Here is a 138,851-nt window from a genome sequence, read left to right as displayed (position 1 = left end):
CCATGTTCTGAAATACAGACGTTCCAGTTTAGTCATCACTACCAAAATCTTCTGGGGGGGGAAGTAGGTATCATATTCTTCTCCTCTTTCCTCCACCACTCCTTGGTTTCTCTGCCTATAAAGACTTCAACAGACTCTTAAAAGGAAATTAGAGGACGAATTGACGAATGTGAACTGATGGTTGTAATATGACAGCTCCCGTCAGGGATCACTGTGACTGTGTATCCCCCCAGTTATGTTGTTTTATTTTCTCATCTCCCCGTCTGACTGATATAATTCTCATACTGTATTCATGAAGAAAGATCTGTGCTTATTAGTGTATCAGTGATAAATATAACAGAGACCATTTGAAATGCTTTTGTTTTCAGAAACTGAGTCATAAAATGAAAGGTGTTTGTTTTTAGAGCAGAGATGGAAAGAGGACTGTCCAGAAAACACATAATCGAAGGTAAGATTTGAACTTCCTCTGCGAATTATTCAGAGAAATTATTTGTTTGCAAAACAACCAAACCGTTGAGACCTTCATGTGCTGTCGCATCCACACAACACCAGGATGCTCGTATACAATCATACAATTAAAGTGTAGTTGTGTTTATGAAATAGGTCTAAGAGCATCACTAGAGAGACTTCAGCTGGAGTACATTGATGTGATTTTTGCCAATCGACCAGATCCTAACACACCTATAGAAGGTGAGCGAGCTTCCTGAAGGTGAGATTACAACTTTGTCGTAATATAACAGATAAGACATCATGTTTGGGTTAACTGGGGACTCTAAATTGTCCGTAGGTGTGAGTGTGAGTAAGTTGTTGTTGGTCCCGTGATGGACTGGGGGGCCTGTCCAGGATGTACCCCGCACCCCCCAGTAGGTAGAAGATGAATGAATGAATGAACAGTGACACTGATAATTCACAGGGCAATAGTAACGTAATGATAGCATTATGTGGTGCAGTGTCATTGTGTGCGATCTACAAATGATTGTACTTAATCCTTACATCTGTTTCTAAGGCCGAATGTTTTTACCAGTTACTGTTTGCTTGAGTGAGGAAAAATAATAATAACATAAAATCATTTTTATTTTCTTTAATCATCTTTCACAGCTGGTGCAATTTATGACTTCTTTGGTGTAATTTCAGTGATGATAACGCTAAACTATTTATCCACAGTGAAATTAATATCAACTGGTTCAAGATTACATTTCTTTTCACACAAGTGGGAAATTTGTCTTTGGCTGTAGCCACCGAAAACAACAACATGGGACAATATGACAACAGATTAGTCACAGCACATCAGGTAATTATATAAAATAAGTAGCAAAGTAGCTTCCCGCCTCAGAAATTCAGAAACGGCCATACTGTTGGGTTTGATTTTGACAACTCTACTGTATCCTTTCCCAGCCGAACAGTTTCATAGTTATTTCATCAAGTTCCTTATTCGACAGTGGCAGATGTTTGTTCACAGTGCAAATCATTTACAAAGAAATTAAATACCCAGATATCTTCAACAAAATTACTCACTCATTCACTTACCTGTTTCCGGGTGGTGGGGGGTGCTGGAGCCAATCCCAGCTCACATTGGACGAGGACGGGGTCACTCTGGACAGGTCATATTCACTCATTGTTCATGAAAAACGAGGTGCTCAATGCTCTAATTTAATAAAGTCTTTTTCTGTCGCAATGCTTTATCATATTTTATTCTATTATTTATTGTTTAATCATTCGAAAAGTTTCGACATTTGTGGCTGTCACGTGGAAGACTGGGGTTCGATTCCCCAACGAGTAACCAAACCCCAGCCGCAAGGCGACCACAAATTAATGCTATTCTTGTGCCGTTACCAAGCCCAGATAAATGGGGAGGGTTGGGTCAGGAAGGGCATGTGGTGCAAAAACTCTTCCTAAACTAGACATGGAAGTCAAGGGTACTTTCTGTGGCGACCCCAAATAGGGAAAAGCTGAAAGAGGACACACAGAAGACACGCGTTGTATCAGAGAGCATGAAGCGACATATAGGTTGTTCTGACCGTCCATTTCCTCCCATTTGACCTGATCTCTGTCTTCGGCTTTCTTAATCATTTTGGCATGACTTAAATGGGCTGTCTTGGTAGAGACGGTGAGGGCGATGACACATGTGATCAACCACGGGATGGCCATGTATTGGGGAACGTCCCGATGGACCTCCATGGAGATCATGGTGAGCTCACACACAAACCCAGCAATATCCTGGAAATCATAATATCAGCATCAGATGTTTCTTTCTGAGTCATTTTATTCAGTCTGAACAGGTCAGAGAACGCTTGCGCCGGCGCTTATCATTATTATTTTCAGGTCGTCTGGGTTCACTGCATTTCTGCATATTTTATTTTCAGCTCCGCATTTCAATTAGTCGGTTTTTGATCAGGTGGAGAGAAACAGTGAAGTGAACTCTGTGGTGTGTGGGTGTTTACTGATTGTTCCCTGTTCTGCAGGAGGCCTACTCTGTGGCACGTCAGTTCAACCAGATCCCACCCATCTGTGAACAGGCGGAGTACCACATGTTCCAGAGGGAGAAGGTTGAGGTTCAGCTCCCTGACCTCTTCCACAAGATTGGTGAGCTCCTGGCATTATCTTGGAGAAAATAGAGAGAAACTCACATGCTTGATCAGTGTTAACTTTTGTTTGTTTGTCCGTGATATGGCCTTGGCCTTTCTGATTTTGATATAAGCTTCCTTGAGTCCCTAAATTTTCAAAGTGACTGAAGAGTGGGTGATGTTCTGTCCACGCAGGCATTGGTGCTATGACCTGGTCTCCACTGGCCTGTGGCATCATCTCAGGGAAGTATAACAGTGGGATCCCTCCTCATTCTCGTGCCTCACTGAAGGTAAGTCTTATTTCCTCTGCTAATTGTTATGTCAAATCCTTCCTATGAGACAGAGAGAGAGAGAGAGAAAGCGATGTGACACCCTTGATCATTTCATTTTATCACAAAGACACAAAAATGATAGACTAGATAGATGTCAGTTTATTGCAGCAGCAGAAGTTGAGCAGGAATATAACAATGCAGCACCTGCTGGGTGAGGACAGGAAGGAAAACACAAATGATGGGAAAGGGAAGAAACGGTGATTTTAAACTTGACAAGAAAATAAATTCTGTGGTAAAATCCAGTTTTTATCAACTGATGCTTTTACTTAAAGTTAAAATTCCACTTTATCTTTCAATGAGTTTGAGTGAGCGATGAACACTTTCATCTCCATCTGGTTGGATTTCTCCAATGTTGTCATGTCGACCAGACCACGCTTACAATGGGTCCAAAGCGTGGCTACTCATCTTTCGACACTCTGGCCTCTCTGCACTGGCTGTCAGTTTTAGAATGAATTTTAATATTTCATTGTTTCTTTTTAAAATGTGGCACATAAATAAAGTGAATTGAGCATGAGTTTTGGGAGGGATATATATATAGACTTTTCTTTTCTGGCTGGATGAAATTATTCTATGTTGATGAAATGCCACTTCCTTTTCACTTTTTGTGACGTTTGCTTTAAAGCACATACTTTGAATTATACCATTCACTGCCTTCTTTTTCAGTGTTGAACAAAATGAGGCTACACTAGCAACAAGGTCATCAACCTTTGTATGGCTCAAGTTAAGAAAGCTACAGCACACAACATTGGAGTAAATAACGGAGGAATTTTCCTCTTAACTTTGGTGACAGTATTATTAGACGGACACCTACTGTACTCCAGTGGATTATCTTCCCAAATGATATGTAGTCCACTATTATGACCTCAAAAATTCTTAAAAAAATAGTCAAAAAACTAAGGTTATAAGGAACTTTCATGAATTTGTGCCATATCTTCATTTAAAAATGAAACTGTACACTGTGTCTCTTCTGGCAGACTTACGTTCAGCCCTAAACTCTAGACTCGCTCTTTGCAACAGGGTTATCAGTGGATGAAGGACAAGATCCTGGGCGAGGAGGGACACCGCCAGCAGGAGAAGCTGAAAGAGCTGCAGGCTGTTGCTGAGCGACTGGGCTGCACCTTGTCCCAACTGGCTATTGGTAAAATACAAGTGTAACACTGTCTTTGTTGATGTCCCTCGTTCACTATTCTATCCATGATTAATTAAATGTCCTCTCCCATGAGCGTCATCTTTTATTATGACCTTGAAGTTTTATTTTCCTCCAGTGTCAGAACGTCAGGAAGTATTTTTTCCCCATAAAACAGAGCACGTAAACCCAACATAGCCTGTGTTTTTGTGATGGAGACTTCACAACAATGCTTGCGAGTTAAATCCTTTCAGCTTTTCTCTGTGTTGTAAATTGCCACAGCCTGGTGCCTGAGAAATGAAGGGGTGAACGCTGTGCTGCTTGGAGCTTCCAGGATTGACCAGCTGCTGGAGAACATCAGAGCAATACGGGTGAGAGAGCACACACAGTTTGTACGAGACGTGATCCCGCAATGCAGACACACACAAAGAGAGGTGTTCGACTAGTTTGTTGCCACAGCAAATAATGAACACTGGCCTGTGAAGACGAAATGAGCGAGGCAAAGGCAGGTCGCGTTCCTGTATCTGTCTTTGTGGTAGTGTGGAAGGGCTCACAAGGGTTCAGTGTCAGTCCAGCATCAGAGGACAGCAGTAGTGCAGAAAATAGCAGCATGGATGGTCAGGTGAAACGTCACATGCATGGCAGCTGGGGGATTGAAGGAGATTTTCCAATGGGAACTACACCTACTGTATGCACCAAGAAGAGTTTTCTGGAATTTGCAGGAGTATATTTTCAGAGGGGCAACATGGCGGCATAGTGGTTAGCACTGTTGCCTCACAGAAAGACATTTGTGGGTTTGATTCCCGCGGCCTTTCTGTGTTGAGTTTGCATGTTCGACCTGTGCTTACGTGATGTCAGTGTCCGTGATCCCCAGCAGCAGACCTAGCAGCAGAAACTGGAGTACCTGGAGGAAACCCACACAGGCGCAGGGAGAACGCCGCCTGCTGCCCCCAAATTAATCAATCTTGCATAAAAATACACAATACCCAGGAAGCTCAGATGGTCTTTGCGGTTACTGGAGGTGGGCCAGAACAAGAGCAGGGAGCTTGGCTTTCTGCCTTAAAACAGTTTATCCTTCAGATATCTTTGAGAAGGACAAGGGGAGACATGGAGAAAATGAAAATGTCGTCTAGTTAGGACAAAGTACTTTAGGAAGCAACAATAGCCTTGTCTATAGTCTGTGGGGTCTTAATGATTTATCACTTTTGTCCACAAAAAAAGAAACCAGCACCCGGGGGAGAGGAGGAAGGTTCAGTCAGTCCAGCAGCAAGGGAGTTGGACATGTATTTGTCTATGGCCTGTGATCAGGAACCCCCTCAGTGTCTTAGCACCATCTCCTGGGGACAGGAGGTATGGAGAAAACACGTCCAACTAACTGTCCTGCCGGCTGTCAAATCAATGTGTAAAGGAGGTTTGGCTGTTTGTCTATGAGGTTTTTCCTGAGCACCTGAATCAGCTCAAGCAAGTAGATCAACACAAAAAGGGGGGCAGGAAATTTGCAAATGGGGGCTTAGGTGAGGTCAAGACATCCTTCAACTCTTGATTTGCCAGTACACCTCGACTGCAGAGCCTAGTGGTAACTGGGCAATTAGGCAGAAAGCGACTGGACTTACCACAGCTCACATTCATCTGCTTTAGTAATCCGGAGACCTTCTTCAGGCAAGAAATTAACAGATAAATCAGAAACGGGTGTAACCTTCATTGGGTGGCAGAAGAGAGGAGTCTGACTGGAGGCATCCACACGGAAAAACTGGGGCGATACCAAGAACAGAAAGGAGAGCCTACAAGAGTTTCTAACAGGTTAATAGTTCCATAAATGCAAGTAGCATTAAATAATACCAAATATGTGATGTTTGGTTTACTTGATCCCAACCAAAGAAGTATATGATCCACTATTACCTTTATTTCTGGTTGTACTGATCTTTTAATGAAAACTCAAACGAAAGAAAGAAACAAAAATGATATTTCTGTGAATAAATTACTACTATTAGTATAGACTCATAATGGACTTCAGAAGTCGAAGATACCTTTAGCAACTTTTAGGTCCAAATGCTCCGTCTGCAAAAATGACCACAAACACCAACAGACCAGTGATGTTATGACAGTGAGAAGCAAAAGTATGGAAGTTAACTAACTTCTTTCTTGTCTTCGCAGGTTCTTCCAAAGTTATCACTGCCGATTTTATCTGAGATCGACAACATCCTGGGAAACAGACCTTACAGTAAAAAGGACCTCAGGTCCTAGAAGTACAGATGATCAAGCGTCACACTGTCGTCTCCTTCTGAAAAAGCAGAAGCCATGAAGAATCTGGGATGTTTTTCCCCATCAACAAGGCCCCACTGCCATTTACTGAGCCACTGTACTGTCACTCTTCATCTTTGCACTGCCACCTCATAATATCAGTTTCTACTCTTGCAACATATTTGTTGTCATTGGAAACACTTTTTCAATCAACCGAACAAGCAAATTGTTGCATTAAATCCAGCTTGGTCACTAAACAATCTACACACAGAGGAACTTATTGCACTTAAATGCAATTCAACATTATAGTGTGATGTAACCTTTTCACTTTAATGGCAACAGGCATGTCGTACAATGTTAATTTTGGTGTTTGGATTAATTTTATCTGATTTTACTGTGTTATGTTGCTGGTCTGATTTGAACATGCAGAGACAAGGACTCCTGTGGTTTTGGGTGGAGAACCAGCTGGATTGTGTGTGACCTCTATCTGAATATTTTGTCTGATAATGTTGTCTGATCATTAAGTGTCAACACTTTGCTCTTTAAGTTCAAGTATTTAAAATCAGGACCATAAATATTTGGACATTGACACAGTTTTTAGCATTTCAGCCCTGTGCACCACCACAGTGGATTTGAAATGACATTGTGCTTTAAGTGCAGACTTTCAGCGTTTCATTTGATGGCATTTACATCCAAATCAGGTGAACAGTGCAGGGATTACAACACATTTTATGTGCACTCCACCTTTTTGTCACTTTTAATACTCCAAATCCTTTGCAGTCAATGACAGCTGTAGACATCAGCAGGAGCTGGGTGTCATCCTGGGTGATGCTCTGCTAAGCCCGGACTGCAGCTGTCTCCATTTCCTGCTTGTTCTTTAATTTTTTTTTTTTCCCCTTTCAGTTTTGTCTCCAGTGGATGAAATGCATTCAGTTGGATTCAGGTCAGGTGATTGACTTGGCTATTGTAGAACATACAGTCTTCTCCCATTAACTTTGACATGCCAATCTACTGGAGAGTCTTTTTGGTATGGCCAGATGTTGTGAAGGGCTTTTTCTTGACCAAGGAAAGGATTCTTCTGTCATCCACGATCATCTGGGTCTTTTGGCATTGTTCAGCTCACCAGTGCGTTCATTTATGTTAAGAACGTACCATTTAGTCAATTTGGCCACACAAAATGTGTTGCTCTCTCTGAGTTTGTTTTGATTCTTCAGGCTTCCTTCACTGATACTGCAGGCTCTTTAGATTTCATGAGAGTTGACCAAATTCCAAACACCACACTTGAAACAAACTCTGGACCTTTTGTCTGCTCCTCGTAATAACACATACCTGGCTGTGGATCAGCTGAGCTTCCAATAGTTCAATTACTTTTAGTCCATTAAAAAGGTGGCCTGCAAAGTTTACCTGCTTTGGATGTAAATACACTCAAATAAAGCTGAAAGTCTGCACTTAAAGCGCCTCTTGATTGTTTCATTTCAAATCCACTGTAGGGGTGCAGAGCTGAAATGGGGAAAATGTTGTCCAAATATTCATGGGCCTGACTGCATAGTAAATTGTGAGCATGGTGAGAGAAAAAGCTGATGAAAAGGCAGTATGGATGTTTGCTGCTTTGTGTCTAAAAAAGCTATACCTACATATAGTTTTATACACTTCACCCCAGGTCTCCTACTGCTGTGACGCACCACTGATGTCCCTCATGGAGATCACTCCGGCTCTCCTGCACAGAAAAAAAAAAAAAAAAAAGACCACAACTGACCAATTTAAGAACGTGTAAAACCATCTGTGAAAACTCCTCATTGTTCACAGCAATCTGTTTGATCCATTTTGTACTAAGATGGCTCACGCTGCCTGGGAGCAGACCTCAGTTCACTTTTATTGGTAAAAGGGTTATCAGGAACCACCAGATCTTTTATCATTTCATTTTAGTGTATGTGATCAAAACAAGGAATATTGTTCACACCCACATTCATTACATTCAGTCTCTGCAAGAACATTAATGGCACAAATAAACTGTCAGCAAGGACCTGATGGCCGGATTTTGCCTTCATTGTGGATCATCCTCACGCTGTGAATCTGACGAGCTGTGAAGAAAGAAGCAGGTACAGGGAATGAGGACACACTGAAAAGAGAAATGAGATGCACTTCTCACGCCTAAACCAAGAACACAGGCTCTGTGTCACTGACAAGGTCAGGCCACAATTAGAAGCAGAAAGCTGTTGAAATCTCCACTGTGTATTTTCTTGCCAATTCATTTCCGTACGTGTCATGATATTAAAAAAATAAACAGGATTGGGACTTGAACAAAACCCATCCATCTCATTTATTAACAGTCATACTTACTGATTTTCTCAGAAATGCTAAATTAGCGTAATAAAATCAGACATCCAAGTTATTTACAAAATGTTAGCAGTGTGAGTTTCTATGAGACTTCAGGCGATCATAACAGGTTACATGCAAATTTGCTTAAAACACAGCTGCATTTAACAACTAAGATACAATCAACATAATAAACACAAACCTATATAATAGATACTAACTTTCAACCTCATGAAATTCCACTGGGGTGAAAATATAAAATGCAGGCCTGCTCTGTGTAGCTCCATTCAACCATGACTTGCATGTTCTCATATGTACCATGGATGGTATGAGAGCAAATATAAGATAGGGCATCTTTATATATTTGGTAAATACATACACTGAACCTTTAATAGGGAACATAAAAACAGTCCACCAGTGAACAAACTGATGGTAAACTGGACAATTACATTTTAAAACCAGAGACAAAGTCAGATCACAAAGATTTGGCAAGAAGACAGATGTACATTTGTAATGCAGCTAGTAAGGAGACCAAGATGTCAGGACTGGATAGTCATGGACAGTCAAGAACCACCTCATATCATACTTTGCTGACAAAGTAAAATTTTATGCTACTGAATATGATCTTGTGTCTTCTTGCCGAGACACAGAACATGTCAAATATTAGGATCACAGGCATTCAAACTGGAACTCCTCTAAAATGGCACTCGCTAATCTGCTTCGGTAGCAAATGAAAAATAATTTCATTTTAAAATAGCATTACGCTAATACTTCACTTCTCTGATATTTATCACCAATATCAAACATTTCCAAACTGAGGTACTGTGAGTTTTCTTTAACTCAGAAGCAGATGTTGTCCAACAGTGATCGCACTTCATTCATGCCACAACTGAGGAATTTGTTAAATGTTAAACAAATATATTGCTGCCATGACACCAGTGGCCATTCCAGCCAGGTCTCAATTCACAATGAAGCCAAATAAAAACTGTTCAGGGCCTGTAGAAGTGTTTCTCAAATCATAACCATTCAATAAGTGCCATGTCACATGTAGAGAGATAGAATTTCAAGGATAACAACATTTCAGGGGGAAAAGTTGTAGCGTGATTGTGCAGCCTCTCTTAGAGCCTTGCATGAGGCTTTCCTGTTGATTTGAGCAACTGTCTTTAGTCTCCAACACTTCATTGGATTTATGGTAGCTAGAGGTCAGGCTGTTCTGGGTGTTGTCCAACAACTACAGAGGTTAATGAAGTGCATTTTATGGCTGCATGAAATGAAATCCATCAGTAAACATGTCAACATTTACTAGTCACAGGAATCCACCAAAGTAAATATCTCCTGTTGATCCAAATCATAAAGAAATTCCCATTTTGGTAAACTTGCATTTGAGTAAAATGGGTGCAGCTAGAGGAATATCATGTTCAAGATCTATGATAAACCTATTTATTATTATTATTATTATTATGTTGGTCCATCCTCTTTTTCTTAATCACATCCTGTGGAGAGGCCACAGGCAGGGGCATGTGAAGACCAACTACACCCTTAGCCACCAAAAGACAATAGTATCCACAGGTAAGACAGCTGAGGACTTTGACTCTAAATGGGTGAAACATCTTAAACTCTACAACACCAAGCTGACCTCACGTGGCAGACATTCTACTACCTGCACAGCTGAATTGACGTTCCACACGCTAGCTATGATTTTCTCTTTCTGTTAATTTATTATTAAATGTCATTTCAAATGTTTCAAAATTCAGTTATATCACAAGTGAACATTAGTGAGAGGGGAAGTGAGCAGAGGTCCAGCATTACTAGCTGAAGCTGAGACTGGCAGTGATTTACAAACCCAAAGCAACAGCAAATGATGAAGCAACACAGAGAAATCTCTCCTTGGGTTAAACCTGTCAGTCTGTAATGAACAACAGCAAAAAAAAAAAAAAAAAAAAAGAAGAAAAAAAAAAGAACCAGTTTAACAATAAGGTACAACTCCCACTGGGAGTAACTCATCAGCGTTAAGCAGGTTTCCTGGATTGAAAATAACTCCACTTTTAAACAGGAGTATTAGCGTTAACAAAAGTTTTTCAATGAGCTAACACACCAGAAATAAGAGTTTAGTTAGAGTCAATGCATGTGAGATCAGTGATCTCGTCTCATTGAAGAAAATGAACAGTTTAGGATTAAAAAATAATGCCAGCCTGTATGCATCACCTGCATCATTTTTGCGAACATAGCTCCCAATCACTTTGCATGCTACGCTTAGAGGTGCCAAGTAAATAAACTATAAACTTAGCTCTTTCTCAAGAAGTCAACGGGTGGCTGGAAGTCCTTAGTTCCTTTCAGACATACACTCCAGAGGCACCTCAAATGACACATCTTACTCTGTAGGGGAGGCACAGCAGCGCTTCTCTCATATGCGACCACCTTGAGAATGTGTCTAAGATACAGAGTGTTTGCTGCATCCTGGTGGGCTCCCGCCACCTGTGACCAAATTACAGAGCAGTTTGCGTCGCCCAGCCTGGTAGTCCTCCTCATCAACGTTGACCAACAGTTTTATAGCCTCATGGCCCACAGCCTGTTTTAGGGAATCTGTAATAAACACCCCTTTAAGGGCCTCGAGCAAAGATCCATTGATGTAGTCCCTCCAGAAGGCGTCCAAGTATGTGAGCTCTGAGAACTTGATGTCACAGATGATTGAGCCTAAGTCCCGAGATTTGAGGATAGTGTTGGCCTGGTTGAAGCGCTCAAACTGTCGCTCCACCGCCTCTTGTTTATTGGAGAACACGTTGCCCTGAAGTGCAGACTCATGCTGGCAGTACTCAGCACGAACCCGGAGGCGAATATCTGAGAGAAGAGGACAACAAGCATCAACTAATAATGTACATGAGGGCTGGAGCAAATTAAAGAAGAAACACCAACAACACTTCATATGTAGGTCCAGTGTGTGGGACTCAGGAAACAGGATTTATTAAGTAAGATGCTGCTTCAACTTAACACTTAAGACAAACTTGTCATGCTGTGCTTTGGTCACATAATACAGTTGTAGTTACTCTGGAACTCAGGGGAGTTAAGTGAATCCAGTCTCAACCGAATTGTCAATGGAAACCAGGTGTCCAAGGCAAACAGAAAAAAATTTTTCAGGAACTGTTGTGACCCAAATCTGTAAATCCCTCAAAACAGCAGCAACAATGAAAATAATTTTTTGCCAAATTACTTACTTTAATGTCGAAAAGGCACTGTATGCTAATTTTAGTCCAGGTCTGACCTGAATGGCTACACATCATGTTTTCTTTGCATGCACACACACCACTGTGACAGTCCATACATGAAGACTCTGTTCTGCTGCTTAAGAGCATATAAGCGTTCCATAAATTAATATCAGTGGACTGTGCTCAGACAAAAACATGCCATTCTGGTTTTTACCACATGTTTGCTTCTCTCTGCAGTCGGCAGAATTATGACTTCTCTTTCGTTTGCGGTTTGGTACAGGAGGAGCTGGCTTTGTTCGAGGGGGGCCAACATGAGATCCTGACGGGGAACAGCAAATGACTGGCTGAGGACCTAAACAGTGACATTAGGTACGACATTAGTTAAATTTATGTTTCATAGTGTGTGGAGAAAGAAAAAAAAAAAAAAAAAAAAAAAACACCTTGACCACCTTTAGGCAATCCACCAACCTGATCTTTTGCGAGGAACAGAGTCCTTGCTCTGCGCTGCTCCTCTTGGTGAAATATAGCGCACTGATGTCTCTTCTAGATACTTGTCCACAGGGTCTGGGCATACTGAAACAACGGTTGATTTTTATGTCAATGATGATCGTCATTGAATTAGGGGAGGAAATACCTCATAAACACTATAAGTAGGGATGCACAATGTTATTGGCACGTTATCGGCCTATATATTTGCTTAAAAATTAACCATTTATTTCATCAGTTTTTAAAATAATTAAATAAAGGATCAGCTTCCTTGAAAAAGCACCCAAATAAGACTCCATGTTCCCAGTTTGTGGTGCAAGCATGTAGTGCCACATGATGTCATGTGGACCTACATGCAGCAGGAAAGAGGAAGCTAACATCCTTTCTGGAAAAATTTCAATATAAAATTACAGTAATAGCGTAAACACATTTATTCCTACAATTGTGTAAAAATATAGGTATTGGCAGGCGGATAAATTGGCTGTAAAATATCAGCAAAAAATCCAATATTGCGCATCCCAAACTACAAGTCAGTTGAAAGTACTACATTGGCTGCGTTTACCTACAGTTAATATTCCAACCGAAAGAGTACTACAAACGCTTACTGGATGTAATTCCTACACTATTAGCATGTGCATTGCACTTTAACACAAATTTTTTGCTGGTCCCAAGCCCGGATAAATTCGGAGGGTTGGGTCAGGAAGGGCGTCCGGCGTAAAAACTGTAGCCAAATCTAATCATGCAAGTCAAAATTACTTGCAACCCCAAATAGGGAAAAGCTGAAAAGGGACACACACAGACAGCCATAACAACATTGTGCAAGTGCAATAATGAAATTATAAGAGCTACAAAAAGTGGCGTGAGCGGAATTTTTCCGTGTAGTAAGAAAGAGAATATGGTAGTGTGGTACACCAAAACAAAAACCCCATTGTCATCATTTTCAACATTTTCAATGAAAAAGAAATGACAAACATTGCATCATTATCTGCTAAAATCATTTAACTTCTTATCCTGTCTTTGCAGTCCATATCTAATGAGGGGATCTCATCTCCACACTGCAGTCCTCAACCCCCCATTCAATGCACGAAATATACCGAATGGCTGCCAGCTAGAGGCCTTTTCACATACCCAGAAAAGGGTTTGCATGCAGTATCTACAAAGGATGTAACAGTATTGTCAAGATTTCTGTTTGGCAGAGTCTGTCAGTTATTGATTCACTCCACTGGGTCCTCGCCATGCCCTGTACCAGCCAGCAGCAAGGCCCAACCACCACAACTCAGAGCTGCTCACCACAGAACCAACACATATTTCACTGGAAAGTCTTGTTTTACTCTTTCAAACTTGTCTGAGCTGCTGTGCAGCAGCAACTGAGTAGAGACTGTAGGTTTCTCCTTTTCTGTAGGCAGAATTACCATCTTGCAGTTGTCTGCCTCCACCACCCAAACTAGTAACTATGTTGCTTTTCATCCAGCTTCGCAAAAAGAATGCATTCAGACCATTTGATTGAAATTTGATCATCATTGCTGTGTGAAGTCAGATAATGGCAAAAAGGTATTTTGAGTGGTCACCGGGACTTTGACCCTTGATCAAGAAGTCTCAAATACGCATTTAATAAACTGTGATTGAGCCAACGACACCTAACTGTCACATACATCTTCTTTGAGGCATCTTTGACCACCAGATTTCAGTCAGTCAGGTGTCTGAGTATTCTCTGAAGTTTACATGAGATTTTTGGTGGACAGTTAAAAAAAAAGCAGTCTATTCATAAAGTAAGAAACTGGTTGAAAATTTTAACTGGATTTTAACATTATCATTGCATTTTTCAAATCACAAATAATGAACATAAAAATGGATCTTACAGGTAAAGCATTACAGTTCAGTGTGGGGCACCGAGGATTTTTCCTATCTGCAAGTAACTATAGGTATTGTGTCTAGGTTAACTGGAAATCTTGATTTCAGTGCAGGCCAACATCCAACACAAGTCAGTTTATTTCTCTATGGACTACCATTCAAAGGTGTTGGCAGAACATAGTGCCCCTTCTGGACTTTAAATCAATGTAAGTCCTTGGAGCCAGATCTGGGCATACCAAGATAGTTCTCAAAACTCGGAATATGCTGCAAAACATCCAGACTGTCAATTTAAGACAGTGTCGATTATTCAATTTTATTTCAACCCTGATGCGAACACAACAAAACACGGCTTTACTTACCAGCCTGTCGTTTCCTGAGTGTGACATAAGGCAAAAGGTCGTGGCGGGTGATAATCCTTAGAAGCTGGAGAACATGCCGGAAGTTGGTCTCATCACAGCGACCCTGGCGCTCTAGGGCCAGCAGGAAATCCCTTCCACTCCTGATGCCACCACGCTCGTACTCATCAATCACATCAACAAAGAGGAATGACAGTACTCTAACATCCCGATGGGTTAGCTGGGCTCCAACTATGTCAAACATGCGGTGGAGTGAGTATAGCCCATGGGAGTTGTCCACTGCTTCCTCAGGCCATGGTTCAAACCCACCATCTCGTCTGGATAAGCTGGAGTTGATGCAAGAGGCAGAAACATTCCTGTTGGCCACCTGCCCACTGGCTACTGATGCACTGGAGCAACCTGGCCTGCTTGTCAGTGCTCTGTGTTCCAGAGGCCCAGTAGCACCACTCTGACCTGAGTGAAGCTGATTAGCCTGAATGTGAGGCCTGGCCTGCTGAGCAGAGGAGTTCTGGGCAAGTTGGGGAGGAATAACATCATTGGGGAGCTGAGGTTGCTGTGATGTCATCTCAGGAACCGATGGTGATGAGGGATGCTCAAATCCCCGCCAACTCCCGCTGACTCTGCTTGTCTAAATAGCTACGTGTACAAAGTTAGGGATCACATATAAATCTATGAGTTTATCATCAGAGGCCATCATAGCTTGATACAGAGAACTCAAACCACCCCTGCCAAGGTCAGATGCATATATACATAAATTCAAGCTAGATAGATAGAGAGAAAGAGAGAATGAAGTAATTAACCTTGGAGGGTTTAAACTGATTTTTAAGACACTTTTACATAAAATTAGAGCTCTTATGTAAATTGGTCAGGGGGGAGAGTTGATTCTTATCATAAGCATCCTGTCAGGTTTTTGTCTCAGCTTAAAACAACAATGTCATTTAAGTTAATGTAGTTGGTTGAATTCCAGGGTCCTGGTACCAAATGTACCGGCTCACTGTCATGGCTTTAGGGAGTATTTAAACCAGAGGTGTCCAAATCCGCTCCTGGGTGTTTCCTGATTCAAATGAGTGACTCCTGATCAGACTTCAGCAGAGCTTGATGACGAGCTGATCATTTGAATCAGGTGTGTTGGAGCAGGGTGACATCTGAGGCATACAGGACAGTGTCCCTCCAGGACCGGAGCTGGACACCTCTGATTTAAACAGAAGGGCTCATAGTCGTTCAGACACAGAGTTAATGAGGAAATACACAATAACCCTGAGAATGAAATAAACAACACATCAGAGATTTGCACGTTACACCATAAACATTTTTTTCAATAAAAAGGGCATGGCAGATATGTTCAGCTGGCACTTCGAAATGTGCCATCTATTGGTCATCAGGTGGATACGTTGAAAAGTACACTTTTCAACTGTGAAATAATTACGAGTAACGTTTGTTATCATGAGGCCGTTTGGACTACATACCGCTAGCTATGCTAGTTTAGCCAACTAAAACGTTGTCTATGTAAACAGGAGAGTAAATGTAGGATTAACACTTATACAGACCAAAGGAGATACCTCATATTAAGAGACCAGATACAATAATAAAAATACACAGTCTGTAATAAACAGTTTTCCGTGATTCATAACGGGTTAGCAATGAGCTAGGTACCTGGCTTACGGTAGCTAGCAAGCCAAAGATAGTTATGTGGATGTGGAGAACAGATGTGGGGTGATTTTGATGTGTGGTCGTTTCATTAAAAGCTGAGTAACCACACTGTTCTGTTATTTAAGACCATTTCAACTATAATTTGACACGGCACTGTGAATCGATGTACAATAAATACACACCGTATTCGCCGTCTGGATTTGTTGACGTTAACGTTACCCAGACTTGCTCACAGAAGGCAAAACGAAATCAGACAGACAAAACACGATGCGTTACCTAAACTAAAAGACTTTGTGTTACCCTCTGCCCTTTTAGATATTCCTGACCAGCCGTCACAAACAAAGTTCGGTAGGCCGCTACGCTAAAATACCTTTTAATGTCCAACCGAAGCGGACAGACAACACGGAGGTGTTTAGATTTAGTCAGCACGTACCTTCAAGTGTCTTTATGCGTGGCACGGATGTTTTTTCCCGGTCAGAGAGAGAAAAAAAAGAGTTTGTTTAGTGGTTGTAGTCCACAGTCATCATGGGAAAAACAAGCAGACGACTCTCGTTCTTCAGCTAAAATGAAAGAACTTCCAGGTTACAGTAAAACTCACTTCCGGGTTAGTCAAGTAACGCTCTCCGGCAGCGCTCCTCGCGGCTTCGGATTGGTACGGTGGCCCCTGTGGGCCAAATCTACGGGCAAAATTTGATTTTGATTTTGATGACACCCGATAGAAAGCAGCAGCTCCTTGTTCCTCCTCCAGCAGCAGCAGCAGCAGCAGCAGCAACAGCAGCAGCAGTCATGCTTTTCCCTGCCTGAAATACGAAGTGAAGAGGGGAAGCTGCGTTGTGCTCAGTTTTTGTTTTCCTTTAGTGTGTGTCTGCTCTCTGTCTTTGTGTCATAGTTGCAGCTCAGTGATTATTGATTGAGTAGGTCTATGTTGAGTCATGGTTGGACTCTAAGTCGCCTCCCTCCGAGTCCCTCCTCCACACCAGGCCCCCAGCTTTTTCTAAATAAATGATCATCTTATGCATTTAACCCAATGCTGTGTCCACTATGCTATGTTGCAGCTTTCAAGTCAATAATAATGTAATGAGGGCTCACCATAAGCTCAATTTAGAGTTGATTAGTTGATTTTTGTACCCCTAGATGGTTGTTGATTACTTTGTTGAATTTTTTTACGAGTTAATAGGTTAATGCCGATGTTTTGGGCTTGCCTGGATCAGTAAGCCTGCAGGTGTTGGCGTGACCATCACCCGTTTGTTATTTTTGTGCAGCAGCCCTGGGGTAGCCCATGCCACGTCCGGGAAAACGGCAGACGTGGAAGAAATAATTTGCTATCTAATAAGATGTGTAAGTAAGATGCTTATCAGGTCACACAGCTGCCCTACTGGGCCTGAATGCATGTGCTTGTTTGGTACAAAAGAGACAGTGATACATTGCAATTGTAAATGTTGCAACATTAGTGGGTTTCGTCACTGTACTGTACAGGACCGATTTTTGCTTCGATCAGAAACGCCACATCGTGCCATCATATTCTTTGTTGGCCAGTGGGCTGCAAGCAGTAGACAGTAATTACTCTGATTATAATTACAATAACAGTAACAATAACTCTGTTTCACTGATCTGTAAGTGGTATAAACCATTTTCAGCAGTTATAAGCAGCAGCATACTCATTCTAACTACTGAATATTATGAGGACATTGTTTTGCAGTGGTTAGCACTGTGGCGTCAGTCGGCTTTGTGGAGTTTGTATGGTCCCCTCCTGCCTGCATGTGAACTCCAGCTGCCCCAGTGGTGTGAATGTGAATGCAAAGGGCTGTTAAGTCTTTACATGACAGCCCTGAGATAGACTGGCAGTCCATCCAGAATGCACTCTGCCTGTTGCCTGATGTCAACTTGGATTGGTTACAGCACTCCACCCCCTTCCCCTCAGACACACACATCAAATCAAATGTCAATACTGGTGCTGTTTTACAGCAACGCCTCTGGAACTTATGAAAGCGTGTGTATGTACGCACAGATCTATAGTATTACTGTTGTAGAAAAATTACAGATTATTGAAATGCATTCACATCGCAACACTGCATGTTTAAAGCAACCTGAATGATACCTAACAGATATAAAAGTTAGGGATTTGTGTGTATAATAAGTACAGTTGCCATCACAGAGGGAGGTTTGATTAAGATGCTTGAGAAATATATAGACGTCTGGTGTACATTGGCAGATGACATCTATCTATCTTGTATGTTTGCCTTACAACTGAGATTTATTACTGTTCCTCTCACACCCTGCCCACTGGTAAAGGTCTACTATTTCTAGTCAAGGACACATGTTCAAAATAGCCCTTTCTGTGTGTCTATTGTTATGTAGACAGCTGACTTCTCTCAGTATTCAGTACAGAAGCAAGATTATCAAAAACTTCATATCCAAATTTGACAAGAGTAACTGCCCTTGGAAAAGTTCCAGGTCTTACAACAGATCATGCTGTTTGTGGTAGAACAAATAACAGGAACCTGAGTAGTTCGCCATTGAATTCATGGCAGGGCTTTCCAACAGATTCTGAATGTTGCCTGTGAGGACAGCTCAGCTGACTGTGATAGAGATCTGTGTTGGGTTAGGGTTTCTATCTGTGTATGATTACATTTAGCCAACAAGAAAGCTTTTGTTGGCTAACCTTTCCTATAAGAATAATAAGAAATTAGCTTATTAGGAAAAATAAAATACTGTTGCAATAAACATCGCGTGTTTGAAGTCACTGAAGTTTTTAACCAAATACATTTTTGCTAAACAGTGAGTGCCTAAACAGAACTATAAAAAAAAAAAAAAGCTCTCTGACATCTCCATCTTGGGACTGTCAGACTCTGCCCATCATTCCCAGCTAATACAAAAATGGACAAAGCGGCGAGGTGTGGGTGGAGTCTTTGGTGGGTGTTAGTTGAGTGGCCTCACCCCCCCATTGTACACGACTTTAATCCAAGAGAAAATAAATACAGGTGAATTAAACAAACATGAATGCAGTTACATCAGATTTGGTTTTCACCAAATACACGTACATCTACTTAATCTTTTGTTCTTTGAAATACATTTTTAGTTATGATTCATGCGAGAATAATGTGATGATGACTTTTTTTAAATGAGAAGTTTGTTTTGGACATCTGTGATATAGTGCAATAAAAAAAAAAAGAAAAAGTAAAGCAGCTGGATTTTGTAATAATTAGTGCAACAACTTATTGCAAAATGCTGCAAATTTTACCAAACATAAACACATCTTTTCCTGGAAAAAGTGCAGAATTTAAGTCAGTTCCTGATGTGGACTCCATATCTGGGCGATATGCAATGTTGTAGCCACTTTTTGGAGGAGACCACTGGCTGTGAGGACCTTATCCCCCCTTTACCTACACTTACCCTTGACCAGGGCAGATTTGGGTCACAACTGTGCCCTGTCTTCTAGAAAGTGAAATATTTAAGAAATGACCAATTACTTCCTATAGAATAAAGTAGTCATAAATCCCATTCTGATCACAGCTTGACTCAACCTCAATCAGGTTTTTTGAAATGAGTCTGAAATTAGCCTTTATGAAGAAATGACAACCTCATGAGATTTGAGCATGAGCTCATATATAAGAACAGTCTGTGTTAAACATATGTGAACATTGGCGCTGCTTTCAATGCTCCTGTATTGTTGGGGGACTTCTGTTGTTCTATTTATGGGTTGCTCTCCTTCTTTATCTCTCTGTCTGTCACTCCTCCGTTCATCACCCTTGGATTTTAGGAGGGTGAGTCAAGGGTTTTTTTAGTGCCACACTCGGCCAACAAAGACTGGGGCAGTTGCTGCCCCCGTTTGCATTGTATCTGAGTGCAGCAGTGTGTTCAGTAGTGTGTGTGTAGAGACGGAGCAGCAGCTATGGATGATGTATATAAGGCAGCGGTAAGTACACAGTACACTCAATATGATATGCTGTGTTATGTCTCTATCCGGCAATAATTCACGTCAAGGCGATGACTTCTTTCATGTTCTGCTTCAGCAGCAAGGATGAGAAGACAAATGTGCAGCAAACACTCTGTTGTATGAAATCAGATTCCTACTCTCATGTGCATGTATTTGCAGTTTAGAGGCCATTACTGAATCTTTGAATGATAATTCTGCTCTGGTTGAACAAACTGCCTACACTAAAACAGCCCAACGGTAATTTCTACCGTTGCGAAGCTGAAACATTTTTTACATTTGGAGGCGATGTGATGTTAGTGGATGCTAATTCAACACACTTCAACTTCATAGTCCTTGTATGGGCTGTTGCTCAGGTTGAGGACGATGAAGTCATGTCCTTGAGGGCAGGTGCTGTACCACCCTGACACACATTTGTGTCTCATTTCGAGTTGTCTCGAAACAATTGGCGAAATAAGGTTTCTCAGATGGGTTCATGTTTCTGTGCCTGACAATAGAACAAGGAACAGCTGGACAAATCAGAGAAAAAGAGACGGGACAGCTGCTGGCTATTAAAATAAATGGTTGACACCAGACACCCAGCCATGTACGTGACATTGCAGTACAGTCACACTGAGCGCAGCACGGACTTTAGGTGATCAGTGTAGTTGCTGAGCTGAGCTCTGACTGTCAACTTGTAAACAACAACAAAGAAACAACAACAATGATATGTACAATATTCATCCTGATTTTGTTTCCTTTCAGGTTGAAAACTTAACAGAGGAACAGAAAAATGGTGAGGACACTATTTACCACTGTTACTACTACTGTTATTCCTATTTAAGATTTGGCTCCTTCAAGTTCAAGACTTGCCTGTAACCTGTTGAAAATTTAGTTCCCAAGCCATAAATGAACTCCACCTACGAACAAAGAAGGCCACAAGGATTAATATTAGGAATCTAATGTTGGATCTCATACTGATAAATAGTGACGACCACACTGCCTGGGCTGATCTCTTTCACCTGCAGACATAAGTAGTAAATATGGCCTGAAGTATTGACTCTTTACACCCATTAGGTGCTCAACAGAAGGAAGCAGATTATTGTCTAGTTTCGGATGGAGTTTTCATTTGTCAATTCCCTGTCCAGTGCCCATGTTGTGCAAATAACTGGGCTATAGCCTTTTTGAACTATGGACCTGGCACAACATTTTTTCTATTATTAAATAGCAAAAAGGAATTTAGATACTTCTGTTCCTTCACTTCCGTTGTTCCTTTGTATCCATATCAAATTATTCATTTGGCAGTGTTACTGTGCAATGTGTATGTTGAGTATAATTCCCTTAAGCTGTATGATCAACAATCCATTCATCCATCCATCTTCAACCACTTATCTGAAGTGGGTCCAGACAGCCTTTTCTCCAGCAACCTCAGCTAACTCTGACTGGGGGACCCCAAAGCGCTCCCAGGCCAGTGAGGAGGTATAATCTCTCCACCTGGTCCTGGTCTGCTCCGAGGTCTCTCCTCCCAGTTGGATGTGCCATCCTTATTGGAGCAACCAACCACTGACTTTTAAATCAAACTAAGTACATTTCAGTTAATTTCAACACTTTCATTCTGAATTGAAAGCCCTATTTTTAGTGTTAACCTTGCTTTTGGAGAACACCTAATGAAATTATTCTTACCATCTTGTTCTTCACTGCTTTTATTGATAGATAATTATTGTTGTCCTATCTATTTTACTTACTCATACTCTCCAACTGTGACTCTGACACTCTCCTGCCCCTCGGACTGAAGGCCCAGATTTGATTGTCTGAGTGCATCACTCAAAATGATCACTATTACTGCAGTAAATGCTGGAAACGCTGTGCTGTGCTTAAAACTTCAGACCCTTAAGTTGGTGATGGATGAATCCTTGGCTGTCTGAGTCTGTTTTTATGAGTCAATGACTGTGTTGTTCAGTGGTGGAAACACTATGTCCTGTCAACTGATTATTTCACCTATCAGGTTAAATGAAAACATGGCATGGTCCGGCAGAACTGTGGTGTTGCCTCACAGCCCCGGGGCTGGGGCCTTTCTCTATGCTGCTTGCATGTTCTCCATGTGCCTACATGGGCACCCTCTGGGTGTTCCTTTCCAAAGGTTAATTATCACATGAAACAACTTCATCCATGACTAAATGATGAAGTCATGGATGAAATTGTTGATGAAGTTGATGACTTTATTATCCCCAAGAGACAAATTGTACAGCCAGCAGTAGACCCAAGGTTTGACAAGCTACCATAATAATAATAATAAAAAAAAGACAAATGAACTCTACTCTTGTTTTTTAGGTTAAGAAGGCTCATATATATTCTCCACTACCTGATCATTAATCACTGCTGGGGAGAAAACAGTTGGTTTATTTCTTGAAATCCTCGACCATTTCATCAGTTTTTGGCACATTAATTCTAAGATGGGAGGGTTTGTACCAATATGTGAAGTCTTCAAAGACGGAGCCATGATCAGGGCAGTCAATGTGAAGCGAAGACACAGTAGTCTGACACTGTGGTTTCAATCCTGGCAATGGAGACAATGATCTCCCTGTCTGACAGTAACGGCTGCTGTATCACTTCCAGAGTTCAAGGCTGCATTTGACGTCTTCATCCAGGATGCAGAAGATGGCTGCATCAGCACCAAGGAGTTGGGGAAGGTGATGAGGATGCTGGGACAGAATCCCACTCCTGAAGAGTTGCAGGAGATGATTGATGAGGTGGATGAGGACGGTACGTCAGCAAAATTAAGTGTGCAAAGTCACTATTTCAAGTCACTTGTTTCCATTTTAGTTTCATGCACTGGGATAAAAATGTTTTGACAGTGCTAAACTACATTAATACAATCTCGGTGTTAACTGTAACAAAAATGTATATTATAACATTGAATAACTTTGAAGTCTTTATAATATCATGTTGAATGTTCACAGGCAGCGGCACAGTTGACTTTGATGAGTTCTTGGTGATGATGGTGCGCTGCATGAAGGAGGAGAGCAAAGGGAAACCAGAGGAGGAGCTGGCTGAACTGTTCCGTATGTTTGACAAGTAGGTTTCTCTTTTCTTTGTTCACACAACTCTCTGAGAAACGCTCAAAAGAGATGTAACTGATGTCAGGGAAGTCACAGCAGTTTCTCGCTGAGATGATGTGTCATCACATAACCTTTGTGCGTCCTTTTGAACAAGCTTACAGTGTAGTTCTAAGACGATAAAAATACCCACATCCAATTGTCTTCCACAAAACGTAAACCATCACAGTATAACACCAAGTCACTTAAACTTCAAGCCGATCTGTCTATTTAAGAAGCGCAAGTGACTGAATTAGTTTCGCCTGCTTTTTTGCAAATTAAAGGACAACAGGAACGATTAAAGGAATAAAGCACATCCCCAAAAACAGCAGTTTTGCCTGCAGTGACCAAAGACAGTTGCTCACGCCTCATCTTTTCTGAGTGATTCTTTTCCTTGTCAGGACTGGTCACATGAGATGTTACCTGCAAACCAATCAGGTTGCACAAGTAGACATGGTAACACAGAGATGCACAAGGGTTTGGTCAAATAAGACTAATTACCATTATCTGACAACCTTGAGCAGAACTTGTTACCATTTCCAAACAAATGATCTTTCTAGCCTAAGACCAGCTCAGTTAAACAGGTTCAACATTCATTAACTACCTAACTAACTTTGCTTTATTGTGTGTTGAGGAACGGAGATGGTTACATAGACTTGGAAGAGCTGAAGTCCATGCTTGAGTCCACTGGAGAGGCTATCACAGAAGACGACATCGAGGAGCTGATGAAGGATGGAGACAAAAACAATGATGGCAAAATTGACTATGATGGTATGTTAATGTTAACGAGTGTCTTAGCTTTAATAACACAATGGTCGGAACACTAACCAGACAATGTTCACTCACTCATCTTCATCTGCTTTATCCGTATCCGGGTCATGGGGCTGCTCACATTGGGTGAGGGGCGGGGTACACCCTGGACAGGTCACCAGTCCATCGCAGGGCCCAGACAATGTTAAAATTTTAATTTGATTTATTTCCTTCTATGGAAAGAAATCTGATTGTAGATCTAAATTCACTTGTTTTATTCATTCATTCATACATCTTCAACCACTTATCCTTTTCCGGATCCGAGGGGGTGCTGGATGCAATCCAAGCTCACACAGGGCAAACACACAGAGACAGAGAGTGACAAACGACCACTCACACTCAAATTAGGTGCCTCTACTTCAAACTCTGTAGCACCAGCTACTGCTCAAACTTTGGCATGTGTTCATATTCATAACTTTTTTATAGCCCCATGCATCACCAATGAGGTCCGGTTGGAATCCATGAACTAAAAGCTGATTATATATAAATAACGCTGCCTTTTCGAAATTATGGCTTTTCATTCACCAGTTTGAGTCAATTCCTAATATTTATCTGGAAATTTCCACTCAAAGCCTGTATGGATTTTTGCTGACACTGTTTGTAGAGCTCTTCAAACCATTAAAAAACAAAAACCGAGTTCTTTCTGGATTACATGTAACAGTTAGTTTGTTTTAGCAAAGGCTAACTTGATTGAGTATACCTCATACACTGAGCTTATAGTTTCAATATCTGTGTTTATAATGCAGAAAACTGCTTCAACACACCCTTCCTGACAGGACAGCCCAACTTGGCAGGCTCTTCAAAATGTCTCTAGAATATGATAAAGTGGTTCTGACATATCTTACCCTGAGACATTTTGATTCAGACAGAAAACTTTTGGGAAAGGTGTTATAAAAGTTATAGCTGCTCTTCTCTTTCTGTCTCTGCTGTGGAGCAAATATAAAAAAAAAAAAAAAAAAGAGAGAGACATCAAATAACTGGATCATGTGAGGGGGCTTGTGACGCATCTCATGGAGGCAGAGCTTGGTTCTTTTTCTTGCTGGACTTCTCAGTAGTCTTTGGCATGGTGAACCACCAAAGCCTCTGATGTGGGCAATTAAGCCAACGTGCTTTCCTGCTTTGAATCCTATCCCAAGGCCCTACTTGGGCATCTTGGCAAGGACAAATCTTCAGTCTCCTTCCCACATGAGCATCCCAAGGATTTCTACTTGGGCCCATCTGTTTGCAATATGCCCAAACGTCCTCGGTCTGGTTATCCACCTGCAGCGTTCCTCACATCATTCCTACAAAAACCAAATTATGTCTTTGAGCCCAACGCCTCTGTGCTCAGGTTGTCTCGCTACATGGACTAAGAAATGCTGCCCTGGACTAAACCGCTCACTTCCACTTTGCTCTTCTGATGGACCTCTTTTCCTGCATAGTGAAACACTTACAGATTGTCCAGAATACAGCAGCATGTTGGATCTATAATAAAAGGGCACATACTAAATATTATTCCCAAAACACCTACTCGTCTAGAAGAAGAGAGAAGAATATAATTTATTGATCACTTTAACCGAATTAAATGTGCATGTGTATCTCTGGATACCGCTTCAGAGTTGCCCATAGTAGCTAATGTCTCATTGGATTTGAACACTACAATAATACAAACGAACCATGGACGCACAGCAGCTGCTAAAAGGGACCAGAATACATGAATGACATCTACAGGGAAACGGGTGTAAAAAAACGTTGACTGTTTGTAACATGACTTTGTGTGCTCCCCCTGACAGAGTTCCTGGAGTTTATGAAAGGTGTCGAATAAAGGATTCCGCCCGTAGCTGCAGCATCTTCGCTTTCAACGTCATCAACTGGGGTCATTCCCGAAGGCATGCTTACAGCTTCTATCTGCTTCTAACGACACAAAAAAGACACCTGTCCTCGGCGAACTTAGCAGACGAACAGCACGCCTGCCCTCAGGAAAGGCCCGTTCTTAGTTACTTTCACACACTGCCAGGCAAAGGTTTGCCTTGAACCAAATGTAAAGATATAAAGGCTGTTTACAATAAAAACAATTTTCATGAGTACATAACTTTGCCATGTCTGATATGTTCATTAAGTATTTTGCACTAGATATTGATCTTTAAGAGATTTTGGTGTGGTAATAATTCTGGAGGAGTGTTGTCCTGACACAGACAGCAGCTGTGAGTGCTGGAGCTCACGGCGGTGGCAATACTGGCCCACCTGTCTGCTGCTGAGTCTGCAGCAAGGGGGCAAACTTCACTGCATGTTAGGGGGCCCTCTGGTGGACAAACTCATTATGAATGTTCATACATTTTGAAGTAAGTCTCTGATTCCTTTGCTGAAACAAGGAAAGACAGGGATCCATTCCACTCACAAAAACTGCTGTGGACCGAAATCTGAAGGGCAAAATCTCATGTCTACATTCACATCTTCACTTGCAATAAGACAAACCTGTATTGCAGGACTAGCCATGTCTTCGTCCTCAGCTGGGACAGTTTGATTTGCCTTTCCATGACAAACAGATATTCATCTCAACTTGCAGTCTTCAAAATAGTGGCGATAACAAGAGATAAGAGTAATTCAGGCTCTGAGACTTACTTCAGATTGAATTTGGCACGGAGCAGGAAAACCTTTCGCTTCTTTGGCTCAAGGACTTTACTGTCTTCAACGTCACCATAAACAATATCAGTCAGGAGTTCACAGTGAATCAGCTGCCTCAGCTCAGTTTCAGCAGCTGTAAACATTCATTCATTAATATTCTGCCGCTTATCCGTTTCTGGGTCACAGGTGGTGCTGTAGTCAATCCCAGCTCACTCTGGGTGAGGGCAGGGTACAAACCTGAACAGGTCACCAGTCCATCACAGGACCAACACACAGAGACAGACAGAGACCAACAACGACTCACACTCACACTCAGACCTACAGACAATTTGGAAACCCACACAGGCACGGAGAGAACATGCAAACTTCGTACAGGCTGGGGAATTGAACCCACGACCTTCTTGCTGTGAGGCAACTGCGCTAACAGTGAAAGTGTAAGGATCAGCCAGTGAACTAGTCCACTGTCTCCATAGCATTCTTGCACAGTTGGAGAAGAAAAGTTATTGATTAATCAATAAGCATTGCCCATCTCTGATGCAGGCCTCCATCCAGCATGTTAGTACAAATTACTGCTTCTTGACTTATTGCTGGATCCAACAGGTGTACTCACATTAAACTCCTGCTCACCTCCCTGCATCAGCTCTCAGAGTGATTTTTTTATTTTTTTGTCAAGATTTATCAGATAAATTGTGTGACAACTGTAAAATTGTCCCGACCAGCGTCAGTCAGGTTTAGCTTACGACCGACTAAGAGGTCACCTCACGGCTGAGCTGTTAGGGAAAATAAATACATGCATGTCCACACCGTTTATCTACTTTAATAGCGTCCTTGCTCCAAGTTTTCCACATTAGTCTGGCCATGACGCGTTGTTCTTATTGGTGTGCAGGGAGCAAACGAGGTAGTCAGGCCCACAGTGGGGGCAAAAATATACATCTGTCCTTATCAAGGTATTGGACTGTGACCGGCTGAAGGAGCTGCTCTTGCCACTCTTTTCTGTCCTGCTAGTTTCCAAAGACATCATGAAACTTGGTGTGAAAAGCACAGTTAAGTTGGCGGCCACCATTAGCTGAAATGTGATGTCTTACAGCTGTCCAGTCACTTAATCAGAGCGGACAGTGTGACAGTTTCTGGATTGTAAACTACAGTGACATATTCTTCTCGCCTGTGTCAAATGCATGTAGATGTCAGCAGTTAATGAATGGATCAGCCATATTTCCTGCATGACTCACATCCCCTCTCAGCAGTTTATTTTTATACAGCACCAATAAGGAAGCAATAGATTCAATTAGCTTCCATTTAGTTTGCATACCGTACACCTGGTTGTCCTGCACAGGGCTGCTGGGAGATAAGAGCCTGTCTTAACACGCTTTGAGCAAAAGATTGAATTTAAAGGATGATATTGGTTCATATTAAGAAAAGGTTGTGCTACCCACTGTGAAATCCAACAACAACAACAACAGGTTGCTCAGCTAACTCAGGTAACAACTCAAAGGTTAGATGCTTCAGGTCCCTGTACACACTGTACTCACTCAAATTTACTGCCTTATCTTGTCGTAACTTATTTTTGATACAAGTGATATCGGGAAAAAAATGACAGCAGGTCAAGATGTTATTGCATGAAATCAATTAAAAAGGTAGTATTTATGCCTAATCACAGGCTTAGGGGCCCAAAGTGGTATTCAGACTGTAGGTGTTCAGAGAAAACTCATCCTCAGACTGTCAGTATCAACTGTAGCCAAACGAGCAGTGCTGGGAAAGAAATTCATTCTTCATATGAAAACAGACTTTATTTTCCTTTTGGCAATCCATGTGCAGTTAATTTGTTGCTTTAGGGTGATAATGTTACAAAAAAACAAAAACAAAACAAACAAACAAACAAACAAACAAACACAAAAGAGACACACAGCTGAACTGTCACTAACACAAAGTCAAACACATCCAGTCTCATCTGTTGCATCTTCAGTGGGAGATCAAACTATCTTCCAACACGTGGCCCTGGAAAGTGTCGGATTAGCCTGATGGGAAAAGACACAACAGGAGAAGAAATGGTCATTAGCAACAAGCGAGGTTTTTATTTGTATAATAGCTACATAATATTTCAGCACTTTTAATGGGTGTTTATGCTCACTTTATTTCATGCTTATGTCTACAAGCTGCTGTGTTATTTTATCATCCTGCAGTGAGTGACATTTCAAACCTAATGAACATTATACTACAGGATTCTTTACATGATCCAGCTTCATCATCAGCTGCAGTCTTACCTCTTCCATTGTTGCATCCCAGACCACTGGCGTTTCCTATGCGATCCATTCTTGCTCCAAAGCAGCTGGAGGCCCGTTTCCTGGTGCTCATCAGCAGATCAAGCAGATTGTTCCTCTGAGTCATGGCCCTGCTGGGGCCCACCGCCAGTGGTTGAGATTTGTCTGCTAACAGAGGTTCGTGGTCTTCCTCCACCTGGTTTGTCTCTTCATAATCGCCCTCAGAGTCCTCCTGCTGGACGGCCTCAGCCAGAGTCCCCTCAAAGCGCTCAAGTAGAGACTGGTGAGGAGAGGTACAGATGGGTTTACCCTCAAAAATGCCAAAACACCAAAAACACACACTGATTGAAAACACGAGATCTCCAGTGAAACTGCAGCTACAAACAACTTCATAAAGAGAATGGCAGGATTCAATTTTAGGACAGGATTACATTTTTATACTACACACAGTTGTGGAGTATAACAAGATGCCGCCCAAGGTCACCTAAACGCCTCAGTATGGCTTTTATAGATCAGACTCAGGGTCATGTCATGGCATTTATCTCACCATTGAAGGTCTCCTCCTTTTCTCAAAGACCAAGTTCAGTCTGAACAACCAGGACCCCATCCTAAACCAGTTCGCCACTCTGAACCAGACCTGCGTCCTCAAACTCCCTGGACCAGTCTTCCACCTCAGTCATCTAATATACGGAAAGTTTCCTGTTCAAATGAATAGGAATGTGTCTCCAAATTGGTATGGTATGCAGTTTATAAGCTTTTGAACACTTGTTTTCAGTTTTCAGGATCAGACGCCCAGAGTATTTAGACAGCAGCATCTGATCCAAACATGGATTTTAAAATAACTTATCAGTGCCTGCTGAAATGGCAGCCCCACAATCAGCGTGCTGGATCTTCAGCGTAATATTTACCATGATAAACACGCCAACAGTGCCAAGAACAGCGCTCCTACCTTTTTCACCATGCTTGCTATGATAACAGTCATGTCATTTTAAACATATGGAAGTGTTGTCCTGAGAGCAGTATTGCTCTGTGGTGGTTTGCTAGAGAAACTGCATTTTTTACCCCCTTACACTAGAAAATCAGTGCTTTCTGAAAAGCCTACATTTGTCTGTGTGTGACACTTCCATTTTCATTGTGTAAATGGAGTTAAGCAAGATATCAATTAGCCAGTTATTCAATTATTTTTGTTCATTTATTGGTACATTCTTGCCATCTTTGTTAGGGATGTCTACGTTCTTATTTCCACAGAGGACAGTCCTAATGGCGCCAGTGGGCGATCTTACAGCCCGTCAGTGTCTCATTCAGAGGCCCAGATGTCACTAGAGGAGTGAGGAGAATTTTATTTAAGTTTATTGTAGTGACAGAACAAAGAAATGGACAATAAGATGAAGTAGACTTTTCAGAGGCAGGGAAAACTGATCATAGCTACAAAAGACTGAGTATTAGTCGTGATCAGATGGAGATAGAAACTTAAAATCACTTGTAGAACCATCCAGACGCATGTGTTTCAGTGCTGAAGTGTTCTTATTTCAGAATTAAGGATCCTCTATAGAATGAGAAAAAAATCCGATCTCTTTTTTTTTCCATAAACTATTCCAATTCATGAATGAACAGTTATGTTGACTTCCTCAACATGAGATGATGTTTGTTTTAAATGTTTTAACTTTCCTTCTGTCGCACACCAAAAACAAAAAGGGACGATCTCCACTCTGTTCTCCACAATGTTCGTCTTTGCTACGCTCTGATTGGAGCTTCATTTACATCTTTATCTGCGAAGACTCGCACTGCTCATCTCCAACTTACTGATTATTCACTTGGCGCGCTTGTTTTTTTAATTAATTTAATTAATTGAGTTAGATGTGGGCAAGGGACGACCTCCAGGGTCAAAAGTTAACTTTCATTTCCATAAGTCCAGTACAGAAATGGTTTTAGAATCAGATATTTTAGTGCAGCCCAGTGAAAGGAACATGTGATAACAGGATCGGCCACAAGGTTTCTTACCTTGAGCTGAGCAAGGTCACTGGTAGAAGAGGCCCGTCCCAGTATGTGGCTGCTGACCAGTGTGTGCTGACACAGGAGAGCCAGTAGGCCCCACAGGACGGTAGTCCTCATGTTATCCTGCCACTGCTACTACTGATACTACAGCCCGCAGTGCAAGATCTTATATACACACACATAAACATGCACACACACACAGACAGTCAGTGTCAGTGACTCATCATTTTGTAGACCACCTCAAGTGCATTCTGACACCTTTGCATGATAAGGTAGCTGGTCAGATGTCATAAGTGGTGCTTGGTGGTGGGTGATCTATGCATGTGTGTGTGTGTCAGTGCATGTGTGTGTGAGCTCTGAGCGCATACATGGTGCTTATTGATCGGAATGCAGATCCACCATGCAAATACTTCACACTGTCTGCACGCCCCGAAAAATACCATAGTAGGCTAGAAGGGATGCTCCTGAGTTACAGGGTGACACCTGACAAAATGCTGTTACATCCGTTTGGATTTGAGTTGCGTTTTATGAGTTTGTAAACTTGGTTAAGGCAGTTTTAGCTTCAGAGAATTAAATAATAATAGAATATACTAAAGACAGGTGGCATGGTGGTGAAGGGGTTAGCACTGCCACCTCACAGCCAGAAGGTTCTGGGCCCACCACTTTCATCCAGCGGCCCAAACACACGGGTCTTTCTCTCTGTGTTGGCCCTGTGATAAAATCCTATCCACGGACCAAATGTATAAACTATGCATCCACTTGAAAAGTGTACACGTCACTTTCCATGTAAGTTTCTGGATGTTCAAAAATCCACGGATGGTGAGAAAGTGCATACAGCACACATCTTTAACACCAAGCGCAAAATGAGTCTGATTATTTTAGTAATAAAAGTGATTATGCTAAAATTTATAATCATATAGTGAGTGGTTGACAACCTTTTTTCAATAAGACTGAATTTCATTCTATCTTGAGTAAATGTTTGTCACTATGCAATTATAATTCTAATCATTATAATATCTTTATAACGATTATAACGATCTTTATGGATTATAAATAAACCAATTTATATATACAGGATTGCCATTATTAAAGGTTATTATTCTGTGTGATTAATGATGAGAATAACCTGCCACATCAGGTGTGACCAACAAACACAACTATATGACGACTGTACCCACCAAATCATGCAGTGGCTGCTTTGGTGTTCCCGGAGGATATTGCAGAAATAGGCAGGCATTGGTTTTTGAGAGATGGCTCTGATTTTGCGGCCCATGATGATAAATAACTGGCTGGCTAATGAACTGGTTTTGTTTTCCAAGAGTTATTTTTGTGTAACGGCTCTGTTGCAGTTCTAGGGGAAATTTCAGGGGACACTTCAGCTTGAAGACAGGTCTGGATAATGCCAAATGCATCGATCAAACATTGTTTCCTGTTCACAGTCAATACAATTGTGTTTGCTCTTACTTTCTATTGCCAACTATCAGTTTGTCTGTTTTTGTCTGCTTCCTGTTTATTTTGAACTCAGCGTCTTACCCTTGTCTTGCTGCCAGGTTTTTTCCTGCCTGTGCGATTGTGTGCCCGCCCTCATGTGTGTCACCTGTGTATCGTTATCCCTTACTTTATGTGCATATAAGATATGCTCCTCACTCCTGCTGTGCTAGATCTTCTCGTCATTAATGCCAGCATTTCAGCTTTATTGGTCCAAAGTGAGCTCCTCGTATTGGACCTGTTTTTGTCGTTCATCTCTGAGTGTCTGCCGGATATTCTTAGCTTGTGCCTAATCTGACTGCCTGCTTGGTTTGAACTGAGTGAACAGACTGTGAGTTTAGCTTCATCCCTGCCTGGTTCCACCTGCCTGGTTCCACCTGCCTGGTTCCACCTGCCTGTATCGCAACGCCATCTTGGTAGCGCCTTATGTGTTACCTCTCATCAAATCCAGAAGGGCGAGGAGTTATATCAGAATTATATTTTAAAAAGGAGGTTGAATAATTCGTATGACTTCTCGTTTTCTTCGCATTTGTGATTATACACGTAGAATAGTTCACTGGGAAAAACACTTCTATTGATGTGCGACACACGTCTCCGAAAAAACCCGCAATTCATTCTGTGGCAAAGCCCAGTTGTGTTTCTTTTTGTCTCTTGCCATCAAGCAGCTCTTGGATTTGGTTTAAGTCATGGCCTCCCCGATCTGTAGAGGGAATCTTTTCTGTCCATCCTGGAGGGACTCTTAAAAATACATTTATAGGCACCTTTCAAGGCTCTCCGGGTCATCTTACAGGGCAGAGCAGAGAAGCAGGTCACAGCTGGGCTGATGCAGCTTCACTTGTGCGACTAACAGAAGTCCATCATTCCTTCAACTTGAATTTTGGTGAGAAAATCTCATCCTCTTGTGTTTTATTCCTCATCTCTTAAGCACTATTTCTATTGTTGAGACTTTCTAAACAAGACTTAAGTCATGTTCTCTGCCAGATTGTACTGCATGTTTTCCTAGTTAGTTTCCTAGTTAGTTTCTGATCTGTGTATGGACTTCTATCTTTGGATTTAGCTTACCTCTGTTTGGATTTTTTTTCACCGTGTGAACACCGATAATGATTTCACACAACTGAAGAGTCTGGATTTAGATTTGTTAGAAGGTGTGGATTAAAGTTTAGCAAGCATATAAAGAGAGCAGCTAAGTGTTAGTTTAAGAAGCTGGAGTTCAAGTAACTGATGTAAGCACAGACAAACAGTTGAATGTAAAATAAGAGAGACTGCTTCTGGAGTTCACAAATACGACAGATGTTTGTGTCAGATGACACTTTAAACACAGTGAGTGAAGAAGCAAAGAGCCTAATTAGACACATACAGATACGGTAAATGGACCGCTCTTATATGGCAGCTCTCTTGTCTTATTGAACACTCAAAGCATTATACAGCATGTACCACCACACTGGAGGAGCTAACTGAACTAGCGACTTTCCAGTTGGTGGTTGACTGAAAAATGAAAACATATCGAATTTTGTATGAGATCCAATGTGAACGATAATCAGATTACACTGATTATCTAAACACAAGATACTATTTCATAGTTGTAGTGTCTTAATGATGACTCAAACACAATGTCAGGTCTCAAATATGTGACAGTCACACAATGCAAATGATGCCGAAGGAGGCATCTAAAATGTCAGTTTCCTGCCTTTTGACTGTAGTTACTGTGTGTGTATGTGTGTGTGGTGCTTAAACGTGCACTCAATGGTATGCTGTTGTAAACATTTATTAATACAGAATCTTACATCCATTTTAAATAAATATACTTGTCAATCATACACAACATTAAATAAAAATTAGTAAATAAATATAATTCAAATAAAAATACAATTTGGTAGAGACGTTGCAGTTGCCGAGTTTAGATGATAAGACTTCATCTTTACTTTGGATCTGAAAGAGAACAAGATGACAAAGCTGTTACTAATATTCATATTTTCTCATTCATTGAATAGCAAAACCTGTATGACTGACAGAATCTAAAGATTTGAAGAAAGCTGGTGGTAACTATACGAAGAACTGAGTCCAATCTTTTTTCTTATTCTTCTTCTTTCTTTCTTTCTTTTTTTTTTTTTTTTTTTTTGGCGACTTTCTTAGTAATTTTTCATGAGGCTGAAATGCAATGCTACTGAAACTCACTGTATCTGCCCACAGTGTTGCAGCCCAGAGAACTCATGGAGCCTATTCTGTCCATCCGTCGACCGAAGCAGCCAGAGGACCTCCTGGACGGGTCGTTGCGCACACTCTTCAGGTTCTTAGCTGACAGAAATTCCCTGATTGACGCCTCATCCAGTCCAGTTTGAGGCCGATCCTCGAGACTCAGGCTGTCTAGGTCATCCTGCTCTGCAGGGACTCTCGGGTTTGCCTCAGTCTGCTCTGACACAGATTCCTCCAGTCTGTGGACCAGCGCCTGCAACATCAACATATGCTGTTTAGTCTCCTGAGACCAAGAGAAGCATCTTTGATATTCAGGCAAGTCCACTTAAACTGGTCATTTTGCTATTTATACAGCTGCAGCCTTTATTATTAATCATGTTTAATTGCACATATTATTCTCTCAAAGTAACAATTTACCTGCTGTAAGCTTGTGTCACATCACATAAAATCACAAAGAGGATGTTGCTGTTGAGTGGAAGGTGTGTGGGACCGTGGTAGCGCCCCAGAGTTTCAGAGTAACTCACCTTTAAGATGTCCATGTCAGTGTCCGTCAAGCTGGTGCTGATGGGATACGTGTTGATCAGCTGCAGGTTTAAGATGAGGAGGAGCCCACAGAGGTGAGTGGGAGACAGATGCATGCTTCTCTGTGAGATCCTGATGTTCCTGTCAGAAGGTGGAGGGATGCTCTGGCTGTTTTACCTAGCAACTGTTTGGATGCTGGAGTCCACAGCAGCACCCTCTGCTCTTTTATACTAGAGCCTGACACATGTAGGTATGCCAGGAATTGTACTGACATTCCTGACACCTGATTCTGATAACAGGAGCTGTCGGAAACAGCTCCTTTTAAAGGGCTGTCTCTCAGATATGGACCATTCATATGACATAGTTGCTTCCATACACTACTTAGTTTCAGAAACAAAGTCCCAGTCGCCCAGTCAACCCCCCACCCCCCCACCCTCTACCTCGACTTGCACACACGCACACATCACCCCTGACTCACTGAGCGATGGGAAGTAATAAACTAACAGGCAGTGTGACAGTGTTACTAAATTAAGGAGTGTACGTGATTATGATTAGGTAGCATGCTGGATCTAATTCAGATCGTCACTGCATAAGGGTGCTCAGAAGTCTGATCTGGAAGGTGGCTTATGACCTCTGTAGGAGAAAACAAAAGAAAAGAATATGAAAAATCATACTACATGAAACATTACTTTAGCTGTCGTCTTTCTGGTTAGTCTATTGCCATCACCCATCGTCAGCTGGCCCCCAAACGCTGCACAGGCAAGCTGTGCAGATGGATGGATCAGTTTGATACTCTTGGTAGGGAACATACTTAGACAGTCATTTGACTTAGTCAGCCGTACGCATGTCACGCAGATCTAAGCGTTTGTCTGGATTAATACAAACACCATTAATATGTTTTGACTTGAACACCAAGATTCAGACATTAGTTCCTGAGAAACTGATGAAAAGTTGCTTCTCTCGAAAATGAAAAGAATCCTGGCTCTGCTCATTGGAGCAGAAAAAAACAAAAAACAAAAAACAAACAAAAAACAACAACTGAGAAACAGAGTAACGGCATCTCAACCCATTTGTGACAGGGGTCACTGATGGTCTGAGAATGATGAACATCATGCAATTTACACGCTTCAAAGTCTCCGGAGCTATTTGTGATCAACATCACCCGACTGAGAGTTTTTATGTTGGTCCCTTTCCAATTATTTGCATCTAGGTCTGTTTGCAGGTATTCGGCTGCCTGTTAAATATCTGACTCAACACCAGAGGACTGCTGTAATATTTGGCTGACATAGTTGCACAGAGACATACACTACTAGTCAAAGGTTTGGACACACTTTCTCATTCAAATGAATAGGAAAGTGTGTCCAAACTTTTGACTGGCAGTGTACATGGAGACATGTTTGTGACTTGTCCATTTAGATTTGGTAAAGAGATGATTGTTTGGTTGGACACAGAAGAAAGAGTCTTCTAAACCAAATAAACATCCTAACCTGTTGCCTTCCTGCCATGCCTCCAAAACGCTACATCTTCCTCTGTTGGGAAGTGATATGTGGGCATCATCTTTTTTTTTTGCGGGTATAGTTACAAAGGAATTTAGAGAAAACACAAGAAACTTGTGCGACAAAAAATGGACCAGACTCAGTGGCAACATATTATAACCACAAAATTAAAAGACAAAGTATGGCTGGGTAATATGGCCAAAATTTATATAACAAGTTTCATATTTGTTGATATTGATATAACAATTATAAAAGTCACAGAAGTACTGCCAAGGACACCCACAATGTATTTCTGCATCTACAAACATTTGTTTGCCTTCACCTCTAAAACTATGTATTGTTTTAGATATAAAAATGGTGCAAGCAAAACTTAGGATTTGTCAACATTAATATCTTTAAACAAAATTTAAACTGCAAAATAGGCTGGCTATGTTATTCTCCTGTAAATAAATTGTACCAAAAGTGCTCCAGTCACAAGAAAGACTGAAGAAAGTGTTAAGATTTCTACAGAAAACAGAAAAAAGAGTAGGCAACAATAAAAACACGTGGTGGTGATGGTGTTTTAGGGACAGGCTGGCTTGAACTTCTGTGGTGCTTCATCTTCATATCTTCATTTTAACAATTTAATGATAAGAATTGATCAAAAATGTACTACATAACAGAAATATTATATAATAATAAGTGACCATAAATGGTAAGGTGATATGTATTGTGTATTTGTGTAGTAGCAGAGGGGGAGAGGCCAAATCAGAGTACCAGAGGAGCAGCCAACAGCAGACCCAGTCCACATGCAGCAGACAGCTGGGGCGTCCCAGTGAGGGCTGTTCACTGCTGGCCACTGATCATTTCCCGTTATTTACAGCGACAGCAACTAAAGCTGCTAAATAAATGAAGCACACGCTGAACCAGTATTTCAATGCACACACGATGCAATGCGCGAGTCTACTTGAGCATCGAAATCAAAATTAAGTTTTTGTTGAAATTTGATTCTCTTTGTGCTTGAAAAGATTGACATTGTCTGCAGTGATGCTGAGACAGAGACTTCAAGCGGCCTGAAACACTCAGCAGCTCAAAACTCAACGACTCAAAAAGCAGATGAGGATAGAATAAGCCACATCCTATTGGTGCCGCTGGCAGCTGAAGGTCTGATTGGTCTGGCCAGGATGAGCCATTGATTGTGTTCTTTCCGCTTCACAGTGTTTCCTTCGAGCAAACAGACTCAGTCGAGACTCAAATATTATGCAAAATAAATATTTTACTAGAATACAATCTATTACAAGGAAGCACTACTATCTCCAAGGAGAACATAATAAATACATTTAGAATAATTTATTATTGAAAAGCTCACATTTTCAAATGAAATCAAAGATCTGAATAAGACAAAAGGAGACCAAGAGTTTCCCCTTTGAAGAGTCAGTCAAAGCCGGATGAGTGTGTGGTGACCTCCGGCGCTGGTTCTGGTCTCAGTGAAGCTCCTCGTCTGTCAAAACAGCAGAAACACATCACTAGGCTACACCAGATCCACTGTTACATTTTTATTTCTGTCTTGTTCACCACTGAAGATGCTGCACCATCAGCTGAAGCAGCAAGCCACCGACTCTCTAATGGCTCAGATGTGATTGGAACATCTGTAGCTCACAAAAAAACTAAACAAAGCAAAAGCAAACAAAAAAAAAAAAAAAACAACAACAAAAGAATCTTCATTTCTTTGTATTAATGTTACATTCTAACAGAATAGCGTTTTCTATTATTATGTGCCATCTGTGACTTTTTAACTGATTATTTACATGGTAAATATATCTCTTTTTTCCCTAGTTTGTATTATATTAATTACAATTAAATTCTTACAAAGCTTTGTGTGAATGCATACTGACTGATAAAGTGTATTCTTGGTATTCGTGCATGTATTTTCCCATTTTCCAACAGAAAATGTGTCTATGGCATTATAGATTAAATCTATTCCTAAACTATTAGAGATGACAACAATTCTAAATATTGACACCAAACAATATAAATGTACGTTTAAGTGTGCGTTAAAAAAAAAATAGGCTCACGTGTTAAACACGAATTAGACAACTTTTGAGTTTTTACATGCGTGTTGTCTTTCATACACATAATCATTGCACTGTTTATTTGTGTTTTGTTTTCCCGCACGGTAGGTCTGATTGATCGATTCTCGCTGTGCCATGTGCGCACCGCAGACTTGACGACAACTCTTAACAAATCTTTCCAACAACAACTGCACGTGCTGAATGTTGCGTGCCATCTTTCATTAAATCTTTCCCTGCTCTGCTCTGAAGCCTTCTCCTACCTTCAGCAGCCCAGCCCGCTGAAGGAGCCGATCCTCTCCAGCCGGACCCCGAAGCAGCTCCTCAGCCCGCCCTTCTTGTAGCGGCTCCACGAGCGCTTTGAAGTCCTCACGAGGTCTTTGAAGAGGCGCGCGAGGACGTCGTCGCCCGCTTTGACCGCCATCTCCGCCGCGTCGTTGGCTTCCGGCGAGTCCCACGAGTCGAGTCCCCAAACCGACTTGTCCCGGTGTCCGTCTCTGCCCTCCGGGGACGGGGGACGTGGCGCCGAGTTGACCTCCGCCTCCAGCAGCTGCCCCAAACTCTGCGGGAGAAACGAAGCTAAGTTGACCTCCGACCGTCACTGCTCCAACATGGAGGTGTGAACGACACAATATCTAATGACACAATGTGCACCACATGGCTTCCTCTCGTCCTCTGGAATCTGGAATAAAGCTAACAGTCGTCTTACACCTGGTTGGAGATGGACTTGCCTGGAGGTCAGAAACCCATTTGGCTCCAATGACGTTACACAGGAACAGCAGAGACAGGCAGGAAATGGAGGCATTCAGGTTCATTTTTCTTTTCAGATTTTTCTCCGTGCAGACTAAGTGGAGCGTTGTTGGTCCTCTGTGTTGCTCCTCTCTGTCTTTCTGGTGGGCAGGTGCTGCCTTTATACAGGAGCAGTATGTCATGAGGTCTGAGGAAATTAACTGAGCGTGACTAATGCTCCTCCACGTGGGAGTAGACTAACCTGGGTGTCAAAAACTGGGATGGAAGTGTCCACAGGTCGAACCCTCCTTTGAACGCATCAGATAGAAGACTTGGAAGGTGTCAAGGTGGACCACAGGAGAAGACAAGGCGAAGCACAACAGCTTTATTTATAGGGCACTTTCCGTAGCCAGGGGACAACTCATCGTGCTTTATGTAAAAACAAACATTTAACAGATTGAATTTGCAGAACAAAAAAGAGAGAGAATACAAAGAAAGACAAATAAGCTTGACTAAATAGAGGATAAAATATTAGAAGACTGTATTTCTCTCTCTCTCTCTCTCTCTCTGTCTTTCAGCTTGTCCTTATTTGTGGTCGCAACAGCACAGCTCTGTGGCTTGCATGATTGATTTGGCTGCAGTTGTTACGTTGAATGCCTTTATTCCCAAAAACAATTACCCGTTCTGATTTAACTGAAGAAAATTTGGGGTCAGTGAAACAATGACTCAATTTGACTTATCATCTTGGGACTGTGCTTGATAGAGCTACATGCCATCTGCATAACCGCAGCAGCCAACATTAGAGTCCTGCAGAATTTGACCTAAAAGCAGCTTATATAGGGGCTGAGCAGAAGGGGTCCAAGAACTGATCCCTGAGGAACTCCATGCCATAACCTCTCAAAGGGATTCATAACTTCTAATGGTCACAAAATAACTCTGCTCCTCTTAGTTGGACCTGGGAGGAAACCCACACAGGCACTGTGAGAACATGCAAACTCAAACTGGAAACCGAACCACCATGCCGCCGTGCTGCCCCTTTTGGTACTCAATATGATGAAAAGCAGAGTATTTGGACTTTTCAGATGCAGCTCTGATTGTTGGAAACACCTGGGCCCAGTGTTGATGGTACTATAAGAGGACAGTCAAGTTGCACCATACAGGAGGAAGACAGGAAACTTTGTTCAACCCTCCTTGTTTTTCTTTTACCACACAACATTGTGTCACTCATAAACAGTGGATTCAATGACTTCAACACCCCCAGAACACTGTAACACTTTCCCTTGCTAGGTCTACATAAATGGATGGGTTTTTTTTGTTTGTTTGTTTTCACCATCTGTTGTTTTTGAGCCGGTCATTCAGAATTGCTCATACATGTTTCTTTCCTCAGCAGAATAATCGCATAAAGTTTGTCTTTTGTGGGGTAAGTGATGAAGAATTATCCGTGGACCTGTGAGGCTGAGTGGAGCATGTGGAGGTGGACGACACCTAATTGACATTTCAGCAGCTTGCCAGCTAAGGGGCTATCACATGAAATTGACTGAGGCCTCAGGGCAGCGTGAATGTTTTTCACAGAAAGCAATCTGTGACGCTGTCAGGTGGTTGCAGATTAGAAGCCACGATCACCACGCTGTAAAAAGTGACGGTCTTGCCAACCTAAAATGAATTTTATTATTAAATTGATTAACGTTTTAAGTCATGATCAATACTCTGACAATGTATCAAAAACAAATACATGATTATAATTAGTTTTTATATATTCCTAATGGATACATCTTCTCTTGAATTATATTTTACGATATTATTACTTCAATGAGACACCTGCATAAACAGCAGGTCTATACCAAACACCTTATATCTCAAGCAGAGCTAAGATCTGGCTCAGTGGCCATCTGCTATAAGGGGTTGGATTGAGAATTGCAGTTTCCATGTCAGTTCATGCTCAGTCCCTAAGATGACAGGTAAGTGACAGCAGTTTATCAGCTGATCTTCCCTGCAGGTCTTTGCGGCCTCAGGTGGACAAAGCCATCGTCTATACTGACTTGCACAGTTGACATTTAAACCTCTGAGGCAGTTAGATAAAGAACAGCCCAACATCCCCTCCATTAAAGGCACTAATTGTTCCATTAAGCACCTTGGAAGACTGAAATGAGGCTGACATCTGTACAGTACCCCCCCCCCCCCCCCCTCCACCAGGCACCAGGGGGCGGAACAATTGAGCTTATTACAACAAAGTGACAGAACTGGATGAGATTCGAGAATTTTCTTTTTTTTCCACACAAATTGTTATATCTTCGGAGACAAAGATGTAACCTCTCCACAGGTCTTGGGTCTGACTTGCGGTTTCCTTCTAGGCATGCCCAGAACACCTAAACTGGGAAGCATCTAGGAAACATCCTGACCAGATGCCCAAACCACCTCAACTATGGAGAAGCAAAGGCTCTTCTTTAAGGTTTTATTAGCGATCTTGTTCTTTCTGTACCTACCCACAGCTCAGGAACATGGTTGAAGGTCAGAACATAAATGGACTGATAAATTGAGAGCTCTGCCTTGCAACTCCACTCCCTCTCCACCACAACAGACTCCACATTACTGAAGACCTTAATCTGTCTGTCTATCTCCATTTTTGCCCTCAGTTGTGTACAGAGCCTGAGATATTTGCCCAAGATAACCGCTTCACGCAACTGGAGTGAACACTCCATCCGTTTGACTGACTGACTGAAGACCATAGTCTGAGATTTAGAGGCACTGATGCTCATGCCAGCCACTTCACACTTGGCTGTGAACCTTCCTATGCAGTGCTGGAGGTCACTGACTGATGAAGCCTGATGTGGTCAAATGAACAGCAGCAGAGATGAATTCGTAAGGCCGCCAAACCTGACCTTATCTGCCACTTAGCTGCACTTTGAAACTCTGCCCTTCAAGGAAAACCTGACAGAGTCCAACCCTAACTGGGAATGGGAATGGTCCAAGTCAGACATCTCACTGGATTCTTTCACTGGTCTCCCATTGTCAGGAAGTTACACCACCATCCTGGGTGTTGTTGACAGACTGTTGAAAAAACCCTGGAAAAATTACCCTGCAGCTATTCTCCTCATCGCTGTCCTCAGAACTCACAGCACAGTCCAATTACTGACCAAGTACGTCTTGATGAGAGTGATGCTGTCTTCACTGACGTAAACACACAGTCCCTCTGGTCTTCGATGTCCCCACTCTACGAAAGAACATATATCAAATATTAAAGCAACAGATTTTTCAGAGTTAACTAATTTTTATGAGCTATAATCCTCCAGTTCCACATTCTCTGGAAGATATGAGAAGATTTGGAAGATACTAGCTCTCCGATGTTCATTACGCTGTTTGCCTCCTGTGTATGATGGTTTTGCCGTTTTTTGACTTTGCCTTTTGTGTGCCTGCGCTGTTTTGTATGACCGTTTACTCGACCCCAGATTAGTGAGCTTGTTTTGTGGATTTAGTCTTTTGACTTCTTGCACATGGATCCTCACACACCACCCCTGCACAGATATTGTGATATGTTATAGGTTTTAAAATTTTAATATTGTCTCATCCTGATATGGAATAATTAAAGGCTGAATTACAGTATTCGTGTAATTTTCTGAGGTGACAGACTGAAGGAGGGGAGGCAGAGAATGACAGCAGTTAGTGAAAAGGTTAGAGTGCGGTATATACGAGTATTAACTCAACAGACTGTTCCACAGTCCAAATTAAGAGTATGGGCCTGGAGCTATTTCCATGATGGCCGTGTTTTCAGGAACGTTTCATACCTACTTGATAGGGATTTTCCGCATACCTTATCTTCCCACACTCCTATTCACATTTGCCTACAAAGGAAAATCAGATGAAGAAATAACTTAAGATAACGTTTTTGCAGAGAATTTTAGTCAGTTCGGCTTTCAAAATGCCATCACATGTACTCACCTAATTTGAGAAGTTGCCCTTCCAAAAGATCAGTGTTTGCACGTTAATCGGCTCAGTGATGACGTGTCAAAATGAGGGGAAATATAACATTGTCAGTTTCCAATCTGGATGAGAAACAGACAGCAGAAAGATGCAGTGTGTGTGTGAGTGTGTATGTGAGTGTACACATGCAGTAATGGCATTAAACCCTGAGGACCTTTGTAATATCATACACACTGATGTTGCTCTGATCAAAAATTAAGCTGTAGAAAATCTTATTTTTTTTTATCCAACGTCATTCCTAATGAAAAATTTTGAATACCTAATTTTTCCTGAAATAACACCCTTTAAAAACCAGGTTTTTGTCATGATACCACAGCATTTTTATACTACACGCCTACACAGTTTTAAGTTTTAATCACAGTTTAGGATATGCCAACAATAACCAGCAGTATTGATTTTTTCGCGTTCCTTCCAGGGTACACGTATGTTAAAAGCAAGCTGCACAAAAAAGCCTCATGGACCAATAACTTAACTCCAACAGGAAGTCCATTAGTTTGTCAGAGGTGAAGCTTGTCCATACCAAAATTATTTACCAACTTCAGACACAGAGCTGAAAACGACCAACATGGAAAAATAATTACTCGAGACAAATCTTCCTGCAGACAAACACAACAGTTGCACATCAGCAGAGAATTTTCTGGAAAATGTATTTGTACTCCATATTTGTATTGTAATGTTTATGTTACATGCCCAGGGACTACTTTGCATTTATGCTAATGAATAAGCGATGACCTGAACAAACGAACAAAACTCTGTCCAGTCACTGAGTTTCTAAAGAATTATTTAAAAAATAAGATTGATCCCAAAACAGCATGACAAGCCAGTCATTATAGTTTACACAAAGTGGCAGCACGAAGGTCTGTTCTCATTTGCTTTCCTACAGAGCACGACAATAAGGCGCACAAAAAAGATCCATTGTGAGGGCTCCGTCAGTCGCACAGAACACCAGATCTAATTGCACTTGAACACTAATAAAACACATGCTTTTCATAGAGCCAGATAATTATTCACAGGTGCTTTGTGTGAGGTGTCATTCAGTTCATTGTCGGGAGAAATTGCTTCCCAGTAACTCCCTGGCTTCAGATTAGTGTGTCACCTTCATAAATGCAGAGTGTGTGCATGCCAACAGCAGGTTTCTTTTTTGCTTTTTGTGTAGTTGCCACTGCATTCGTGCATGTGGGGGGTCCTGACAGCCTGAGGTTATGCATTGATAACTGTCAGGGCACAGTAGGGGGGCGGCAGTGGGGGAATAGGGGCGCTAAAGAGGTTTTAATGACATTGTAAGCAGTTATTTGCATTTGTGTCTTAGAGGCATATGCAGCGCAGATGAGTGGAGTGTGTGCTGGTGTTGTTTTGTTGGTTTGGAGAAACACTTCTGAAGCTGGTTCCTGACTGGCAGTGTCTCCCTTTACACATTTTTACGATCATGTTATTTATCTCTTTAATATCTATATTTAGCTCTTTATTCCAGCGCTACTTAATTTGCACTGAGTGAAATGTTTCCTTCAAATCATCCAAAAGAAAATAGTGGATTGACTATCTGCCATCTCAGCATTGATAAAAAAAAGAGAAAATAAAGACACTGTGTTCAAAGTTGAACAGTAACAGAGTGCATTTACTGAGCACGGTGGCATAGTGGTTAATGATGTTGCCCCACAACAAGAAGGTCTCCGGTTTGGTTCCCGGCCTGGGGCCTTTCTGTGTGGAGTTTCCATGTTCTCCGTAGGTCTGAGTGTGAGTGGTTGTTGGCCTCTGTCTGTCTCTGTGTGTTGGCCCTGTGATTGACTGCTGACCCATCCAGCGTGTGTCCCACGCTTGCCCAGTGTGAGCTGGGATTGGCTCCAGCAACCCGCCACCCGGAAACAGAATTCACTGGAGGAGAGACGCTGTTTGTCCCTGTTTGGACCTGTCAGCCAACCTGTTGTGGACTAAATGAATTTCGTTAGCTCCCTCTTCCACTGGCCCAGCCTGTCTCCATCATACAAACAACTTGACAGACCGTACCACACCCAACAACATGCCTGACAATTGGGATAGAGTTACAGAGCAGGTAGGATGCAGCACTCACTCCCCCTCAGTACCATCTTCTACGCTAAAGGATTTAGAGACCATTTGTCCTGTCACTCCGCTGATTGGTGGAGGAAATGAGGTGTTGATTCTGAGAGCCCACAGAATCATTCCTCTGCATCCTTCTACAATGTAGGAGACAGTGTTGATTTAAAGACGTGATGATTTAGCCATTTAATAGACTGATTGATCAGAATCAGAGTCGCCAGATTTTGCCACATGTACAAAGTTTAAAGGGATTTGGCTCTGTGTGAAAAGTCAGACAATTAAGGGACAACAAACATATCTTCAATAAAAGGGCAGCAATAAATAAGAGCATAATCAATAGTCAGTCATCGATAATAAAGTGGAGCAAACAGTATGTTTCCATTACGGTGTTCATGATGGATTGTTAAGGAGAGTTATGGCCCCGGGAACGAAACTCTGCAGGTATCTGGGGAGAGGATCCTGCACCTTGAAGGGAGCCCACTAAAGAGGAAGTGGGTCGGGTAGGTTGTGTCAGCCACAATCCTGCTGGCTATCTTCTCGGCTCTTATATCATGCAGGACCTAGCTGAACGCACAACGTGTCCTAGACTCCGTTTTGTTGCCACCGTGGATGCTGGATACCAGACAGTGATAAATGAGGTGAGGATGCTCTCAGTTGTGGCTCTGTAAAGCTGAGTATAGTTTGGGGGAGGTGTTGAGTTTCCACAGCAGCCTGAGGATTCTCTGGTGAGCTCGTTTTATGAAGAATGTTATGAGAGTCTCCTGTGTCAGGTCACTGCCAGTTGTCGTCCCCAGCAACTTAACAAATTCTGTCACTTGCGTTGTTGAGGAAGAGAGGAGGGAGTGAGAGGTGGATTTTGCTGAAGCCCAAGGAGTCTCGGAGGGGTTCCGTGATAGATTCGAGAATAGGACAAGCCTGTCGATGCACTTCATAACTACAGATGTCAAAGTCACAGGTCTGTCATCATTCAGGTGTGTGAAGCTGCCCCTCTTTGGGCCCAAGAAAACAGGGTGGCACCCGGCACCCTTAGCTTTCTGTGTGTTCAGCTTGCAGACGTCCTCCTCTGTGGGACCTAAAATGGGAGGGGGAGCTTCTTAAATCGGGTGTAGAAGACCTTAAGTTAGTTAGCCGGGCTGAAGGAGGAGGACATTTTGGGGCTTCTTTGTTGTAGTTTAAGACTGCTTGGAAGATGTTTCAGGCAGCAGCCTGATCATTGGAGGCAAAATCATCCTGCAGCCTGGTTTATAATCCATTTTGACAGTCTGGAGGATGAGGACAGGGAGAGAGAGGACAGAAAGGAGCCATCTAGGGCCTATAGCAGCTTAGCTAAAAGTTAATTATGTTTTCACTTTCAAATATAGGGTTTGCTAGAGGCAGGTTTTGAGGTTTTGCTTTCAAGTCTTGAAAGCAGAGAGAGTCTGGATGGATAGAGCCTCTGTTTTCTGAGGAGGTTTTCTTTAAATTGTCTCAATGAATCTGTATTAGCCTTAAATTCACTATTGAACATCCAGTGCAGCCCATAGAGCAAAATCATAACAAGCAGCAGTAAAATCATTGAATGGGAGCAGGAACGGCTCATCAGTATCTACAACAGAGGGACTAAACTAAAATGTAGACAATCTTTAGTGCTGCAGAGCCATTACAGTCTTTTGCCCTCAGGCCAGAAATCCAGATCACATTCAGAACCAACAGATCCGTGACCAGTTTCATGCCCTCGTCTATTAGACTAATGGATGATGATGGTGATTTACTTGTGTGTGTGTGGATGTACATATGTATATATGCACGTATGCATATACATATGTATGTGCGCATGTGTGAGTTTATGAATGTGTACACATGGTGTACATTTGCATACACACACGCAAACTTTTCTTTTTACTTATGTTATTTATCTATTTTTCAACTGCCTGGGGATGCAGCTCAGCGGTGCATGCTTTGCACGAAGAGGCCCCCCGGGTTCAAACCCCAGCCACAATGCAAAGCAGCGGTAGGCTCGGGGCGGTTTCAAACCAGATGAATGGGGATGGTTGTGACAGGAAGGATGTGGAAGGAAGGAAGTGGCACAGGTAATAAGCTGCAGGGCAGGGGTGCTACCCGTGTTTCTGTAAAAGGATGCTGGGGCAAAGCCATCTGTTTCATGCACATTAAGATGGAATGGCTTAGAGTCGAGCAGTCCAAGTGCCTCTAGTTGTAGTTGTAAGAGCCTGTTTCAGGTTTTTAAAGGCCTTCGTAATTTCAACAGGGGGCGCTGATTGTTAACGTAGCGGGTCTGAAGACGGAGTCCATATTATCTCAAAACTCACCGACTGGCCCGTGAGTTTTCAGATGATAATCAGAAGAATAACAAAAACAACAACTATATAATAGCTATATAGCTATTATAATTGTGGTCAGTCCATACAGCAATGCTCAGAGTCTATATTCAGAGGAAATCTGATGTCACAACAACACAAGTCACCAAACCTCAGCCATATCCCAGAGCTTCCTTTCCTTGAATGTAAAATATGAACAGTTGCGAGTAACTTGCGAAACTGCGAAGTTGGATGTTCAGGAACAATATCATCTAAATCTGGTGAGGACGATGCAAAGATTCAACATAATGTTCAGCAGCCAGTGAGCAACACGTAGCAGTTCTGTTCCTCTCTTTTTTCTGAAGCCCGGTTAGAAGCCAGAGCCTCTAATTTGGCTTCTCCTACAAGACAAGCCTGATTAAAAAATTTATATAAGCAAAGAGAAACAAACACAGCTAGACATCCACTCAGCCGGTCCTCGCTAATCACACTGTCCTCCCTTGTGACAGTTTTATTATCAGAGCTGGTATGCAGCACAAGAGTCATTTCCAATAATGATCTCAGCCACCTTCCACACCTCAGGACAAGTGAGTGTGGCTGACATAAGTGGTGGTGGTGATGGTGGGGGATATGACATACAGCAAAGAAAGAACAAGGAAGGAACTGAAGGAACTGATATGAAACATGAAGTAAACATACAGCGGCAGAAGAGAGTCAGTAAACCGTCTAAATGAGTTGGTTTTTGTTTTAACTGACTGACTAATCTCAGTCTAACCTAGTACCTCCCTGGCATGCTGGCTTTGCTTCTCTCTCAAATTCACTATGACAAAATTTAACAAAACAACTTAAAAGGCAGCACAGCACCATAAAATGCAAGGGGGAGAAAAGCTGATGTGGAAAGCAATACCGCTAGTTTCACCACAGCTAGTTTATTTATTTATTTAGTATTATGCATTAAAGGAGAACAACAAAAAAGATTGAATAGTTTGCGTGAAAAAGTCAGTTGAGATTGGCTTTGTTTTATTGGTTATGTGATGCACTGTGGTTCAAATATATGAATGTCACAGAATCAAAAAGCGAGAATGAATCTTTTGTATTTGTATGATGAAGTAAATGACAGGTTTAAAAAGGGAGGGAGGATTGGCATTCTTCAATTTTTTTTTGTATACATTTTGTCTTTACATTGAGAAAAAATAAGGAAAAGGTCATAAAGTTTGTGTTAAAAAGGTAGTAGGGCTTTATTTTGTTATCCGATGACTATGTAATTCCCAATAAAGTGTCTTTAGCAGCCAGCTGAACAGATCCTTTTTTGGTGGCAGTGGGCAGGTGCTGTAAAGAAAATTAACGCACTATTTATGTATTTTTGTTATTAAGTAATGATTACTTTTTTTTAAGTAATCAGTAAGTTGACTACATTTCTACAGAAACTTGCACAACACTGATAATGACAGATCTGTTTTCTCCTCTTCACACATCCACTCAGTCGCCGTGCACTGTGTTCAACAACATGGTTCAATTACCCCACAGGTCACAGGTGAAGTGTTTCCTCCATCAGGATTCTGCAGAGGTGAATGACAGTGTGACATCCAATCAGGAAAGAGCCTCTTGTAAATATCATCATCCCTTATCATGATGTTTGAGTGTTGAGGGTAAGCTGTAAACACACTTCTGACAGGCTGCTGCTGAACAGATGAACACTTTAGGTCAAAATAAGTTAATAGTTAGGAGACGCAGCAGTGAACCCAAAGTGATGACCAGTAACACCGCCATCCATCAAAATAGGTGTATGCTGATCTTATACCCATTCTGCTCTGCATTCATCATTTGGACATGAGCATAAAATACATTCAGATCTCGTGCCAAAACTTCACCTCATGTATTCAAGTTTTTAATCAGTGGACTCAGTGCCGCATAGTAAAATGTGGATATTAGATAAATAAACAATAAGAGATAGTTCAGATTGACAGATTCGTAGACAGTATGGCCAGGGGCCAGTAGGGCCAGAACGCTTAACAGTGCATCTGAATGCATTGTTATTTTTCTTAAACCATTTTGACAGGTTTTTGGAGACCTTGGGGATTTAAACCCACCCCAAAGCTCATGAAAACGGGGCATCAGGAAAATTCTATATTTTATGGGTTATTTAAATATGTCACAAATCGGCTCAACGATGCCAGCCTTAAAATCAAACATAAAACAGATAGAACCTTACTAAGATTTTCAACAAACACTGCGTAAAGCCGAAGGAAAGTCGTGGATTCGTATGACATTATGGGGAACTGAAGTGTGTGAGGGCATCGTTCTGCTGGACACACATTACGGTTCTGCATTAAGTGTCCAGTCAGTCACTTCAGAAAAAGTGTGGCACAACAGACTTTCCGACAGTCCATGTCTAAAATTTTAATCGACAAAATTATGATGGTTTTACAAAGACATCCAATCGTACAAGAGGACCAACCTGCCAACTTTGGGTGCTGGCTGGAATGTCACTTTGATGCCATGAACTTAATCACACGTATTCACACAAATCACGGGCACAAATTTGGACTCAAAAAAAAAAAAAAGAAAAAACAGAAAAAGGCTGGAGCTGCTAACACACGTAAAGGTTTAGAGATGCGGCCTGACTACGACTGAATGCTCAACACAGTGTATTCAAATGAACCACAACACCAGCCAATCAGGCTGCTTCCTCACCTCCCAGTGTGCGAGTGGTTGGCATTGTGGTTCATTTACACACACTGTGCCAACTCAAAGAAGTGTGCAGTCATGAAGCGGTGAGCGAATAGAGATGCTGCGAGGGAGAGGCCAAGTCTCACTGTGCACTCACTAATGGTGGCACAAATTTAACGCCATATTTGGCGTGAGAAGTGTTTAGGCAGCGAGTGAGCTTGAGGTTGAGTGTAAAAGCGTGTCACACATCTGAAGCATGAGAGTTGGCAACGCTGTCAGTGAGAACATAACGTTGAAATTCTTTTAATACTTTTGTGTAGAACTCTACTTTAATAGTATTTAACAATGCTTTGCTGTAAACTTGATTTTTTACAGGAGTTGCAACTGCAATTTGCACTCCTAAACCTGTTTATATGCAAAGCCTACTGCAGTAACAAGAAATAGCTTTGGAATATCAGCAACGGCAACAATAACAGTGGTGACAATAAAACTGGAGCAATAAATGCTCTGGCATTGGAATGGGTATTGGCAGACATCCAAATTCAGGTATCGGAATCAGATCAGAACTGATAAAAATGGGAGCAGCGCATCTCTAGACACAAGTGCTTTCATAGGATATAATAGACCAAGGAATATATAATTTCTTTTCTATATTTTTATAGATATATTAATTTAACTTTGACAGGAATTTCATTTGTTGGATTTTGATGGGAATACCTGCTTTGTGGAGACTCATCAAATAACAGGACTACTTGCAGATATAAATAGGACACTAAATAATTGAGATTATGCTTAAAAGCAAAATAGTGAATCATAATGCTCATCCTCATCATGTGAGGATGATGAAGGCATGTTGTCTCCTGCCAGAGTCCTCCAGAGGCGACATTTTAGTATTATGTTACTGATGTTATGTCCCCATATGTCTTTCCATTCTTGTCTGAAATATAGAGTGTAACATGAATATATATGCGTGTGTGTGTGTGTGTTTTTTTGACCTGGACTACTTCCACTGGCTGCTGCTGTAATCAAGTCCATTTATTCATCTGCTGATTATTGATGGAGTAATCCACTTACTTGGTTGAAAACTGTGGTATTAGTATATACAGCCTCATTTATTACACACTTTGTATGATTAACAAAAAAAAAAAAAAGGACCTTTATTTAAACAGTAATAAAGGCACAGGACAGAGTTCTCTCTCTGCTTTGTGTTTCATCGTTTCACAGTTTTTGTGCCAGTTCTCCAGAAACCACAAATTCTTAAACAAGCACAGATGCACATCCTCCAATATCTGTAACAGTCCATTGGGTTTGCCTCCACATTAGCACCCAACGGGACAATCTACCATTTTCTGCCACATGAGCAACACTTAGGCCATGAACAAAGTCGCAATACACTGATTCAATCACAGACAGGCAGCAAATCATAAAAATAATATTGTATAAAAAAATAATCTCTGAAATAAAATGGCAGAGAAAAGATGCCGCTAATGAAGACAAAAGTGCAATCTGGCTTCTGACTATGCATCAGCCTGGACCTTCCTTTAATACGAGGACAAAGCCACTTCCCTTTATCTGTCTTTGCTCCCACTCAAATTTTGGTCCTTTTGAGGAATGACAATAAAGTGATGTATTAATACAAGAGACAGATGTCACACTGAGAAACAATAATAAAATAAATATTAATACAGCTACATAGCTTAACAAAAAATAGCTAAGTTGCCAAAGTGGTTACAACTGTTACAGTATATATCTAATGTCGAATGGACTGACATACGCCCTCCAAAAGTCCAGTTACAAACCCGGTCGTGGCTTTAGTACATTTACTGGCATATATGAAACCACATCAGTCATGAATGTGTGCTACAGTGAAAATAATGAGAAAACACCATTCAGAGGTCAAAAGGTACCTGAGGGTACAAAGAAAAAATTAATTTTGGTTTGGTTCATACTAAGCGGGGCTCAGTCACTGAGCTTTTTGTGACAACTAAAGAAGAAAGGACAACATCCTGTTGATATTCCTTTCCTTCCTGTCAATTGGCCACACTCGTTATGAATTCTGCCTACCGAGCTCTGATTGGTCGGACCAGCAGAACAAGGGATCAATGTGCTCAACCCCAGACCTGAACAAATCTCTTCTCTCACCTTCAGGTGTGATTTGGACTGCAGAGCCAGAAAATTATACAAACTTATTTGGGTATCCTGTGAATTGTGCTGGCATGATGTTGCGGTGGTTCGCTTCTCCTTTCTATTCTCCAGGTGCTCCAGCTTTCTCCCCCCTGCCTGGTTAGGTTAATTGGTGATTCTAAATTGCCTGTATGTGAGCGCAGGTGTGAATGGCCGTTTGTCTGTATTTTGGACCTCCCTGCCAAGTTAGCTGGGATTGGAAACTTGTCACCTGTTCATGTTTTTCTGAATCTGATCCAGAGTCTCACGGCTTGTTCACACCTGCACCTCAAATCATCTCCCCATTTTATATTTAGGGTTACTGCCGAGGGGGGTTGTTACACTGAAATCATGTTCCCTCCATTGAACGGTGAGATCATTTAGGTTTGTGTTGGAATCAGACAGTGACAGAGAGCATCAATAGAGGAGGCAGTCCCTGACGGTGGCCCAGACCACATCACCTGAGATGGAAGCTAACGCAGGTCTGAACAGGACTTAACATGTTTACACAGAACTGATCAGAACCGAACAGGTCTAAACGTGACTGAACATGAATGCAGAGATATAAGCACGAGTGTGTAGGTACAGAAAAAAATCTCAACAATCTAGGAGCCTCAGAGCTGACTAACATTTGAGCTTCTGTCTAACAGGGACTTAACGCAACATGTTACCAACTTGAAATGAGATATGAAACCTTCAACATTGATATCTAGCATTGTGACGATGAACTGTTTGGTCTTTCTAGTGTCAAAACAGAGCAAGCCTCAGTTCTGGTTAACACAGTCGCAAAGCAAAAAGAATGTGTGCTGTGTTGAGTATCTTGTGTGTGTCTGGGAATGCCAGCATGCTGTTAAAGGAATGGACAGAGACAAAGGCTTAGGACCAGGCAGCGCACAGTTCGAGCTGGGAGGAGAGTGGGACGTCCTGAGTCCGGTCACACTGTGATGTAGTGCTGCCGCAGTTTGGCCACAAGGAACTCGTGGGTTAAATTATGTCTTGTGATTATTCCAACAATCTGAAAGACATGGCAAACAATAAGCAATATAAACTGGAGGTGTAGCTGAAACACCAAACTGCTTTTACTTTTTCTGATTTCATGCTAAAAATATTAGTAATATTAACAAACACCGACAACTTACAATAACTTGTATTGTTATTCAACTCCACACATCTTGCTTTAAGAATCTACAATGCTCTGTAAGTGCCATTAAAGCTGCAGAAAGTAGACTATGGTTCTACCAATTCTCTATCATGGGTTCATTCTCAGTTCAGCCATCCACGCTCAGATTCCCTGGGTCACTGCCCACTGCATTCTGTACAGTTTGGAGGCATGCCAAACACCCATAACCTTTCATTTATAAAGCTGTCTGTGCTTGACTGAACCACAGGACAAAATTCACTCCAGTAACTGTCCCATGCTCCAACACCAACAGTCTGTTTAAGTTTAAACCACCTACCCTCAGTGTGCAAAATCCTTTGACTGAAAATAAATTTGAGGAATCAAACCTTCTTTGTGGCAACTTACTTCTCCAACAGCATTGACCACTGGTAAGTGTCGCAGGCCCATAGTCCTGAACAGGTTGAACACCTGTGAGATGCGTGTGTTGGGCGAAACGGTGTAGGGACATGGGTTCATATATGGAGTGACATCCTGGGAACAAAGCGAACACAATTCTCCGTGTTTATGCACTCAGTGAATACTGAATCATTATCTCTATCAGAAATCTACTCCTGGCTCTATGTTTGAGGCGTTCGTACCACTATCATGCGGGGGTTGAGCAGGGTGAGATCCAAGTCGTGGATGTCGGGGAAACGCGGGTAATCTTCTGTCAGCTCTGCATAAGACAACCTGGGCTGAGTGGCACTCTGTGAGAGAAGGTGGAGAGATGTTCAGGCATGCATGCTCACTATTCAGGCATCTGAACTGAAACTTCTAAAAATGTGGACATGCCAAATGAAATCATATTTTTATTTATAGAGTACCAAATCGTGCCTAAATTACTTCAAACCACTTTTCAAATAGAACAGGGCTAGACCTAATTCTTCATTGAATTATTTAAAAGGAACCCTACATATCCCATTAAAACAAGCACTTGGTAACAGTGGCACGGATCTTAATAAATGAAGGATCCTTGTTTATTCTTTCACCTTAGTTTTTGAATTTAAACAACAATGAGACATATCCACTTTAATAGCATTTCCCTTCCAAACATGACTTGAATTAATGCATTGGTGAGGACTTCCATGGCATGAAAAGTGACCAAACTACAGTTACTAGTGACAACGGAAAGAACTAAAATACAGCCAGAACCGCTTTGTGGATTAAAATGAGTCCTGATGGCTGAACCAGTGCTCCGCTGCCTTACTGAGGACTGTGATTACCTGCTCCACTTTAGTCAGAAGTAACGTTTGGCTCAAAAGCATTTCTCACAGGGATGTGATCAGAAGTTAACGGGGCTCTCAACATTGAATTAGCTTCTCTGGTCGGAGCACGTGCCCGTTTTAAACCAGGATGTGGCTGCAGTCCTCTGTGCAGAGGCTTGTGGCCCCTGATGGCCTCCTTTCTCATTTAATGACTGGATGAGGACTGGATTGAAGGGTTTAGGCTGGGGTGGTTATGATGGGTGTGAGTGAATGTAAACCAGCGTGGCTTCCTGTGGGTGACTGACCGACTGGTTCTCAGCATAGCACACCCCTCTGATGAGCAGGTTGACGAGCTGGGAGCGCAGGATGAGTCCGTGGAAGGTGAGCGGTCTGAAGCGCTCCTCCATGGTCCACTCCTCACTGGGAGACTGGTCTGGGTACAGGTTGGGGTAGGGGGCATGTCTGCAGGTAAACAGTAGATACAGGAGGTCACATGGGACAAACAAAGTCAATACGTAGCTTCTTATGACATAATTTTCTAAATATACACATACACACACTCACACACTACCAGTCAAAAGTTTGGACACACTTTCTCATGAAACGAAATGAAATCACATTAAATGCAGTGAATTATATTGTTTGGTCTGTCTTTGAGGGCATCTTAAAACTTGTATTTCTTCACAACACTGGAGTAAAATGTCAGTTTTCACTGCACTGTGGTCAGCATTTTACCTCCTACAGGCCTCAGTAAGTTAAACTACCCTCTCACTGATCAGCTGTGTCTCACCTCCTCTCCAGCATCTGCTGCAGAAGGTCCTCTCCCTCCTCTGCAAGCTCCACCGCGGTGCTCTGCTCATCACACACATTTCTCAGCTCGCTGGACGGGTACGATTTCATAGACTGACATCGCCGCCGCTGTTCCCCCGCACGGGACACAACACTGGATTTCTATATGTGACAGTGAAGTTCATAGTGAAAAATCACCACCTGCGAGCCAAACCGCTGAGGTTCAATGTTTATTCACAAATAGTTTCTATTTTAGATTTGACCTTTGACCTCACTCAAGGATCAAACCAGGTCTGATTCTGGACGCGTGAATTCACTTTGGTGCTTCAATTCTCTCATCATTTCCAGTTGGCTTTGCTCCAGAGAGACAGACAGGCATACACACACACACACACACACACACACACACACACACACACACACACACACACACACACACACACACACACACACACACACACACACACACACACACACACACACACACACACACACACACACACAGAGATAGGGGCCACCAAAGGGCATTTGATGCCAGTGGTTTAAAACAATTTATACCTGAACTTGTGCAATGTAGAGGTTTACTCAGCTGTGGCACATTGGCTATATCACCCAGCTCTAAGGTGTGAAATCTCTGATTTCATTCTAGATCTGATCTTCAAGCAGAATACTTCATATATATAAAATATAAAATCTCTCTCTCTCTCTATATATATATATATACTGTATATATATATATATATATACACACAAAATATTATTTCTGTGCTCCATTTTATTTTAGGGCTGCAGATTTGTACATGTAGAACTGAGTTAGTGATGAAGCATTATGTGATCAACACTGAGACTCAAGGACATATTTCATATGATAGACTCATTAATGGGCTGTATTGAATATCAGTCAGGTCTTTGCTTTGGGATTCATTTATACACCAGGTGTGACAAATGTTGAGTAGATTAGATGCCACAGCGGCTATAAAGGTGTTAAGACCGAAGAGAGCAAAATAAACTGCTGATCATACCACACACAGGCTTCTGTTCCCCCCTGCTGGCTGCACACTGCCCTGCACACACAAATCATGACGGGTGCGATGCTGCACAGACCTTGAAGCGGATGTTGTTGCTGACCAGGATGTTTCCTTTCATGAAGTCTCGCTCATTCTGCCGATTTTCAGTAACCACAGGAAAGGCATGGTAGACAGTGGTGCGCAGGATGCTGACCAAAGACTGGACGCGGGTGTGTGGGTACACGTAAGTCAAGTTGGGCTCCATGATGTCACTGGCTGTCAACCTTGGGAGAGATGAGGGAAATGACAGACACAGATGAGTCTCAGTGAACTGGTGTTGAATTAAATGCCTGTGTCAGCTCATAACATCCACACTATTGAGAACAACCTGCAGATCCACTTCTATATAAATAAATGACTCGTGGCAACAGTCATACCACAGCAAATCTTACTTGTCCATCTCAACCTCAGTCTCCCACTCGAGCAGCGGCACACCTCTCAGCTGGATGTGGATGTCATAGATGCCCTTGTTGAAAAAATCTCCGGTCCACTTGGCCACCTGATATCACAATCGTGTAACACGTGAGCCCAGCATGAAGCACATCACTGAAGAATACACATTACTGAACTCATCAACATGCCACGTCTCCAGAATCAGGTATTGCAAACATGGCATTACTTCACATAGAACAGCATACCATTAGTGTGATCATGATGGGCAGCCCATATGTGATTTCATTGGTTGATTCAATGAGGATGACCGTCAGGCTGATGGTCATTCTGACCACACCTCCAAGAAAGGCAGCGGCGCCGATGAGAGCAAAGGTCCCTGAGTAGATGTCCATGCCCAGTTTCCTACCACAGGACAGACAAGGTCAGGATCAGTATCAAGGGAAATCAGAAATGAGGAGGGACAAACAGAGAGGTGACTGACAGAAAAGGAGAAAGTCAAGCTGGTTCAACCTCTGCACATCTGCACAACTTGAGCTGGGCTGCAGTTTTACCACGCTCTTTCCATTCTTTCATGTTGGACATATTCCCATTTCCCTCATCATTTATGTGTGAAGTGGGATTGAAATAACATCCAACTCTTGAAAGGCTAGTTTCTGACATTCACTGACAGAGAATTTACTGCATTGAAAAATATTTTGACTGGCTTCATTGTGTGAAATATTTTACCACTGGGGATATGAAGCAATAAAACCTTGGTCATTAGACGATGAAGAGAGAACACGAGAACTTGAAGAGCACAAAAACATGAGGAGAATGAAAAGAGAGCATGAGGAAATCATAAGAAAAACATCAAGAGAAGATTATGAGAGCAAGAAAATATTAGGGGAACAGCGGGAGAGGATGGGAATAGCATGAAGAAAACATAAGAACATAACATCATTCTTACACTTTGAGAATGTTGGCAACCAGACGTCCAAAGGCTGCCCCACAGAGCAGTGAGGGCACAAAGAGGCCGCTGGGTACAGACACACCGTAGGTCCAACAGGCCAGCAAAAAGTACAGCAAGAAGAACACCGACAGAGTCACCGGGCTGAAGGTCCCTGGGGGATTTACACATAGAAGGCATGTAACGGAAGGCAAGGAGAATGGGATATAATTATGTAAAAGTTGGGAGTCCTATTATTGGTATTAAATGAGCTTAAGCTGGAGTATTACAAGCATCCATCCTTCTACCACAGCTTCCCCTAAGTAATCAACATCTCCCAGACCAAGTGAGATATATAGTACTGTGCCAAAGTTTTAGGGCATCATTAGATTTGTTGTTTTAACAATACTATAATGACCGTAAATAATTATTTCTCAGTCTCTTTATTGGAATACAAGCAGAAAATATGGGAAATGTGCATGCAGTACTAAAAAAAAAAAAATGGAAAAAAAGTCTGAAAAATGCCTCTATAAGCTAAAGTGTGACCTTTCCTTACACTTGAGCAATAGCATGTCCAACTATTTCATGACAATGACTGCTGTGACAAAAGGTCTATTACAGCTGGAACAGGCTTAAGCATTAAAAACAGTGTAATCAGCAAAGCTTCTGTCAAAGGAAAATCAGCAGACAAACTATATTTTCGAAGATGTGGTATTCAAACGGTGCAAATAAATTTAAAGAATGAGAAAATGTTAAGAACAAAATCAGACTGGAGGGTCAAGAAATCGTTCTCAATCTGATGGGGAGAAGTTCGAGAGGATGAGGAGTTTCTTCTTTGAGAGACTGGAAGATGTCTAGCAAGGGCCTGGCTCAGCATCTGGCAGCTTCATACCAAGGTCAAGGGTCAACCCTTCCACATTTCAAAGAAGCGTGATGAGGAATGGTCTTTGAGGAAGGGCAGCAACCAAGAAACCACTTTTTCTTCCCCCAGGAGGAGACCAGTGTGATATGCTGAGGCTCGCAAAGTGCAGCTTACACTTTACTGAGATAAAGTTTGTATATCAAAGAGACTGAAAAATAATCATTAAAAACAACAAAGCTCATGGTTCCACTTTCACACAGTACTGTTTTTCCTCTTCATCATTTTCTCAGTTCAGGGTGAAGCAACGGTGCCTATTGTCTCCCACTTTGTTCACCATTTTCATTGAACCCATTCATCAAAACTCCTATTTAATAGAGACTGAAACTCCAAACATGCACCATTAAATAAGTCTCTATGGAGATAATATATTCCTCATAACTTTAAAAACGATTACACTTCTTGAATCATTTTCCTCTATTTCCCCCAGGCGATCTTAACTTCACTCCATTAATTGAAACAATAAATGATGATCTCCTCCGCTGAATGAACCTTCCACCATTTTTGGCAGAATAGCTACGATTAAACTGACCATTACTCACTTGCAAATCAGCTTCAGGACATTTACAAATGAATGCATTGTTTGTTTCATTCAGACCAGAGCCTGATGTCTTGGGGAGATTATGCAAATCAGGCTGGTAATGTATGGAAGAGCACTCAAAGTAACGACAATAAACACTTGAAGGTGACAGTACAACGAAAAGAAAAGGCCATATGGCAACAATTCCTTCTGTATATCTTCTTCAGCATAAATCCACGGCTAAGTTCGGACCTCTTTCTCAGTCCACTGTTCATATTTTCCTTTTCCATTTTGAAGCAAAAATTCTCAATCACCAAAAAGTGTTATAGCTACAATGAGGGAAAATTAAGAATCGAAATTTGGAGAATAAAGCCATAATATCAGAATAAAGTATATATCACAATAATATCACAAGTAAAAAGTCAGCTTTTTACAAAATAAAAGTTTAAATATTATGAGAACAAAGCTCTAAAAAGACACACACAGACATACGCATCTGCATTATATAACAACTTTTTCATTTTACCAGGGTTGTTTAGATTTAAATGTAAAAAAAAACTAAACAAAAAGAAGACCTGGCTAAATATGGAAGTGTGTCTCATTGCACTGCTGAAAGAAAACAGGCTCGCTGCCGGTGACAGTGCCTCACCATTTATGTCACAGTATAGTTTAATTTTATGTCTCAAAGATGGACTTGGACTTGGACTTAAATGAAAGTAAATCATTACATATAAAATGATTAATCAAAATCTGCTAAATGTAAACATTAGTGTTTTTTATCCAGAAAAGCCTTAGTTAATAGGGCAGACTTGCCAGTGCTTAAATGTCGGGCGTACAATGGTGCAGTCAGCGCGGCATCTTTATATACATCTGTCAACGGTCATATAAACTAAACATGGCCGGTAAAATGAAATGCTGAAATGTTCAGCCCCAAAGCTCCTGAGCTATCAAGAGGTTTTATCCCCAAGCAGGAACTTTTTTGGGGGATATAGTGACACCCATAAGCTTCTTTTTTTTAACAGTGGTTCCACAGACACATTTTTCCTTGAAAGGTTCCTGGTTTCTAGGGAAAGTCCGTGTGTCCACAATGCAGCAAACTCTGACAACTCTGACAGCCTGGGGGAAGGTCCACATCAACTTCACAACTTTCAACCTGCAGGAAACACTGCTACCAGTGTTCCTCCATCTCAACACTGAGCTGTTATATATGTGTGTGTGGTCTAACCATCCTGGTGGAAGAGCTGGTGGATGGCAGCCTCCTGGGGATTGAAGAACAATGTGGCCATGTCATTGTAGGTCTTGTTGGTGCAGAAGAACTGGCGGACAGTTGAATTGATGTCCGTACCACCAGACAACTAGAAGAATTTTAATTTCAGAAGATATAAGACATTAAGATGAACGCAGAAAACTCCAGTGTAGCCTCAGTTATTCAAAAGAGTCTATGCGATATCTAAATGGTTCTTCTGAAGCTGGCTGCGAAAGAGCGGACTTACTGTGGTGTTATGAGCTGTGGGGGAGGACAGGTCACGACATTCACCCAGAAGCATGGAAGCTGCGAATATCATCACTGTTGTCACCATGGTAACCAGCAGACTCTCTAGGACTCTGGAAAAGTGCAGAGATCAAAATAAATGCTGCTATTAGACCTAATTATATCTTTGATTGACGCCAATGAGATGGGCTAAAGTTGATATAGCAATCACCTGATGAACTTGGCCTTTGGGTGGATGTGTCTGATGCGATACTTGGCCAGGCACTTGTTCATGCAGTTAAAGAGCGCCCCCAACAGGCCGCCTACCACCCCCATCAGGACAAAGAAGGCCAAGTCCACAGCTGTCCATAGGTGGCAGTTCTTGTCTTCCTCTGAACACTGATAAACAATGTGTTTTATAACAGGGTTAAACTGACACCTTCGTGTGCTGAGGTGATGACTGTGAGCCTTCTATACCTTTAAGCAGTCATGTAACTATACCGTGGGGTTAAACCCACAGTGGTTTTACCAACAACTTGCGACATGGTGGAAACACAAAAAGAACAACAACTGGGGAGCAGAGACGGTGGGTGGGGTAGAAGATGCAAAGGGCTTATGCTGACGTGGCTACGTTGAGTGAGTTCAGGATATAAATGAGGGTGTAAAGCAAAGTTTCAGCTGTAAAAGCTAAAGGAACAGGTGTAGACAAACTTTCTTTTCAAATTGGAAAAATACTGCCTTGGAAGTAAGATTAGCACGGTGGCAGCTGCTGGAAATTACTCCAAGGTCGGGGAAGTGTGTGTGGCGTGTGGAGGGGCTATATATAAAGGTTTTTTTCACCCGTATATGGTGTTAAATATTGCAATATATGATCAAATATCATTCCAAATCTGTTAGAATAAATGTACATAAAGTGATTATCACAGTACTGCTCAACTTTTACTGACCCTGCAAGAATGCAGAAACCTGTGTTTTTATTAGCAGGAGCAGAGGTCATACCTCCGAAGAAGAAGCAACGACCTTCGAAGAAGATTTATGAAGAAAGGGAGGATGTCGAAGCGAGATTACTTCGTTCATAAACTAACCCCTCAATGTGTTTGTGTTTCTTGTGACTTATAACTTGAATATAAATCATATAACAAGCGTCTATTCATTCACTACTTGCAGCTGTGTATTCTCACCTTTAGAGCTGCAAGATTTTGTAACTAGGGACCACCCTAAGGAAATAAAAAGGGGGAGAACAGAAGAGATACTCCAGAGCAGGTAGAGAGTGTCACTGAGCACATCTCTGTCTGTTCTCCTTGCAAGTAAAATGAGCGCTGGTGTCCTTTGTCTTTCTTCCCTGTGTGTTTAATAATGTTCTAGGTGGTTTAAACCTGACAAAATCTATTTGCATCCACAATATAATGTCAGAGCAGTGGTCAGAGTGGAATGAGTTATACAGAAAATGTGTAGTGAAGCGGAAGTAATGGAAGTTGAAACAGCAGATGATATTACCACAGATCATGTAGCAAACGAACAAAAGAGGATCAAAAAGTGAAAGCTGGGAGAACCCTCGGGACAAAGGAGCAGCTACAGTTCTTGATGCTGATGAACTGTTCTCATGATGTTGAGGGAGCAGAGGGAAAAGGGGGGACAGTGAAACGGCTGATGTGCTGAAAGCAGGAGACTGGTTAAGGTGGGCGAAAATGTTGAACCGAACGTGAACAGGGAAGGAAATCATGTTTTTGAGGAGGGCTGTTTGAAATGACTCAAACTTGTTCGACATGAGGTAGGCTTTAAGTTAAGAGTATGAAGAACATTTTTAACAGGAAGAGTTACTAGTTGGACTGCCACTGACCTTTTAATTAATTAAAAAGTATAATATAAATTAACACTGAATACACCTAGGATAACTTGGAGAACTGTTTCCCGAACATGAACACAAAAAGCACATTGGAATTTGTGACTAAATGACACAAGTCCAGTTTTTACCTTAAACTCTCCAAAGTTAAGAAGACCAGGTAGCTGGAAGGAGCCCCACTTGTTGAAGTTGATTCCTGAACGGAAGAAGTTGAGCGTGAAAGTGGCCGACATGGAACAGAAGAGCTGAGAAAGGATATCATACTCAGTAATTAGCACTTCATGCCATGAATGTAGAGCAACACTTTCACACAATAGACTTGAAATATAACTACCAGTCTTCATAGGGCATTTAATGGTGCTAAACAAAGAGCTGTGATATATATATATATATATATATATATTTTTTTTTTTTTTTTCCCTATAGGAGTAGATCAATGGGAGCAGGTCTACAGGAACAAACCGACAGTCTTTGGCTCGGTCCAAACAAATTCATCAAAAGTTCTTGGATAACATGGTGTCACTCAGCCGGATAATGACCTGAATATACAACTAAAGAGCTTCTCGCCAGCTTAAGACCAGACCAAAGACAGAGACTCCTAACAAGAGTGGAATAGAGCTGCTGTGAAGCTCTAAAAGAAAGTCACTCTGATGTGTGTGATCTCTGTCAGAGACTCCAGTCGTTCACTGACTGCAAAGGATTTCACAATAAATACTCAAGCAACGGTCATTGGGTTAAAAGTGCTTTCTCACATAACTCCTTCATAATTCATGATGGGACTTGCTGAGTTCCTTCAATGATTCTATGAAAAGTCAAGACTTACTCTAAAAAAAAAACTGGCTTGAGGAAACTTTGTTATGATTTGGAACCGTATAAATAAATTTCAATTTCTTTCTATACTGAGTGAGCTGCAAAAACAGCAGGGCAAGCTTCTTAATTACTATATATACGTACCTCTTGCTTGAGTTCAAGATAAACTTTACAAACAGAACTACAAACAAGCCAATTACTGGGTAGTCACAGTATGTTATTGTAGTTGAGTAGAAATTATTGGTTGGGATATTTTTTTTTTCCATGTATGAAAAACCCACCCTGAAAACAATGTGATTTTTGACCTGATGATAATGACAGATAGCTGGACATGACCAAATGAGCACTGTCGAAAACTAAAGTCAGCAGGAAGAACAGAGATGTCTTGACATGGTAGGCACTAATTGGAAAAGGTTACATACTACTTTCCAAGTGAGAGCCTGGTTCCAAAAAGAGGAGCCCTCTTCCAAACTGAAGAGGGTGCCACCTATAGGCGCACCAAAAGCAGCAGCTACTCCAGCAGCAGCACCCGCTGATACGAAATCTCGCTTGTCCCTAAAAGCAGTGTGACATGTGCTTGTCAATATGTTGGCCTCATACTGTTCCATCAAATAAAACAGTAAATAATGTTCATGGTTTCTTAAAAAGAGCCATACCTGTCACTGCGGAAATAGGGAAAATCAAATTTGATCCTCTTGAAGGTGATACTCTGAAACTGATACATGAAGAAAAAATAAAGCTCATCGCATCATTAAGACACAGTCAATGCATCAGTCACAGATCATTTGTTTTTCTGCAAGAAATTCAAACTATATCAATAGCTCGATTCAATTTTGTCACAGTCGAGCCAAACAATGACAGATCAATTGCAGTTGGGTGTGGTTGATTTGGGGAGGACAAGTTGATAAGATGAAAGTAAAATTAAATTATATTATCAAAATTTCAGAATGTGCAGATAATGTTTTCCAGCACACTGTATGTTGAGAAGAATCATAGTAAATATGTTGGTGCAGCATTTCTCTGAACACTGCTGCTTAGGAGGCTTTATGGCTTTGGTCGATCGAATCAACAAGCAGGAGGTCCCTGATTGCTAATGTTGTATTCAAGATGACTTGTTGTACCTGAGGAAGGCCAGCTCCCACAATGGCTCCACTGTGTATCATTGGACCTTCTTTCCCCACAAACAGACCTGAGCAGACACACACACAGAGAGAGTCAGAGGCACTGTCCAATCCTGCTGTCTGATCAGTCTATACAGTGACCCCTCCACACTGTATGATGTAATTATTTCAAGTGGTTACTGCTTCACATCTGCACTCATACAGTCAGGATTCATGTTTCTCAGATGGCAGATGGCTGCCTTCCCTGGGTCCACTTTTGGCCGAGGTTTCTGCCTCTTAAAGGAAGATTTTCCTTGCCACTGTTGGGTCTCTTTAACAAATCAATAAAGAGTTTGGTCTGGACCTGCCCTATGTGCCTTGATATAACTTTGTTTTAATTGGGCGCTACATTAATGAATTTGATTTGATTTGATCATCCTGGTGTTTGTGATTTGATGTTATTTGTTCACAAATTGTTTTTAGACACTACGAGAAGTTGTGGATCTAACAATAAACATTAAGTGAAATGATGGAAGAAATCAGATCTCTTCTGAAAAACATGATGCTGGAAATAACATTCATAGAGTGCTGATAAATCACCAGCTTCATGGTAAAGTTCATGCATCATCAGTGAACAGCAGTTATTTCTCTAGTTTAACTCATTTGTATATAGACATAATTAAGACTCTTGGTTTCAAACCATGTGAGAGGTTCAGAAAAAAATATATTTTTGGTGGAGCTATTAACAAAAAAAATCATAAACCACACTACTTTAAGGGGACACAGTGGATGGAAACCACTCATATCTGACAAAACCTTAGAAAGTTAAACTGAACGGAAGTACAGTACTCATGTTAAAAGTTTATGAAAATGGCACAGCCTGAGACTCACATAAAAAAACACCTTCATCTGGTTAAAAATTGTCGTTTGTATCGCGTTTTTCCAGAAAATCCTACATATTTAATGTGATTCGGGGTCAAACATGTCTTCAATCCAAACATTTTCATTTACAAAAAGCCCTGTTGCACTGTACCTCCAGCCACACTGAACAGAACTCCAGCTGCCTTGCACATAAATGTTCGCAGACGGACGATTCCCGGTACCTTCACACCATTCAAGTAACTTTTGATTTCTGGGATCCCCGAACCTGCAGCTACTGGCTAGAGAACATGGTATCAGAACACAGCATGTCAGCATCCACAGAGGATTTCACACAGGGTTGTGTTTTCTCTAATATCTGAGGAGTCTTACTTCAATGAGGACGAACACACTGGCAATAAAGACAAAGGTCATGTTGAATGCCAGGAGTTCCAGCAGGGACAGAGGGAGGCAGCCTTTATTGCTGCACTTCTCCACAGCTTGAGATGGCTCAGATAAGGTAGAATAAAATGCCAAGAGCAGCAATTCAGCCCTCGTGACCTCACACCTTTTCATGGGATCGCTCAGCAGAGCAGAGCCCGGAAAAACAGCTCTCAATATGATGCCATCTAACTGACCCCAACTGCAAAACTACAACTTCATTAAAAAAAATATAATAAAGCAATGCTGGTGAAGAAGAAAAAAAGTTAAAATGTCACGAGGTTCAAGTCTTCATTTTATTGGGAAAGGTAATGTTTTGACATCAAGTTTAATCTTGAATACTTTTTCTCTTTTAATGTGAATTCTTTAAACCTTCTTGTGGACAAGATTTTCTTTCCAGATTTTTTCAAAAGGATATTATTCTAATGACATTATATTTTTGGCACCATTTCAAATCACAGTTGGCAAACCGTGCTTGAACAAAAGAATTCAGAAGCGTTAAAGGATACAGTCACTGACCAGACTAAACTTGACTTTGGTGAAGAGGCGCACAAAGAAATCCACAAAGAGGCCCACCTAAAAGAGACATTAGGGTAAAGTTCCCAGGCCTTCTGCAGCATGTCAGAGTCCAGTACGGAAAACAAGGAAGGCTTTACACTTACCAGACCCACTGTGACTCCAATGGTGAACACCATGATCCACCGCACTGCTTCATACTTCTTGGCTTTCTATTGTGAAAACAAATAAAAAAATAAACAAGTTAATGTTTTTCACCTTCTCAAACTTGAATTTTATGACCAATTTCCTGACCAACAGGAATAAAAAATATATACATGAATAAATAAACAAGTCAATTCATAAGTTAATATGCAACTGAATTAATTACATGAGGCAATAAATAGTGGCCCATTGTTGGCAAACACATGGTAGCAGCACTGAAGGCAGTGAAAACAAATTCCCAATAAAGGCACAACTACTTTTTTTAAACTGTAGCCATGCACTGCCTGTATGTCTAACTTCTGGGAGCTATTGGATGTCTTTGAAGAACTGCTTCATTATTAGGGCTGTACGTGACTCATAATTTTGTCAGTCCAATCAGAGTTCAGGCATGGACAATGCAACAATCAGAAAATCGGTTCTCCACACATCTCTGTGAGTGACTGGACGCCTCACAGCTGCTACACTGCGGCAGACTGGCTGCTCTTTGTGTTAATAAAAAATTATGTGTGTCCAACACAACACAGCCATCGCACAGTTGCACATGTCATAAACATCCATGACTTCGCTCAGTCTTCGAACAATGTTTGTTGAAATGTTATATGTCTGTGCAATTTAGTAGGAATCTATCAGTTTTATTTGTTTTATTCTTTTATTATAGTACCCCCTCCCAAAAAACAAAAAAACTAATCATCAGCTGATACTGATATTGGATTGAAAACAACTCCACTGACAGTACTCACCAAGCCTTTTTTGCAGTTTTGCTTTTTAAATACATGAAATAGCTTCCACTGGACATTTGGTAAGGGAACAACAGAAACATGAAAAACCATCTCCATGCTCTGCTACAGTGTGCTGTTACACCGGCAGCATTAATCAACAAGAGATGCTCATCTTACCCTGTTGTCCATGACCTCCAGAACATCCACATAGGGTTCATTGATGCAGCGGTCATAATCCAAACTCTGTTAAAGCCAAAATTAAAACCAAAAATCAGACATGAACCCATCAACACTGGCTAGCGATCTTAATCCTAACCAAGATGTTTCACCTCATAGTCTTTCCTCGGTAGAATCTCATCTTCTTCATCTCGGATTTCCCCAAGGATTGTCTGAGGGAGAAAGAAAACCCACCACAGTATAAATACTGGTTAGGGTACATAACGGGCTTCCTTCTTGGTTGATCCATTTGAGGGGACTAGAGGGATAGTTTCACCTTGTTCTGATGCTCACGTGCCCATTGTCAGGGCTTTCAGCAGTGACGAGGGGTCAGCATGGGCTCCCTGACTGGTACTGTGTGGCCCCGTACGCAACAAACTGCGATCCACTGTGTATTCTTTCAGATTTCTATCAGAACCAGCATTAACTTCTTCAGCAATTTGAGCGACAGTAGCTGGTTTGTTGGATCAGGCCACACAGGTCAGCCTTCTTTCCCCATGTGCCCATTTTTCCTGCTTCTAACATCAACTTTGAGTACAAAATTTGCACTTTCTGCCTAATATATCCCACCAACTCTCAGGAGCCACGGTGAAGAGATCTACAGTGTTATTCACTTCACCTGTCACTGGTCATAATGATATGCCTGACCCCATACGCAGAAACAGACAGGCTGACAGAGTGCATGACCTTTGTCGCAGGAAGAACAAGCCTAGAATTGACCCTAGGAAGGTCAATTTCAAGTTGAGTGTTTCACTAAATGTAAACAAATGAGCCCACACAGAATCAAGACATCCCATGGAGCATTGAAAACGAAAAAGAAAGGAAAAACAAGAGAGTTAGAAAATAACTGATAAAATATGATAACGAGATCATTAAACAGCGCCAGTTAAGCAGATAAGATGCCGATTTAGCTGTAAACCTGGCGGATTGACTAACGTGTTGTGATGAGTGAATGTAAAGACAGACGTCCTTAAAATGCCTGGTCTGTCCACGGGGTTTTGTCCCAGGGACCTTGTCTCCATAAGCGCAATGCATGCATGGACGTGACATTGTGTGGTTGTTGTTATTATTATTATTATTATTATTTTGTCCGGTTAGTCATGTTTCTTGAATGCAGACGCGTTGCTTGCATTGACAACAGCAGGGAACAGTAACGGGAGCCAGGTGGAGTGACCCGGGATGAGCAGCCTGCGGAAAAACCGGAGGAATTACGGGAGACAGCTGGTCACTCGCGTGCCGCGAACTAACCGAACCGAAGAGTCGTTGTTTCGTCCACGCCTTTCCTTACCAGCTCTTCTGGTGTGCGGGTCTCTCCTTCTCTGCAGCAACACTGGCAACACACACTGGTTCCACAACACGCCATCTTCGTTGTTGTGTCATGCTGCGTTCATATTTTTCTGTAGGAGAAGCGTCGACCTCCCAAAAGAGCGACGCATCTGGAAGAATCTGCAAGACACAATGGCGGGTCGAATATTAGCAACCGATGAGATCCTCGCTGCAGCTGAATTTTGTAAACTGTTTAAAATATGCGTTCATAATGTTGGAGCTATTTATTGAGGTTTCGTATTTTCCCATGGCCATTGAAAGCAGCACGAGCAGGTCCTCCTCACGTGACTGCAGCAGGACTGCTGTCATCAACCATCTCAGCTGCGGATCGTGAAGGCGTCAGCCCATCAGGTAAATAAGCCCATCTGGACAGAATATATTCATGTAAAACAGTGGAAAAAAATCAAACAGCAGGCTGCATCAAGAAACAGGAGAATAGACAACCAGTTAAATAGAGCAATAGGCTGTAATACAGCAGAGTAGACAGTAAGTGAAACTGAAATGCGGTTAATGATACAAGAAAGTTGAATACTTTGTTAATTCCAGAAGAAATTGGGCTCGTTACAGTTTTATTAAATGTTTGTGATATAGATAGAATGTAATAATATTTGAAGTACAAAGTAAAGAATAAAAAAAATGGACGTGAGTGTGCGATAAGTAAGCAAAGATTAAATGTTACCAAAATATCAGCGGCGCAGTTTAACAGATAAAAATGTGACACCGGGGAACATAGTGAAACAGCGAAATTAAATTGAAAGTGAAATTGTGAAATTTAGCATGTCATCAGAATATCATTCAGATTGCTGGCCAACTCTGAGATAAGACAGGGGGCTTTAACTGGACGGGGAGTTTCAGGCTGCGTTTGAGGACCGAAGAAAAACAAAATGTTGATTCGCAACTTTCAGGTCGTAAACACTTGTTTACTGTTACCACTTAACATTTATTTTGGCAGCTGGTTACCTGGGGGGGGGGGGGTAGATTCAACAAAATCAGCAAAATTAATAAGCTAATGGGCTACAAATAACATCAATTATTATTTTAGAAAGTAATTCAATCAGATGTATAATGAAACTCTTGTCATTTGAAAATAAATATTCGAATCTCTGAGTTCTTTTAAGGATTTATAAAGACTACGGACAATTCCTCAGGATAAAGGTCCGTCGTCTCCACACAGTTGTGTAAACGTTAGGATTTCCCAGGTGCCTTTAACGCATCACCTTATCAACGCACATTCGCAGAGACTCTGAAGCGAGATTTCAATTCGTCAGTCAAGTTCAACCAATTTAACTGAGTCTCTGCAGGAGTTTAACCAACTGCTAAACTTTTAAGTAGCTTTCCGAACCACTGAGTCAATATGAAGCGATTGTGTTGAAATGGTTCAGCGTTTCAAAGCATTTGATACAGTTAAACATGGTGATATCTGCTGGCCAACGTTGAGCATAACATTTGCATTGAAACACAAAAGGGGAAAGACATTAAACAGCAAAGTGCTGAATCGGATCAGAATCAGATCAGAATCAGATCAGAATAGACTTTATTGTCATTGTACGCTTGTTACAGCGAACCATAAATATAAAATGATAAAATATAACATGTTCAAAACTAGACACTGTAAAACTATGTCTCACACACACATCATTCACAAATTGCACATGTTAAAGGTTCTTTGGGCATCTTTTTTTTTTTACACTAACAATGTACTCGTATTGTACTGTGATTATGCCACCATAAAATACAGTATGTACTGTAATAAAGATATGCTCTTGTGCAACAATACTGCAAATTATGATGCTGTCAAGGGGGGTTCAGGGGGTTCAAAGAAATATATATTTTTTTTATTTAAAAACAAGATCATTTCATTTGAGTTTGGCTTAAGTCTTATTTCTCTTCTTTGTCACTACTACTTTGGAGAAGACTTTTTCACACGGCAGTGCCAATGCGAATGTATAAATATGTGGCTGTTAATCTAATCTGACATATACGTCACCCTCCCTGCTTATCAATAAATTAGACTATATAACTCTCTTCTCAAAATTATTGTGGGAGTTTGAACCGCTCCGCCCTCAAATACCGCAAACACACGTGTGACGCAATGAAGTGAATTTTTTTTTTCGGGGGGGTCACGTGATTTTGGTGTGGCGAAGCGAAGTTTGCAAACATCTTGCTGCGATACTTCCGCTTGGAAAAGCATCATATGTCGAGCATAACATCACTACATTTACATTTACATTTCAGCTGCAGCCCTGTCTGAAATCCTTCTGAACGCAGAAATGCATTTTACGGCATTTATTTATTTATTTATTTATGTATTTATTTATTATCTATCTATCTATCTATCTATCTATGAAGACCAGCCAAGTCAACAAACAACATTTTACACAGATCTCTGCACTATATTTTCTGCACATTTCATTATTTGCATTTTTATTTTTAATTTTTTTTTTTTACATTTTGGATAACATTATTTTCCCCACATCGGGTGGGAGGTAATGTAATGAAAGTGGGGTTCAGCTCTGTAAGTCAGCCCTCCCCAACTTCCCCTTTAAACTGTCGAACCTGAGGCCAACTTCCCGAACCCGTGTGGCGGGGCTTCCTTCTCTGGATCACGGTCAGCTCGGAGACGGTCGGCCCGGGGCGGAGTGGGAGAGGCGGGCGTGTGCTCCGTGTTTTTCCCGGCTAAAGCAGGCTCGGCTCACTTTGGGTTGCGTGTGAGCGGACGCGAGGCCAGCTGCGCGTGAGGGTGAGCGGTCTGCGTTAAAGGGACACACCGGCAGCGTGGCAGCTCGTCTCCTCGGCTCTGTATTATATCAGCTGGGGGAAGCCGAAGTGCCGGTTGTTCTCGCTTCTCCTCCAGGCGGCTCCTGGTTTGTCTGTCGGTGCTGTTGTTGTCCTCCTTCTGTCGGACTTTGTACGCATGAGTTGGTTTTGGAGCAGCTGTGCAGGCTGAAGGTGTCCAACGACAGGCCGTCTTGGTTTGTCTCTTCAGGCTCCCTCTCGGTGTGACACGCCGCCATGGTGAACCCCGGGTCGTGTCGGAGCGACTCCAGCGGGGCCAGCAACAGCTCCGGGGACAGCTCCAAGGACAGCTCCAGGTGCTCCACCCCGGTGCTGGATGCAGACCGCTCGGACAGGCTCCGCGACAAGATGCGGAGGAGGATGGAGTCCGGGGACCGCTGGTTCTCTCTGGAGTTTTTCCCTCCCCGTACAGAAAGTGCAGCCGTCAACCTAATCTCCAGGCAAGTCAAGTCAAGTATGTCTGTACAAGCCCGTTTTCCTCCAGCAGGACGGTCCCAAGACAGCAGCAACACCCGAGTACTTCGTTTGCTTTTATTCATCATAAACACGTTTTCTTTCAGTTAAATGTTGAGAAAAGAAAGAGGTAGACTGACTACCAAACAACAGCTGGGCCTCGGTCATGACCTTTGGTGCATGTCACTGCTTTCCAGATTTGACCGTATGGGCTCAGGAGGGCCCCTGTTCATCGACATTACCTGGCACCCAGCTGGGGACCCGGGCTCGGATAAGGAAACCTCGTCCATGATGATTGCCAGCACAGCGGTCAACTATTGCGGCCTTGAGAGCATCCTCCACCTGACCTGCTGCAACCAGACAAAAGAAAAGATTACCAGCCACCTGGCAAAAGCAAAGCGGCTGGGCCTGAAGAACATAATGGCCCTCAGAGGAGGTAGGCAGCAGAGACGCTCACTTAAAGGGAGCCATCAGTCTTTGATTTCTTAAAGCAAACACCAGCAGGTTTACTCTGACAGCTGAACTGAACAGAATGCTCAGCCACACATCCCATGAATAAGTGAAACTGGCTTTCTAAAGCTGTGGATTCTCGTAAGTTCTGACTTCCAGCTGAGGTATGCTATGGTGATTTATATCTACAGACCCAATTGGGGAAACATGGGAGGAAGAGGAAGAAGGCTTCAACTTTGCCGTGGACCTTGTGAAACACATCCGGTCAGAGTTCGATGACTACTTTGACATCTGTGTTGCTGGTATGTTTTCGGCCTCCACATAAGTAATGGACAGTTTCCCTTGTTTTGTCCTAACATTATTTAAATGCGTTTCCAGGTTACCCCACAGGCCACCCTGAGGCAGAGAGCTATGAGAAGGATCTGAGGCACCTCAAGGAGAAGGTGGATGCTGGAGCAGGTTTTGTCGTCACACAGCTATTTTTCCAGGCTGAATCTTTCCTCAAGTTTTTGGAAGACTGCAGGGCTATTGGTATCACATGTCCCATCCTACCTGGAATCTTTCCCATTCAGGTGAGTCACTGCTACTTTCAAACAGGGGCCTACAGGAATATGTCACTAAACTGTATGACCTTTGACATATTTGTGTCAAAGGTCACAAAGCACATTTTGACTACTCACAAATTCATACACTACTATGGCACAGTTTCATAGAAACATCCGAAATATCCAACATGTTAAAGGTCAACTTTACTGTGACATCATAATCTGTTATTATTCTGCTAAATCAAAAGGTGTCTGTACCTGAACACGTATTTTCACATCGTTTCAAACAACATTTTGGATAAAGCTGGACTTTGACCTTTCTATCCAGGGTTATCAATCACTACGTCACCTCGTCAAGCTGTCAAAGCTTGAGGTCCCACAAGAGATTACCCAAGTCATCGAGCCTATCAAAGACAACGATGCTGCTATCCGTAACTATGGAATCCAGCAGACAGTGAAGATGTGTCGTGAACTGCTGGACAGCGGGAAAGTTCCAGGCCTGCATTTCTACACTCTGAACCGAGAGGTTGCCACTATTGAGGTGCTCCGACAGCTAGGCCTGTGGATAGAAGACCCCAGGTCAGATCATTCTTTCCAAATGTTATAGCATTTCAATGATAAAATTATCGTTACAATATAATCACAATACATTTCTTGATAACAGTCATTAAACTATGGATATATCAATATGAAAATTATACAGTGCTGTGAAAAAATTGTTTGTAGACTACTTTTTTTTTTTTTTTTTTTTTTTTTTTGCATATTTGTCACACTTGAAATGATTCAGATCATGAATACCAGAAAAAGATAACCCAAGTAAATGCATAATGTCGCTTATTCAAACCAACTTGGCCTGTGACCTGAGCAAATGATTGCTCCACCTCGCTAAATCATGAATTAACTGTCATTAGGCACAGTGTGTTTGAAAGCTGGGTTCAGTTCAAGTTCAAGTTAACTTTGTTATGTGCATATTAGCACAGAGTGCCATAGCAACGCAATACAGTGTGCCTAGGCACTCTCTCAGCAATATATAACAGCTATAAATAACATTAAAAACATCCAAGTAACTGAGCTCAGACCTCCTATCAGTTGTGCTATCATTTAGTAGCCTTATTTCGTAGACATTCTTGACTTGACTTGCCAGACCTGTAGAATGAAGAAATCCCTTAAATAGAACCTATCTGACAACAAGAAGTGGCTAAAACAACGCAGGTACTAAAGAAGCAGGTTTCTCTCAGAACCAATGAATGAATTGGCTCCTGATCAGTTGGCTGGGAGGACAGATGTCAGTGTGGACACTGCTAGTGCAGCAGAGTGATGTAATCAGAGGAAAGGGTCCTATTTCATCGATGTCGACTTTCACCTCAGGCTCAGGAAGGGGTAGACTATTATTCTTGCACGCAGTGGTTTTTGTTCTGCTATTGCATCAACTTAATGACTTTTGTTCCAGTGTTGTGTTTAACTTTGGCCAGCTTTATTGGAATCAATGACCTCCTCAGCTCAGGCAATAGTTAAATGGTATTTGTCCGGTGTGGCCCAGGACATATTTTATAGCTGATCTTTAGAGAGCAACCTGTGTGAGTTTATATTTATAAAACTGTCCATTTGTGATTAGATACTTGAGACAGATGTTGACAACAGTCTGAACAGGGCCAAAACATTTTTATTTTTTTTTGGAGCAAGTCCTCCCCTCTCTCTGTCTTTCAGTGTGATTAATAGAGATTTAAAGTTTCTATTCCCTTGCAGGAGGCCTCTTCCCTGGGCAGTCAGTGCCCATCCAAAACGGAAGGTTGAAGACGTTCGACCAATCTTCTGGGCTTCCAGACCCAAGAGCTACATCTACAGGACACAAGACTGGGATGAGTTCCCCAATGGCAGATGGCAAGCTCCATTGCACACAAGTTCAATAGTTTCCAAATTAAAAATGGTTCACGTAATGGTTCTCTGGTCCACTCAAACAAGTGACTAAATGTTTTTTATCAGCGTAACTCTTTCAGTTGTTAAAAATGGATGTGAGTGGATGTTTCTCTACTTGTTCTCTACTTCCATAGGGGAAACTCCTCCTCTCCAGCTTTTGGGGAGTTAAACGACTACTACCTGTTCTACCTAAAGAGCAAGTCCTCCAAAGAAGATCTGCTGCAGATGTGGGGGGAGGAGCTGATGAATGAGGAGAGTGTCTTCGACGTCTTCACCTGCTACATTACAGCACAGCCCAACCGCAATGGACACAAGGTAGACAGGATTAGACAAGGAAGATGGTCAGCAACTGCTCGGACAAAACTGATAGCTTGTGTTGACATCTGATGTCCTTTCTTTTTGTTATGTACTGTTTGCTTTGTGCACTCTTGCACTTAGTATCACTTAGGATCCCTCCTTGTCTTGTCTCGGTCATAAACGCTCTCTTGACCTTCTTCCTCCTCCAGATAATGTGTTTGCCCTGGAATGATGAGCCACTGGCCCCTGAGACCAACCTGCTGAAGGACGAGCTGGAGAAGGTGAACAGACGGGGGGTCCTCACTATTAACTCCCAGCCCAACATCAATGGCAAACCCTCCACAGACCCTATAGTGGGCTGGGGACCTCCAGGAGGCTACGTCTTCCAGAAGGTAGTAACCTGTGTAGGTCTTGTTTGTGCGTTTGGATTAAGTGGTTCAGGAGTCTCTTAACCCTGTGGTTGTTAATTCAACAGGCCTACATGGAGTTTTTCACCTCCAGTGAAAATGTGACTGCTCTCCTCAAAGTGCTGAAGAAGTATGAGCCACGTGTCAACTACCATATTGTCAATGTGCACGTAAGTTTGAACGGAGTCCCTCTAATGTCTTTGTGCATTAGTTTATGAGTCTATATCAGGCCATGATGAACAATTTGTGTGCAGGGTCGAAACCTGACCAATGCCCCACATCTGCAACCTAACGCTGTGACATGGGGGATCTTCCCTGGTAGGGAGATCGTCCAGCCCACTGTTGTGGATCCAGTCAGTTTCATGTATTGGAAGGTAAGACGTATGCAAAAAGGCAGGACCCCTCTTGTCCTAGATAACAAAATCTAAAAGGCAGAGCTCCACCTTTTCTCAGGAGGACGTCATACTCACCAACGTTTAATATTTCATATGACACTAGATAAACAGTGATGAAAGATGGAACTGCACACTTGGACCTCCTCTGACTGTCCTCATATGTCCTTTCTAGGATGAGGCCTTCGGCCTGTGGATTGAGCAGTGGGGCAAACTCTATGAAGACGAGTCTCCATCCAGGATGATCATCAAGTATATCCACGACAACTACTTCTTAGTCAACCTGGTGGACAATGACTTTCCTCTGGAGAACTGTCTGTGGCAGGTGATTGACGACATGTTCAAGCTGCTTGATGCTCCTCCGGAGCCACTCCAAGACATCAATTAAATACAGCATTTAAATTATTTAGGGAGCATCAGGAACACGATGGAACTAATTTTGTATGCTAATTGTCTATAAAAGCTGCTACTTTTTATAAACGCTTTTTAAGATTTGAGATGGAGATTCTGTGCAATTAAACATCTCCATCTCAGTCGATCAATGAACAAGAAGTCTTTATTCTCTGCGATTCTCCACACTCAGACCAGAGTCTAGTGTGGATCATAAAACAGCCAAAAAATCTAACTCCTACCAAATGAAAAGGGAATGTGCTTTATACTTTTAAAGGGTGCTTTTAAGTAAATGTCATGTCAAGTTCTTACATCCTATTGTCTATGATGATTCAATGAAAATTTATTACAAATGTGAGCTGTGTGTGAGTCACATTGAGTCATACATGAGTGAACTTCATATCAAATTTCAAGTTGGGGTCAAACATCTTTTAAATCTGTCTAGATTTATTCATTCTGAGTCATACAACTTTCTCCTTTCTTCACCAACAGTCTGACTCCTTCACAACAAAAGACCAGTTATATTAAAAAAAAAAAAAAAAAAAAAAAAATCACCCCTAAAAGTTAACATTTTAAGGATTGAAGTTAGGGGAAACGAGGACAAGGCCCTTCAAAATCTCTCTTCAGAAACCGTTTTCCAACTTCAATTAAATGTGAGATTTGATGACTCTTTAAAAATATTTCACACTTAAGTTTTTTCCAATTACATTTTTTTTTCTATACTATTGGGAAGTCCTATTTATCAATTGATTTCATTCGAAACATGATTAAGTGATTTGTAGTGTGACGACCATAAACCTGGCACCCTACCAGGACACAGCAAACCAGCACAGGCAAACACCCAGACCTGGGACCTGTATCACAAAACTGGATTAACATGTCTGTTTTTTGTTTTTTTTTCCATTGTCTGGCTTCACTTACAGATATACGCATTCCTGATAAGCTTTCTCACAATGTCGGTTATCATCTTGCTAACTGAACCCAGGGCTTTCCCATCTACATCATCATTTTAGTTAAACATCAGTCCAACAATCACACGCTGTAGAAGCCTCACTGTGACCTGAATCACTAAGTCAGTCATCATATGCCCTGATGAAATGTGGCAGCTACTGGCACTGAGGGACAGCAACCTTCCTGACATCAGAGTTGTGGCCAATATGGGCACCACTGATAAGCATTAGCAGCTTTAGCTGGATGCTGTCTCATGCTCTGACTGGAGAATTTATTCTTTACACCAAATAGGAAGCCAAGTCTAGTCAAATATATTTATAAAGCGCACTTCAAAATATTACTTTAGTAAAAGTACAAATGTATTTGCTTAAAAAAAAATTACTTGAGAAAAAGTATTAAAAAAAAAAAACTCAGGAAATACAGCAAAGGAAAGTAGCTTTAATGTCATTATACAATACACTGACATGATTCTGCTGCAGACATGTTTATAGCTCAAAAATACCTTCAGTTAAAGAGGCCCGACAAGAACCGGTCCTGGAGGGGTTTGCTCCAGTCCGTAGGTCTCCAGCTCTGGTCCTGGAGGGGTTTGGTCCGGTCCAGAGGTCTCCAGCTCCGGTCCTGGAGGGGTTTGGTCCGGTCCAGAGGTCTCCAGCTCTGGTCCTGGAGGGGTTTGGTCCGGTCCAGAGGTCTCCAGCTCTGGTCCTGGAGGGGTTTGGTCCGGTCCGTAGGTCTCCAGCTCTGGTCCTGGAGGGGTTTGGTCCGGTCCAGAGGTCTCCAGCTCTGATCCTGGAGGGGTTTGGTCCGGTCCATAGGTCTCCAGCTCCGGTCCTGGAGGGCTTTGGTCCGGTCCATAGGTCTCCAGCTCTGGTCCTGGAGTGGTTTGGTCCGGTCCAGAGGTCTCCAGCTCCGGTCCTGGAGGGGTTTGGTCCGGTCCAGAGGTCTCCAGCTCTGGTCCTGGAGGGGTTTGGTCTGGTCCAGAGGTCTCCAGCTCTGGTCCTGGAGGGACACTCCTGCATGTTTTAGATGTTTCCTGCTCCAACACACCTGATTCAAATGATCAGCTCGTCATCAAGCTCTGCTGAAGTCTGATCAGGAGTCACTCATTAAAAATTACAATATTTGTCCTTCAAATGTAGTGAAGTGAAAGTAAAAGTATCTCCCAAAAATAATACTACAGTAAAGTACTGATATTCAAAAACTGTACTTAAGTACATTACTCAAGTAAATTTACTTCGTTACTGTCCACCATGTTACGGCCCACTGTAGAGGAGCAGGTCTGTGGATTTTTAACAGGGCAGATACTCTGCTATGTTTTATCCTTAAAACCAGATTGAAAATTTTCCAGGATGTTGTTATGATGTAGATAGGGCAGCAACTGGTTGCGGATGACCTTTTCAAGAACTTTAGACAGGAAGGGGGAAGAGCTGCGTGCTCGAAACAGGCAGACACGGTAACGCTGATGATGGAGCGGTGAAGGAAGCACTCCTGTTGCTGCAGAAATCTTTACGTTAATGTGTCATGATAAAAGGCCGTAAACACGCCACATTAGCAGCTCTGGGGTGATGTTAGGTAAACAAACGATGCCAGTATAAAGCAGACCTGATGTTCTCCATGAAATACATCCATGCATATATTAGCATGCCAACATTTTAAACTAAATAAACTAAATAAATACTGAACACAGGATAGGCTGATGCTTTTCATCATAAAGCAGTTCTGACAAAGAAAATCTGCCTCGAAGATGGAGTTGGGCTAAAAGTTACCGATCTATTAAAATGGCATCGGGTCATCCAGAGGGGAAGATGAATTTGAAATGAGAATAAGAGGTTATGGGACCTTTGTGAGTCTGTGGTCTTAGCATGGTCACCAAAATCAAAGAACTCCAGGTGTCGGGACTCTGGAGTCAAGTGGACGGGCAGGAGCGCGTTGCCATAGCTGATACAGTGAAGTCACTTTGGAAGAAGCAGCTGCCAGCTGCCAGCCCTACGTTGCAGTTTCCCAGCGACTCAGACTGAACAGCTACAGGAAAAAAGAGGGCACGACTTCTATTCTATTTATTACCTCTGACACACTCTGAACCTCTACAGCTGCTACAGTCTTTCAACACACATCTAAATAAAGTTACCACATCTGAAATGACATTGGCCAGGACTGCATTATTATATTTATTAACACCTTAATGTACAACAAATGCTGATTTACCACCTTTGTGAATCTGAGTTTGGCATCATATTGATGAGTAAAACAGGGTTACAGTTGTCACTGGAATCACCATGAATGACACCTGCAGGAAACAGTTTGCTGGAACGGTTCAAGTCAGCTCAGCAATCACAGGATGCTGATTAGTTTTTTTTTGGCATTGCATTAGAAAAATTCAAGTGTGGGTTTACTGAATCTTTTATTTTTTAAAACAGTTTATCTGTTGGACACATATAAACATCACAAATTGTAAATCACAATATTCCTTAATTCATTTCAGCTGTGGTGGTGTTTCCCAGGTATGACTTGCTTTGCTCCTTGTGGAGATGAATCACACAGTACACCTGTACATACATATATATACTAATACTAGGTATAAGACTATTAGTAATTATAGTGAAAGCCATTCATGCCACAAATTACATAAAGATATAATTTAGATGGAAAAATAATTCATTTGTCTTGTTAGTTTACTCCTTGTGTTCAGCAAAGATCAGTTTTGGTGTAATCATTAAAGAGTCAACTAAGTCTTTCCACAAGATAGAGAATCTACCCATTTCCCCATATCTCCTAATGTCTCTGGCTCTATCATCAAGTGCGACATTTGTCTGTGGACAGAAGTTTAGATTACCGTTACAGTCTTTTGGATGAAGGAACATTTTGCAAATGATTAGCTTAATTGCCAACAGATCACCATCATGACTGGGTATAAAAAGAACATCTTAGAGAGGCAGAGTTCCAAAAATCTCCATAAAACTGAGTCAACAAGCTGAAGACATTTCAGAGGCAGGCTTAAAATCAGTACTGGACTGAAACATGATGCTGTAAAGGAAAATCAATGCACTTGCTCAGGAACATTTTCAGAAGTCATTGTCTGTGAACACAGTTCAGGGCTATCCACCAATGCAGGTTAAAGCTCCATGATGCAAAGAAGAAGCGGTAAGTAATTCGGTACCTGCTCTGTCCTCTCAGAGCCAAAGCTTATTTAAAATGGACTGAGGCAAAGTGGAAAACTGTTCTGTAGTCAGATACATAATCATTTTTCAATTCTTTTTGGAAACCAAAGAAGACGCGTCCTTCGGACTAAAGGGAAGAGGAACCGTCTGCTGTTATCAACCCTCTGCATCTGCATTAGTGCCTATGGTAGCTCGGGCAGCTCGGACTTCTGGCACCATCAATGCTGACAAGTTTTAGAGGAACACATGCTTCCATCCCGAAGAAATCTGTTTCTAGGAAGGCTCTGCATATTTGAACAAGACTATGCTAAACTACATACTGCATACATTACAAGAGCAGGGCTCCGTCGTCGAAGAGTACGGGTGGTGAACTGGCCCGCCTACGGTTCAAAGCGTTACCACGTTGAAAACATCTTGAAACTAAAAATGTAACAAAGAAGACCGAGGACTATTGAACAGCTAGAATCCCATATCAGACAAAAATTAGACAACAATCCTCTCCAAAAACTACAGCTCAGTTCCCTGACATTTACAAACAGTAAACATGGCTCTGTCCCAACTTTAAGCTGTGCTGCTGCGATAAAATTAAAAATGACCCCTTTTGTTTTAAAGGTACATTTTCTCAGTATAAACAATTGTTGTCTACAGTTTAATTCGAAAAAAAGAAATATGGGTTTATGTGATTGGTAACAATCAAAACAACCCAACAACCCAAAGCCTGATCTACCTGAACACACACACACACGCACACTAACCCATTGTAGGAAACTCACATGGCTCAAAAACCTTTAAAGGTTTAACCTAGTTTCCTTCGGCTGCTGTATTCCTGCTGCCCTGTCATCTCCAAACCTGATCCTTTCAGCTTCAAAAATAGAAAACCTCATCCCATTATCCATACCACTTATCCATCAGGGACGTGGGGGTGCAGGAGCCAATCCCAGGTTGTCCGTGGATGGCATGCACCCATGACAGTCTGCCAGTCCACCGAAGGGGCCCACACATCGGGACAATAAGAGACCAACAACCACTCACACTCACACTGATGCCCACAAGCAATTTAGAGTCACAACTTCAATGTGAATGTCTTTGCGCCGTGGGAGGAAACCAGAGTACATGCAAACTCCACACAGAAGGGTCACAAGGCCGGGGATCAAACCCAGAACTGTCTTTCCATGTCCATCCACAACAGAAAATCACAGATTCACATCATACGCTGGGGGTTCCCAGGTTTTTTTTTTTACAATATTGCTCCAAATATGTCTAAACTAACCCTGGTCTTTCTGCTGCAGCACACCACAGTCTCTTGTTTTGAAGCAGCCCATTACCACACCATTTTTTTGTCACATCTGATCACAGACTGAGCCCAAGTAACTAACAGTGATGCCTCTTATCAGGTGATAAATCTGTATATGACCTTTTGTCTCAAGACTAAACCTCCAGCCATGACATTAAATTATAGGATACTTGAAAGTGAAAATGTAACGATGTGGCCTAAGTGTAGTATTTAGCTGTGTGTGCGTAACAGCAGCTTTCAAAGGTCAGGGTCGTCGCCGCGAAGGGTGCTGAACTCCTCAGGGGCTGAGTACTTGTCAGAACCACGACCAGCTGACTGGCGGAAACCCGCTGAAATCTCGTCAAAGGTGCGACCTTTGGTCTCTGGCACCTTGAAGTAGGTGAAGACAAAGAAGCCTAGCAGCAGGATGGTGAAGATGATGAAGACAAACGGACCACAGAGTTGCTGCGTCAAAGGCAAAATATAATTAAAGACAAAAGCTCCAGCATGGATTTTTCTCAGCAGTTAGGAAGATTCATGCAATCAACTCACCTCGACATACTGAAAGCACATCCCCACTAAGAAGTTGGCAGACCAATTGCAAAAACCTGCCACTGCAATGGCTGCAGGCCGAGGCCCCTGGCTGAAGAGCTCGGCCACAATGAACCAGGGAATGGGACCAGGGCCAATTTCAAAAAATGCTACAAAGCTGAAGATTGCGGCAATGCTGACATAAGACATCCATCTGAGCTGGTCCTGAACAGAACACCACAGATACTCAGTCAGCCGTTTAATAATAATAATAATAATAATAAAAAAAAAAGCTAACAGATGAACTAAAAGGGACCTCATAAACTTACCAACAATGCCATGGCAACAGTTAGGAAAACAGCTGAAACTGCCATTCCCATCAAACCAATGAGGTGTAGCGGTCTCCTGCCCATTCGTTCCACCACAAATAACTGCAGAGGAGAAAGAGTGTCTTCTTAACTGATGAAGGCAAAATGCACCACAGAGTTGTGATATTTATTTTCTTTGGCTTACAGACACCACGGTGAAAGCGGTGTTGACCACTCCTGCACCAATGGTCGCATAGACAGGTTGGGACACGCCAGCTCGCTCAAAGATCCCAGTTGAGTAGTAAAACACCTTTAGAGTGACAGAGGGTGACAGGGGATTTTTTAGAGTTAGTCCTAACGTACATAGCAATTGTAAGCATTAAACTATATTGGCCTCACTGAAAATTTTAATTCAGGACAACCCTCATGCATCAGTCCATCCTGTCATACATGTACCGCAACATTTCCATCCAGGTCCCTCTTTCCAGCTTGAAGAGTGGCAGAAATGGGGGGAGGGAGGGTGATGACAACTGAAACCAGTGTCACCCACGTGGATCTATGAGCCTCCTGTTTATGGAGTGCATGCTCTACCCGCTATGCCACTGGCACTCCACCTCCAACATCCATTTATTGTACCTGAAGGTGTCCTTCCAGTTGGACATGTGCAGCATGTCCAGCTGGAATCAATACTTTTGCCTGTTTGTGAGTGTATACCTTCAGTGGTTGGAGGACTGCTCAGCAGATAAAAAAAAAATACTGGGAGATGCTATCCTGAATATACAGTGACATTGTGATTCTACAGTATATTCAACAAATGTGATTGTATATGTGAAGTTTGTATTTAGTTTACTGCTGGAGCTCTACTGCTGTCCCTCAATTAAAAGTCACTTTGGAAAACTGTCTGAAAACTAAGTAAATGTAAACACAACCTAGTTATTCATTTGACCCTAATTAGACTAAACGTGTTAATTTGATCCTCATTAAGCTTTCCCTGTCTGACACTGAGAGCACACAGAGGTTCACACACAGAGGCTTACAGCGTTGATTCCAGACAGCTGTTGTGAGAGGTGCAACATGATGGCAACAAAGATGGGCTGGCGGTAAACGGAGGAGCGAAACAGCTCTGGGATCGTCACCGCCTTCTCCTTTTTCATCTGCAGGCTCTCCTCCCTCATTTCCTGCATGTCCTCACTCACGTCTTCAGTGCCACGCAGCTTCATCAAGACTGCAACAGAGTATAACAGGTTACATCGGGTAAGGATGTCTGTGGTGAAAGGACGAGACGTTCATCATCAAGGTTGTGTGTACGTGTGTGCATGCGTGAATGCGTGTATCTCACTGGTGCGGGCCTTGCTCTCCTCGTTGCAGTTGATGAGGAGGTACCTGGGGCTCTCGGGGCAGAGAGGAAGGAGGACACACTGCAGCACAGATGGCAACAGAGTGAAACCCAGCAGGAGAGGCCACAGAGTTGCATTCCCCAAAATGGACTCAATCCCAAAGACCTATTCAACACACAGAGCACACTGCTCACACACACGTCATACAACCCTGTGCGGTACATTTAGCTAACATCAGATTGTTTCCATGTTGGAATCATACAAATACAACACCGACACTTGAGCCCAGACAACATGACATCATCATTCATTTTTTTCCATTCATTGTCTACCGCTTATCCGTTTCCAGGTCGTGAGGCGTGCTGGAGCCAATCCCGGCTCACAATGAGCGAGGGCGGGGCACACCCTGGACAGGTCACCAGTCGCAGGGCCAATATACAGAGACACACATAGACAAAAAAAAACCACTCACACTCACACCCAGACCTACAGACAATTTGTGGGAGGAAACCCACACAGGCACAGGGAGAACATTGAAGCTCGGCACAAAAAGGCCCCAGGCCGGGAATCAAACCCGCAACCTTCTTATTGTGGGGCATATAGGCTCAAAATTATACACACATGCTGAAATGTATACATACATTCACCTAAACCTTTTAATAAGTGATGCCCAGTTAACTTCTCTTTAGTGATCCAATAATATGATACATATATAACATTTAATTCAATATAAATCATTTAATTCAAGTGAATGCAATGGTCACCTCACCAAGGAAATAAGTTTGTTTTGTTCCATGTTTAGTGGAGCACCCTGGCTCCCTTACCCCCCTTGTGATTTTTTTTTACACCACGTAATGGGTCCTGAGTCCAGTTAAGATGTTTTGTGCCTGTGTTGCTTTCTGGAATGGACTTAAGGTGCAGGAACAATGAACAGGAAACAGAGTGATATCAATTAAATGACTACTGTTTTTAGACATTTATATATAACAAATGTGTGACTGTGACTTCTGATTTAGTCACATTAATAACATCACTTATACTATTATCATACTATATATGACAAACTTACATTATTACTTTGATCAAATTATTTAATCAAATTCAACAGGAAACATCTGTATAGGAAGTGAGGACACGCTGACGTGGTGCTTTTACTTTGCTGCTCTAAATTATATTGACGTAATCATGAGTTTCTGGCACACAGATCTCATGTGGCAGCCGCACTAGTTGACGCTTCAAATGTTGACATTATGACAATTTAGACAGCTTAATTTTCTCAGTCGGCAGCCAGGCATGATGGGAAACTCTAAGTGGGTGTTTGGCTGAGGCAGTTACCTGCGCCACAAGGATGCCAATGACTACACCAAGCTGGTGCAGAGTGCCTAAAGCTCCGCGGAGAGACGTGGGTGAGATTTCTTCAACATACATAGGCACAAAGCCAGTTGAGAGGCCAGAGTAGAGACCAACGATAAAGCGGCCAATGATGAGCATCTCATAGGAAGCAGCCATCTTAGAGAAGCCCATCAACAAGGCAGCAATAAAGGCCAGTACATTGGCCATGAGCATTGAGTTCCTCCTGAGGAGAGAAGAGGAACATTCATGGATGGCTTGACACATTTTAGACAAGGTTAGATTAATAATGTAGTTGGTGAAAAGAGGAGTCGCACCTGCCAAAGCGGTTGACAAAGATGCCGACGGAGAAGGAGCCAAACATCCCCCCCACAGAGAAGATGGCTACGGAGAGTGACCACAGGGCGGTCAAGGTGCCCTGAGAGATGGGCTCTGAAAACCTGCTGCTCCACGTCTCATTGTAGAAGCTCTGAATAATCTGAAGAACACAGCAGCACACAGTAGGCTTTGGGAAAAACAGAAAAACCTGCTTCTTTCTGGTTACGCCTGACTTTCCCTCTTTTTCCAGAACATATTCTATTGATACTGTTCATGCCCCTGAAGAAACTTTGTTAAGCTCTGGCACTATATAAATCTATGTCTATGTGGGAACTTTACATACTGCCAATGATGGGATAGCTGCACCCAAAATAAAGACCTGGGCATTGAACGGCCTGCATGATGGTTCCTTCGGGAACACAAAGTCGAGTACAAACAGCACCGTTTTACTTCCCTAACCCTAAAGTTGAAAGCTTAACTATCACGCGGGCTAAAGAGACCATCTTCATTTAAATCAACTTTTATTTTTATTTATTTAAAATGTAATGGTTCAGTGCACCTGATTGAAAAATAATTGCCCACTTCCCTGTTTTATTGTCCAATTATTTCTTCTTAATTGGGCCATAATGCACAAAGTCAACATACTGCTGTATGAAATAAGATTGAAAACAGCTGTGACCATGAACTCGAAAGGAAACTTTCAAGTTCACTGGGCTAATAGAGCAAGTTATATCTTGATTTCTATACAAACTGACTTTTCTTTGTAACCAGTGGAGGCGCCCCCTGATGGCCTTTAGATAGAAATGCAAACAAACCTTTTCCATGCTGAGTTCACTTTATCACAACCTTGAATGAGCAACTTAAACTAACACCTGACCTTTGAGTTAACATCTAATAATCAAAGCGTGTATGGTTGTCTACATAAGACTGGGAGACACCAAACAACAATAATGACACCTCTGAGTTTCTGTGTTTGAATACAGAGCACTAATCTATAGCCCCAGTTCGTTTGAGGTGCTCCCACAGTGGCTTCTCAGAAAATGTTGTCATGAGACATGTGGACGCTTAAAGCTTCTTAATCCTTTTCTCTGTGAGACCCCCTTCAAACACCACTGACAGGCTCAGAGGCTTGTCAGTGGTCAAGAGACTTAAGCTGAAATGCAAAAATCAGGGGCACGACAGCATCCCCCCCGTGATTCCCCCTGTTGAGTTGCCAGCTCAGGATTTTACATTGTGCACACAACAGTAGGACTCTACTGCACCTTCAGCTGCTCAGGTGTCACAATAACTACCTCGTTCAGGTGAAATGAAATCTTTGAGCTGCATTTATACTAAAGGAGTTCTCCTAAAAACACCCAGATCATCAATTAAAGATGGACCTCTTGATACTCCTGGTAGAAATAAACATATTTATTGAATTCATAGATTGACACCAGACATGGTGATTTGAATTTTTCTGTGAACCTTTTTCTCATATGATATTTCAGTTCATGCAGCCTCTATGTGCATGTGATGACCAGCGTAATCATCCATTATTATTCCCTACATGATATAAATCTGTTTAATTAGGCTGAGGCACCTTTGGCATGAAATAATACTCACATTCTGAGGAGCGTTAATGACTCCGGTGTTGTAGCCAAACTGCAGAGAGCCAATCACAGCCGTCCCTGCAGCCATGATTAGCCAGGGAGTCACCTGTTGTTGTAACAGAGACACAAGTAATACATTTAGGAACAGGAATTTTCACACAGCAGGCCCAAGTGACCCAAATCTGACGATATACGTCTATATCATCAGATTCGCCCACAGACAGTGAGCACCAAGGCTTGTAGTGCGAACCTGCATATGACAACAGGGTATATTCTGTAGAAACTATGATGCCAACCAGGCTATAGCTTTTCATGTCTGCTGTTGTCGTGTGCATCATAAAACAGTTGAATTTATGTTATCCTGTGTCTCTCTGAGTTCAAAATGAGCGATCACAGAGTGGCAGAAAGAGGTAGAGTGGATTAGCCAATGTGCCGATTAACCACAAAGGAGCCAAGAGGTTCAAATAAATTAGCCCAGCTATAGTTAGTTCAAACTGTTCAAACTACACAGAAGCACATTTAAATACATGAATCTGAAGTTTAAGAGAAGGTACATCAACATTTTCACGGACAGAGAATCATCTAATAGACCATCATTCATTCGAAATGTAAAAACATTTTGCCTTTCAACAATAACAAGAGCAAGAAACTAAGATCAGAAAACATTTTTCAATTCTTTTCTCATCTGGAAACAGGGAACCCTAAACGATCTATTGAGCTGACTAGATTACTCTGGTATACATCCCATGCTTGCTGCTACTATTAACGTCCTCCTGGTTTTTATTTCGCGCTCTTTTTTCCCCCCTTTGTTTTCCCATCCGCCTGATTTGCTTCTGCCAGATGAAAAAAAAAAAAAAAAAAACAACAAACAAGAAACAACAACAACAAAAAATCATTATTTGCACCATAAATGAAATGGAACCATTTTTCTAACTTGATTTGCTCTCTTAAGTTTGGGAAGAGAACATGAATACACCGTGACTTAACTTCCACTTTTGATTCCGAAACAAATATCTAATGTGAAATTGTTTGTTTTTTTTACAAAATAAAAAAAAAGAAGAAAAATCAAAAACAGCCCCCCTTTTTTGCCAACTGTGACACCAAAATGATTTTTGAAACAAAGTTGAATTCCAAATGAATTATTGATCTTTTGGATGATATCCTGACTGATCATAGAAAATAAAATGCGCTATGATAGATTAAATAACACAACTATACAAAGCTCTGATATTAATGCATAATAAGTATGTTTATTGTTATATGTAGTAACTTCAAGAAATGTCTACAATAAATACTTGAGAGACTGAAAGCGCTGTGCATAAGAACACACTCGCACTCAAAGTGCTGCTGTCATGCGCACAATCAAGACAAAGAGGCCCACACAAAGAGAGCACTGTCTATTTCAATGCTTGCTGACATTTACAGTGGGAGTGAATTATTATATTAGTGTGATTGGGAGCATTGCTCAAAGTAGTTACCTGCCCGCTGCACTCCATGCTGACTGCTGGGGAACTCTCACAGAATCTACAGTTCACTTGCAGGCCGAGAAAGAATCCAAATCATGAGTATTCCCTTCAGTCAGGTGCTCATGCTGCTTTCTGCGGTGTTGTCCTGGCCAACATGACTGTAAACAGATTTCTCCAGGACTCACCCTCCATTCACCTGCTGCAGTAAGCAGCTTACTGATGTCAGCACTAAGTGGATCTTTATGGGCTGCCGTGAGCACAACAATCACTGTGCTGATTGGCTGAGGAGAAAAATACATTAACAGATTAATAATCCCTGTGTTGGTATTAGATATGGATCAAATACTAATCAGAAATATTAACTGTGACACAGAAAAGTCTAAAATACCTCTGTGACTGCATAGTTAGACCTTATAAATTAGATGTGGCCCCTGTCTGACTGAAACAAAAAATATGAATAATGATAATTTAGTCAGTAGAGGACTCAGATGAACACTTGCCAGGACTACTTGTTAGCTGCTGTGGTATATTTCACAAGTCATATAGGCCTGCTTTGATAAGTGTAAGTTTCCCATTACATTTTTCCTGGAAATTATGATTTATTTTTGTTTTTTTTGTGGGGGGGTATTTTGTACATAGTGGTAGTTGCAATAAAAGCACTTGTCAGAGAAAAATCGTTCTCACGTTTTCACAAAATGTCACATAATACAGGAAAACAAACTGCTTTTAATTGATTAGATTAGATTTTATTGGTAAAATTAATGAAGAGATGAAAGAAAGAAAGAAAGAAGGAAAGAGAAACAGACTGAACAGGAAAAGAAACTGGACAGAGAGAGAGAGAAAAGAGGGGACTAAGGTAGTAGAGAAAAGACACAGCGGTAACAAGGAGGGGTCGTGGTTATTAGGGACTGGGAGGGGGATTCACAGCTTTAGGGGACTGTCAGATGTCAACCGGGGTCATTGTGTCAATAACCAGGTTGTCATGTAGGACACAGGGCTGACTGCTGTAATCGAGGTGGGGCGGCTGCCAGTCCTCCGAGTACAGAGATGGTGGTTCCTCTTCAGCCTCTGGGGGATTTCGATGTATTCGTAGGATCTTTTTATTGACCCAGGACGTCAGCTTCTGTGGAGGCGACTTTGTTCTCTTCTCCAGCTGGGATGTGAGATCTTTAAGCTGTTTTTTTAAGTTGTGCTCCGACACAATCTTGTCATTAAGTTTTTTGATGAAATAATGTTTGAGCTGCTTCAGCTGTGAGTTAGCTTTCTCCAGCTGAGCCTGTAGATTCCTCGTCTCGTTGTAGTGGCTCTGGTAGATATTTTTGTGCCTTGAAATCTGTGTGCTGAGACATGTAATGCATTGTTTGTAGACTTTCCTGGTATTTTCATCCACCTGAATTTTCTTGTTATTTCCTACATGGTGGCTTTGCAGTCTCATGACTCTGCTCCGTAGATTCTTGGGATTTTCGATGTCATACATGCACGTCTGAATATCCTCCTTAATACGCAGCAGAGAGGTCTGCAGACAAGCGACTTTGTCCCTCAGTATGCAAAAGTCTGGCTCACGGGCATTTGCCTTGTACCTGAGACTTCTGATTGTTTTCTTCAGGTCATAATTTGTAAGTTGTGACTTTGATAAAAAGTCAGTTTTTAGCTTCAGCTCCTCATCTATCTCGGCCGCTTCAGTCTTCAGTCTTGCGATATCTTTCTCCAATTGAATTTTCAAATTCTTATAGAGAGCATTTGTTTCGTTTGCTGCCAGTAATTCATGTATGATCTCGGCCTTTTGATGTTTTAAAGAAACAATCTCCTCGTTTCTATCGCTGATCTCTTTTTTTTGGTATTTGACAGTTTCTCTTAAGCTGGCCACAGTTCTGTTCAGAGAGGTCTCCCTTCTGTTTTTTTCTTTTATAATCTTCTTCTGTTCTTCCACTGTCTTTTCCAGTTCTTCGTGCCGGGAACTCCTTTGCTTTTTGAACTGCTCAAAGTCTTCGCTAATCTTTCGTTTCTCTTCCTTTAATTTGGCCACTTGAATTTCCAACCTGCTCACCCGAAATTTGCATTCTGGCTCAATCTTTGACAACTTCTCCTGAAGTTTTGAGACCTTTGAAATCTCACAGTTCAGTTTACGCTGCATCATTTTTCTCATATCTTCCACTTGTTGGGCTGCTTTCTCTTTTTCCAATGCCAAAGCCTTGTCAAATTCTAAAGTCATGTTGGACTTTGCATTTTTAAACTCCTCTTTTGCTTGGGCAAGTTGTTTGGCCAGAGGATGTTCAGGGTCAGAGATCTCTACTGGGTCGGTCTGTGTTTGGACATGTTTTTGGAATAATACGCTCTCCTCTTCTATTTGCGCCATATCACACATGTCCTGGTAAAGACTGCCATTTATATTTTCACTGGTGGCCAATCGACTTCTCAACTGCTCCACAATGTCTTGCTGGACTTGAAGATTTTCTTCAAGAGTCTTGATTTCTTTCTTTTGAAGCCCTATGGTATGTAAGTTGTTCCTCGCTTCTTGTCTGAAGGTTTCTTCGAGACCAGTATATATGTCTTTCAGGTTCTCGATCTTCCACAGCAAATATTGTACTGTCTGTTCTTCTGTCACTGGGTTCTCCATTGCAGATGATAGGAATGCTACTTGATCAAACTGAAGTTTTGAGCAAAACTTGTGCCTGTCACGGTTGAGTTGTGTTGTTGTGTTGTCTGGAGTTTAAATCTGTTTGACTTCTGTTTGCTATACCGGCCACGTGCATTTATGACATAACGTGATGTCATCACTTGGAATCCTTTGAAGTGATTGGATCCTCAACTTCAAAGAATTCCATGTGATGGCAGCTGATTGGTTACTCAGCAATGACATCACATGTGATGTCATGCTATCCTGTCCTTGTGGTTGCTGAGGACATGGAAGGATGGACAGGCAGACAAACGGAGACTAACAGAGACAGACAGAAGAGAATAATTCACTTTCAAAATGAGGGTTTGCTCCCTCTCCATCTGCTGCAGTGAATGTGATATTCGACTAAAAGTGTGACTGTATTTATGACATTAGATGGGCTTAAAGTATCCATACATATCCATATATACATTCTTTCATTCTAGAACGTGCACTTCAACAAGAAGCAGCAAAGTCTGCTAGCTCTCAATTTCTACTAAATTTTACTTTATTTTTGTTGTATTTTTAATATTTTAATATTTTTATGTGCTGTCCAGATATTGAATTATTGGCAGTTGGTATGAGACCATACTATGTACCAAGAAAATTCAGTCATATCATAACAATATATGTGTACATTCCACCCAAGGCAACTGCTGAAGTGCCATGTGAAGTTCTCCATGAAACTGTTGCCAGGATGCAGACTAAGCATCCTGAAGTACTTGTATTAATATCTGGAGATTTCAACCCCTGCTGACTGGATAATGTTTAGTTTTTTTATATTTTTTATTTTTATTTTCATTTTGATGAGCTCCTGACTAGGTGAATTTCCCCTTGGAGATCAATAAAGTTATATCTATCTATCTATCTATCTATCTATAAAATAAAATGTGAGTAATGTTTAATAAAGGTGTAGCCAGGCAGTCCGAACAGCCATTCTAGTATCAGAATATCTATGTTCTCAGTGTTGTTGAACGATGGGGGACAGTGCACTGGAGGGTTTTCTCCAGTCAGAAGTAAGCATGCACGTTAATCAGCATGTTAAGTGTATTGTTATTACACTTTGTTGGTAAGGACAATTATGAAACTTTCCCTGCACATTTTGTGCAGGCTTTTTTGTGTTGAGCTGTCATCACTGCTCACTGGATCTAAAGGGGGGTAGGAAACTTGAGGTGCACTCAAATTGAAAAACAAACAAACAAACAAACAAAAAAAACTGATTATTCGACCCAAGCTGTGAATATTTCAGAGACTGACTCATACTCACTTGTTAACGTAACAAGTGAGTATTCTATTCTAATGCCAATCTCCTCTGAGAGCCTAGAAATTCGATATACCTACAAGGTTGGTGGAACACACGCCAGGTGGGTTACAAAGGCATATTAGGTTTATCGCTTAAACTGAAAATTTGAACAGTTTCTGATATTTCATCAAAAAGGTTGTGTGCAATGACAAGAAAAGAGCAAAAGCAGGGTATCGTCAAAATAATTACAAAAGGTGCATAGATCAGCTTCACATCTAAATCTTAAGAAATTGGGGTCGCAGATATATGTTACTGATTATTTTTAAGTGTGTCTTTGTCATCTCAGGGGAAAAAGGCCACTTTCTGAATTTTGAATGAGTGTTAGTCATTAATGGTTGATTGTCCATATTAGACACTTTCTTGAGCAAAGCTCTGTTCTAATCATGCTAAATCTTTTGTTTCATGACATCAATAATTACCAGTGATTAAATTACAAAGCAAAGGCAGAGTTAACGGGAAATTAAACAGGTGCACCTAATAAAGTGGCCTGTGAGTGTATGTGTGTCAGCATTTAAAGTATGTAACCACAAACAAACAAAAAACTTTTTGGTCCATCTTTTGGATTTAATTCTTAGTCCTGGTTGTCCAAACAGTAGTACAGCAAGCAAAAAAAGTCCACGTTAGGATGGAAATGCTGACCTGAGACCTCGCTTTACTTCCCCTTCGACTGTAATCATCAATGTTTCTTTTGTCCATGTCCTTTCTGTGACCTGACCTGATCTGTTGGCAGACACGGCGACCTTCTCTTGTGCTGAAACCAAACCAAACATTCTTAAAGAGTAACAAGTTCATTATCTCTACAATGACAAATGTCAGGTAAATGTCCACAGGTACACTCAATGGGGAAATTGATATAACCATCACAATGACAGTCTGCCACACCTCATGTTGTTCAGTTGGTGTTCATGTAGGGGCAAAGAAACTATCTGGCTCTTTAGGTTAATGGAGGACATTAACTGTCTCCATCTGTCTTACTAATGCGTTTGCAGGCAGAATCCACAACGCAAGATCTCACTAACCTTCCATCAGGCTGTATGTCGAGATTCTGCATGCTGCCTAATCTGATCATTTCTAATCATTTATGGGGGGAGAATGCGATAATTTCTAATCGCACAGTCACTGCATTCACATTGATAACAGAGAGGAAGGTTACAAACGTTCCTAACTGAGGTTCCCAACATGTTTGGTCTGATTCTTGGGATCCTCCCCTGAGTTGGGACGGGACTTGTTGGACTGCTTGTATTTGGCCAGCTGAGCTTTGTACTCTTTGAGCTGAGTCCTCACCAGGCGCAGCTCCTTCTGCAGCTCATTGATTTCAGTAATCAGAGTCACATTTTCCTGCAGAAATGACAATCACTCAGTTAGAACATCACATTGCTCAGGTCTGCTTTTTTACTTTATGTTTTTGCAGTAGAGCATTTGAAACAAAGAATATTCCACCAAGCTCTAAGTCCTTGACCAGTAGAGTGTGAGGTGCATTGAAAACCTTTCTGTTATTTTTGACCTTCATGATCTTGACATAGGCTTTCTCGTGTTGCTCTGTGGACTTGGCCAGCCTCTCCTTCAGACTATTAACAGTGCGTTCCAGGTGATCACGCTGGTGACAGAAGGCCCTCAGAACATCTTCATCTACGCTGCTTTTCTTCACCTTGGACACAGCACACACATGGTTACACACACATATATATATCCCTGAATGTCTCACTGTGGACATACATTAAGACTGCAGGGCAGACACCCATTTGGAAAACGTTTAGCGAGTTACTAAATCAGATGCCATTTTCACATAGATTTCAATCAAAACTGGATGGCGGAGTCCCCTCTGATGCTCATTAGAGTCACTGCAGCTTTAGGGCTCTTTATCAGTGGCTTCACTGTTCATTTTGTACATAGTGGTAGTTGCAATAAAAGCACTTGTCAGAGAAAAATCGTTCTCACGTTTTCACAAAATGTCACATAATACAGGAAAACAAACTGCTTTTAATTGATTAGATTAGATTTTATTGGTAAAATTAATGAAGAGATGAAAGAAAGAAAGAAAGAAGGAAAGAGAAACAGACTGAACGGAAAAGAAACTGGACAGAGAGAGAGAGAAAAGAGGGGACTAAGGTAGTAGAGAAAAGACAGAGCGGTAACAAGGAGGGGTCGTGGTTATTAGGGACTGGGAGGGGGATTCACAGCTTTAGGGGACTGTCAGATGTCAACCGGGGTCATTGTGTCAATAACCAGGTTGTCATGTAGGACACAGGGCTGACTGCTGTAATCGAGGTGGGGCGGCTGCCAGTCCTCCGAGTACAGAGATGGTGGTTCCTCTTCAGCCTCTGGGGGATCTCGATGTATTCGTAGGATCTTTTTATTGACCCAGGACGTCAGCTTCTGTGGAGGCGACTTTGTTCTCTTCTCCAGCTGGGATGTGAGATCTTTAAGCTGTTTTTTTAAGTTGTGCTCCGACACAATCTTGTCATTAAGTTTTTTGATGAAATAATGTTTGAGCTGCTTCAGCTGTGAGTTAGCTTTCTCCAGCTGAGCCTGTAGATTCCTCGTCTCGTTGTAGTGGCTCTGGTAGATATTTTTGTGCCTTGAAATCTGTGTGCTGAGACATGTAATGCATTGTTTGTAGACTTTCCTGGTATTTTCATCCACCTGAATTTTCTTGTTATTTCCTACATGGTGGCTTTGCAGTCTCATGACTCTGCTCCGTAGATTCTTGGGATTTTCGATGTCATACATGCACGTCTGAATATCCTCCTTAATACGCAGCAGAGAGGTCTGCAGACAAGCGACTTTGTCCCTCAGTATGCAAAAGTCTGGCTCACGGGCATTTGCCTTGTACCTGAGACTTCTGATTGTTTTCTTCAGGTCATAATTTGTAAGTTGTGACTTTGATAAAAAGTCAGTTTTTAGCTTCAGCTCCTCATCTATCTCGGCCGCTTCAGTCTTCAGTCTTGCGATATCTTTCTCCAATTGAATTTTCAAATTCTTATAGAGAGCATTTGTTTCGTTTGCTGCCAGTAATTCATGTATGATCTCGGCCTTTTGATGTTTTAAAGAAACAATCTCCTCGTTTCTATCGATGATCTCTTTTTTTTGGTATTTGACAGTTTCTCTTAAGCTGGCCACAGTTCTGTTCAGAGAGGTCTCCCTTCTGTTTTTTTCTTTTATAATCTTCTTCTGTTCTTCCACTGTCTTTTCCAGTTCTTCGTGCCGGGAACTCCTTTGCTTTTTGAACTGCTCAAAGTCTTCGCTAATCTTTCGTTTCTCTTCCTTTAATTTGGCCACTTGAATTTCCAACCTGCTCACCCGAAATTTGCATTCTGGCTCAATCTTTGACAACTTCTCCTGAAGTTTTGAGACCTTTGAAATCTCACAGTTCAGTTTACGCTGCATCATTTTTCTCATATCTTCCACTTGTTGGGCTGCTTTCTCTTTTTCCAATGCCAAAGCCTTGTCAAATTCTAAAGTCATGTTGGACTTTGCATTTTTAAACTCCTCCTTTGCTTGGGCAAGTTGTTTGGCCAGAGGATGTTCAGGGTCAGAGATCTCTACTGGGTCGGTCTGTGTTTGGACATGTTTTTGGAATAATACGCTCTCCTCTTCTATTTGCGCCATATCACACATGTCCTGGTAAAGACTGCCATTTATATTTTCACTGGTGGCCAATCGACTTCTCAACTGCTCCACAATGTCTTGCTGGACTTGAAGATTTTCTTCAAGAGTCTTGATTTCTTTCTTTTGAAGCCCTATGGTATGTAAGTTGTTCCTCGCTTCTTGTCTGAAGGTTTCTTCGAGACCAGTATATATGTCTTTCAGGTTCTCGATCTTCCACAGCAAATATTGTACTGTCTGTTCTTCTGTCACTGGGTTCTCCATTGCAGATGATAGGAATGCTACTTGATCAAACTGAAGTTTTGAGCAAAACTTGTGCCTGTCACGGTTGAGTTGTGTTGTTGTGTTGTCTGGAGTTTAAATCTGTTTGACTTCTGTTTGCTATACCGGCCACGTGCATTTATGACATAACGTGATGTCATCACATGGAATCCTTTGAAGTGATTGGATCCTCAACTTCAAAGAATTCCATGTGATGGCAGCTGATTGGTTACTCAGCAATGACATCACATGTGATGTCATGCTATCCTGTCCTTGTGGTTGCTGAGGACATGGAAGGATGGACAGGCAGACAAACGGAGACTAACAGAGACAGACAGAAGAGAATAATTCACTTTCAAAATGAGGGTTTGCTCCCTCTCCATCTGCTGCAGTGAATGTGATATTCGACTAAAAGTGTGACTGTATTTATGACATTAGATGGGCTTAAAGTATCCATACATATCCATAAATACATTCTTTCATTCTAGAACGTGCACTTCAACAAGAAGCAGCAAAGTCTGCTAGCTCTCAATTTCTACTAAATTTTACTTTATTTTTGTTGTATTTTTAATGTTTTAATATTTTTATGTGCTGTCCAGATATTGAATTATTGGCAGTTGGTATGAGACCATACTATGTACCAAGAAAATTCAGTCATATCATAACAATATATGTGTACATTCCACCCAAGGCAACTGCTGAAGTGCCATGTGAAGTTCTCCATGAAACTGTTGCCAGGATGCAGACTAAGCATCCTGAAGTACTTGTATTAATATCTGGAGATTTCAACCCCTGCTGACTGGATAATGTTTAGTTTTTTATATTTTTTATTTTTATTTTCATTTTGATGAGCTCCTGACTAGGTGAATTTCCCCTTGGAGATCAATAAAGTTATATCTATCTATCTATCTATCTATCTATCTATCTATAAAATAAAATGTGAGTAATGTTTAATAAAGGTGTAGCCAGGCAGTCCGAACAGCCATTCTAGTATCAGAATATCTATGTTCTCAGTGTTGTTGAACGATGGGGGACAGTGCACTGGAGGGTTTTCTCCAGTCAGAAGTAAGCATGCACGTTAATCAGCATGTTAAGTGTATTGTTATTACACTTTGTTGGTAAGGACAATTATGAAACTTTCCCTGCACATTTTGTGCAGGCTTTTTTGTGTTGAGCTGTCATCACTGCTCACTGGATCTAAAGGGGGGTAGGAAACTTGAGGGGCACTCAAATTAAAAAACAAACAAACAAACAAACAAAAAAAACTGATTATTCGACCCAAGCTGTGAATATTTCAGAGACTGACTCATACTCACTTGTTAACGTAACAAGTGAGTATTCTATTCTAATGCCAATCTCCTCTGAGAGCCTAGAAATTCGATATACCTACAGGGTTGGTGGAACACACGCCAGGTGGGTTACAAAGGCATATTAGGTTTATCGCTTAAACTGAAAATTTGAACAGTTTCTGATATTTCATCAAAAAGGATGTGTGCAATGACAAGAAAAGAGCAAAAGCAGGGTGTCGTCAAAATAATTACAAAAGGTGCATAGATCAGCTTCACATCTAAATCTTAAGAAATTGGGGTCGCAGATATATGTTACTGATTATTTTTAAGTGTGTCTTTGTCATCTCAGGGGAAAAAGGCCACTTTCTGAATTTTGAATGAGTGTTAGTCATTAATGGTTGATTGTCCATATTAGACACTTTCTTGAGCAAAGCTCTGTTCTAATCATGCTAAATCTTTTGTTTCATGACATCAATAATTACCAGTGATTAAATTACAAAGCAAAGGCAGAGTTAACGGGAAATTAAACAGGTGCACCTAATAAAGTGGCCTGTGAGTGTATGTGTGTCAGCATTTAAAGTATGTAACCACAAACAAACAAAAAACTTTTTGGTCCATCTTTTGGATTTAATTCTTAGTGCTGGTTGTCCAAACAGTAGTACAGCAAGCAAAAAAAGTCCACGTTAGGATGGAAATGCTGACCTGAGACCTCGCTTTACTTCCCCTTCGACTGTAATCATCAATGTTTCTTTTGTCCATGTCCTTTCTGTGACCTGACCTGATCTGTTGGCAGACACGGCGACCTTCTCTTGTGCTGAAACCAAACCAAACATTCTTAAAGAGTAACAAGTTCATTATCTCCACAATGACAAATGTCAGGTAAATGTCCACAGGTACACTCAATGGGGAAATTGATATAACCATCACAATGACAGTCTGCCACGCCTCATGTTGTTCAGTTGGTGTTCATGTAGGGGCAAAGAAACTATCTGGCTCTTTAGGTTAATGGAGGACATTAACTGTCTCCATCTGTCTTACTAATGCGTTTGCAGGCAGAATCCACAACGCAAGATCTCACTAACCTTCCATCAGGCTGTATGTCGAGATTCTGCATGCTGCCTAATCTGATCATTTCTAATCATTTATGGGGGGAGAATGCGATAATTTCTAATCGCACAGTCACTGCATTCACATTGATAACAGAGAGGAAGGTTACAAACGTTCCTAACTGAGGTTCCCAACATGTTTGGTCTGATTCTTGGGATCCTCCCTTGAGTTGGGACGGGACTTGTTGGACTGCTTGTATTTGGCCAGCTGAGCTTTGTACTCTTTGAGCTGAGTCCTCACCAGGCGCAGCTCCTTCTGCAGCTCATTGATTTCAGTAATCAGAGTCACATTTTCCTGCAGAAATGACAATCACTCAGTTAGAACATCACATTGCTCAGGTCTGCTTTTTTACTTTATGTTTTTGCAGTAGAGCATTTGAAACAAAGAATATTCCACCAAGCTCTAAGTCCTTGACCAGTAGAGTGTGAGGTGCATTGAAAACCTTTCTGTTATTTTTGACCTTCATGATCTTGACATAGGCTTTCTCGTGTTGCTCTGTGGACTTGGCCAGCCTCTCCTTCAGACTATTAACAGTGCGTTCCAGGTGATCACGCTGGTGACAGAAGGCCCTCAGAACATCTTCATCTACGCTGCTTTTCTTCACCTTGGACACAGCACACACATGGTTACACACACATATATATATCCCTGAATGTCTCACTGTGGACATACATTAAGACTGCAGGGCAGACACCCATTTGGAAAACGTTTAGCGAGTTACTAAATCAGATGCAATTTTCACATAGATTTCAATCAAAACTGGATGGCGGAGTCCCCTCTGATGCTCATTAGAGTCACTGCAGCTTTAGGGCTCTTTATCAGTGGCTTCACTGTTCATTTTGTACATAGTGGTAGTTGCAATAAAAGCACTTGTCAGAGAAAAATCGTTCTCACGTTTTCACAAAATGTCACATAATACAGGAAAACAAACTGCTTTTAATTGATTAGATTAGATTTTATTGGTAAAATTAATGAAGAGATGAAAGAAAGAAAGAAAGAAGGAAAGAGAAACAGACTGAACGGAAAAGAAACTGGACAGAGAGAGAGAGAAAAGAGGGGACTAAGGTAGTAGAGAAAAGACAGAGCGGTAACAAGGAGGGGTCGTGGTTATTAGGGACTGGGAGGGGGATTCACAGCTTTAGGGGACTGTCAGATGTCAACCGGGGTCATTGTGTCAATAACCAGGTTGTCATGTAGGACACAGGGCTGACTGCTGTAATCGAGGTGGGGCGGCTGCCAGTCCTCCGAGTACAGAGATGGTGGTTCCTCTTCAGCCTCTGGGGGATCTCGATGTATTCGTAGGATCTTTTTATTGACCCAGGACGTCAGCTTCTGTGGAGGCGACTTTGTTCTCTTCTCCAGCTGGGATGTGAGATCTTTAAGCTGTTTTTTTAAGTTGTGCTCCGACACAATCTTGTCATTAAGTTTTTTGATGAAATAATGTTTGAGCTGCTTCAGCTGTGAGTTAGCTTTCTCCAGCTGAGCCTGTAGATTCCTCGTCTCGTTGTAGTGGCTCTGGTAGATATTTTTGTGCCTTGAAATCTGTGTGCTGAGACATGTAATGCATTGTTTGTAGACTTTACTGGTATTTTCATCCACCTGAATTTTCTTGTTATTTCCTACATGGTGGCTTTGCAGTCTCATGACTCTGCTCCGTAGATTCTTGGGATTTTCGATGTCATACATGCACGTCTGAATATCCTCCTTAATACGCAGCAGAGAGGTCTGCAGACAAGCGACTTTGTCCCTCAGTATGCAAAAGTCTGGCTCACGGGCATTTGCCTTGTACCTGAGACTTCTGATTGTTTTCTTCAGGTCATAATTTGTAAGTTGTGACTTTGATAAAAAGTCAGTTTTTAGCTTCAGTTCCTCATCTATCTCGGCCGCTTCAGTCTTCAGTCTTGCGATATCTTTCTCCAATTGAATTTTCAAATTCTTATAGAGAGCATTTGTTTCGTTTGCTGCCAGTAATTCATGTATGATCTCGGCCTTTTGATGTTTTAAAGAAACAATCTCCTCGTTTCTATCGATGATCTCTTTTTTTTGGTATTTGACAGTTTCTCTTAAGCTGGCCACAGTTCTGTTCAGAGAGGTCTCCCTTCTGTTTTTTTCTTTTATAATCTTCTTCTGTTCTTCCACTGTCTTTTCCAGTTCTTCGTGCCGGGAACTCCTTTGCTTTTTGAACTGCTCAAAGTCTTCGCTAATCTTTCGTTTCTCTTCCTTTAATTTGGCCACTTGAATTTCCAACCTGCTCACCCGAAATTTGCATTCTGGCTCAATCTTTGACAACTTCTCCTGAAGTTTTGAGACCTTTGAAATCTCACAGTTCAGTTTACGCTGCATCATTTTTCTCATATCTTCCACTTGTTGGGCTGCTTTCTCTTTTTCCAATGCCAAAGCCTTGTCAAATTCTAAAGTCATGTTGGACTTGGCATTTTTAAACTCCTCTTTTGCTTGGGCAAGTTGTTTGGCCAGAGGATGTTCAGGGTCAGAGATCTCTACTGGGTCGGTCTGTGTTTGGACATGTTTTTGGAATAATACGCTCTCCTCTTCTATTTGCGCCATATCACACATGTCCTGGTAAAGACTGCCATTTATATTTTCACTGGTGGCCAATCGACTTCTCAACTGCTCCACAATGTCTTGCTGGACTTGAAGATTTTCTTCAAGAGTCTTGATTTCTTTCTTTTGAAGCCCTATGGTATGTAAGTTGTTCCTCGCTTCTTGTCTGAAGGTTTCTTCGAGACCAGTATATATGTCTTTCAGGTTCTCGATCTTCCACAGCAAATATTGTACTGTCTGTTCTTCTGTCACTGGGTTCTCCATTGCAGATGATAGGAATGCTACTTGATCAAACTGAAGTTTTGAGCAAAACTTGTGCCTGTCACGGTTGAGTTGTGTTGTTGTGTTGTCTGGAGTTTAAATCTGTTTGACTTCTGTTTGCTATACCGGCCACGTGCATTTATGACATAACGTGATGTCATCACTTGGAATCCTTTGAAGTGATTGGATCCTCAACTTCAAAGAATTCCATGTGATGGCAGCTGATTGGTTACTCAGCAATGACATCACATGTGATGTCATGCTATCCTGTCCTTGTGGTTGCTGAGGACATGGAAGGATGGACAGGCAGACAAACGGAGACTAACAGAGACAGACAGAAGAGAATAATTCACTTTCAAAATGAGGGTTTGCTCCCTCTCCATCTGCTGCAGTGAATGTGATATTCGACTAAAAGTGTGACTGTATTTATGACATTAGATGGGCTTAAAGTATCCATACATATCCATATATACATTCTTTCATTCTAGAACGTGCACTTCAACAAGAAGCAGCAAAGTCTGCTAGCTCTCAATTTCTACTAAATTTTACTTTATTTTTGTTGTATTTTTAATATTTTAATATTTTTATGTGCTGTCCAGATATTGAATTATTGGCAGTTGGTATGAGACCATACTATGTACCAAGAAAATTCAGTCATATCATAACAATATATGTGTACATTCCACCCAAGGCAACTGCTGAAGTGCCATGTGAAGTTCTCCATGAAACTGTTGCCAGGATGCAGACTAAGCATCCTGAAGTACTTGTATTAATATCTGGAGATTTCAACCCCTGCTGACTGGATAATGTTTAGTTTTTTATATTTTTTATTTTTATTTTCATTTTGATGAGCTCCTGACTAGGTGAATTTCCCCTTGGAGATCAATAAAGTTATATCTATCTATCTATCTATCTATCTATCTATCTATAAAATAAAATGTGAGTAATGTTTAATAAAGGTGTAGCCAGGCAGTCCGAACAGCCATTCTAGTATCAGAATATCTATGTTCTCAGTGTTGTTGAACGATGGGGGACAGTGCACTGGAGGGTTTTCTCCAGTCAGAAGTAAGCATGCACGTTAATCAGCATGTTAAGTGTATTGTTATTACACTTTGTTGGTAAGGACAATTATGAAACTTTCCCTGCACATTTTGTGCAGGCTTTTTTGTGTTGAGCTGTCATCACTGCTCACTGGATCTAAAGGGGGGTAGGAAACTTGAGGGGCACTCAAATTAAAAAACAAACAAACAAACAAACAAAAAAAACTGATTATTCGACCCAAGCTGTGAATATTTCAGAGACTGACTCATACTCACTTGTTAACGTAACAAGTGAGTATTCTATTCTAATGCCAATCTCCTCTGAGAGCCTAGAAATTCGATATACCTACAGGGTTGGTGGAACACACGCCAGGTGGGTTACAAAGGCATATTAGGTTTATCGCTTAAACTGAAAATTTGAACAGTTTCTGATATTTCATCAAAAAGGTTGTGTGCAATGACAAGAAAAGAGCAAAAGCAGGGTGTCGTCAAAATAATTACAAAAGGTGCATAGATCAGCTTCACATCTAAATCTTAAGAAATTGGGGTCGCAGATATATGTTACTGATTATTTTTAAGTGTGTCTTTGTCATCTCAGGGGAAAAAGGCCACTTTCTGAATTTTGAATGAGTGTTAGTCATTAATGGTTGATTGTCCATATTAGACACTTTCTTGAGCAAAGCTCTGTTCTAATCATGCTAAATCTTTTGTTTCATGACATCAATAATTACCAGTGATTAAATTACAAAGCAAAGGCAGAGTTAACGGGAAATTAAACAGGTGTACCTAATAAAGTGGCCTGTGAGTGTATGTGTGTCAGCATTTAAAGTATGTAACCACAAACAAACAAAAAACTTTTTGGTCCATCTTTTGGATTTAATTCTTAGTGCTGGTTGTCCAAACAGTAGTACAGCAAGCAAAAAAAGTCCACGTTAGGATGGAAATGCTGACCTGAGACCTCGCTTTACTTCCCCTTCGACTGTAATCATCAATGTTTCTTTTGTCCATGTCCTTTCTGTGACCTGACCTGATCTGTTGGCAGACACGGCGACCTTCTCTTGTGCTGAAACCAAACCAAACATTCTTAAAGAGTAACAAGTTCATTATCTCTACAATGACAAATGTCAGGTAAATGTCCACAGGTACACTCAATGGGGAAATTGATATAACCATCACAATGACAGTCTGCCACGCCTCATGTTGTTCAGTTGGTGTTCATGTAGGGGCAAAGAAACTATCTGGCTCTTTAGGTTAATGGAGGACATTAACTGTCTCCATCTGTCTTACTAATGCGTTTGCAGGCAGAATCCACAACGCAAGATCTCACTAACCTTCCATCAGGCTGTATGTCGAGATTCTGCATGCTGCCTAATCTGATCATTTCTAATCATTTATGGGGGGAGAATGCGATAATTTCTAATCGCACAGTCACTGCATTCACATTGATAACAGAGAGGAAGGTTACAAACGTTCCTAACTGAGGTTCCCAACATGTTTGGTCTGATTCTTGGGATCCTCCCCTGAGTTGGGACGGGACTTGTTGGACTGCTTGTATTTGGCCAGCTGAGCTTTGTACTCTTTGAGCTGAGTCCTCACCAGGCGCAGCTCCTTCTGCAGCTCATTGATTTCAGTAATCAGAGTCACATTTTCCTGCAGAAATGACAATCACTCAGTTAGAACATCACATTGCTCAGGTCTGCTTTTTTACTTTATGTTTTTGCAGTAGAGCATTTGAAACAAAGAATATTCCACCAAGCTCTAAGTCCTTGACCAGTAGAGTGTGAGGTGCATTGAAAACCTTTCTGTTATTTTTGACCTTCATGATCTTGACATAGGCTTTCTCGTGTTGCTCTGTGGACTTGGCCAGCCTCTCCTTCAGACTATTAACAGTGCGTTCCAGGTGATCACGCTGGTGACAGAAGGCCCTCAGAACATCTTCATCTACGCTGCTTTTCTTCACCTTGGACACAGCACACACATGATTACACACACATATATATATCCCTGAATGTCTCACTGTGGACATACATTAAGACTGCAGGGCAGACACCCATTTGGAAAACGTTTAGCGAGTTACTAAATCAGATGCCATTTTCACATAGATTTCAATCAAAACTGGATGGCGGAGTCCCCTCTGATGCTCATTAGAGTCACTGCAGCTTTAGGGCTCTTTATCAGTGGCTTCACTGTTCATTTTGTACATAGTGGTAGTTGCAATAAAAGCACTTGTCAGAGAAAAATCGTTCTCACGTTTTCACAAAATGTCACATAATACAGGAAAACAAACTGCTTTTAATTGATTAGATTAGATTTTATTGGTAAAATTAATGAAGAGATGAAAGAAAGAAAGAAAGAAGGAAAGAGAAACAGACTGAACGGAAAAGAAACTGGACAGAGAGAGAGAGAAAAGAGGGGACTAAGGTAGTAGAGAAAAGACAGAGCGGTAACAAGGAGGGGTCGTGGTTATTAGGGACTGGGAGGGGGATTCACAGCTTTAGGGGACTGTCAGATGTCAACCGGGGTCATTGTGTCAATAACCAGGTTGTCATGTAGGACACAGGGCTGACTGCTGTAATCGAGGTGGGGCGGCTGCCAGTCCTCCGAGTACAGAGATGGTGGTTCCTCTTCAGCCTCTGGGGGATCTCGATGTATTCGTAGGATCTTTTTATTGACCCAGGACGTCAGCTTCTGTGGAGGCGACTTTGTTCTCTTCTCCAGCTGGGATGTGAGATCTTTAAGCTGTTTTTTTAAGTTGTGCTCCGACACAATCTTGTCATTAAGTTTTTTGATGAAATAATGTTTGAGCTGCTTCAGCTGTGAGTTAGCTTTCTCCAGCTGAGCCTGTAGATTCCTCGTCTCGTTGTAGTGGCTCTGGTAGATATTTTTGTGCCTTGAAATCTGTGTGCTGAGACATGTAATGCATTGTTTGTAGACTTCTCTGGTATTTTCATCCACCTGAATTTTCTTGTTATTTCCTACATGGTGGCTTTGCAGTCTCATGACTCTGCTCCGTAGATTCTTGGGATTTTCGATGTCATACATGCACGTCTGAATATCCTCCTTAATACGCAGCAGAGAGGTCTGCAGACAAGCGACTTTGTCCCTCAGTATGCAAAAGTCTGGCTCACGGGCATTTGCCTTGTACCTGAGACTTCTGATTGTTTTCTTCAGGTCATAATTTGTAAGTTGTGACTTTGATAAAAAGTCAGTTTTTAGCTTCAGTTCCTCATCTATCTCGGCCGCTTCAGTCTTCAGTCTTGCGATATCTTTCTCCAATTGAATTTTCAAATTCTTATAGAGAGCATTTGTTTCGTTTGCTGCCAGTAATTCATGTATGATCTCGGCCTTTTGATGTTTTAAAGAAACAATCTCCTCGTTTCTATCGATGATCTCTTTTTTTTGGTATTTGACAGTTTCTCTTAAGCTGGCCACAGTTCTGTTCAGAGAGGTCTCCCTTCTGTTTTTTTCTTTTATAATCTTCTTCTGTTCTTCCACTGTCTTTTCCAGTTCTTCGTGCCGGGAACTCCTTTGCTTTTTGAACTGCTCAAAGTCTTCGCTAATCTTTCGTTTCTCTTCCTTTAATTTGGCCACTTGAATTTCCAACCTGCTCACCCGAAATTTGCATTCTGGCTCAATCTTTGACAACTTCTCCTGAAGTTTTGAGACCTTTGAAATCTCACAGTTCAGTTTACGCTGCATCGTTTTTCTCATATCTTCCACTTGTTGGGCTGCTTTCTCTTTTTCCAATGCCAAAGCCTTGTCAAATTCTAAAGTCATGTTGGACTTGGCATTTTTAAACTCCTCCTTTGCTTGGGCAAGTTGTTTGGCCAGAGGATGTTCAGGGTCAGAGATCTCTACTGGGTCGGTCTGTGTTTGGACATGTTTTTGGAATAATACGCTCTCCTCTTCTATTTGCGCCATATCACACATGTCCTGGTAAAGACTGCCATTTATATTTTCACTGGTGGCCAATCGACTTCTCAACTGCTCCACAATGTCTTGCTGGACTTGAAGATTTTCTTCAAGAGTCTTGATTTCTTTCTTTTGAAGCCCTATGGTATGTAAGTTGTTCCTCGCTTCTTGTCTGAAGGTTTCTTCGAGACCAGTATATATGTCTTTCAGGTTCTCGATCTTCCACAGCAAATATTGTACTGTCTGTTCTTCTGTCACTGGGTTCTCCATTGCAGATGATAGGAATGCTACTTGATCAAACTGAAGTTTTGAGCAAAACTTGTGCCTGTCACGGTTGAGTTGTGTTGTTGTGTTGTCTGGAGTTTAAATCTGTTTGACTTCTGTTTGCTATACCGGCCACGTGCATTTATGACATAACGTGATGTCATCACATGGAATCCTTTGAAGTGATTGGATCCTCAACTTCAAAGAATTCCATGTGATGGCAGCTGATTGGTTGTTGAGCTGTCATCACTGCTCACTGGATCTAAAGGGTGGTAGGAAACTTGAGGGGCACTCAAATTAAAAAACAAACAAACAAACAAACAAAAAAACTGATTATTCGACCCAAGCTGTGAATGCTTCAGTGACTTCACTGTTCAAACCCAGAACTCAGGCCAACTTTTATCTTTAGTCTATGATCTGAACCACTCACCCCATTAGTCTGTGAGACATAGCGAGCATAGATCATCTGTACACTGTCCTTCAGTTTCTTTGGCTCTTGGATGAAGCCAACACAGTTATGAAGGTCTGACTTGAGCCGCTGAAGATGTGTCTCCAAGTCAGTCACCTGGCCACAGAGAAGACAAGAACTTCTGTTTATGTTTAAAAAATAATCAATGTCCAATACATGCTGGTCATTTTAAAGTCCTGTAACTTCCAAATATTTCTTGTTGTTAGTTTAGACAGAAGGAACAATCAGAGCAGTGCTTCTTGGTGTGCACGTTAGTATGCTTTTCTCACAGACTTAAAAAAATGTAAGCCTACTGAAAGTAAAGGCAGCCAAAGTAATCCAGGAAACATCTACCACACATCTGCCTCTCAGACAACGTGTATCAAAGTGTACTAAAAAAGCAATAATCGTATCAGGGAGGGGCTGACTTTCTGAATCTGCCTGTGCATCTCTTTATCTCTGGTCCTCAGTTTGATCCTCAGGTCAGAGACAGCGAGCTTCAGCTGAGAATTGCTCTGATCAGTTTCCACCAGCTCCCCCTCCAGCTGTCAAAAAGCAGAGACTATCACCGTCAGTACTGTACACACGTCACGATCAGTATTCATTAGCTACAGCAATGATGTCACAAACACACAAACCTACACACCAGATGGATTCTCTCCTTTTTCTTATTGATGTCATCTTGTTGAGGCTCAATCTGCTTCTTCAAGTCATTCAACTGAGATTCAAGAACAAACTTCAACTTCTCCAGTTCCTGGTTCTTCCTCTTCAGGTCAGAGATGGCTTTATCCTGCGTGACAATGAGACTTTGTTAACGTTTAGATGCAAACCTAATGGAGAAACACTGTCATGATCATGGACTGGTGAGGAGATTTTCAGTCATAGGTCTGCAACACAAACACATTTTAGGAATTCTAAAAGTGTGGTATCAAGAGGTTGGAGAACTTGGCGATAACACAAGACACAAAATCTAGCCATTTCTGTCCCCTCTTCTTTGATTCTGACCTTAAAATGAAACCATACCCTATCAGCAGAGTATCTGGAGAGCCACAGTTGCACCACATTTCACATTTGAGGTTTATGCTCGTTTACACATGGCCTATCTGGAAAGATGCTACACAGGACTACACAAGTTATAACAGCTAATATTTATTTCAGAAATGCAAAAGGGAATTGGTCTGTAGCCAAAAAAAAGAAAAAGCTAAAAAAAAAAAAAAAAGTTAATTATTTAGTAATGGCAGAGCTCAGCCACCTTGTCCTGGTTGGTCTTTTCATGCCCAGTGATCTGCCTTTTCAGGTCCTCGATGTCACTTTCCAGTGAATGGATCAGCCCCAGCAGCTTATGCTGCTCCTGCTTCAGCTTGTTTATGTCTGAGCGCTTGTCATCATTCTGCCTCTGAAGACTGTAGATCTGAGAGGGACGTCAAGACGAATTAGAAGATATATTTCTCTGCAGATAAAATCATGGACTGTTAGACTTGATTAACAGCAAAAGCCTGTTGATCAAAAGATTTGTCACCTTTTGACCCATGTTACCAGTCTCTCTCTTCAGACTTGTGTTGGTCTCTTTTTCTGTCTTTAGTTTCTTCTCGTACTTGATCTGGATGTTACGGATCGCGCTTTCCTCATCCTCCTCTACCTGTTTTATCAACTCTTTAAACTCACGGGTCTGCTGCTGGGCATCCTCCTGACACTGGTTTTACAGAAATGTGACATCAAAATCAACTTCAAAGGGCCCTTCCTATTTCACTCTTCAGCAAAGCTCCTCCACCTCTTCCTCCTGCCCTCGCAGACTAACCTGAGTCAGTTGCTGAATCTGGTCATCCAGCTTGACCTGGTAGTGCTGTGTCAGCTCCTCCAGGGTCTGGATTTTGTTTTCCTCTGCAGACTTCAGCTGATTTTCATAGTCCTCCTGTATTTTTTGATATTTCTGCTCCAGCTCCAGGTACCTCTCATGCTCCACTATCAGCTTCTGGCTGTAGGATATCTCTGTGTATCGCAGGCAGATTGACAGATTGATCCTCATAGAAACAAGGATGCTCGGACTCCGCTCTGTGCTGACATGTATATCGTTGTCTTCTTACCTAAATCCTTTAGTTCTCTGGAATGTGCCAAAACGACCTGTGCAGAACTGTCCAGGTGCTCCTGCTTCTCCTTCTCCATCTCTGCTTTCATGACCTATAAGAAGCAACAAAGGCCACAATATAAAGACCTTCTGTGATACGAGTCATTTCAAGGCCAAATCAGCGCAGAGTGAGCAGAAGCAGGCAAATCCTGCCGATCGGATGTCCATATGTCTTTTTTCAATATTAAAATACAAATTGAATTAAAAAAAACTAAACAGGAAAGTAATAATATCGTTCATTAATTCATCTTCGACTGCTTATCTGCTTCTCAGCTTCTCATCTACGGGGGTTGCTGGAGCCAATCGCAGCTCACACTGGGTGAGGGCGGGGCCACCATGGACAGGTCAGCAGTCCATCACAGGGCCAACACACAGAGACAGAGAGAGACCAACAACCACTCACACTCAGACCTACGGACGATTTAGAGTCACCAGTTAACCCAAACATAATGTCTTTGAATGGTGGGAGGAAACCCACGCAGGCACGGAAAGAACATGCAAACTCTTCCCCAGGCCAGGAACCGAACCCACAACCTTATTGCGGTGGGGCAACAGCACTACCACTATGCTGCTGTGCTGCCCAGAAAGTAGTAATATGATGTTCATGGACATAGTTTCTGGTAGACATGTTGACCTTAAACTGTAAGAAATGAATGAGTTTCAGCAGACCTGTTGTGTAGCTTGCAGACATTGAATTTGCTGGTTTAATATGTCAGAAAGCTCCTTAATCTTCTCATTGTAGTGCATGTCCTTGAGGCGGAGCTGGTATTCGTTTTCCATCTGCAGCTCCTCCAGACGCATCTTCAGCTCCAGCATGTTCTGCGTCTGCAACACAGACAAGTACATAGAACTGGATGAATAGTCTGGCTGCCTTTGTACAGCACTAACACACAGGTTTTAATAAGTGACGCTGTTTAAATACCATATTGCCACTGTTATTTTATCTTACTGACAAATAACAATAATTCTGATGCTGAATCTATCAGGAAATAAAAGGGGCCAGCACATTTTGTTTTATGCAGGACAAATTTTCATGAGGAGAATCTTTTGCATGTTATATGTCCTCCAGCAAAGACAGACCCGTTCCTCCAAGTCAGACTTGGTGACAAGAATCTCTTCAGTGTGGATGATCTGCTTGTTGCTCTTCAGTCCTCGGCCCTCTTTATCAACAATCCTCCACATGAACAGACAGCCGTCTTCAGACACTGTGAGCAGGAACTGATCGTCATAAGTGATCACCATCTGTGGACATTCAAGGTTAGAAAGAGGTTCGCACCACAGATCCATTCTGGCTGTCAAAATATTTCAGTATTAAAACCACTAAACTCTCAGTTTAGTGCATGCATAGTGTTCAACAACACTGGCACCCACCTTAGTAACTGGGGCACAGTGGGCTTGGTATGTGATCCAGTCCTTCTGGGTCGGTAGTGGATATTTAATAGCCCTGATGGTTCCGCTGGAGGTCCCGGTGAAGACGACCCTACCAGAGTGGGACACTGCTATTGCAGTATGAGCCACCTCATCAGCTGGGACCTCTCTAAAAACCTGTGGAACCAATGATCAATGCTTACAACATAATCCCACAGTGAAATGCTAAATTCCCCATTTCTTTTAATTATGTTGTACAGTACATTAGAAAGGATGTGCAAATATACTCTCAGTCATGGAGGTTTGAAAGAAGCTCTGCATTTTGAAAGTAGTAATGCAATAAATTCCTTATTCCTGTTTTATAGCACTGCGTAGTTCAATAATTAGGGCTTTAACATGTGACGATGCAGCATTAAAAGATAAAATGTAACACCCACAGTTTGATTTGTTAACTATTGCCAAATTTAAAATTGAAAACAAACAGAAATAAACACACAAATAAACTCACAGAAAAACACACAGATAAACAAACAGAAATAAAAACACGGTGGATCTTAAGGTGCTGCCGTAAGCACAACAATCACTGTGCTGATTGGCTGAGGAGAAAAATACATTAACAGATTAATAATCCCTGTGTTGGTATTAGATATGGATCAAATACGAATCAGAAATATTAATTGTGACACAGAAAAGTCTAAAATACCTCTGTGACTGCATAGTTAGACCTTATAAATTAGATGTGGCCCCTGTCTGACTGAAACAAAAAATATGAATAATGATAATTTAGTCAGTAGAGGACTCAGATGAACACTTGCCAGGACTACTTGTTAGCTGCTGTGGTATATTTCACAAGTCATGAAAAGTCCTGAAAATTATTATTATTTTTTTTTTATTTTGGAGGGGGGGTATTTTGTACATAGCAGTAGTTGCATTAAAAGCACTTGTCAAAGAACAATTATTCTCACATTTTCATAAAATATCCCATAATACGGGAAAACAAACAGCTTTTAATTGATTAGATCTTTTAAATCACAGTTGTTGCACAAAGCATTTCACTGAACTTTGCATTGTGTATGTGATATATAAAAAAAATTAAAGCTGAAATATAAGCTCAACAAAAAGAGATCAAGTAATATTTTGTTGTTACTAACCTGACAGTCTTGGATCTCCTTCAGTGTGAGATCGGTTCCCACAGCCAGGATGGTCTTACAGTCCGAAGAGTAGGCCACACCTGTGTAACTGCAGGTTTTGAGGACGTTCTCTGACTCGCGTTTGCCAGTCTGCGTGTTCCACTCATACACTGCACCATCCATCCCACATGACACCAGCCAGCTGTCATCCTGGCTCCATTTAATGCTGCGGACCTGTTGTCTCTTTAATGACAGATATGACAGCGCATCATCTGTGATATAAATTCTTAAGCCTGACTCACCTTTCCATTGTGGCCCTTTAGATTGAGGATATTCTCAAGAGAAGTGACGGAGTAGATGTGAATGACATTTCCATTGACAGCTGCAAACATGTGGCCACCGTGACTGAAAGCACACTAAGGTGAAAGAGACAGGCAGAGGTGAAGCAGGCATCAAGTTACCTGCCCTAACAACTTTATTCAGGTAAACTGAATAAAGCCACAATCAGCACACGTACATATTCCCCACCTCTATGCAGCTGCGCACCGTGAACTCCTTGAAGGGCTGAATATCACCGACTACCAGATTCATCAGCCTCAGTTTGTCTGAAAAGCCCACGAGGATGAAGAGGCCGGTGGGGTGCAGAGCCACACTGTGTGCCTCATCCTGGAACTCCTTGTACAGCTCCAACACTCTGAAATAAGAGCAGCAATTGGGAAAAAAACACCACAGCAGCATCTTCCACAGGTTGGACAATAACAAGGTACATTGACTTGAGTACTGTACTCAAGTATCTGTACATCACCTACGTATGCATTTTTTTTCTGTGGAAACTTGGTCATTTTATTCCACAACAGTTGGGAGAAAAAATTTGTATATTAACCCCACTACATCTGTAAGTAGTTCTTGTTTTTTTTGAAGCTGAGCAGCTGATTATCTTATATTTTGACATGCAGCACTCATACAAAATCTTCAGCCAACTCTTACACTGTTGGCCATGTCCTTGCTGCAGTATGAATAACACAGTTTGAACCAGCAGCTTTTAGCTACTTTACATAATGACAGAAAATTCTTCACTAGAGTCAGCAGCCTTTTCTAAGGTGCAAGATCACTATTACCCAACTTCATTATATATAGGATTAACTATGAAAACAAAAACATCTCCTCCCTGTATACAATATTTTCTTCTGCTCATTTCTATATACTTTCTATCATATCCTGCAGGTTCCACAACCAGCCACCAGGTTGTTCCCGGTCTTCTCTACAAAGAGGTTCAGTAAATGTGGACCTCTACATTAATTAAATTACTTCTGAACTGTCAGTCAAGTGCCAATCAAGAAAACACTCCACTACTGAAAGTTACTTCAACTTTACAACTCAACTTTACAACTGAAGTAAATAAATTGTGAACTTTGTCAAAGGGTATAAAGGATTTTGAAAAGTCCGAAGAAGCACAAATTAAATCAATTAATTCAAATTAATATTTTTGCTCCGTCACAGTAAACAGTAACCATCACTGACTGGTGATAGCACTGCCGTAGTCTTCCTCTGTTCCTCAGCATGGACTCATTCACCTGCCCCTGCCTCAGTCTGCCTGGCAAGCCACACCCCCTCGACAGCTTACTCCTCACACCTGTCTTCACTCACCCGATCATCCACCTGCAGCTCATCTCCACCAATTTAGCCCTGCCTATATAGACTCCAGCCTTTCACTCACCCAGTTGCCAGATTGTTCTAGCCTTCACGCAAGACATATAGCCCCAGACTCTCCCTGACCAGGTTTTCAGCCTCGGTGTCTCTGGAACTGCTTGGTGAGCTGTGCCTGAAGATTTTCTTACCTTCTCTGACCCTCTGCTGAGTTCAAGGTAGCATCTATTGCTCTGGTCTGCTCTCCTGCCCTGGTTACACCTATACACAAGGGACTCCTAAACTCATCCACGAACTCTGGGAATTCCAATGCCTTTTGTTCTTGCTGATCCTCCATGTCCACTGCTGTGGTCACTAATAAATGTCGTTACCAACTATCCATCACTGTTTGTGCTGCATTTGGGTTAAAACACTTGGACAGTATATGGAGAGAAGTACATTCTTGATGTAGACAGAATAAGAACCGACTTACTTGGTTTCATAGTTCCAGATCCGGACAGAGTGATCCAGAGAGCTGGTGGCTGCAATGGGCTTACGAAGACAGATGGATAAACCAGTGATAGACTTTGAGTGGAGGGATTGGGATAGGAAGTCAAAATGTAGTGGTTCTTCCTAAAAGCATAGAGGTAAAGAGTTTAAATCTCAGCAGTAAACTGTATATCTAAATAAAGGGAGTGTATTATGTCATATACTGATCAAGTATGATGCAGGAAGGTTTTTTTTTTTTCCCCCACCAGCAGAACTACATCATTCACATTAAAAAGTAAGCAGCTAGGATCTACTCCAACCACTTCAAAACAAATCCAGCCAAACATACAGTATATATTGCTGCTACATTGATAAACTGCAAGTGGTTTGGTTTCTGTGCTGAGTTTGCATGTTCTCCCCATGCTTATGTGGGTTTCCTCTGGGTTTCCGACCACCATCCAAAGACGACATGTTTGGGTTGATTGGTGACTAAATTTCACGTAGGTGTGAGTGGTTGTTGGTCCTGTTGGTTTTGATAGAAGTAATACTTGTGGAAGTGGTAGAGCTACCTTTTTGATGTCCATGGAGGGCAGGCTGATGTGGTACAGTTGTCCTTGGTCTGTACTGATAGCCAGGGCTTTCTCTGCTGGACTGATGCACATGCTGTTGATCTCCTGGCATTCAGCTTGGGTCATCTCATTCCTGTATTTATCTGGTGGAATCTGACACATAAACATGTGATCACATGGGAAACAAAGGACACCTACAGTATCAACTTCTCCTGTGTAAACCCTTACCTGTATCTCTCTGGTCTTTCTGTAACTGTCCTCTGACTTTTCAAAAAGACAGACAGTGCCAGGGCCTACAGAACACATAAAGCCCTTTGAGAAGGACAGGATGGCTGTGATGTGAGAGACAGTGGGAGCTGCATCCATGTCATTGTCTTTGCTCTTCCTCCTCTTCATTTGCCTGAACAGTTTCAAGAACATTTATAACACGTTTCACAAAAACAACCCAATCGTGATGGTGTCAGAACGATTCAATATAGCTGAATGAATGTTAATTGTTTCTCCATATTCTCTTTTACAGCCTAATTTATTGATTTGTGAATAAACATTGCGTAGTTCACCAGTCCATTGGTCGTGTTAGCTACATTAGACTTTGTGATTACAGATACAGTATAAAAGTTGATCAACTGACTTGACTGACTGCTCCTGTACAGCATTAGAAACTGTGCAGATCTCTCGTCGAAGGTCTCCAGACTCAAAAACCAGCAGTCTCCCTGTGTCTGTCCCAGAGATCACCCGCTCCACTGTCACCCATGTATGACAGAGGAAGTTAATGGTCTCCACTTTTGCAAAGCTGCTCTGTTTCAGGGCTCCCTCTGAGTAGCGGAAAAACTTGAACACACCAGCTCCGCTCACACACAGCTGCATGTTGTTGTGAGGGTTGAAGCTGACCTGAGGACACGTTATGAAAACAGTCTAATATTATGCATGCACATCAGCTAGAGGGTGTTGTGGGACAACACGAATGACTCACTTGGGTAACAGGATTGTTTGAGTTACTGGTCTTGACCGATGCCAAGACTTTCTGCTTTTCCCAAAGCCAGAGGATCAACATCCACTCCGGTCCACCCGTTTGGCCTATCAGGTACTTGGAGTCAGGGGAGAAGGCCAAGCAGACAAACTCTTGAGCAGGTATATCACCTGCAGTAAGGACTTTTCTCTTCCTGCCCTGCTCGTGCTGCAGGTCGAACACTGTAATGGTGGCCTTGTCTCCACACTCGGACACAGCCAGGTACCGCAGGTTACCACTGATGGCCAAAGCAGTCATTCTCTGGCTTTTCTCTGAGCCTGTGGAGACAAACGAGAAGAGAGACAACTAGAGAACTGTGAAAACGCTATTTTCAGTTTGCTGTGAACAGGAACTACTGGACACAATTACAAGATATTTATTCTTTAAAAGGAGGCTGTGTGACTTTGAGTTTCACATTTTTAAAACTTGTAGCATGATCAGTGAACCGACCTGGAATGAACTTCTGCCATCTTTGGATCGTGTTGTAGCGCACAAGGTTGTTTCCACAAGGAAATACGACGGTTTGCTCATCGAGGAAACGCACGTTATTGGCCACACCTGTCCGAAGCCCGAAGACAAAGTGCGACTGAGCAACTACTGCCGTCATTTTCACAGCCTACTCGCTCAAACGCTGTTCAAAACTACGACTTTCCACTCACTCGGCGATTTTTTTTCACCAACTTCCATTCAGAAGATCAAGAACGCTGCGGTGTGTGGGCCGGGGTCGCTAGGCAACCGAAGAAATCCCGCGTGACCATGGCAACTCCTTTAAAGTTGTGGGAAATGTAGTCCAGTCCGGTGAAGACCGGAGGAGGGCAAAGGATGTGTTCCTTATTTAACTGATAACGGGCGCACTTTGTTTTTGGGTGAGTTTTTTTTTTTTTTTTTTTTTTTTTTTTTTTTGTTTAATTGCTGTTTTGTTCTGTTGCCCTAATCAGGAGTGATCGGATCATCACTCTGAATTGTGAAGTATCTTGCTTAGAATACTCTTTTGCCATCTACTTGCTGTGAACACGAGGCGTACACGTTTATTGCCATGTACCTCCCAGAAGAAATACTTCTTTCCATTTTTCTTGTTAAGTATTAACCATATATGTTACTAATGTGTAAATGGTTTAAATAGATAAATAATAAAAATCTCCACAACTTTCTACCCCAACATCATCTTCGAGGGCGGATGACACAGAGTGGCCAACGTTGTTTATCCTGGCTGCATGATAAAAGAAAGTTATTGTTAGACACGTTTATGAACCCCACACTGAGTAACAAAATTGTTTTCAGGATCTCGAACTCATTCTTTCAAATCGAACTAAATACAGCATCTGACAATATTTACAATAAATGTGATGTTAACAGTATTTAAAAAAAAAAGTAGTGTTTGTGTTCGGACGAAAATACACTTAATGAAAATACACTTCCTGTAGATGTCAGTATAGACACCCATCTGACACCAAACTGATCCTTTGTTGGTTAATCCAGAAGACATTTTCTTAATCATCATGATGCTCTGAAATCAATTGGTTCAAAGTGAACATCAAACACACAACAGCAAACTCAGTTGCAAACAAAGTCACTACATGAACAAGAGAGACAATAGCTGAACTATGTACATCAACTGAGCTGTAGTGGAGCGTGTATCAAGCTTCAAACTCCTTGGCGTCTACATCTCAGATGATCTCACCTGGTCTCTGAACTCCTCGAGCCGCTTCCTGAGGAGCCTGAAGAAAGCTCACCTGTGTCCCAGGATACTGGTGGACTCGGTACCATTGAGAGCATGCTGACCAGCTGTATCTCAGTGTAGTATGGCAGTTGCTCTGCTGCAGATTGCAAGGCACTCCAGCGGGTGGTGAAAACTGCCCAACGGATCACTGGCACCCAACTGGCCGCCATAATCGCTGCCTGGGCAGGGCGAAAAGCATCAAGGATGCATCACACCCCAGCTATAGACTCTACCCTCCTCCCACCCAGCAGGACTCAGGAACAGCTTCTTTCATGATGCTGTGACCCTGCTGAACTCCACACCACATCTCTAAGCATTATTGCACTGGTCGCTGCACTGTTTCTGTACTTTTATATCTATATTTGCACTGTTTCTCCCCCGCTGTCCATTACTTTATTTAGAATGTAGGTACAACCTTTCATTCTGCCTTCTCCGCTGTCAACCTCAACTCCATGTATAAAATAATTCATCTTAAATAATTATTTATTAAACAAATGTTTATATATATATATGCTAATCTGTATATACACTGCTCACTGTCAACAATTTTGTACATACAGTAAGATACAGCAGATCTATGTTGCAGGATCACTATTTTGCATTTCGTTGGCTTTGTACGTGCGCTATGCACAGTGACAGTAAAGTTGAGTCGGATCTAATGTTGCCCCCAGCGTTAGCACCACAGCCAAGCAAGTGAGGAACAGTTACCGATTCATTTCAGGCTGAACAGTCTTTTGACGTCACCCGTTGCCATGGTGAGTCGTAGTAGCGGGGCTCTGTCAACCCGGCTGATCGGACCAAGCCAAATCAGCTGTTCTGAAGCCGGAAACTCAACGAGTTCAGGGTTGGACTCAGAGCTTGTTGGAGCCCTGGTCCAGACTCCCACCTGCTCCAGCAGATGGCGGTAACGCCGCCGTAGCCGTCTGTTAAACCAACAGCAGAAGAAGATCGCCAGACGGCGGAACCCGACCATAGCTACTCCATCATGTTATAATTCATCATGTCGGCGTAAAACAACAACAAAACCCAAGACGGCCGTCCTGCTCTGAGTCTCTAAAAATGGCAGGGGAGGAAGAGAGGGGGGTGGTTCGTGTCAAAGTCAAGGTAGGACGATGAAGGCTTCAGCAGTAAACGTGCTGCTAACGGTAGCTTGTTAGCTAGCCCCTCGCCTTGTCTTGTTTACTGAAGTGTCCGCTCGGTGGTTGTTCCGTTTGTTGTGTCGAACACGTCGACAGGAACACCTGTAACAGTGGCTGCGGATCAGCGTTTGTTTGTCTGCCCGTGGCCTGTTTACCGTGTCACCCGAACCTACTGCAACAGCCCAGTGATCCCTGACTCTGGGCAGCACCTTTGAAACCCAACCTAACGCCAGATCCGAAGCCCCGAACCCTCACAGACTAGAGCTGACGTCACCGGCCTGCTCGGCCGGTGCCCGTGCATCCGCGGGCATTGTGACGTCAAATGTTACCTGGAGGAATGTTGCTGCTGGTAAAAAAAAGACAAAGGGGGTATATTCTACCTTGGCAGTAAGAAAACCAAATGACTGTGACGATTAGTGTGCAATATGAACACCAGTTATATAATTTCACGTATGTGCTTTAGATTATCGTTGCTGTGTAAACTTACAGTTATTGAAAGCACACAATTCAGTTTTACAATAAACTGCATTTCATTTGAATTGATAATGAAATGCTGTCGTTTTGCATGTTTTATTTGTAACCCCCGCGAAGGAAGTGGCCATGAAGCGGTGTTTTCCTGCAGGTCAGCTGTTGTGCTGTAACAGAGCAGTCTCCATATAAACCAATGCTCTCTGCTGTTGTGCGTCGTAGGTAACACAGTTAACCATGATCACTCTACAAAAGTGTTCAGTCCAACCCATAGGTCAATATCAGGGTTGTCAACGATACTTTTGCAAATGAGTATCGTATCGATACCTTCCTTGTAGACATAACGTCTCCACCTCAGCCAGCTGTCGGTCCTTCCGATGTTTTTTTATTATTACATCCGGCCTGCGACATTCAGCTGCCAGCCAAAGGTTCAGGTTGCTGACGAAACCACGCTGATCTATAACCTTGATAGACAACATCAGTTTAATAACTTTGATAAGGAGTGAAGCAGAGAAAAGCTCAGCTGCAACTGCATTGCACGGATTGATCCGTTAACTAGCATCTTGCAGTTTTGTTAAGGAAATTGGTAAAAGTTGAAATTGAAATTATAAGTTTTTTTCATGTTAATAAAAAAAATATTCTATGCCTTTTAAAAAAGAAAGGAGAAAAAAAAAAACGGTTTTTATCCCCTCAGCATTGTAAAGGGTATAAACTATCAAATATTTTTTCCAGGTATCAGCATTGTGTTCAAAATGTTTAGTAATATATATATAATATATATATATATATATATATATATATATATATAGATATATATATCTATATATATATATGAAGAGCATGTCACAGGAGCAGTTATTTTCCATATTTTTTCACTCTGGGCCAATTTAAGGGTGCAAATATGGAAAATACAATCTGAGATAAGAATCAGGTGATGTTACCTGCCCATGAGAGCCGTATAAGGCTTAGGAATTCCCCCGCATTTTATTCTGTAAATAAAAAAATTGTGTGCCATTGCATGACAGCTAATATAACAGAATAAAAATGTCTTCCTGACCTTTGTCATATTTGCAAACTTAGTAATGGCATAGGTTTTTTAATTTGTCAAAGGTCCGTTGACCCAAATTCTGTACTGCACTTTGAAACAAAACAGTGCAATGCAATACAACAGTCCTTGCATCGTACCAAAGTAGTAAATTCAGATTATACTGATTATAAACGATCCTGTCTCCTCTTACACTTAATGCTATATATCTAATTTGTATTTGTCTGTGGTGATATTTTTCCAAATTGCGGTGTGATGCTTTTCAGAAATGTGACGGGGTGCTTCCTGTAGAGTTTCGCTCCTTTGCGGTCGATCCTCAGATAACATCGCTGGAGGTTCTGCAGCACATACTTATCAGAGCCTTTGATCTGAACGGGTAAGGGCAATCCCACTGACCATTCTGCTGTATGAAAACTAATATGATTCAGAGTCTGTCCCAACAAGAGTGACAGGATGTGTGTCAGCATTTCCTCTTATTTTTCACACCAGGAAGCGGAATTTTGGAATCAGTTACCTGTCTCGGGATCGGACCGATGCTGAAATGTATCTGTCTCTGACGTCTGACTGGGATTTGGATGTTGCATTTGTCAGTGCAGCCAAGCCGTATCTACAGCTCAAGATGGACATAAAACCTTCAGAAGACAGTGAGAACACAGTATATCTATAAACAGACTTACCTAAATCTTTAGTTAAATAGGAGAGTCATCTGCAGAAAATTTTCATGTAAATGAAAAAAGATATGGGAGTAATATCAGATGTTTAACAACAACACATAGTTAGGTCAATAGCTAAGCAGGAAAATTGAGACTTGAGGTGATAATAGGTTGTTAGGTAGGACATCAAGAGAATCTGATCTAGGATCTGTCATATTCATTTATTTCAATTTGTGTATATGTTTGCTGCCCTGTGCTTTCAGTATGTTTGAAGATGGTACAGGAGGAACCACTGAATTGTCGATGTCTTAAAGGATAAGATGAAAGAGGAGAACAGGAAGATGATGATGGAGGGAACTTTAGATAGCACCAAGAGATCTTTGCCATGTGGATCCACGAGAGTTGTATCTGGATTTGAACTGCTGATAGATGTTTATTTTTGCAAGCAAGGTTATATTTTGGCAGCTGGAATTTGCAGTGTCTAATATGGGGCAAAAGGCTTCAGTATTTTTTTAAGTTTATTTTGATATTGGACAGTTTATTTCTGATGATGTATTGCTAAAGTGGAGGACTGAAGACATGTTTCAATGTCAAATGTATCACTGTCTTTTCAAATGCAGGTCCTGTCATGGAGGACTGGGACATCATAAGCCCCAAAGACGTTATTGGCTCTGAGCAGCTTCTTGCAGAGAGGACTAAGTCCTTGGCATCTGCAGCTCTCCCCTTCACACAGTCCCTACTTTCCCAGGTTCCTTAAGCATTTTAATCTTTTTAAACGTACAGTGTAAGATGTATGTATGTCTCTTTTGCACTCTATCCTCTATGAGTAGGCCTACGGATGTATGTTTATGTGGCTGACTTGTGTTCAGGTGGGCCGGACCTTGTCCAGAGTCCAGCAGGCTTTCAGCTGGTCATATGGGGAGGAGATCAAGCCTTTCAAGCCTCCTTTGAATGATGCCGAGTTTCACAGTTACCTCAATGGACAGGGCCAGCTGACACGACCTGAGGAACTCAGACTGCGAATCTACCATGGTGGCGTAGAGCCTTCACTGCGCAAGGTATACCCCGGGACTTTAATTAGCATTACATATAGATTCTATATACTGCACTCTTCCCCACATCCCACTCAGGGTTTGTAGTAAGTTGAATTTCATTGGGAATGACTCAGATTCTGCACCCCAGTTCTTGCTCTATCTGAAAATACATCTCTTTACACTCCTCGTCCATCTGTACTACTTCAAAGTTGTAGTTTCTAAAACAGAGATAGGCTGTTATTTTGAAAATTTCAGGTTTGTGATGTCTGGGCTTTCCTTTAATGTCCAGGATTTTGGTTCAGTCTGGACGGATAGAAAAATGTGTTAACCTCCTGGAAACAACAATGTTCAGTCACTCCCTGTTTAGGTCTCATCAGCCTGGACCAGCACCTGTTTAGTTACATTATAGGTTCTAATGTTATTGCTGTCTGCTGTCTGTCTGTCAGCTGCTTCCTGCTTGCACTGGTTCACACATGCTCAAGCTGAGTAAATGGTTACAAACATATGTGTATTCAGGTGTTAGCTTACACAGAGGTTGTTTCTGACACATGACCCAAAACACTCATCCCAATGGAAATCATTAAATCATGAAAATTGAACAGTGTGGACACAGAGTTTTCTCTGAAGTGCAAAAAATTTTAGTTTTCTTTTTGTTCATTCTTTTATTGGGTATTAAATTAAAATTGTACATTTTGACATGCAATCATGGAATGGTTATACTATGATTCTGTCTCGGTAAAGACCCACCTTTCCATTGTTTGCTGTTGTATTAGGTTGTTTGGCGGTACCTCTTAAATGTCTACCCTGATGGACTGAGTGGGCAGGAAAGAATGGACTACATGAAGAAGAAGACAAGGGAGTATGATCAGCTGAAGAGAGAGTGGACAGCAAGGGTCAGCCACGAGGACCTTGAATTTATCCGTGGAAATGTTCTCAAAGATGTCCTGAGGACAGACCGGGCTCATCCATACTATGCCGGCTCAGAAGACAGTCCACATTTGACTGCCCTTACGGACCTTCTCACCACATTCGCCATCACACATCCACAGGTTCGTAAAGATGTTCAGTCATTTCAGTGACCTGCAGCTCAAACCTGATAAGATTCAACCTACAAGCTAGTTTCAATCACAAAAGCATGAAATTATCTGCATAGATCTGCATACAACTGACTTCTGTGACCGTCTGTGAAATTGTTTTTTTTTTTTTTTTTCTCAGATATCCTACTGTCAAGGCATGAGTGATATCGCCTCCCCGATACTTGCAGTGATGGACAACGAGGCACACGCTTTCATATGTTTTTGTGGCATTATGAAGCGTCTGGAGGGGAATTTCCGACCAGATGGGCAACTCATGTCCATTAAGTTCCAGCATCTAAAGCTGCTTCTGCAGTACTCTGATCCAGAATTCTACTCTTACTTGGTGTCCAAAGGAGCTGATGACCTCTTCTTCTGTTATCGTTGGCTGCTGCTGGAGCTCAAGCGAGAATTTGCATTTGATGATGCTTTGAGGATGCTTGAGGTTACCTGGAGCTCCCTGCCACCGGATCCTCCTGAAACCGAAGTGGAGCTTCTTGGACCACCACTGGAGACAGATGAAACTATGACCTGCACAGAGAAAGACAAGACAGTTGAGAACTGCCCTGAGGATGATAAGGAACAAAAAGAGAAGCAGCGCAGGCGACATATGCTCCGGCCTTCAAGAGAGGAACCAGATGGGAACAGAAAAGCTCTAATGGAAGAACAATACAGGCAGCATGCAGGTACCACAAATGGAATTGAGGATAGTGATTTTGATAGTCATCAATTAAGCATGGAAAAGACAGATTTGAAATCTCCTTTAGAGAAGCAAATTAGTTTTGGAGAGTTTAAATACTATACTGCCCGAAATGAAGAGAGCTTTGATATGGAAGATACTGAACAGCCACAGGGTTCGGTGACTTTAACGTCCATTCCGAGCCTTTCAAGGCACCAGTCTACAGTTGACAGTGAGGAGGACCCAGGGGAGAGTACACCTCTAATAGATAACTGTGAAGATGGTATCTCTTCAACGTTATCAGCTCCCCCCTTTTCTAGTGGCCTACCAATGTGGAAAACTGGCTGTGTCTCTCCCACCTCTTCAACCTCGCCTTCCAGTTGGCCAGGAGCTTCTCCAGAGTCTCCTCCTGCAGCAAATGGAAGAGAGGCCTTACCGAAAGGTGTTCCAAAAGTATTGACTTCCTCTGCCCAAGCTCTCAGTAGCACAGGTACCAAGTCACCCACAACCTCTGCTGTTAAAACATCTGTTGCCTCTCCTTCCCATGCCCAGAATCGATCGCTCCTCTCTTCGCCCATTTTGTCCTTTGGAAGAGGCCCCTTGCTGTCCAGCAGTAAGTCGTCCTCCAACAACCTCCCTTCACCTGGCAACAAAGCCCCCAGCACACCAAGCTTTTTGAAAGCCGACTCCACCAGCATCAAATCGTGTTGCCTACCACCTCCTCAAGAGTTTGGCAAAGGCAATCCATTCATGCTGTTTCTGTGTATGTCCATCCTGCTGGAGCACAGAGACCACATCATTAAGAACAGCCTGGATTACAATGAGCTAGCCATGCACTTTGATCGCCTTGTGCGGCGCCATAACCTGGGCAGGGTGCTGCAGCGAGCCAAGGCTTTGTTTGCGGACTACTTGCAGAGCGAAGTTTGGGACTCAGAAGAAGGAGATGAGGTCAGCTCGGACTCGCCTACAACAGCTAACGCTGCTCAACACTTCCCTTCTTCGTCCATCTCTGCCAGGCCCATTTACAGCCCTTTAGCATCACCTCAGTGTTCATCTCCAAACTCAACCTATAACTTTGCAACCACCATTCCCTCCCCATCACCACAAGTTTCCCTTTCCCCAACTTCCTGATTGCATCATGCATCATAGGCTCCCAATGCTCACTTGAAATCCTTGGAAGACCCATGGCCCATTGGAGATGTTGGCCTTTTTTAAGTCAGCCTTCCACATTGAACAGGGCTGTTATAAACATACTTCTTCTGTGTATGCTTGAATATATATATATTTATATTCCTTATGTCAGTATTCATTGTAATGTTTAATGTTTTCCTCAACCCTTTCAATAGATGAATGGATGAATTGTGAAATTGCTGATCATTTTTTTGTTGCTGATTCTTGACAGTTAAAGTCTGGGATCCAGGCGTTTGATGGTCATACAGTTGGACAGTCTTGAGTTTTGCCAGAACCAACAAAAGTTTAGCCACTTTGTGCATTTAGCTCGTGTTGCCCCCCCCCCCCCCCCCCTTTTTTTTTTTTTACTTTGTTTACATGCTCATGCTGTATCAAATAAGCCACAAAAGTGTCTTAACTAAGCACTCACTAAAGCATTATATTAATTCGAATCGTTTTATTTGTCCCACAGTGGGAATTTTTGCAGTAGTGCATTGGTGGGCCAAACCCCCCCCCCCCGGTAGAATATAAAATGGTGGGGGTTCCTTTTTACACTTTGTGTAAGGTGAACTTGCTGGCACCAGTCCATTGAGTCCTATGTCAGTCCTCTGTACTCCCTATCACCCCCCTCTGTGGCGCAGCCACTGATGGTGAAACTATCAGTGAACTTCTGAAGGTGGGTGAGTTGCAGAAGTCTGCAGTCTAGAGGGTTAAAGGAACAGAGTCTGAATCTTTTCCTGCGAAACCCCGCCTTCTGCAGGCCACCATGTTGAACATGGAGTCAGTGAAGTAGTCCACAATCCATGATGTCAGGGGGTAGTCCACTTGTAGGTGCTATAGGCTGTCCCTCGGAAGTGCAGGCTGGACTGTGCTGAAAACCAGATAATGTAGTCCATCATAACACTAACTGGCCGAAGATTTTCACAGCTTTCTGCTGGAAATGAAAACCATAGTGTTGATGTCCATTTGTGAAAACGGAGCTGTCAGAAGGAGTACGTCAAATATCAGTTTCTGTTGGAAGAGAGAACAACAGCAGATGACCCCTGAAGAACATGTATTATGTGTCAGTGAAGCCTTCAGCCAGTTGGGACAGTTAACAGGTGGTTTCCTGTCAGTGCAGCTTCAGAAGTGAGGTGGTGCAGTTGTTCTGCTGTGCCTTGTTAGCTGACAGAGTAGCATTATTAAAGCACCAGCCAAAACCTGATGAAATTTGTAACATGCATCATGTTCATCAGCCTGACCACTTCACTTTATTCCTCACTCCTTCATACACACATCCAAGACACGTTGTAAACCAGTTGTTGTAAACTGGGCTACGTCTGGCAGTAAGAAGCCCAGAGACCTGGATCTGACCAGTATCCTGTACATTCCACCTCTTTTAGATCGTGCTTGTAGATTGCTGCATGGCTTACAGTCCTACAGTTACAACAGGACGGATTAGCTTGTCATTTTGTGTTAATGACATCACACAGGATGATGTTATGTCTTCATGTTTCACTGGGCAATTAGGTGTGGACCTACATATAAAAATACCCCTCTTTAAAGATGTGCTGGACTCGTACGTTCAAACGCAACATTGATGAAGGATAAACTGGATGTTTTGTCACGCTTTGGTTGGTCATTCTCCAGAGACATGTTATTTTAGCACTTTGGTTATTGCTATTTTTACAGAATCTTGTCTTTTTTGCTTTATATTGATTTCCACAAAACTGGTAATGTTTTTGTAAATGAGCCAAATTGAATGCAGTGATCACAAAAGGCCGTCTGTATTTTCTTTGTGTGGTTGCTGAAGATGGAGGGAAAGGCTGTATATTCAATGTCTTCATAAATTATTCTTCAGTCATAGACATATGGAATATGATGTGATGATGAACCTGCGTGCAGCCTTTTGGGAGAGACAGTGCCTCACTTGTTAAAGTAGGTAGACTTGATATTTTCTTTTGTGCTCCTGCTGTCTACATTTTATCATCATATGGACTCATCTCCAAGGCAGTTTAAGGCAGTCGTTTGAATTAAATTATATCAGTGATTGATTTCATGCATCGTGTTCGCTACAGTAGAAAATAGATTATCTCTACACAGTAAAACAGCATCTAACCAGATTTGCCAAATGATTCATTTGATGTTAACTTAAGTCAAAAGGTGAATAAGGTCACGTTTATTTAATAATGAATAAATCAATGAAAATTTTGACTTTTTTTTTTTTTTAAACAAGGTCAGAGATGATCTTTTCTGTTGACAGTTGAGAAAGTTTCCCTGAAGCATGACAAGTACACTCTTCCTTAATTGCTCTTGCAGAAGCTCCAACACAGATTGCGCTTATTGGCAACAACACAACAGAATCCACAGTATCCACACAAATCTAATAATAAAGAGTCAAACATAAACACCAACAGTAAAAACAAACAAATCTGAAAACATAGATAGTTTTGCTGAAAAAAAAAAACATGGTTGAAAACTTAACCTCCTAGTGAAACATTAACAAAAGGTTTTAAATGTTTATGCCTTTAAAACTCTTTGCACTTTATAGACATGTCATAATAGAGAACAAACAGTAAGACAGCTGACGACAGCTACTGCTGCTGCTAAGCTAACATGCTAAGCTGATGTGATGGTTTCCCAGGGGAAATTATGCTAACGTGTGGACGGACACATCTGACAAATCTGTCGTGTACCACGTCAGTGGGGATGACCGTCGAAGTTCATATTGTTAAGGATAAATATAATATGTGATGATGGAAAAGATTTTCCAAGACCCATTAGCGCCCCCTGACAGAGGGGAGAAGTCCCAGTGCTCTCTACAACTACTTTTTCATTGGCTTGCCCTTTTGTTGCTCCACAGCTATGTCTCCTTTACACTAATGAAGAGTCGTGGTCATGGAAAATCTCTTATAGACACGATCAGAGGTCCTTACACTTTGGACTTCAGCACAGCTTCATTGGTGTGGGATATACAGAGATCTATGCACATCAGAGCAAAACTAGGAACAATCTTTATGCCTTGATTCTCATTTTGTGTGGCCCATATTGTGTGCTGCCAGTAGGCTGTAATGTAAAGGGAAAAATATGACGTATGTTCACTCTGTTTTAAATTGAGACAGATGTAATTTCATGTCAATCTAAAGACCCTTGTGATGATTGTACTATTGTACTATTCCTACACTTGGTTTGGCCTCCTTTTATATATCAGCATTTACTAGCATATTTACAATAACTTTCTTAACTGCAGTTAGTCTATGGACTTGCTGGACTGTAAGCTAGCAATATGTGAATTTGTAAAAGAGAAAGATTTGTTTATATCATTAAATTACATGTGTACACAAAGTTACAATTTTTAATTATACAATACACTACGATGTTACAGACTGTATACCGGACACAAATAAATAATAATCACTGCGACTGGTTGAGTGAAAGATGTTTGTGTTTTGGAGTGACTGAAAACAAGAACCTTAGAGGACAACTAAACAGGATATACATGTGAAGTGTGACACTTAATTACTAATAGTCATCTTTATGTGCACAGGGTGAAAATCCCTTAAAATCAAAGAAAATGTATTTATATAGTACAGAATTATAATGAAATTACCTCAAAGCACTTTACATAGACCAGGCCCAGACCAAACTCTTTAAAGAGACTCAACAAATCCCTTCGTGTGCAACAGCTTGGCGACAGTGGCAGGAAACTTCAGACAGGACCAGACTCTGGGAGAGGGGGGCTATCTACCTGGACTGGTTGGGTTTAGAGAGAGAGAACAAGAGCAGGAGGGACAAACACAATGAAAGCATATAGATGCACAGAGAATAAATAGTTCTACTAAATGTGCATCAGCAAATATTAGCAGTAAGTAAAAATAACAGAAGAAGCTATAATCTACAGTGCTGCTTGAAAGTATGTGAACCCCTTAAACAGGTAACAGACTCAGGGGAAACACATTTGGGTGCTTAATTAATCATTTAATCACTGAAATGAGACATTCTTGGGAAAGGGTTTGGCCTGCACTAAATAAAAGAGATGAAAACCAACCAAACCACTGCAGATATAACCGATATTAACCGATCAGGCGCATCATAACCAGTGACAGGCGAAGTGGCCTGTTCGTGGTGCTGGGGGCATATTTGGCAGCATGTGAACATTTTGTTAGAAGCAGGAAAAAATGGGCAAGCATGGAGATTTGAGTGAGTTTGACGAGGCCTAAATTGTGATGGCTGGAGGACTGGGTCAGAGGTCAGAGAGCATCTCTCCGGTGGGCTGTTCCCCATCAGGGGGTCAGTATCTATCAAAAGTGGTCCAAGGAAATAACAGTGATGATCCAGCCACAGGCCCCACAGACCCCTGGTCAGTAATGGACCACGATGGAAGAAGGTGGCCTGGTTGACATCACGGTTTCTTTTGTATCACAGGGTTGGCTGGGTGTGTGTGCGTCGCTTACCTGGGGAACACATGGTACCAGGATGCACTATGGGCAGAAGGCAAGCCAGCAGAGGCAGCGTGATGCTGGGAAACTTCGGATCCTGCCATCCATGTGGACGTTCCTATAACACATACCACCCACCTAGGCATTGTTGCAGGCCATGGCCATCCTTTTAATGGAAGCTGCGTTTCCTGATGGCTGTGGCCTCTTTCAGCAGGATTATCCTCTGTGCTGGACCAACAAGTCTGATGCATGGAGGCCCCACCTCGCAAGACTTAAAGGATCTGCTGTTAACTTCTTGGTACCACATACCACAGCACACCTTCAGGGGTCTAATGGAGGCAGGTGGGTGTAACATTATGCCTGATTGGTTTATTTATGTAAAACTAATGTACGTTAAACATCAGTCATTAATGTTCTTTGCATTTCTCTTTTGCGCGTTAATACATTCTCATTCTTTCTCCCTCCCTCCCTCCCTCCATGGATCAGTGTATACTTTCAAAGCTCCTGCAGGACACAGTGGTGATCGGTGATCCCAGGTGTTCGTGTGTTAGTAGATCTACTCATCATGACCAAGTTTGTAAGGCATCTTTATTTAAGCTGGTGCTGTATGTACAACAGTACTTTGCTGATGGGGTAGGACTGTACATCTCCCCTCTTACAAAGCAGGTCTCTGGCGGCAGCAGAGGGTGATGTTAATGAGCAATAGTCTCTTGACTCTGAAACCAGGACAGCTGTTTCAGTCCCATCAGATCTGTTTTCACTACAGCATCAACCTCAGCAAGTTAGAACACAACAACCTTCAGCCATCTCGGACTTTGGCAGCAAGTGCAGCGTTCTCCTGTCGAATGGCCTTGTAGTCCTCCAGAATCCTCTCCAGGTTGGCCACAGTTTTTTTCCCGTTCTCCGCCTCGATCTGTGGACAGTGGGCAGTTTGTCCAGTTTGTCCAGTTTTAGAAACAATACTAGATTTGAACAGGGCTGTCATGTAAAATACTGGATAGTATCTGTGAGGAAGACTTGGAGGTCAGTATAAGGCTTAGGGTCATATTGGCCCAGGTATTGCACCAAATCTTGTGGAAGGAGATGCGTAGGCAACAACTCAGAACACAGCTGTGGGTTTTCTGCTGATACTGCTGGAGCCACAGTAGATAATAAAAGGCTGTGGATGGTAATAAGTGGCTCAGGCTTCAATAAACTGCCCCTTGGTCTGTAAAAGTCACATTTCCTCTTTCAAGCTTTAAACATCTTCATCACAAGACATACAGGGTTCCAGCATTTGTTCTCTAATAAGGAAACCTCAATATCAGTACTGAAGATTTTCTCCTGAGCAACACTAAAGTGAGAAAGCCATGTTCTGCAGCAATTTGGACTTTCTCATCTGACTCAGTGTGCCATGATCAAAGTACATGAAACATTGATGGACGTGATAAACTGAATAAAACTTACCTGCTCCTCTAGATCACGAATCTCTCTCAGAATGGTGCCCGTGTCCTCAATGGTCTGGATCAAATGATTGCAGTTCTGCAGAAGAAGAAAGACAACATCTGACACATTATGAGGAACAAAATGGGGAATTAATTGTAAGGAAAAAAAATATGACGACGTACTTCGTGGAGAGCAGCCAGGTACTTGTATGATTTGCGGACAGATTCGTCCTTTTTGGCATCCTACATGTGACACAAACAAACAAATGTATACATACATCAAATACACAAAGACAAGGGGCGTGTGGTCAGGACAATCACTGTTTGGCCAACAGACATCAAGTTGTGAAGTGAAAGCTCTCTCCTCAAGTCTCTCTTGTTCTGATCTCACAATGAATGCTGTTCTGAGATCAGCATATTGTTCTTGAAAGCTTTGTTGACTGCAGCTGTTGGATTGTTTCAAATGGTTGCCAACATAAGCATGCTGGAAGAGGTAAGAGGCTTCATTTAGACATAATTCTGGATCCTTGTGATTAGCTTCAGACAAAGTTTGCTCGGTAAACTGTTCTTGATTCATCCACTGCTCTGGGATCAGTCGTGGTACTGACATGTGGGGGGGGGGGACCAAAAGTGCTCAATAATCTGTAAGTAACGGAGCTGAAATATCCACATGAAGTTTAAATGTGGCAGCAGTTGGTCGTTAGAGTCGGTACATTTTCATATATGGCTAATTTTAACAGATATTCAAACAATACTGTGAATTTTAATTTTGACCTTTCAAAAAAATTGCAGTGCTACTAATCAGTACTGTGTGTGTACTGCTGTCGATATTAACTCAACTTATATGTAATTTTAACCATTCACACCATCTAAATTGTTGTTTTATTGTTTTTCTGCAGCACTGTCACATAGCTCAGACAAATTATGAATGATCGCCGTATAAATTTAGAGGAAATTTGGATAGAGCTAACTGTTGTCCTTCCTGGGAGTGTGGTCCTCTGTAATCACATATAGAAAAGCAGTTAAACCACAACATAATGAAATGAAAGGAGCTACCTTGAAGATCAGCTCATCAGTCACAGCGAAGGTCCTGTCCAGCTTCCCCGTTAAGCTGTTGATCTCCTTTTGGAGCTCCTTGGTGTCTGACAGAATCTGCCAAGGAAAGTCAGCCAAGTGTTGGTGATGCCACAACTGACACACAACAGTACCACTGACTGCAGCAAGGGGAGCCACTGTTCTCAAGCTATCCGTGCAGCTCTGACTGCTGTGGCACACCATGGTGCTGAGCAGACGTTTACAGTCCACCTGCTTATTCATTACAGTGTTTATTCAGTCCAACAATCCAGCTCCTTCCTGCTGTTACCTTTGTAATTTCCTCCTTCTGTTTCTTAATGTTGCTGATGATCTCCAGGATTCTCTGGGTATAAGCTGACCGGGACACATCCTGGGGAAGGTTTTCTAACTCTGTAACCTGCAATGGAAAAGAGGCCAACAAGGTTTAACAACAGAACAAAAGAAACCCACCACTGAGAAAAAAAAACATTCCTGAGATAAAAAATTTTATATCAGTAATCCCTCAGTAGCTTTCCACAGATGTTGGTTTAGGCTATTACCAGTTGCTTGTACATTTCTTCCTTCTTCCTGGCCTCCTCTGTGGACACACAGATTTTGTCATGCAGAGACTTGATCTCAGATAGCTTTCTGGATGACTCCAGCTAAGGAAAACACAAACAAACAGGTTCAACATGCACCTGCACTGTAAACAATCCAGTGATGGATCTAAAGTAAGGTAGCACCTACATCCCGGTTGCTGCAGATTTCTTTGAGTCTGCGGTGCTCACTGATGAGTGGAGCACGGTGTTTCTCCCACTGAGAGGCCAAGTTCACCATCCGATTAGCACCCGCCTCCACTTGAGCCTGGGGGAAGAGCAACACAAGTTTCTACAAATGCGCCTTGCCATTTGTGGACATGTTCCTAATCAGCAGATGATGTTATCAGTACACCTACCTGAAGCTTCAACAGGTTGTTGTCTGCGTCAGGCAGCAAGTCGACCGTTTTCTTTTTCACCTGCATCTTCTCCTCTTTTTCAGAGTTCCCCTGTTCCCTCTGCTTCAGCTCACTCAGGACCTGCAGCAGCACACATCAGGTCAAACTCAGGTTTGAGTAACAGTTCAGTTGTGTTTGTTTTGTTCTGCTGTTAGAGACCCATACACTGCTTTTATATACAGTACACTTTTGAAAGTGTGTCCAAACTTTTGACAGGCACAGTGATTTACCTGTGTATTTGTCACACTCATGTGCTTCATGTCTGCTGTGAGCTGGGTGACATCATTGCAGAGCTGCTGGAGCTGCTGCTGAAGGGAGGCCAGTTCTTCCTCCTGATGGAGTGCATCACTGTCCGACTGATGTCTGGAGTGGATGGAAGTTACAGGTGCTGACTCCTGGATATGCACACATAAGCGAAGACACGTGTTACAAAGCCAAACAAGATTGAGGCAGTTCTTCTATTTTAGCACTCTACAGGAACAGGTTCTCCTCACTTGTGTGAAGGTGAATTTCTGTGTATGGGTGAAGTGGGTGCCCTTGGTCAGGATGTGGTCAGACGGGGCTCTGAAGGTCTCCAGTAGCTCACTAAGGTCAGAAGTTGAACGAGGACCACCAAAGACACTTTCAGGAGAGGGAAGTGCAGCAGAACGTAGCTGCTCCTCAATGCGTTTCCTCAGTCGGCTCAGCTTCCAGGCGCAGTACTCCTGTTCAACGGAGACACTAATTCAACCTCAAATTAATGGATGTTCAATCCTGGTTTTGCACCTTTGACACATTAATGTTCAAGTATTCCTCATACCATCTCATATGTAATAACAAATCAGTTACTGTTGCAGTGGCTGCAGGTGATGCTTCTATGAAGAACATATTATATCATTCATAAACATCAGATCAATCTGCGCATCACGTGAGGATCAAATGATTCATAGGAAAGGAAAAGTTTGTACCACTGATGTACTTGGATCCTTCCCCATGCATACAGCAGCCAGCGTGACTGCGATGGGAGGATCCAGCAACTGAAATGTGATTAACTCTAATTAATTAATTGGCAGATGCTGTTGCTAGGCAACTGCCCGACCAGCTATTGCTTTTGGATAAGCAATTCTAGATCTATGTTTAGGAGAAGACTATAAAGAGGGTGATTTGCCTGTGGACTGAGGCAAGAGAGGAGTCCCTGACTCTTCCACTCATTCTCCCACTCCTGAGCGGTACTCAGCTCAGCGGTGTGCTGCTCCAGTATGGACGCCACTAAAGAGACATGATGGGAAGGCTGGGAGGTCAAAGGAGGAAGAATGTCTCGTTGGTAGTCGGTCATTTCTGAAAGCATGCATGCACATACGCTTATTACTCCAGTGTGTTCTGCTTGTTCAGAGAGCTGGGTTCATTTATGAACTTGTTCGTTTTCTTACTAAGTTCTCTGTACACTATCCACTGTGTGCATGCAATCCAGTAAATAATAAAAATATTTTTATATTTTATATGACAGCTGTAGCAAAATTGGGAGTGGTGAATTGAACTATTATTGCAGTGGTCTGACCTTTGAGCTGCTTCTTCCCTGGTCCTTTTGTGCAGTTTGGCAAACTGAGGGGCTGAGTGTGGAAATTGTGAAGAGCTTCTGGACCCTTAGAGGAAAAACATATGTGAGGAATCTGCTGACTCTCTCTTGGATTTAATGATTTACAAGTTAACTTAATGCTGAGACTCACATGTTACATAAACATAGATATAAAGACAATAATTTAATTAGCTCCAGAATTATAGCGTAATTGAGTTGCATATACACTTACACAGTCAGTCTACATTAAAATTAGTTAAAAATAGCTGCATTCTGTTTCACGGACTTGGACAACTGTGCATCATCAACTTCCTTTCTAAGTATATTTTAAGTCCCACATTTCAAATATCATTTAAGCACAAAGAAAAAAACTGCAGTCACTTTGGCCCTATTGTCACATGCTGCTAGTAACTTTATATGTTAAATAAAGGCACTAAACAAAACAACACACACACTATAAACATGGTGACATTCATAAATTGAACGACATTGAAATCCTTCCGCCTAAATTCACTTAGATGCATTGTTCCACTGAATAAAATCTGAATGACTAATAGATTGTGGTTATGGAGATTAATATTCTTCTTCTTATGATTATTAAAATTATTATTGATTTATCTTTTCAGTGTTACTGTAACTGTAGGATTCGTGTAGCCACCCTATTTGACTGATTCAATCCTGTGAATGTTAATTATCCCCTGTGTAAGACATCTTCGAGACAGCAAAACAGAACTTGAAAGAGTTTACTTGTGTTTCAATGTGCAGTAGCCGCCTGCAGTTTTGAGGCAGCCAGGGGACTGCCAGCTGGGATTTGATTGCAGTAGCGATGGCCCTCTGGAGGACCACCGATTTCCCTGCAGGACAAGTAGGCACCTCAGACTTGTCAAATTAAAATGGCACATCATAAAAAATACACCACGTCCATTCAATTCTCTACATATATGACCTCCACAGTGTATTATTGTTTCTTGATCTATTTATTTTCTGATAACTGAAGATTGTCAGCTATCCAACAAAAACTGAACCATACCTACCTGTTCTTTCTTTACAAGAAGAACATTTAAAAACCTTTTTTGGCTGGTATAAGGTCACTCAATTTACAGCAGCCAGAACAACTAATAAATCAAGTGGCATCAGTGGCTTCCCCCCCAGTCGCAAAACCTGGATCTTCACCACATTGCATTCAATCTATGCTTCTTAAACTGATCTTTTCTTCTCCGTTTCACCTCTTGTCTTTGAGCCCTGAAAAGTGAGTATTTTGGAAAAGCTGCTGAGCCTTTTTTTAGTTTGAAAACTCAGTGGTTGCGTTGTAAGCTGGACAATGCAAACAAGACTATTGGCAACCGAGTTACTGCACGATTAGGTCAGATCAGCATCAACTATCAATGCTGAAAGCTACATGGAGAATGAATGCTGTCTTTGTTAGCAGTATTTCAGCACTAATTTAAATTCTGCATGTTACAAGTGTCTTTTCTGTTCCTCATTGTACTATTTGCTGCAACTAATCAGCGGAGTGCAACTAAGTGCAGGCAATATGTTTTAACTTGTTTTAGCCAGCTGACACATGCTTGCAGGTGTATGATCACATATGTGTGTATTTTAAGATGGGTTTGTGTAGACACTGATTCTTCATTACACAAGGCAGACTAAAATAAATAGTCATATGGAAATAAATAAATTGTCTGAATGGAACAACAAAGAAGTCTATTATGTTGGTACAATTTTTCTTGGATTCCTTTTGTAATATATTTCTTTAATCCTCGCAGGAGCACAATTTTCAGAAACATATTCAAATTTCTATTCCTGACTGTTCACACCAAATAACACTATTTGGATCTCCAGGATAGCGAGTATCTTGAAAGTGGAAAATATTCTCCTTGGATGGACACAGACAGGCTGCTGTTTGTAGCCCATAAAAAGAACCAACCAAAAATTTGGAAATTATATAGGAATTATAGAGGAACTGGCTCCATCCGAATGATAAAAAGGAACACAGCCTGGAATTTATTTGTGGCAGGAAATACGTACATGTAAAACTCAAGACAGCAAATGCAAGTACTCACATGTATCATCTCATTAACAAACAACACAATAGCAGGTGAAAAGAACACAAATTTCTGTCAGGACTTCAAATAGGAAAGAGGATGCACACATTGTGACTTGCGCGACTGAGTTGAAATGTTGTGCTTTGTGATCAGGCAATCACATGCACAACTAACCATGCGATCACATGACTGCATTCTGAGGGGAGACTTAGGATTTGAGAATCAGACTGTGAATTTACCCAAAAAGATTGTCATACAAGCTTCCTCTCAGATTTTACAACACTACACCTCAATATAGTTTGGTCAAGTTTCCAAAATCATATTTTGCGCAAATACCAATTAAAAGATACTGGGTGTATTTTATCTTACTGGAGCAACCTTTTTTACCTTTAAAGCCACATACATTTGAGGCATTAAATGACGCTAATCCAAGACGCTTAGTTGGGAGGCCTCTGATGTTTCGTATGTAGAATAATCCATTAAATGTTACAAAATAGTGTATATATGTACAACTTTTCTTTCCTTCTGTCTGAAGGGAAGTAAGAAAGTCTCCATACCTGTTGGCTGGTCTGAAGTCTCCGCACTCTCCCTAGGTAGCTTCTCCACCAGGCACATGAGCAGGGAGCGGATCTCTGGCTCATTGCTGTACAGAAAGGTCTGGTACCCAATTTCCCCTTTATAGCCAATGTCCTAGAAACCAGCATGGCAGAGTACGGAAACTTTAGTTGACCAAACACTCATTCAGGTCCTGAACATGTTAATCTTCTAAGCAGGTATCTTTGTGTGTCTTGAAAAGTGCATTATAGATCAAAAGACTTCCTGGTGAACGTTAGTGGGCACAAATCCCTCAGCATGCTTTTTCAAATTATAGTTTTATACAGCTCAGACATTTGTATGGATGTTTTTGAGCATCCCCCAGGGACAAATGATCAAGGTTTCAGAAAAACGTCCCCACTAATAACTGTAGTCAAGGCTTCCTTTAAGCCAGTAAATGTCAAACTGTCTGTTTTTTCAAGATTCAAAGTGTTTATTGTCGTATGTATAGTAAAGAAACAGATATGACTGTAAAATGAAATTCTTTTTTTTGCTGTCCACAATGAATGCCAAACATATAGAAATAGATAAATAAAAAAACGGAATAAAAAATAGAACAATCTCAAACAGCAAAACGAAATGTAGTATAATAGAAGATAAAACTCCAGAGGAATAAATAAAATCGAACAGGCTGGCATATCAGCTCTGTGTACAGCAGTCAGAGTGTAAAATGACACATCCAACCCAACATAAGTTATTGGTGTGTTACCTGACAGGCCTGTGCCAGGCTCATGCCCACTCTGAAGCGAGCAGACATGCCTGGAGGGAGGGAGGTGGACAGGGTGCTGCCCAGCCCCGGCTCGATCACACGGATACATCTGACCACCGCTTCCACAATCAGCTCACTGCTGAACTGCTGGACGCTGTTGATCTCCTCACTCACTTCTCTGTGGGTCATAAAGGGCAGCATTAGAGGAAGAATCCCAAAGATCTCAGTCTGCTTAACCTTGACAGTATCTATATCCATACGTGCTAATGGCAGGCCTGACACTTCACATCACATAAGTGTAAAAAAATAAAAAAATAAATAAACATGCACGTTGATTTGTGCATCAGACTCAGCCACCTCTGTGTCACAGAGATGCTAAGTTTTACAGCCTACCTTCTTCCTTCTTGTACTTCTCCTTCAAATCATAAAAGCTGGTGATTTTGACAAATTGCAGTTAATACTTACGTTCCGACTTGTTTGAGGGCGTGAATTAAAATTTTGTCGACTTCTTCCATCCTGAAGTTTCTCTTCAGACAAACGAGCCAACGGTGTGATTTCAACAGAGCATCCAAAGCACGCCTGCTTGTTTAACAATCATTAGTTAGCTAATGTTAGTGAGGATTTCCCAGCTTCCATATTTTGTTAGCAAGGAACTGGGCACTGTTTATTTACCAAGTTTTTCACTCCTGTGTCCGGCTGACAGCGTCCATAGTAAAAACGTCCGGTGCAATTGAAGGGCCGTGCTAATCGTCACCACCGGACTTTCTCCCCTTCTCCTCTGAAACTCTCAATCTGGCAATATGCAACCAACTTAACCAACCTGGCATCTGTGTGTTTCCTCCAGTGTGGAAATGAGTAACGAGAGTGGATGACGGCGGTATTTCTGGGAGGTGGAGTTTCCTCTCGACCTGCTGCGGCAGCGGAGAACGAACAACCGGGCCACCAGGAAATACATTTCCCAGCATGCACTAAGAAACACGGTCTTATGACCGGAAAGGAGGTGGGTGGCTCGTTCATCGATTTTTCCCAGCGGCTGTTTTATTTATGACGGAGGCTTCGAGCAGTCGCACCTCCCTGGATAATTTCCTCCATATCTCGAGATACGGGATAATTTTTCAGGGTATCAAGAAGCTTTGTTTTTCCAAAAGTAACGGCATGATTAGAGATGTGCACGGTAGGTGGCGGTATGCGCCTTCACGGACCGATGATGG

General features: G+C 41.8%; 13 protein-coding genes across 18 annotated transcripts in view; 4 read left to right on the top strand and 9 right to left on the bottom strand.

Moving 5' to 3' along the window:
* Positions 1 to 6,266, top strand: part of LOC115046651 (voltage-gated potassium channel subunit beta-2-like) — a 15,863-nt gene extending 9,597 nt beyond the window's left edge. Inside the window, exons 7-15 of the mRNA XM_029507160.1 lie at positions 19 to 63; positions 405 to 448; positions 604 to 690; positions 2,103 to 2,188; positions 2,463 to 2,583; positions 2,760 to 2,854; positions 3,914 to 4,034; positions 4,305 to 4,393; positions 6,177 to 6,266. Coding sequence (XP_029363020.1) covers positions 19 to 63; positions 405 to 448; positions 604 to 690; positions 2,103 to 2,188; positions 2,463 to 2,583; positions 2,760 to 2,854; positions 3,914 to 4,034; positions 4,305 to 4,393; positions 6,177 to 6,266 — 778 coding nt within the window. The remainder of the gene's footprint in view (positions 1 to 18; positions 64 to 404; positions 449 to 603; positions 691 to 2,102; positions 2,189 to 2,462; positions 2,584 to 2,759; positions 2,855 to 3,913; positions 4,035 to 4,304; positions 4,394 to 6,176) is intronic.
* A 2,293-nt stretch (positions 6,267 to 8,559) lies between these two features.
* On the bottom strand, positions 8,560 to 16,682 carry dedd (death effector domain containing). Its single transcript, XM_029507324.1, has 5 exons — positions 16,559 to 16,682; positions 14,479 to 15,111; positions 12,251 to 12,355; positions 11,997 to 12,134; positions 8,560 to 11,417 (listed from the first exon to the last, which is right to left on the bottom strand). Exons 2-5 carry the CDS (start codon positions 15,038 to 15,040, stop codon positions 11,011 to 11,013), a joined length of 1,212 nt encoding a protein of 403 aa, XP_029363184.1. The 5' UTR covers positions 15,041 to 15,111; positions 16,559 to 16,682; the 3' UTR covers positions 8,560 to 11,010.
* Positions 16,683 to 19,907: 3,225 nt separating this feature from the next.
* On the top strand, positions 19,908 to 26,005 carry LOC115046098 (troponin C, slow skeletal and cardiac muscles-like). The gene is made up of 6 exons (XM_029506228.1): positions 19,908 to 20,041; positions 20,804 to 20,834; positions 22,655 to 22,801; positions 22,999 to 23,113; positions 23,768 to 23,904; positions 25,716 to 26,005. The coding sequence occupies exons 1-6, from the start codon at positions 20,018 to 20,020 to the stop codon at positions 25,745 to 25,747; spliced, it is 486 nt and encodes a 161-aa protein (XP_029362088.1). The 5' UTR covers positions 19,908 to 20,017; the 3' UTR covers positions 25,748 to 26,005.
* A 2,552-nt stretch (positions 26,006 to 28,557) lies between these two features.
* nppa (natriuretic peptide A) lies at positions 28,558 to 30,917 on the bottom strand. The gene is made up of 3 exons (XM_029507487.1): positions 30,807 to 30,917; positions 28,809 to 29,085; positions 28,558 to 28,562 (listed from the first exon to the last, which is right to left on the bottom strand). The coding sequence occupies exons 1-3, from the start codon at positions 30,915 to 30,917 to the stop codon at positions 28,558 to 28,560; spliced, it is 393 nt and encodes a 130-aa protein (XP_029363347.1).
* A 3,532-nt stretch (positions 30,918 to 34,449) lies between these two features.
* nppb (natriuretic peptide B) lies at positions 34,450 to 35,128 on the bottom strand. The gene is made up of 2 exons (XM_029506975.1): positions 35,006 to 35,128; positions 34,450 to 34,734 (listed from the first exon to the last, which is right to left on the bottom strand). Exons 1-2 carry the CDS (start codon positions 35,117 to 35,119, stop codon positions 34,450 to 34,452), a joined length of 399 nt encoding a protein of 132 aa, XP_029362835.1. The 5' UTR covers positions 35,120 to 35,128.
* Positions 35,129 to 38,812: 3,684 nt separating this feature from the next.
* nppal (natriuretic peptide A-like) lies at positions 38,813 to 39,362 on the bottom strand. The gene is made up of 2 exons (XM_029507201.1): positions 39,279 to 39,362; positions 38,813 to 39,109 (listed from the first exon to the last, which is right to left on the bottom strand). The coding sequence occupies exons 1-2, from the start codon at positions 39,360 to 39,362 to the stop codon at positions 38,813 to 38,815; spliced, it is 381 nt and encodes a 126-aa protein (XP_029363061.1).
* Positions 39,363 to 51,400: 12,038 nt separating this feature from the next.
* On the bottom strand, positions 51,401 to 72,147 carry clcn6 (chloride channel 6). Of its 2 annotated transcripts, XM_029507468.1 has the most exons (25): positions 71,474 to 72,147; positions 69,202 to 69,282; positions 68,880 to 69,037; positions 67,705 to 67,764; positions 67,553 to 67,618; positions 66,599 to 66,664; positions 66,446 to 66,512; positions 65,889 to 65,995; positions 65,671 to 65,797; positions 64,659 to 64,726; positions 64,194 to 64,252; positions 63,960 to 64,092; positions 62,859 to 62,972; positions 61,117 to 61,283; positions 60,907 to 61,018; positions 60,639 to 60,768; positions 57,996 to 58,149; positions 57,295 to 57,451; positions 57,049 to 57,155; positions 56,694 to 56,880; positions 55,591 to 55,751; positions 55,106 to 55,262; positions 54,195 to 54,302; positions 53,962 to 54,087; positions 51,401 to 53,451 (listed from the first exon to the last, which is right to left on the bottom strand). In XM_029507468.1, the coding sequence occupies exons 3-25, from the start codon at positions 68,952 to 68,954 to the stop codon at positions 53,371 to 53,373; spliced, it is 2,589 nt and encodes an 862-aa protein (XP_029363328.1). In that variant the 5' UTR covers positions 68,955 to 69,037; positions 69,202 to 69,282; positions 71,474 to 72,147; the 3' UTR covers positions 51,401 to 53,370. The 2 variants fall into 2 exon arrangements, with proteins under 2 accessions (XP_029363328.1, XP_029363327.1); XM_029507467.1 differs by having other exon boundaries at positions 68,880 to 69,282.
* On the top strand, positions 69,116 to 77,121 carry mthfr (methylenetetrahydrofolate reductase (NAD(P)H)). 3 transcript variants are annotated; one of them, XM_029507470.1, is made up of 12 exons: positions 69,116 to 69,268; positions 71,904 to 72,153; positions 72,364 to 72,602; positions 72,808 to 72,918; positions 72,995 to 73,188; positions 73,490 to 73,740; positions 74,908 to 75,042; positions 75,213 to 75,393; positions 75,585 to 75,767; positions 75,851 to 75,952; positions 76,037 to 76,156; positions 76,350 to 77,121. In XM_029507470.1, the coding sequence occupies exons 2-12, from the start codon at positions 71,930 to 71,932 to the stop codon at positions 76,560 to 76,562; spliced, it is 1,953 nt and encodes a 650-aa protein (XP_029363330.1). In that variant the 5' UTR covers positions 69,116 to 69,268; positions 71,904 to 71,929; the 3' UTR covers positions 76,563 to 77,121. The 3 variants fall into 3 exon arrangements, with proteins under 3 accessions (XP_029363330.1, XP_029363331.1, XP_029363329.1); XM_029507471.1 differs by lacking the exon at positions 69,116 to 69,268 and adding an exon at positions 71,372 to 71,657; XM_029507469.1 differs by lacking the exon at positions 69,116 to 69,268 and having other exon boundaries at positions 71,373 to 72,153.
* A 5,080-nt stretch (positions 77,122 to 82,201) lies between these two features.
* On the bottom strand, positions 82,202 to 88,872 carry LOC115046841 (solute carrier family 2, facilitated glucose transporter member 1-like). Its single transcript, XM_029507473.1, has 10 exons — positions 88,855 to 88,872; positions 87,390 to 87,482; positions 85,787 to 85,947; positions 85,455 to 85,695; positions 84,122 to 84,284; positions 83,820 to 84,007; positions 82,988 to 83,092; positions 82,804 to 82,905; positions 82,496 to 82,699; positions 82,202 to 82,408 (listed from the first exon to the last, which is right to left on the bottom strand). Exons 1-10 carry the CDS (start codon positions 88,870 to 88,872, stop codon positions 82,202 to 82,204), a joined length of 1,482 nt encoding a protein of 493 aa, XP_029363333.1.
* A 4,825-nt stretch (positions 88,873 to 93,697) lies between these two features.
* Positions 93,698 to 98,803, bottom strand: LOC115046334 (cilia- and flagella-associated protein 57-like). 2 transcript variants are annotated; one of them, XM_029506637.1, is made up of 3 exons: positions 98,660 to 98,803; positions 94,288 to 94,449; positions 93,698 to 94,139 (listed from the first exon to the last, which is right to left on the bottom strand). In XM_029506637.1, the coding sequence occupies exons 1-3, from the start codon at positions 98,714 to 98,716 to the stop codon at positions 93,963 to 93,965; spliced, it is 396 nt and encodes a 131-aa protein (XP_029362497.1). In that variant the 5' UTR covers positions 98,717 to 98,803; the 3' UTR covers positions 93,698 to 93,962. The 2 variants fall into 2 exon arrangements, with proteins under 2 accessions (XP_029362497.1, XP_029362498.1); XM_029506638.1 differs by having other exon boundaries at positions 94,306 to 94,449.
* Positions 98,804 to 99,228: 425 nt separating this feature from the next.
* cfap57 (cilia and flagella associated protein 57) lies at positions 99,229 to 118,965 on the bottom strand. 2 transcript variants are annotated; one of them, XM_029506633.1, is made up of 24 exons: positions 118,296 to 118,965; positions 116,318 to 117,766; positions 115,832 to 116,145; positions 115,490 to 115,749; positions 115,087 to 115,258; positions 114,859 to 115,011; positions 114,294 to 114,433; positions 112,703 to 112,868; positions 112,477 to 112,590; positions 112,196 to 112,408; positions 111,048 to 111,221; positions 110,757 to 110,918; positions 110,346 to 110,501; positions 109,636 to 109,729; positions 109,350 to 109,540; positions 109,071 to 109,244; positions 108,804 to 108,962; positions 108,198 to 108,341; positions 107,980 to 108,096; positions 107,534 to 107,668; positions 104,744 to 104,887; positions 103,879 to 104,577; positions 99,525 to 99,668; positions 99,229 to 99,358 (listed from the first exon to the last, which is right to left on the bottom strand). In XM_029506633.1, the coding sequence occupies exons 2-22, from the start codon at positions 116,472 to 116,474 to the stop codon at positions 104,401 to 104,403; spliced, it is 3,516 nt and encodes a 1,171-aa protein (XP_029362493.1). In that variant the 5' UTR covers positions 116,475 to 117,766; positions 118,296 to 118,965; the 3' UTR covers positions 99,229 to 99,358; positions 99,525 to 99,668; positions 103,879 to 104,400. The 2 variants fall into 2 exon arrangements, with proteins under 2 accessions (XP_029362493.1, XP_029362494.1); XM_029506634.1 differs by lacking the exons at positions 99,229 to 99,358; positions 99,525 to 99,668; positions 103,879 to 104,577; ... (4 more) ...; positions 108,804 to 108,962; positions 109,071 to 109,244 and having other exon boundaries at positions 109,486 to 109,540; positions 109,636 to 109,991.
* tbc1d25 (TBC1 domain family, member 25) lies at positions 118,543 to 125,188 on the top strand. The gene is made up of 7 exons (XM_029506635.1): positions 118,543 to 118,691; positions 120,506 to 120,615; positions 120,729 to 120,883; positions 121,513 to 121,640; positions 121,762 to 121,950; positions 122,700 to 122,975; positions 123,142 to 125,188. Exons 1-7 carry the CDS (start codon positions 118,647 to 118,649, stop codon positions 124,807 to 124,809), a joined length of 2,571 nt encoding a protein of 856 aa, XP_029362495.1. The 5' UTR covers positions 118,543 to 118,646; the 3' UTR covers positions 124,810 to 125,188.
* Positions 125,189 to 129,836: 4,648 nt separating this feature from the next.
* Positions 129,837 to 138,485, bottom strand: ccdc22 (CCC complex scaffolding subunit CCDC22). The gene is made up of 16 exons (XM_029506338.1): positions 138,106 to 138,485; positions 137,641 to 137,818; positions 136,895 to 137,027; positions 135,040 to 135,146; positions 134,275 to 134,359; positions 133,885 to 134,054; positions 133,232 to 133,441; positions 132,968 to 133,132; positions 132,699 to 132,818; positions 132,491 to 132,607; positions 132,304 to 132,405; positions 132,054 to 132,161; positions 131,747 to 131,842; positions 130,874 to 130,933; positions 130,713 to 130,787; positions 129,837 to 130,179 (listed from the first exon to the last, which is right to left on the bottom strand). Exons 1-16 carry the CDS (start codon positions 138,153 to 138,155, stop codon positions 130,066 to 130,068), a joined length of 1,890 nt encoding a protein of 629 aa, XP_029362198.1. The 5' UTR covers positions 138,156 to 138,485; the 3' UTR covers positions 129,837 to 130,065.
* Positions 138,486 to 138,851: the final 366 nt, after the last annotated feature.

The sequence above is a fragment of the Echeneis naucrates genome, chromosome 7 (genome assembly GCF_900963305.1).
Source record: "Echeneis naucrates chromosome 7, fEcheNa1.1, whole genome shotgun sequence".
Classification (NCBI taxonomy): Eukaryota; Metazoa; Chordata; class Actinopteri; order Carangiformes; family Echeneidae; genus Echeneis; species Echeneis naucrates.
Note: the sequence above shows the minus strand (reverse complement) of the source record. Positions and strands in the feature narration are given on the sequence as shown.

What these genes read in the sequence shown, in the direction of transcription:
- ccdc22 (XM_029506338.1), bottom strand. Translation starts at nt 138,155, where the DNA reads ATGGAAGAAGTCGACAAAATTTTAATTCACGCCCTCAAACAAGTCGGA. An exon ending in AGGGAAGAAGCAGCTCAAAG is followed by an intron (nt 134,055 to 134,274) that starts GTCAGACCACTG and finishes GCATGCTTTCAG; the next exon opens with AAATGACCGACTACCAACGA. An exon ending in ACCTGGCTGCTCTCCACGAA is followed by an intron (nt 130,788 to 130,873) that starts GTACGTCGTCAT and finishes CTTCTTCTGCAG; the next exon opens with AACTGCAATCATTTGATCCA.
- cfap57 (XM_029506633.1), bottom strand. Translation starts at nt 116,474, where the DNA reads ATGACGGCAGTAGTTGCTCAGTCGCACTTTGTCTTCGGGCTTCGGACA. An exon ending in CGGTGCGCAGCTGCATAGAG is followed by an intron (nt 112,591 to 112,702) that starts GTGGGGAATATG and finishes CTTTCACCTTAG; the next exon opens with TGTGCTTTCAGTCACGGTGG. An exon ending in TGCACAGGCAGATTCAGAAA is followed by an intron (nt 107,669 to 107,979) that starts GTCAGCCCCTCC and finishes CTCTGTGGCCAG; the next exon opens with GTGACTGACTTGGAGACACA.
- clcn6 (XM_029507467.1), bottom strand. Translation starts at nt 68,954, where the DNA reads ATGGCGTGTTGTGGAACCAGTGTGTGTTGCCAGTGTTGCTGCAGAGAA. An exon ending in GTGTGTTCGTCCTCATTGAA is followed by an intron (nt 65,798 to 65,888) that starts GTAAGACTCCTC and finishes CATGTTCTCTAG; the next exon opens with CCAGTAGCTGCAGGTTCGGG. An exon ending in CCACAGCTCATAACACCACA is followed by an intron (nt 60,769 to 60,906) that starts GTAAGTCCGCTC and finishes AAATTCTTCTAG; the next exon opens with TTGTCTGGTGGTACGGACAT.
- LOC115046841 (XM_029507473.1), bottom strand. An exon ending in AGCTGTCTGGAATCAACGCT is followed by an intron (nt 83,093 to 83,819) that starts GTAAGCCTCTGT and finishes GTCACTCTAAAG; the next exon opens with GTGTTTTACTACTCAACTGG. An exon ending in TGTGCTTTCAGTATGTCGAG is followed by an intron (nt 82,409 to 82,495) that starts GTGAGTTGATTG and finishes CCTTTGACGCAG; the next exon opens with CAACTCTGTGGTCCGTTTGT.
- dedd (XM_029507324.1), bottom strand. Translation starts at nt 15,040, where the DNA reads ATGACATCACAGCAACCTCAGCTCCCCAATGATGTTATTCCTCCCCAA. An exon ending in ACTCAGGAAACGACAGGCTG is followed by an intron (nt 12,356 to 14,478) that starts GTAAGTAAAGCC and finishes CCGTTGTTTCAG; the next exon opens with TATGCCCAGACCCTGTGGAC. An exon ending in TGTTCCTCGCAAAAGATCAG is followed by an intron (nt 12,135 to 12,250) that starts GTTGGTGGATTG and finishes GTCACTGTTTAG; the next exon opens with GTCCTCAGCCAGTCATTTGC.
- nppb (XM_029506975.1), bottom strand. Translation starts at nt 35,119, where the DNA reads ATGCATCTGTCTCCCACTCACCTCTGTGGGCTCCTCCTCATCTTAAAC. An exon ending in CTGACATGGACATCTTAAAG is followed by an intron (nt 34,735 to 35,005) that starts GTGAGTTACTCT and finishes TTGATGTTGCAG; the next exon opens with GCGCTGGTCCACAGACTGGA.
- LOC115046098 (XM_029506228.1), top strand. Translation starts at nt 20,018, where the DNA reads ATGGATGATGTATATAAGGCAGCG. An exon ending in CTGTTCCGTATGTTTGACAA is followed by an intron (nt 23,114 to 23,767) that starts GTAGGTTTCTCT and finishes TTGTGTGTTGAG; the next exon opens with GAACGGAGATGGTTACATAG. An exon ending in TGGCAAAATTGACTATGATG is followed by an intron (nt 23,905 to 25,715) that starts GTATGTTAATGT and finishes TCCCCCTGACAG; the next exon opens with AGTTCCTGGAGTTTATGAAA.
- nppa (XM_029507487.1), bottom strand. Translation starts at nt 30,917, where the DNA reads ATGAGGACTACCGTCCTGTGGGGCCTACTGGCTCTCCTGTGTCAGCAC. An exon ending in GTGACCTTGCTCAGCTCAAG is followed by an intron (nt 29,086 to 30,806) that starts GTAAGAAACCTT and finishes TCTCCTCACCAG; the next exon opens with TCTCTACTTGAGCGCTTTGA.
- mthfr (XM_029507470.1), top strand. Translation starts at nt 71,930, where the DNA reads ATGGTGAACCCCGGGTCGTGTCGGAGCGACTCCAGCGGGGCCAGCAAC. An exon ending in CTGGAATCTTTCCCATTCAG is followed by an intron (nt 73,189 to 73,489) that starts GTGAGTCACTGC and finishes CTTTCTATCCAG; the next exon opens with GGTTATCAATCACTACGTCA. An exon ending in ACCATATTGTCAATGTGCAC is followed by an intron (nt 75,953 to 76,036) that starts GTAAGTTTGAAC and finishes ATTTGTGTGCAG; the next exon opens with GGTCGAAACCTGACCAATGC.
- LOC115046334 (XM_029506637.1), bottom strand. Translation starts at nt 98,716, where the DNA reads ATGGACAAAAGAAACATTGATGATTACAGTCGAAGGGGAAGTAAAGCG. An exon ending in GAAGTAAAGCGAGGTCTCAG is followed by an intron (nt 94,450 to 98,659) that starts GTCAGCATTTCC and finishes GCTGTGTCCAAG; the next exon opens with GTGAAGAAAAGCAGCGTAGA. An exon ending in AGGTCAAAAATAACAGAAAG is followed by an intron (nt 94,140 to 94,287) that starts GTTTTCAATGCA and finishes TCATTTCTGCAG; the next exon opens with GAAAATGTGACTCTGATTAC.
- nppal (XM_029507201.1), bottom strand. Translation starts at nt 39,362, where the DNA reads ATGAACCTGAATGCCTCCATTTCCTGCCTGTCTCTGCTGTTCCTGTGT. An exon ending in AATGGGTTTCTGACCTCCAG is followed by an intron (nt 39,110 to 39,278) that starts GCAAGTCCATCT and finishes TTTCTCCCGCAG; the next exon opens with AGTTTGGGGCAGCTGCTGGA.
- tbc1d25 (XM_029506635.1), top strand. Translation starts at nt 118,647, where the DNA reads ATGGCAGGGGAGGAAGAGAGGGGGGTGGTTCGTGTCAAAGTCAAG. An exon ending in CATAAAACCTTCAGAAGACA is followed by an intron (nt 120,884 to 121,512) that starts GTGAGAACACAG and finishes TTTCAAATGCAG; the next exon opens with GTCCTGTCATGGAGGACTGG. An exon ending in TAGAGCCTTCACTGCGCAAG is followed by an intron (nt 121,951 to 122,699) that starts GTATACCCCGGG and finishes CTGTTGTATTAG; the next exon opens with GTTGTTTGGCGGTACCTCTT.